The 144,179-nt window shown below is 45.5% G+C and overlaps 2 protein-coding genes and 1 long non-coding RNA gene across 11 annotated transcripts; 2 read left to right on the forward strand and 1 right to left on the reverse strand.

Annotated features, from left to right (window-relative positions):
• Positions 1–56,063: 56,063 nt before the first annotated feature.
• Positions 56,064–91,939, reverse strand: LOC135391514 (casein kinase I-like). 3 transcript variants are annotated; one of them, XM_064621785.1, is made up of 6 exons: positions 91,519–91,939; positions 88,948–89,607; positions 67,076–67,224; positions 65,186–65,318; positions 65,007–65,125; positions 56,064–56,455 (listed from the first exon to the last, which is right to left on the reverse strand). In XM_064621785.1, the coding sequence occupies exons 1-6, from the start codon at positions 91,592–91,594 to the stop codon at positions 56,426–56,428; spliced, it is 1,167 nt and encodes a 388-aa protein (XP_064477855.1). In that variant the 5' UTR covers positions 91,595–91,939; the 3' UTR covers positions 56,064–56,425. The 3 variants fall into 3 exon arrangements, with proteins under 3 accessions (XP_064477855.1, XP_064477854.1, XP_064477853.1); XM_064621784.1 differs by having other exon boundaries at positions 65,007–65,318; positions 91,519–91,622; positions 91,719–91,938; XM_064621783.1 differs by having other exon boundaries at positions 65,007–65,318; positions 91,519–91,938.
• A 273-nt stretch (positions 91,940–92,212) lies between these two features.
• On the forward strand, positions 92,213–102,217 carry LOC135391513 (uncharacterized). Of its 7 annotated transcripts, none has more exons than XM_064621779.1 (4): positions 92,213–93,079; positions 93,370–93,406; positions 93,601–93,712; positions 93,993–102,217. In XM_064621779.1, the coding sequence occupies exon 4, from the start codon at positions 98,999–99,001 to the stop codon at positions 100,784–100,786; it is 1,788 nt and encodes a 595-aa protein (XP_064477849.1). In that variant the 5' UTR covers positions 92,213–93,079; positions 93,370–93,406; positions 93,601–93,712; positions 93,993–98,998; the 3' UTR covers positions 100,787–102,217. The 7 variants fall into 7 exon arrangements, 6 of the variants coding, with proteins under 6 accessions (XP_064477849.1, XP_064477851.1, XP_064477850.1 ...); XM_064621781.1 differs by lacking the exon at positions 93,601–93,712 and having other exon boundaries at positions 92,213–92,433; positions 92,535–93,079; XM_064621780.1 differs by having other exon boundaries at positions 93,307–93,712.
• Positions 102,218–105,009: 2,792 nt separating this feature from the next.
• LOC135393145 (uncharacterized) lies at positions 105,010–106,093 on the forward strand. The gene is made up of 2 exons (XR_010422483.1): positions 105,010–105,409; positions 105,484–106,093. It is a non-coding gene; the product is annotated as an uncharacterized LOC135393145 (long non-coding RNA).
• Positions 106,094–144,179: the final 38,086 nt, after the last annotated feature.

Below are 144,179 nucleotides of genomic sequence, written 5' to 3' on the forward strand. Positions count from 1 at the left end.
AGCAACAAGATATTAGCGAAGGGTAAAAATTGCAACACTACTGAACAAGTCTAGACATGCGACATCGAATGCGAAAACACTGGTGATCGGGGAAAAGGCCTAAGCCTGCGGCGGATCATCATAGAGCATACACAACTTCATTTTTCTATTCTGCGTAAACTAAACGCGGTCTGCTTGGAAAACGACGTACAAATTTTCTTAGGGAGCAGAGAAATATATAAATTTGTACTCCGTGCTCAGATACCAGCATTTCTGCTCAAAAACCTGCAAAATTAAGCTATTCTTACTTCGTCAAGATATCGAACACCCAACAAAATCAAACAAACAAACAACCCCACTTCCACTGGTAGAACACTATTCAGTTTTTACGCAGGAGGCTTTCTTCTACATAAAAAGTAGAGAAAATAAGAAAAGAGCAGCGAAATATTGCACGCACTTTTGCTCGCATAGCTATCAGAGAAAAAAATTAATAAAAGAACGACGCACACACTAATAAACTGTGACAAAGACACCTATTTCTGCTATCAGATAATTATTGCATAATGCTAAATACTCATTTGCATTGGCCCTGCGTGAAGAAAGCACAGGACAGGGATACACAATCTATCTTAAGCGAGCACGGAAAATCACTTCTACTCGAACAGCTTAATACCATAAAGTCTGAATTTTTGCAAAGAAAATAAAGCCTGAACAGCGCTACGAAGGTGACAGACACATACTAACAAACAAACAAACACTTCTTCGAGTCTGTACTATCTTTTAAAAAATAACGAAAGCACACATTAAAAAAATCAAATCGGCTAGGTAGCCTACCAGACGTTGTGCCTTAAAGTTGGCTGCACGCAATGCGCGGAAGCATGCTGTGAAGCCAACTTGCGGTTTTGCTGCATGGACATGAAGTCCGATTCCAATTGGAAATCGCGCTAAGGACGTGCCAAACGTGAAATTTTCGCAAGATTAATCCCAATACCTGGAATTCTGTTCATTTTAGCGGGAATGCTGGCGCTTGTGCTCCATTATTCGAAATTTTCGAATATTCGAATTTCTCGATTATCAAATTTTCGAATACGAATAGGGTTGGAATATCAACAATATTCGAACAATATTCGAAATTTCGAATATTCGCACACCTCTAGTGAATACTGACACTCAACGATATATAACAAACAACAAACAAATTCCATTCTCATGAACTCTCCTCTACCGAGCGGCTTTCTCCTGCTCTACCTGGATGCTGACTTTTCCCCCCTCATTCTGAGTAAAAGCAGTGACAGAAGAAAAGAACCGCGAAAAATTACACGCATTTGTGTCACAGGACAGGGATACACAAATTTGCTTAAGTGAGCAGGGAAAAGGCTTAAGTCGTACCGCTCAGGAATAATCGGAGAATCACCGCTAATCGCTACGCGGCTAGCGCTTGAACAGCGCTACGAACGTGACAGATACATACTAACAAACAAACAAACAAACAAACACTTCTATTCATTTCTATTGATAAAGGCGTAAACCACACTACAAGAACAAAGCACGCTGCTTCAGGAAAGCGTATCAAATGCATCGCAACAGGACCGGCTCTCATAAAATAGCCTGCCCAAAACGAAGACTTCACCAGGTTCGCGAGGTAATTCCATTAAAAACGCTCTCGGTCTATCCTACAGATAGCAATGCAAGCGCTGCTACCCTTATTTTTTAAGCCACTATTCCACGCAATAGTACATAAATGTATCACTCGTGTCACATGAAAAGGCACACACAAAGAACTTACTTGTCAAGTGGAATCCCTGGTTCAGGAAAGCGCGCGCGCCCGCGCGCACACATACACAGACACACACTCACATTTTCACACTCACAAACACAAAGTCTATTCTCACAACCACATAAATCCATATTATTCCTCAGGTCAATAATTATCCTACCATCGTCAAAAGATGGCTCACTCTTGTATGCGATCGCAAAGCGATAGGTCCTCGTTCCGGATGTAATAGGATATCGCCACTCGGCCGACGCGAACCAAAAAAGAAAGAAAGGAATGCGCGTTCGCTATACCTCCACAAAGAAAATGGTGCCGTGCTTCTACGCAGCGCTCATCATACAGGAGTGAATTGTCTTCTTCGTTTTCCTTTTATTTTCTTGCACCCATATATTTTGCAAGAATACTATAGAGCAGAACGGACAAATGTGAACATCATTCGCTACACACTGTAGCTCTCATCATTTTTAAACCAAACCACTTAACATGTGTTCATAGGTCTTCACTAAATAGGTGAGCCGATAATGACTCAAAATGAAATGAAATCAAATAAAATAATCATTCCAGCATCGCTGGCTGCAAGCTTGGGTACCCTGCTTGGGTCTGCTGGCGCTGGAATAAAAGATTTATCGCGAGGGTACTACAATGGTGAGCTCTGCTGCTGTTTAAGTGATAAAACAGTGATCCCGAACCGCGTCCCACGCGAGCCGCGCGCGGACCCGTTCTCGGGACGCGACGCGCGCGATTCCCCATGCGAGCGCAACGCGGGGCTCGCGGTTTGGAAGCGCGCGATCCCTTTCCCCGAGCAGGCGCACTGTTTTATCACTTAAACAGCAGCAGAGCTCACCATTGTAGTACCCTCGCGATAAATCTTTTATTCCAGCGCCAGCAGACCCAAGCAGGGTACCCAAGCTTGCAGCCAGCGATGCTGGAATGATTATTTTATTTGATTTCATTTCATTTTGAGTCATTATCGGCTCACCTATTTAGTGAAGACCTATGAACACATGTTAAGTGGTTTGGTTTAAAAATGATGAGAGCTACAGTGTGTAGCGAATGATGTTCACATTTGTCCGTTCTGCTCTATAGTATTCTTGCAAAATATATGGGTGCAAGAAAATAAAAGGAAAACGAAGAAGACAATTCACTCCTGTATGATGAGCGCTGCGTAGAAGCACGGCACCATTTTCTTTGTGGAGGTATAGCGAACGCGCATTCCTTTCTTTCTTTTTTGGTTTGCGTCGGCCGAGTGGCGATATCCTATTACATCCGGAACGAGGACCTATCGCTTTGCGATCGCGTACAAGAGTGAGCCATCTTTTGACGATGGTAGGATAATTATTGACCTGAGGAATAATATGGATTTATGTGGTTGTGAGAATAGACTTTGTGTTTGTGAGTGTGAAAATGTGAGTGTGTGTCTGTGTATGTGTGCGCGCGGGCGTTTTCCTGAACCAGGGATCCCACTTGACAAGTAAGTTCTTTGTGTGTGCCTTTTCATGTGACACGAGTGATACATTTATGTACTATTGCGTGGAATAGTGGCTTAAAAAATAAGGGTAGCAGCGCTTGCATTGCTATCTGTAGGATAGACCGAGAGCGTTTTTAATGGAATTACTTCGCGAACCTGGTGAAGTCTTCGTTTTGGGCAGGCTATTTTATGAGAGCCGGTCCTGTTGCGATGCATTTGATACGCTTTCCTGAACCAGCGTGCTTTGTTCTTGTAGTGTGGTTTACGCCTTTATCAATAGAAATGAATAGAAGTGTATGTTTGTTTGTTTGTTTGTTTGTTTGTTTGTTTGTTTGTTTGTTTGTTTGTTTGTTTGTTAGTATGTATCTGTCACGTTCGTAGCGCTGTTCAAGCGCTAGCCGCGTAGCGATTAGCGGTGATTCTCCGATTATTCCTGAGCGGTACGACTTAAGCCTTTTCCCTGCTCACTTAAGCAAATTTGTGTATCCCTGTCCTGTGACACAAATGCGTGTAATTTTTCGCGGTTCTTTTCTTCTGTCACTGCTTTTACTCAGAATGTAGGTGAGGGGGGAAAAAGTCAGCATCCAGGTAGAGCAGGAGAAAGCCGCTCGGTAGAGGAGAGTTCATGAGAATGGAATTTGTTTGTTTTTTGTTATATATCGTTGAGTGTCAGTATTCACTAGAGGTGTGCGAATATTCGAAATTTCGAATATTGTTGATATTCCAACCCTATTCGTATTCGAAAATTTGATAGTCGAGAAATTCGAATATTCGAAAATTTCGAATAATGGAGCACAAGCGCCAGCATTCTCTCTAAAGTGAACAGAATTCCAGGTATTGGGATTAACCTTGCGAAAATTCCACGTTTGGCACGTCCTTAGCGCGATTTCCAATTGGAATCGGACTTCATGTCCATCCAGCAAAACCGCAAGTTGGCTTCACAGCATGCTTCCGCGCATTGCGTGCAGCCAACTTTAAGGCACAACGTCTGGTAGGCTACCTAGCCGATTTGATTTTTTAATGTGTGCTTTCGTTATTTTTTAAAACATAGTACAGACTCGAAGAAGTGTTTGTTTGTTTGTTAGTATGTGTCTGTCACCTTCGTAGCGCTGTTCAGGCTTTATTTTCTTTGCAAAAATTCAGACTTTATGGTATTAAGCTGTTCGAGTAGAAGTGACTTTCCGTGCTCGCTTAAGATAGATTGTGTATCCCTGTCCTGTGCTTTCTTCACGCAGGGCCAATGCAAATGAGTATTTAGCATTATGCAATAATTATCTGATAGCAGAAATGGGTGTCTTTGTCACAGTTTATTAGTGTGTGCGTCGTTCTTTTATTTATTTTTTTCTCTTATAGCTATGCGAGCAAAAGTGCGTGCAATATTTCGCTGCTCTTTTCTTATTTTCTCTACTTTTTATGTAGAAGAAAGCCTCCTGCGTAAAAGCTGAATAGTGTTCTACCAGTGGAAGTGGGGTTGTTTGTTTGTTTGATTTTGTTGGGTGTTCGATATCTTGACGAAGTAAGAATAGCTTAATTTTGCAGGTTTTTGAGCAGAAATGCTGGTATCTGAGCACGGAGTACAAATTTATATATTTCTCTGCTCCCTAAGAAAATTTGTACGTCGTTTTCCAAGCAGACCGCGTTTAGTTTACGCAGAATAGAAAAATGAAGTTGTGTATGCTCTATGATGATCCGCCGCAGGCTTAGGCCTTTTCCCCGATCACCAGTGTTTTCGCATTCGATGTCGCATGTCTAGACTTGTTCAGTAGTGTTGCAATTTTTACCCTTCGCTAATATCTTGTTGCTGCCGCCTTGTGTTAGACGTTTAGCTTCGTAGCGATGTGCGGTGACGCTACGATTATTCCTGAGCGCTCCGTGTGTTTAATGCGTTGTCCTCTGTGCGTGCGTGCGTGTGCTTTTTTTTTCTTCCTGATTTGTGACGCCATCGTGGCATGTCTGGACTTGTTTAGCAGTGTTGCAGTTCTTCCCGCTGCTAGTATCTTGTTGGTGTCATGTTGTGCTAGCCGCGTGGCGATGTGTCGTGACCTGTGGTCTTAAGCCTTTTCCCTGCTCACCTAAGGAAATTAGTGTATCCGTGTCCTGTGCTTTCTTTACGCAAGGGCAATGCGTCTGTGTATGTGGCACTATCAGATACCAGACATGAGTGCCTTTTTCTTGGTTTATTGGCATATGCTTTAGGTCGAGCACAAGCGCGCGCAATTTTTCGCTGCTCTCTTCTTCAAATCACCGATTTTACGCAGAAGAAAGTCGCATGGTGCAGCTGAGAAGAGGGTTTCTCTGATTGTTTGTTTGATTTTGTTGGGTGTTCGATATGTTGAGGAAGTCAGCTGTTAAAGGTATCCGTGAAGAAATGCTTGCATCTGAGCGCAGGATAGGAATTCCTGAAGCACGGCACCCTCAGTGTAAATTAATTATTTTGGATATGAGTCTGCTTCCCTGCATGACAAGGCTGAAATGGGAAGAGAGAAAAAATTGGAGCGCTTCATTAGTAGCGATCCAAGTAATAGGGCAATTATAGTTTCCATAGAAAGTTGGGCTCCTAAAATTATAGTTTAGTTGTAGTTTTTCTTAACTGCAATGCAATAATCATTAATATAGTATAGGAATGCTATCGTGTTCCCGTAAAGGCGTTCTGTCTTGTGCTTTGGCGTGCGCGAATGGAACTTTGCCCACCCGGCTTCCGCGCCTTTTTTGCTCGCAGGTGTAGCCTCAGACAACGAATGTATGAGCATAGAAAGGGTCATGTATTACATAAGCCTGGAGGTGATGTTGAGTGGTCTCACTTATTATTTTAAAAGAGCAGTGGCAGTTTACTGTAATTCTAATGACCATGATGAGCCTTTGGGGTGAAAATCGTTAATATGCGGGGTGCTTTTTTGTTGAATTTTAATGAGAGAATCAATGTCATTAAGAGTAGGACAAAGGAAATAATCTTGCGATTCAATAAATAATAGGAGTCTTTGCCGGTGTCTTCTTCTTCAGACAGGATGTGATGACGTCACGCAGTCTGTAGCAATGCATTGACCGTTACTGGAAAAAAGTGTGGCAATAGAAAAATAGTGTGTATTGTCCTGGGCAGATTTATGATGAGCACTGTTTTTGAATAAGAAGAAATAGTTTGATGCTGGTTTCCTTCTTTGTTTCTTTTCGCTTTTTCCCCCCTTGTCTGACAAACATGTGCTGACATGCCTGGGCTTGTTCTGACATGCTTTCCTTCTGCATGTAGTTTTTTTCCTTTTGTACAAGGCATATTCTTGACGATAGGGCTGCCTTGAATGGGAGTAGAGCTATTCTTAATAATTTTGCGATTCATTTAGTTCAGAGAGTAACCGCGAGGGGGACAGGTGTGTGACTTTATGTCTTGCTGAACCATTTTTTTTTCCCTGTACAGTAAGACTTTGGGAATGAAATGCTACAATCTCCTCTTGTCTATGGTGTTTTTCTGCAATAGTTCCCTACGCAATCATTATAGTAGAATAAAGGAAATAATCTAGGGATAGTGATTCAATAAATAACAGGTGCCCTGTCTAGAGCGTACGCGTCCTTGAGCCACGCACCTGCATGATGACCGCATACCGAGAGACTATTGTTTCAGGTTGACCTTGTCTAGAGGAGCATTAGTGGAAAAAAACTGTATAGCCCTGAGACAATAGGATGACGTCACGACCAATGAGAACGGCCTGCAGGGGGCGCAAGGTTTCACTTCTCTCTTGGACACTGACGGGTCTCGACACGCAAATTCTGGTCCTGGCGTTGGCCGTCAGTGGAAGAGCGTACCTTCGGTGGGGTTCTGTCTGCCTCTGATGGGGTGCGGATGTGTGGTTCGTCACTGGTGAATGGTGTTCGACGATGCAGGTGGATTTTGTGACGAGCGGATTTACAGTGAGGGAATGCTGTGAACAGGAAAAATGATGGTGAGTGTCTTTTTCACTCTGTTCAAGTGTTTGTTTGTTTTCCTCTGTTGCCCAGCAGTCGTACAATTTGTGCTGACGTGTTCTGACATGCCCCGATATGCATGCTTTCCTGTGTTGACGTTTTTTATTTTTTTATTTTTTTACAAGGAACATTGTTGTCTTGACGATAGTGCTGCCCTGAGTTCTGCGCTCCTGTTTACCCGTACTCTTTGTTGATTTGTTGAGTACCTAGTCCTCTTATTTGCCGTTGATGGAGTTACGTGTTAGGATATTTTGTTCTTTTGCAAGTCTCATTTAGTAAGACTTTGGAATTCCTACGATCAGCTTTCATGCATGGTGCTCTTCTGCAATAGTTTCCTATTCAATCGTTATAGAAGAATAAAGGAAATAATCATGGGATAGTGATTCAATAAATAATAGGTCCCCTGTCTAGAGCGTACGCGTCCTTGAGCCACGCAGGTGCATGATGACGTCATACTGTGGCTTCATTGTAGATTGACCAAAGGAGCATTAGTGGAAAAAAACAGGGTAGCCCTGAGACAATAGGATGACGTCACGACCAATGAGAACGGCCAGCAGGGGGCGCAGGAATGCTCTTCTCTCTTAGCCTCACGACCAATGAGAACGGCCAGCAGGGGGCGCAGGAATGCTCTTCTCTCTTAGCCTCACGACCAATGAGAACGGCCAGCAGGGGGCGCAGGAATGCTCTTCACTCTTAGCCTCTCGGAGGTGGTCGCCCCAGAGGGCGCTAGGAGCGCGTATGCGTAGCGGCCGCGGAGCGGCGCCCCAGTCAGTTTCTCTCCGGCTGTCGCGGAAAGCAGACGTGCGCTCCCTGCGCTCGCTCAGTTTCTGGCGGGCTGTCACGGAGAGCAGTCGCATCGGTCTGCGCTCCTGCTGTGGTGAGGTGATTTGTTGTGTAACTAATGCTTTCGCCAACTTTGTTCCCGCTTTGTTTGCGATTTTCGTGCCAGGGCACGTCGGGTGCTGGTTGCTGTTGTCCGGGCATCCCCGCCATTTTCTATCTTCTTCTGCCTTGGGAACGGTTGTAGCGCTGGCGTGATTCTTAATAATTTTGTTGTGAGATTAGTTGAGAAAGTAACCGCTAGGGGGTGCAGCTGCGGGGCTTTATACAGGACAAAAAAGCATTACGAGTCAGTTTCTGCCTGCCTCTCGGATGGAGCAGTCGCATGGTTCTGCGCTCCTGTTCTGGTGGGCTCATTTGTTGTGTAACTAATTCTTTTTGTTGTTAGCTATTGATGGTTTGCATACTCTTGCTTTCCCATCCTCTGTATTACGAGTGTTTTTCTCCTTGCATGCCCAGAGCTGTCCTAACCTGCCCAGACATGTCATGATGACGTCACAGCTGACGTCACAGGATGTCCGGAACTGGTGGTCATAGCTGCGATGCTTTGCAACCTGCTTCTGTGCTCCGTCGCCCAGCGACGGTCAGCGGCCTTTCCGGGCCGCTTTCTTCAAGATGGCGTCGTTGATCTTCAACTAAACTCCTTCTCTCCACTATCTCTCTATCTATTTTTTTATTTTTTATGGACTCTCGTAGTGCACAACGCTCGGGTGGTCTGGACACGAGTTAGACTTTCCCCAATTAGTGTGGTGGCTCCCTGGAGGGTGCTGATTAATGTGGGGGGTCCCAATTAGCTCTAATTGCTAATTAAGTCGTGTTCAGTCCAGTTGGGCGTTGTGCACTATGAGAGTCCAGTACCTACCACTTACATCTGCAGTCACATCATAATGATACCCACGATTTAGCACAAACGATACAAATGTCAATCTGCCACGTGGTGACTGTCCTCAGCATAGCTGCGTTTCAGACAGGTCGATGTACTTGTGCACTGCAGTACAAGGTGGAAAAACAGCATTACCAATAACAACAGGTCCCTGTGATCTACATATATTTCAAAGTACTGGTAATTTTGCTACTGGTTCTCTTTGCACCGGCTCAGACACACCCTACATGTCCTTCCATCACAGTTCCCATTTTCATGATCTCTATTTGTTCGTTATGTGTAACAGACAGCATTTCCGGTATTCAATCACTCTTCATGTCCAATGTACAGCAGTAATTTCAACTGTTCCGTGTTGGTACTTCCTGTGCCAGTAACAGTGTCAGCTAGTGCTTCTGCTTTTCATGCTAAACTGCCCAATAAAATTCCACTCTGTTGCACTATCAATGCATTGGAGTTGTGTCTCCACGCACAATGTAGTAAATATTTCTTTTTCCCATAGCATTTGGCATGGGACACACATCTGGACTCCACAACTAATAGTTGGTATCCTTAATAATAATAATCATTGTGGAAATGCGTAACAAGTTTTATTAATTTAATGCAAAGAAACAACTCAAAAGCATGAGGTACAGGCACTGCTGTGCCCATAACAGATAATTTGGAAGAAAAGAAACAAAGTGTTGGGCATACACAGTGCTGCTCACACAATGAAGGGGAACACTGTGTGAATCATGGTCATGGGCTTGTATTGGCAGTAATCGCATCCCAGAAATATGTTGCTTTGATAAAGTCTGCAGCCAGGTTTCTTGTGTTTTGTGTCTTGCGGTGGCAGTCTACAAAGCCACATCTACTGTTAGCAGATGATAAATTTGAGCATAAGAGCAAGCAGCTGTCACCTTGAATATTTTCTAATATTACGGTACATCATCATTGCAGAAATGTTTGTTGTTGGCATATTTGCCCTCCCCTTCTGGTGTGGTGTGCTGGAAGCGGTAGAGCACACATTTTAGCTACACATGTAGTTACATGTGCGTCCTTATAAAATTTTGAGACCTTCACTTCTCTGTGGATTTTCTCCTGAACCGGCAAGGTGAAACCTGCTCACAATTTTGCACGCAGCATCTGCACACACCTGACAGTGGTATCGACATCATGACTACATGGGCTGTTTGACACTCTAGTGTTGTGTTTATATGCCCCCGTGAAGGCTCTTATTTGTCCATACAAATTCGTCGACACAAAACACTGCTCACAATATTTCCTTGTATGCCTCTGCGGGATATTTCTACCTGTACTTTTATCGAATAACCAAGTCTAATATCCTAAATACACGCTTTTTTGTCAAAATTTCTCCCAGTCGACATATACAGCAGCACTCTGCATTGAAGCCGATAAGCATAGCCAGATCTCACCAGCACAAAATTGCGCCAAGAAACATGGTCATAGTGATTTCCAAAAAAACATTAGTGCTTTCATAATGACAGAACACAATAGTGCTTTCCTATGGGGCTTGCATCTTTCTTGGCAAGCAAATCAAGCTTCCAAGGGGATCTAGAGCTTCCTCCATATGGTGTCCTTTCCAGAGTCGGATCTGAAATATTTTACCTTGTTAATGCACTGGGACATCCAACATATAACTCCAGGTACCCTCTCAATGCTACTATTTTGGAATGTCACTCATAGCATTTCAAAGGCGAGCTACGTGCTTGATATTTGTGCCTTTACATGCTGGGTAACATGTACCATACTCCGCTGTATAGCTGTAAGGCACATGGAGGTATAACAGCTCCATGGAACCTCCCCTCCTTCTTGTGACATCCGTTTAGTTTAGAAGACAAACACGATGGATGCATTTTTAAGAGGAAACACTTAACAGTAATCGAGGAACACAAAGCTCGTTAACAAGTATCGGCGATCACTGTAGTGTGCAGCAAGTCGTTAAATGTATCAATCAGAACCAGTAACGGCAGCACAGCACGAACTCTTGTTAGTAATGTATAACAGAGGCACTAGGGGCTGTACCAAAAGTAATACGCACAATCAGCGTCGTTTCTGTTGCTGGAAGTAACAGCTGTTTGTGCACGACTTCCTGTCAGCTTTGGATCGGAAAGTGACTTGTGTCTAGCTGCCAATGTTGACATCACTAAAGATGACGATGTTGGTCCTAAATTAGGAGTGCGGATTTCAAAATTTCACTTCATACCGATCGTTAACTTTTAACTCACTGGTGGGTTTATTACTTCACTTACTTCGCTCACCTGTTCCTCACAACGTTCTTTTTGCTTAATTTGCGCAATTTCGACTTGAAAACTATTGAAAACTTGAAAACAGCGTCCAGCAAAAACTATTTTTGGGTTGTTTCTCGAAAGGCTCATTCACAGCTGCTCCGCGGTAGACCGGCTTTAAACTACCCCCACCCCTAGTTTAAATCAGTTCTATGCAAATACATGGGAGTTAGACCATCGCTAGGCCGCCGGGTTTACGTCGTGTGAACGGCGAACGAAATGAGACGTTGAGGGCAAATATTGATTGGAGTGCAGCAAAATTCGCCTTACAAACGCTTCTAGTAGCTTTATAAGTCAAAACTTACCAGTATTTCGCCGAAAAATTTCCGGCGAAGCGTAGATTAGGCCTATGCGTTGTGCACACATACACCATGGAGGCCGCCATAGGCCTCGCGGTAGCCGGGTTAGACCAGTGGGGTGGTTGTTCGTGATTGGCGGACGAAGTACTCACGTGATCAACTTAAACCAGACGTCACTAAACCAGTGGCTAAGTGGGACTGGTGAATACGGGCAATAGTGTATATAGAAAATATCAATCCATTCGATTAAATTCTCTGTCATCATGAAAGAGTGCTCGTCAAAGTGAGCGAGCTCAAGCTTGCGTATTGTGAAATTACACATTCTACAACACTGATCGCAACTCGCAACATCTGTTCAAATTTTAATTAAACTCTTACTGATGTGTGGTAGTCACCACTTCTCCTGAATGTGAATCGATAAATTTTAGCATTTAAGCCACAATCAAATATGTCGTATAGTATGTGTGACTATATGCAGAACTTTTTAATCTATATATGTATATATTATATATAAAAATGCAAGAAATAGCGTGCAGTTTTGGCTTTGAAAATTTAAAGAAGAAAATGATCTTTAATGTTGAGTTTGCGTTTTACAACGTTATGATGAGCTAAAAACTTATAAAATTAAAGTATGGCCTTTCCGTTTGTAGTGCCTGGATGCTATGACACTAAAATAATGTGATAGTTTTTCTGTATGGCTACGGGAAATCTCGAGTATATTTTGTGAATTGGATCTACGTTTATGTGTGACCTGCGCTGAACTGGTTATTATAAGTAATATAACATATCTTCCATTGTGTTTATGCATAACGCTCATCTTCATTGTATATTGGTTAAGCATTTCTGATGGCGGTTGTGTGATCCGCTTCTCCCAAAATCTGATTGCCACTTGGAAATTATTTCGTATACGTTTGTGTGCCGTGTGTTACGAAGATTACCTGATTAGAAATGTAGACTTGTCCTGCACGTCATGCTCGTAAAATCCTTTGTTTGCATTGTGGCATCTGATAAAAGAATCGCTTTTCGCGAAGACTTCGTATTATCTCGCAGGCACTGAACCCGAATGCAGTTGTAAAAGTTGATCCCAAGCAGCACAATGTACTGAAAGTCGAGTGCAATAGGGGTGGACGGTATGTGTGTTATCAATGTTCCTTAGCTTCAAGAGTCTGTTCAAGGTCTTCCATCTACCCGTCCACCCCTATTGCACTCGACTTTCAGTACATTGTGCTGCTTGGGATGACACTGTGTCGCCAACGCTTTGACTTATCCCGCCGCGATCAGTTATCTTTCCTTATTTCCTGTTTTGCCCTATCTTGGACAGCTCCTTTTTCCTATCCAGACACACAAATGGATAACTGTGTTGACGAAAATATTTATTCCGCACTCCAATTGGGTTGCTTGTCAAAGACGCCTTTTCTTGTTCTTTTCCTACGTTTAGCCTAGTCCAACTGTTTGAGATTTTTTTCTAATCAAAGATTGATGTATCATGCCTCAAATTTCAATGACTGATCCTTCTCCGACAATTCTATCCTTGGTGTGATGAAGTTGTACAGAGTGTAGTCGGGGGAAAAAAACTATTTGATGGCTAGCTCTGATTCCATATTATAATTTTTGCACATAGTATGGAATATTGGTTCTCTCAGCAATCATTGTGTTCAATCTAGCCATATCAAATGCAAGGTGTTTTTCATTATGATGCGTAGAATTCATTATAATGATGACAAAGATTACATTTATTGTTTCAGTTATATGCTTGTTTATTCCGATAAATTACAATGTCCTACTCCAATCTTTGAAGTTTTCGTTTGTTGTCTTGATTGATGAATTCGGAATGTATTACATAATGATGTCTTATTATCGGTCGCTTGAATCCAGCGTTGATTAATGCAATCGATACGTTGTCGCCGCATTTGTATTGCTTCAGTAACTTTCGACGAACTTGCACAATCTCTTATTGATGTTTCCTTTCTTTGTATGAATGTTCTTGAATGGCGTACAAGACGGTATTAGATGAAAATCGTACGGTGGTCCACCGCAGTTGATATGTTCGTTGAGTTTCAATAACTGATGATACATCAGACCTTGTACAATAATACTGAACTTCTGCTGATTCGACATCGTTGCAGAGACTGGTAGAAGAAAATAATTGCGTTCCCATGGTAGTGGAACATATCATGTGATAAGATTTTATGTACTTTTCATCTCAGATATGTGTAATTTCAACAAATCCGTAATGAATCGTGCGATATAGACTGCTTGTATGTGATAATTTGATCTGACTGCTTTCTTGATGAATGCCATGCCCATTGCAATGATTACAATTACATCTGGTCTAGTGTATTTCAATTCTTCGTTAGCAAACCTCAAAAACTCCGCCATCAATCCCAGTGGCCCTTCCGACGTTGATGTGCAGATATTTTTATAAGTATTGTAGATTTGGCATATAAATTCTTGCACCTTCAGTTGTGTAGTTTGTACCATTTCTCCGAATACGACCATGTCTAGGACGTATTCAAATGCAGCGATAATGGAATCGTTTCGCGGCTCTTCCTTTTCGAAGGAGTTTTTTATCACATCATCCCATGACTTATGGTAGCGAGTACAAAATCTGCCCATCTTTTCAATGTAGAGCAATTGTCTCTTCTGTTTTCAAGTGCTCGTCTACATTTAATTAAAAGCATATCTATGCTCATTTTATTGATTAAAATTTTATTATCTGGTTTAGAATGCTATAATATCCACATGTCGTGAGAATGATTGTTTTGACTTTGTTTCAAGTATTCACTCGACTGATATTCTATGAGTTGTGAAGTTACTACCTGAAATAATTATTGTCTTGCATTTGTTTCAATTGTTCATTCGATTGATATAAGTAAAAATAATCTCTAAGATGGAAATGCCTCATACCTCTGAGTTGCATTTCACATTTGATATTTCTGTGTGGTTCATTAGAACTTTCTGTTGCAAGATATTACAAAAATTGATTTAAAAATTTGTTTCTCGTTTTTGATTGAGTATTGTTGGTACCATTTAATAATTTGGACTTTCTCTACATGTTCAATAAGAATATCGCATCTGTACAAACTTAGTCGGCTTGTCAACCACTTTGACGAAAGATTTCCGTTTCAAGGAAAGGATGCGAAAAGATAGTGATCCCAACGAGTAATATCGGCATCTATTTGCACTGCACAATAAAATATATCGCCTTTGAACTATCTTATCTGATCTCTAGAGCGTTCTGTTTTCTGGACGAAGGAATATAGCCCGAAACCCTTTGAGTGATAAAGCATGGGATAAAGCATACAGTGAGGAAAAGAGTGAAAACCGAGATGAAAACAGTGCATATTTTCTATGTCTTGGATACCTCCATCAAGGTTCGTAGTGTTTGTTAGAATGAAAATTGTATATTGTTCGATTTTATGATGGTTCAAATATAGATTATTTTCTTGTTGTTTACGTGTCGCCGCTTAGAGTGTTCCTCTGTTCTTCAGCGTTAAATCTGTGCTATAGTGTTAAATTTGTAATATTTCGCTTTTTGATAGATTGATTAGCTATTATTTCTCTATGTGTTGGATGGTGCGCAGGTTTGGGTCTCTATTAATTGTAGCTGTTGATTGTGTTGCTTCTCATTACTTCCTTACGTCTATGCTGTTCACTTAATAAGAAATTGGTTAATTAAAAGTTGTGTAATGTTGGAATATAAAACTTAGATTCCCTATTGCGCGCGAAATCTTATGACAGATATTCACATTATTGCAATGATGGTTCGCACGTATAGGAATATTAGAGTTTTTATAATACAACTTGTAATTTGATTGTTCTCATATGGATTAAGAATATCTTCTTTGTAGTGGTATAGATATGTGTTCGTGTCGTTCGTGTTCCGTGGTCTTCCATACCATTTATCGGCACCCGTCTTCAATAAATCATAGCAGATATCATCAGAGCTGGTTGTTGGCTAGGAGCGTGCTATGTGGTGAAGTTGGTGGTGGTGTGGTGGTGGTTATTTCCCCATTCATTATCATTAACTTATTTGTTGTTGTTGTTAGTGAAGTTCATTTTTAACATATCTATTTTCTGTGTTGGATTCATAAAACAAAGTAATGTTTGTAGTGTCTCTTAGAATGAAAATTGTATAGTGTCCGATTAGATTATGTCACGATGATGATTTTATGATAGTTAAAGTGATAGATTATTCTCCTCTGTTGTTTTGATTAAGAATAACTTCTTTGTAGTGGTATAGATTTTATTTCCTCTTGTGTTCGTGTCGTTCGTGTGCCATGGTCTTCCAGGGTCTCTGCTGTTCACAGTTAATTACATACAACTATCGGAACTTCCCTCTATTGAAGTGATGATTCTCACGTATAGGAATATTATACTTTTTATAATAGAACTTGTATTTTTGTTTGTATTCATATTGATTAAGAATATCTTCTTTGATTAAATGTGGTGACCGTTTCTCGTTTTGATATGGCATTGTGTAGCTATTATTTCCGTACATGTTGGAGGATTGGTTCTATATTAATGCTATGTGTTGATCGTGTTGATTCGAATTATTTCCTGATGTCTGCGCTATTCACTTCATAAGAAACTGATTATTTGTGTCATGTTGGAATATTAAACTTAGCTATTGTGCTCGAAATTACTTACATCTATCAGGTTTTCACGTCTCAGAATTTTTATAATAAAACTTGTAATTTTGATTGTAATCATATTGATTAAAAATATCTTCTTTGATTAAATGTGCTATCCCTTCTGCTTAATCGAAAACGCGTGATTACCACTAATAAAAAATATTGTGTATGATGTGTGATACCCCTTCAATGCTATTGCGTCATACCTGTAATAAGTATAATCTTTGTTACATGTATTGTATTGTGTTTCTTCTGCTTCAGGTTTTTGGCTGGGTTTTTCTCCTTCACATAGAGTCATAACATAATTCCTGACACTAATGAGTTTAATAAATATATTTTCACTTGTACTTTTGTGTATGGCTATCCTTTGCATGTAAACAGTCTACTGCACACCTGTTGTAGCTGAAAAAAAAAATTGCGATTGAATTCGGCACAGATTGAAAAACGAGGAAAGAAGTCGGTCCAGGATGAAAAATGTGAGCGGGTAAGCGCACACGCAGCCCTACGGCCACGCTCCGCCCACCGGTAAGGGCCTCCACCCGAGCGCCGCCTGCCGGGCGCAGGAAAAAATATGCGAACGAAGTCGGCCAGGGCTCAAAAATGTCGAAAGAAGTCGGCCCAGCCTGAAAAATGTGAGAGGGTAAGCGCGCACGCAGCCATCCCCCCGCCGATAAGCGCGCTGACAACCCTCCGCACACGCGCCGCGCGGTGAAAAATACGCGCAGGGCTCAGGGCAGGGGTCAAAGGTCAAGGTTGTAGTTTCGCCACCCCGTAGTCTCGGCATGCCCTATTACCACCCCCTCCATGCAGAACTTCTCGTCTACAGCCAAACCCTTGGCGTTGCTGCTGCGAAAAGGTACCCCATGGAGCTGGGGTCAAACAACAAGAACTTTATTTCTGGCTTTGGAGAGTGCTGGCGATACTCTACCCCATTGCCGGTGGGAATGAGGGGAATAAAATAACGAGCCCCTTCACAATAACGATCGAAGCCCGATGGTGCCCAGAAATGTCAGAAGAGCTTTGTGCGCAGAGCGTTGCTGGGCTGGATTAGGCCAGGGACCAATCAATTTCGATAGGGAGAAGGGGCGAGAGTCCAGCTGACGAAGAGATTCGGAGAGTGTGGTTCGGGAAGGTTGGTAGTGGGGGCAATGAAGAAGAATATGCTCCAGATCCTCGAGAACACCACAGTGGCAGCAGGTGGGAGAGTCAACTTGTCTCAAGCGGTAACGCCACTGAGCTGTAAAGGTCACATCGAGGCGCATTCGGTGGATTAATGCAGCATCTTGACGAGAGGTGTTTCGAGGATTGCGGAAAGCGAGCGTTGGATCAACTATGCTCAACATATAGAGGGGGGAAGAATGTCGGTTGTCCATTGGCGGGAAGCCAGGGGTATCACTAGGCGTCGCAGAATTGAATGGCGGTCTCCTCTCAGCAGAACAATACTGGTCCGTTTCCGATACGAAAGTGCTGCTTCTGCGGCGCTGTCGGCCTGCTCCTTCCCCACGACACCACAACGGGCTGGAACCCACTGGAAAACTAGCCTGTGGCCTGCTGCGTAGATGGTGTGGTAAGCCATTAACACATCTGTGACTAGGGGTGAGGATGGGCCTCGTATGCCGGAATTTTCAATTGCTTGAAGTGCAGATTTGGAGTCTGTGAAGACTGCCCATTCCCGCGGTGTAAAATCAGCGATGCACAATGCACATAACTCGACCTGGGGAAGCCGAAGGACGGACGGTAGGGGAAGGAGGTTGTTGGAGGCAATGGAGAATAATAACATGTGCCTGCTGAACAACCGCGAGCCCACTTACATGCGATCCCCAACGTCACTCGATGTATTGGACCTCTCGTGGTGTTCAACCGACATAATTCGCCACTTGTCGTGCGCTACGGACGTCGACACTAGAGGTAGCGATCATTTTCCTCTATATATTTCGCACGACAGACTGCCCCTCACAGCAACTACTTTACTGATTTCTTTCACAAACTGGAGACTTTTTCGTGCGGGCCTCAGAACATCTGTGTACACCGGTGTGTCCCCAGAGGCTCTCTCTCAAGCAATTACCCGTGGTATTCAGGAAGCGGTGGTCATGTCTAAAAGGGTAACAGGCCATGTCGGTCATTCCCCAGCAATTAACCACCTTAGAGTATTACGTCGCCGAGCAGAAAGAGCGGCTCGTCGGACAGGGCAACTAACGGACATTGTGGAATACCGCCGGATGAGAGCTAAAGTAACACGAGAACTAAAGAAAGAGGACAGCTGGGGTCAAAAGCAAGATGCAGTTTTCCAATCCCTCAAACGGCAGCTATTGGAGGATGCCGCCCCTATTGAAAAAACGTTTGGGGTAACCCCAGAAAATCCTGAGGTTACCTTAAAAAGTCGTGGGGTGTTTGAGGTTACCCCAGGACTACTTGGGGTAATGCTGAGGTAACCCCAAGACATTCTGGGGTTACCTCAAGGGCTTCTGGGGTTACCTCAAGAGCTTCAGGGGCCACCCCAGGACCTTCTGAAGTTACCTCAAGAGCTCCTGGGATTACCCCAAGAGCGTCTGGGGTTACTACAAGAGCATCTGGGGTTGCATTTAAACCTTCGGTGTTGCCTCAGAAAAAGCCGAAGGTTTGCTGTGTTATCCCTTGAAGTTCTGATGATACCTCAGGACCCGTCTGTAAGGGCCTGCTGGGCGCTTCTTAATAATTTCGGGGATTGCCTTAAATTTGTCTTGGGATTGTTTGTGCGGGTATCCTAAAAGGCTCGCCAGGAATGCACTCTGTTTTGGAACACGGATCTGTGGCGCTTGAAATCGGAGTACAGGCGTCGCCACCCTTAACCGTAGAGCGGGAGCGCGTGGCCTGCTTGCATGCCAGCGCCGCCTTGCGTCGATGCTGGGGTGGAGGCTCTAAGACCATGGTACACGAGCGTCCCTTCTCGATCGGTTGAGCTCAGGGTAATCGGCATGGTACGAATGGATCACCTGCTGTATATATCACCTTATGTATCACCTATATATCGCCCTCGCAAAACAGGCATAATAAATGCGCGTGTGCATTGTCTACCACGCGCTATCTAAATGCCGGTTTGCGGAAGGGTGAGCTTGAGGGGCACAATATTCTGAAATAAGTTTGAGACATATGCAGGCTCACCCATGTTTGCTCTGAGCGTTCTGTTCACTATGGTATGTGTTATCACAGATTTTTTTTTTTTTTTCATGGTGCTGAGGAAAGATTTGGTAACGTGTTTGTGTGGATGCAAATATGCTAAAGAAACACTGATATTTTCGCTCGTATACTGATTTTCTTATCGCTGAAGTGTCTGCAGATAGCTAACCGAGTAGGTGATCCGTGCGTGCTTGCCGTGCCCCTGTCGAGAGGTAAACTGTACCCTGTAAACTTTGCATGGTATTTTTTTTTCTCAAAGATGTGTGTACCCTGTTTCTCTTGTGAACCAACACGAAGCACCTCACCCTTTCTTCACGAAAGTGCATGTTCAAATCGAATCCGTCGGAGACAGCCGAACACATTTCATTCTTGAAGCCAACTAGCTCGCGTGATGAACGATGAGCGAAAACCCGAAAACAGCACGGGCGGTGCGCCGTTGTTGTGCCCACCGTTGTTGTACCGGTTGTTGTGTTGTTGAGTCCGCACGTTCAGCCATCGGTTTAAGAAAATTGCAGCAGTTTTTTTTTTTTTTTTTATTGATGTACTTTTTCTCATAGCGTCGGAACACTACCCGCTTTGCGAAGCAAACAGTTTTTCTGCCTCGACGAGGTGATTTGCAAAATGTTATGTAACGCTATTTATGTTCGACAAATAGGTTGCTGCTTTATTAACACAAGCGTGATCACACCCGCTCAGTCACTCGACCTTCCTACACCTGACAAGTCATGTTGATGCGTGTGACCTTGAGTACGGAGTTTCGCCTCCAAAAAAATGCAATACTTCAACTTTATAAAACACGAGCGCTAAATCTTAGCAGGTGCCAGGGTGCCGAAGTTGCGCTGGACAAATACGCCTCTCAACCCTCCATTCCTCTCTCAAACGGGGAGGTGACCTTGGTCCTTTGTCTCTCATGCCATGAACAATAGCGCTTTATTCCTTTTGCTCCCAAGACCGGTTTTTGGCTTGTTGCGCTCGGAAAGTTTTCAGTTCATAGCCTGAGCTCGTCCGGTGTTGTCGTAGTGTTTTGCGTTAGTTAAACTTGACACTCTTACTTCGCGTGATTTCGAAGAGGCAGAGAATAATTATACAGTGCAAGAGTGGGAGTGCCTCGCAGTGGTGTGGGCACTCGATAGATTCCGTCCACATGTCGAGTTTACCCAATTCGAGGTGCACTGTGACCATGCCTCACAAGCTTGGATGTTTCGTACCGACAAGGCTTCTAGCAGGGTACGGCGATGGGTTCTGCGGCTACAAGGCTTCAGCTGCACCATCAAGGACCGCCGAGGAAAGGCAAACGCCCCAGCTGATGCCTTAAGTCGTTACCCGGGGTCGTTCCATCGCCAAGCTTCCCAGTCTGTTTCCGAACACACTTGTTCCCATTCATCCTCTCAGAACCTGCAAACTCAGTGGACTTTGAAGAGGCAATAGCGGTGCAACAGACTTATGTATACCCCTTATCTGACCCTGAGAGTCTGGCGGCAGAGCAACGAAGTGACCCATTGTTGCAGGAAATCATCAACCACATCAGTGGCACGTGCCCTCCTACAGAGACCAAAGATACCAAGAGAGTTCAGGACTTGGCTGCACAAAGTGAGCTAGATGATGCTGGGGTACTCTGGCATATGAGTGGTGAAGGCAGAGTAACATGGGTGTCCCGATGTCTTCTGAGTGATGTCTTGCGATTGGGATATGGGAGGAATATGTTCATTAAGAAAAAAAAGAAAGGAAAGGTCAGCCAGGCAAAGAGCTGGCTTGCTATTCCGAAAAAAAAGGGAAAAGGGGAAGGGGAAAACGAAAAAGGAATTAGAAAGAAAAAAACAAAAAGGGGAATCAAAAAAGAAAATGAAGGAAAAAGAAAAAGGGGGAATCGAAACAACCACGGACGAAACAACAACGAAAAAAAAAAGAAACACGGGGGAATAAAAAAAGAAGGAAAGAAAAACAAAAAGCAACAAAAAGAAAGGAAAGAGAAACAAAACGAAAGGAAAAGGAAAGAAAGAAGAGAATAAACACTAGCACACCCATATGATCACCCATTGAGCGGCCAAGTAGGCTACTTTAAGACATACAAACGCATCAGAGACCAGTACTTCTGGCTAGGCATGAGGGCAGATATCGCACGTCATGTGCGGGCATGCCAAATATCCCAAAGAACGAAGCCTCTTCGTCAGAAGGTGAAAGGACTGATGTCCAGCATCTGGGCAACACAACCTATGCATCTTCATCACATTGTGCATCACACACATCCCCGTCTTTTCTTGTCTTAACTACAGCGGAGCTGCTCCGTTTCTGGCCAACCCTGCACAGTCACGTGGGCACGTCGAACAACAAACGCGGTAATACCCTGTAATACCTCAGGAAGGCCTGAAGTTCTTTCACGTTTTGTGGTTGAGGATATTTCTGCACGGCCTGCACTTTCTCGGTATCGGGGCGTCATTCGCCTGGAGAAATGATGTGGCCCAGGAACTTAAGTGTACGTTTACATAGTTGAACCTTCTCACGATTGACCGTAAGTCCACAGGCACATATCCTCACAAGTACCTCTCGCAGATGCACAATGTGATCCGATTGAGACTGGGACAAGCTCCTTCTCGAGATAGCTTTTGCGATGCGTACGTCGGAGAGCGTTGTGACGGGATACACCCCAGCGTACCTGCGTCACCAGATGTCATGAAAAGATAACTTGTTGAAGCCACAATGATTAAAGGGTCAAAGCAATGTATCAGTACGGAATCTGTGTGTATCACAGACAGAGAATTAGAAAAGATCCCAGTAGCTTTAGGGGGTGTATCACAGGCAGAGAACTACATAAGATTAGATGTGCTTTAGGGGGCGTGTTTCAAGACATGTATAAGCAAGGTTTTCGCTTAATAAAAATTTGTTGGAAGTTAGTGCCTGTCCGTGTCCAATTCCTTCTGTCTGTGTCTTGTTGCACTTATAACTATGGCTGATTCTTACCAACGCGCCGAAACCATTTCGTTACTTTTTTTGCGATGCGTACGTCGGAGAGCGTTGTGACAGGATACACCCCAGCGTACCTGCGTTACGAGAAGGAATTGCGCACACCTTGGATGCCGTTGCAGCCATCCGACGACGACGAGCACCCACCCCACCACGATTATGATGCCGAGATACCACACAGCCTACAAGATGCCCTGGATCTTGTGCGTGACCATCAGCGACAAGTACAGGACGCTCAGGAACGGCAGTACAATAAGGGCAGGCATGCCTTTGAGTTCCCTGTAGGCGACTTAGTCCTCCGAGATGACACACGTACCCTAAGTAACCCGAGCAAGGGCATCTCGTGAAAATTGGCACCCCGGAGAAGAGGACCGTTTGTGATTGCAGCAAGGCTGGGACCCAATGCCTACAAACTCGGGGAGGTTCACTCACGGCGGTTGTGCGGCAAGGCCAATGTGAACCAACTAACACCATTCTACTCTGATTGACATTAGTGCAGAGTTTGAAGTGGGGAGGACTGTAAGGTCTTCCCAGTCTATGGGGAGTTAGTAGGGAGGACTGCCGCAAGGTGGCAGGGAGGGAGGATTGACGGGGGCAAGAGAGAAAGGAGAGGGGAACGGCGCGCGGGCGGAGGAGCGGAGGGAGAGCCGACAGAATGTGAGCTGGGAAGGCCACGAACGGCGAGCGGAGAAGTTTATGCTTGCGATGTGGGAACCATTTGTAAATATTTATCGCTATCACTAAAGCAGTTGTGGCCTTGAACTCTGACACAACATCAGATGGAAGCTTCCATTTGGGTACTTTTTACCTGATGGGGTGTCCGGGGAGCAACGAGCAAATCTTGTCCGCAAAGGGCTTTCCCACGAAGCAGGGGCAGAAGTCATCTGACTCACTTGTGATCTTACTCACCGCCAACATCACTATCCTAGGATGCAGCATAAACCCTGAAATCGGCCTCAAAACAAGCTATTCGCGTCCAGATTCTTGGCAACAAGTTGTGGCGTTTTTAGACGCCTGCCACATGTTCAAGCTTTTGAGGAACACACTCTGCGAAAAGCACAGCGTTTTCAACAGTGATGGGGGCATGGTGTGCTGGAGTTACATTCAAGAACTTCATAACCTTCAACAAAAGGAAGGCATTCATTGCTGCAAACAAGCTACGATAAGCTCACATTAATTGGAGGGAACAGCCTATGAAAGTCCGCCTGGCAGCTATGCTCTTCAGTACATTCGTTGCTGATGCACTCAAGGAATGCCGTGAGCTCTCACTACCTGACTTTGCAGAAACCGAGAAAGCTGAGCAGAAGAATGTATCGGCATAATCAACAACTGCTTCGACATACTGAATTCACGGGACATAAGACAGAGATCATGGGAAAAGCCGCTTTGTCCGGAAAACATTAATGAAACCAGAAAGTGTATCCAAGAACCATCGAATCATATCTCTATATCTCAACACTTCGAACTAATACCACCACTGCTGACCACGGACCACTGCTGGACCACTGCGGACTGCTGAACTCCAATCGCAAGACAGGCTTCCTTGGATTTCTTGTTCGCCTTAACAGCAGAGGGCAATTACATACGTGCTAAAATAATCTTTTAAAACATTCAGTGCATTCACACGTCAAGCGTCCGGGAACAGTTAGTCGCACCAGTGCGACCTACGTTTCCATTGCATTTTTTTCTTTCTATTTCTATTTTTCTATTTCTTCCCATTAGCGGTCGATCGCGACAACAACTACTTCCCGCAACCTAGTGCTTGTCAGACTTTGCACAGAGGGTTGTCACGTACATAGGCGACTATGTAGTACGGTGTTTGCGGAGAAACCTGAAGTGCGAAATCTGTGTTTCTGCTCTTACAGTGCCTACAGCTTGTGTCCCTCAACACTCTCTTATTCGTCTGAAGAGTGTAGGCTGGTTATCGTACCTATCTAAGGGCGTAATTGAAGTGTGCATCGAAAGTAAAAAGGTGTTCTGGTCCCCCGTAGTACGATCTGGGGCTTAATCGCTGCGCGAGCGAAACGAACCGGCATAAGGAATCGTTAGCTTACCGAAACGAAAAATGATAACGAAGTTGCATGCATAACGAGGAAACGAGGCTGTCACAGCGGGCCTAGCGGGCCCGTGATTTGCTCCTCGTGACGCATGACGTAACTTCCTCGTTTTCGTTAAAAGTGGCGCAATCTTTGGCTTAGGCAAACTACATACCGTGATCGGTATTATACGAGAGGGTAACCCAGGTGAAAAGACGTTAACGTTGCATGCGCTTTATTTCAGCGCTTTATATAAGAGTGGCACTTTCATGATATAGCTCGTAACAAAATAATATTGAGCGACAAGTGGTTTAATAACATCAACTACCGCGAGAAGGAAAGGGAGAAAGAAAATACCTGGAGACGCACGCACACAAACGTACCCACAAACTCATATTCACAATGTGCAGGTGTAAAACGTAGAGGGGAACTCGTGCAGATTACTCGCCACGCAGGAAGCAACGTGGGAGGATTTAATGGAGAACAGATACTGGTATAATACATGGCTTCGGAAAATGTGGGGCCGCTTTCGCGGACACGGTTTTCACGGCCCCTCCAACAGCATTCAGCCTGGCTGCTAAGGCTTCCCAGTCTCTGTCCCGATGTTGGCAAGTATATGGTGGACGAAAATGCTCCTCGGAATATATTACGGATGTAGTTCCGTATCGGGAACCACAGGCTTTTTTAAAGAAAAAAGAATAAAAACAAAAATCAATCGCTTTTACGTGAAAGAGGAGCTAATTAGTATCGAAATTAAAGAGGAATGACCCTCGTATATTGCGTGAAACGTATAACAATTTAATTTTATCGCCCGTTTCTGGAAGGCGATCCGCCACCTTTACTGAGGACCTTCTGATCTAACCCGAGGCACAGTCTCGACGCCCGCACCGCATAGTGCGTGCCGGGGGGGGGGGGGGGGGGCAGACCCTCCCAATCTGTAGAACCTAACCTAGACTAATTCACCGACCCTCTCTTGCGAGATGGCAAATTTCGACTCCGTTACGCTTAGCAGTCCCGTGTTTCCCCTGCGCTAAGAGTGAATCAGATGGGGTTGTTGAAATGCATATAAAAAAGTTGTAGTCCACAGAATTTTATAATTATTACATTTTTAGATTCAGTATAGGACCTTCTTCCACTTCTCTTATTTACCTTCCTAACTCCCTCACTAATTTTTAAAAACGAGTGGTCCCGATACGGAACTACACCCTAAAATACCGTTGGTTTGCATGCATCGGGCCATAACCTCGTATTGCTGGGCAGTTGCCGACACTTCGATTGTTCATTAACAATTCGACACACTTATGATGTCTGTTTTGTGCAAGAATCGCAGGTTATTCGCCAGAGAAGCTGCTAATGGCTGTAAATCAAGTATACGAGGAGAAGATCTCAGACTGCGCAGAATGGCTCTGATCGATTCAGTTTTTCTCGCAGTTTGTTCAACTACGTACCGATTCGTACTGGTGATTACAGCACGGGAAGGCCGCAGTATTACTTAATTCATGTTTATTTTATGCTTACTGCACATTTATTTCCTCGTAAATTGATTACAGTAACAATATTCACCATTGAAACCGAGCTGCCAATGACAGCGCACAGACAGCACTGGCACATGGCAACACTGGCCGCCACAATATGGCGCATCCCTCGTTTTGACGCAGAGCCAGCGCCACATTTGCTTCTAGCCTCTCCTTATGATTTCTATGTTGTGTTCCCCTTTCCTGAAGGATGTCCATGACGGCTAAAGGAAACGTCTTGGAAGAACTACATGCAAAATAATCAGTGGTCAGCCAGCGTACGGTTTGGTCTCACCAGGAAACGTCAATCGTATCCTTCTTCGTATTGCGTCTTCGTGTCCGACGAAGGAGATACCATGAGCTGAGTTACGAGAACATTGCAATGCGCTATCAACAGCAAGAAAGTGTTTGTCAGTGTTTGTCAAGCTTCAAGTAGCTCTAGTAGCACTATCAGAGGGCTCGGGAAACGTTTAAAATCTCTTTCTTTTAGTAATGAAGCGGAGATCTCCAAAAAGAAAAAGAAATAAACCTTTGACGCGATGAGCATGACGAAATGATCGGGTGCAAAAACGACCGAAGGTGTTGCTCATGGTTGAGGATAGCAGTTTGTACACCGCAGCCAAATAAGTGCTCTAGATCACACTTTCATCCACTACTTTATAGGACCTCCTCCCACCTGTGCACATCCTCTCCCACCAAGTAAAACATATAACAATAACTCCAGTGTTGAAGACTATTAAGAAAAACATAGACGACAGTTAAGTGAATCCGTTACTCTAAGTTCCTTTTTCTTTTGGTAACTTTTAACTTAACTTGGTACTTTTGTGTCGTGGTAACTTTCACAGGAACTCGTTTCTTTTTCAGGTAACTTTGCCAAAGTAACTTAAGCTAAGTTCCAAGTTACTTTTAATTCGCTTTTTACTCACGTCTACTTATTTTCTTGCTTTCTCTCCGGTTCTTTCATGGGATTTTATGCCATGCAGAACGTGATATTCGATCAATAACAGTATTCTATTCAGGGAGTAAGAACCGCTGCTACTGAAATCAAGCTGAACCATTGTGCGCCCGCAGGGAGCAAGATGCAAAGCGTACGGATTGTTGGACATAAACGAAAATGATCTAAGCGTGCTGCACTCCTTTGCAGGCAACGCAAGGTCGAACTCAACTACTCATGCGTGCTGCACCTGTGTAGAGCTATTTTGTGTCCGAAGTAACTTGGAAGTAACTCGTTCTTTTTTTAAGCAACTCCGTCGTTCGAGGCCGTCTTGTAGTTGAACCAGCACTGCCCCAAGACCTTCATTGCTTGCGTCGGTGTGTATTTCGGTTTCTGGTGGAGGTACGGGGCATTCCTGCTCAACGACCTGGAAGAACAGCAACGACTGAGTCGAAGACAGCGTGGTCTACCTGCGGAATTTGGCCCATTAGGACCCCCAACCCGCAAGAAGATGACCGCGGTTAGCACCTCCACCAGAAATGTCACGGATGAAAACAGACGGCGAATAATCGGCGAACGCTTTATTCTAGTTGCTTAGCTGGCTAACACAAGAGCGGTAGCTCTTAGACAGAACTAAGGCAAAAAATACTCCGGCTACTGTTTCTGTTAACTGCAAAAGTCCGACACCTGTTGCACGATACCCGAACGCAAATAACTCTCGGGTAAGTGCAAACTGTTTGAAAATCGCATCCTAAGCTGACCTAGTGAACTGACCTAGTCAACACTTTCAGTTAGTTCTAAGAAGTCACGGACCCAAGAAACCATGCGAGCTCCCACACCCGACTCTTGCAGGGTAGCAACAACTGCGCTGTGCAGAACGCTATCATACGCCTTCATGACATCCAAAAAGGCGGCAACAATAAGATGTCCTTCCGACTGTGCTTGTTGGACACTGGACACAACGTCGATCACGTTGTCGATGGACGACCTCCCTTGTCTGAACGCTGCCATGGCCTCGGGCAAGTGCCTCACAGTTTCAAGGTACCAGGTTAGCCGCGAGTGTACCATGCGCTTCATTGTCTTCGCCACGCAGCTGGTGAGTGTAATCGGCCGAAAGGAATCGATTTCGTGGGGCGATTTTCCAGGTTTTAAAATGGGGACTACCATTTCCGACTTTCATTCCGCGGGAACAACACCGGCGTGGCACGACTCATTAAGGAGCCGCAAGAGCAGCTGGCGTCCGCGGAGGGGTAGGTTGTGAAGGGTCTTGCATGTCACTTGGTCTGCCCCTGGAGAGGTGTGCACTGGTGACTGTCTTAAGGCCGACTAGCTTCATAAAAGAGAATGGGTAGTTTAAGGAAGGCTCCATTGGCGGATCAGGAACAACTGGGATATCGCAGGCTGACGTCAGGTCGACAGTGGGTGATGAGGTCAGCCTACTGCAATAGTCTTCCGCAAGCTCCATCTCCGAACGACCTGTGGCTAAGGATAGCGACCGAAACGGATCACGCTGAGTAACCGGCTCGGCTAGACCCTTCATCACCGCCCATATTCGGGAGAGAGGTGTGCGTAGGGACAGCGACGATGCAAAGCTTCTCAGTGGTTCCTGGCTAGTTTGCGAAGGTGCCTATCGACGGCTTTCTGCACCCGTTGTGCTTCGCGTTTTCCGTCAGCGCGTTACTCTGCATTCACGCAAATTATAACCGTCTTTGTGTGCCTCAGAAAAAAAAAAGGTTCAACAGCGGAACAGCTGAAATAACAAGACAACCAAAAACACGTAGGACAAGGAGGTCTGTACGCCCGGGAAGACGTTGACCCGATTGTGGAAGAGCATTGCGTGGAACTTCCCAATGACTCACTAAACCTCCAAAGCTTCAAGCCCAGCCTCAATCGCTACATCGAGCGTTCAATCGCTACATGAACACTGCCTCAGTCGCTCGCAGCAAAATGTCTGGAGGGATCTTGTTCTTCGCTTATGTAGCAAAGAACAAGATCCCTCCAGACATTTTGCTGCGAGCGACTGAGGCAGTGTTCATATAGCGATTGCCTAATTGTGCTTCCCTATTTTTATCAGTTGTGCTACTTTGACCTGGAACAGCAACTTATGGCCTACCGCTGAATCCAATCAACGGGATTTCATCCGGCTGCGGGACACGACATGTTCTTTCAATGAATTCCAGGACACTGCGGCATACCTGGGCATGATACGGCTGATGCTGCGGCACGCAGAGCACATCAGAAGCGTGCGTCACGACTCATATATTTCACGAAGTCAGACGCTATAGGGCCATGTTGACTGCTTTGTGTCGCCAACTGGCTGAGGCACAGTGGCTCTCTGGCGGGGCTCGCGCCTCGCTGCTACACCGCGTTGACCCGGAACTTACCTCTGCTTTCCCGATCGTTCCCTAGGCCGTATGCGTCACTTTACCACCGGCTCCGCCTCAACGTGCCCTAAAGCCGACGTCTTCTTCACAAACAATAGGAAAACACTGGCTTGAATTGGGACTAGGTTGAATTGGGAATTACATCCAACGACCCCCCCCCCCCCTTACAACAACAAGTGCGAAGTGGGAGCCAGGCTAGTGAGCTCAGTGCAAGCGTTTATGTGTGTTTTATTTTATTGGTACGAATGTACAGAAGGTAATGTACCTCTTTGCTTACTCCTCTGTAATCCCTCCTGTTATAAAAGAACGCAGGTACCATTTTTCGCACATATCTGTAAGAAATCTCATTATCTGTACCCCACAAAAAAGAGAGAGAGGAACAGAAGCAACAGTCGGCAATGCGCTCAATACAGCCGGTGCAGCGAATGTAATCGTTTTCCTGCCAAATCCACACGAAGTGGACAGGAGTAGAAGATGGGTGTGGGCCGTGAAACGTACGTGTCACAAAATAAGCTACTCCATGAATTCCGTCTTTTTTAGGCCAATGATCCTAATTGATTGCCGTAATCAGACGCCACATAAAGCCACAAATTATCGGTTGTTATTAACAAAGTGAGGCATTTTCCTCTACCAATAAGTAGGGAGTGACTTTTTCGGGTTAAATGCCTTTCTCAGATTGGGGGGGGGTGAAAATCGGGCGCTATTTTTAAATCTAATTTGGGGAGAAATCTGGCGATAATTGTGCCTTCTGGTGTTAAGTCATTTCCTAATCTCTCTTTTTTATTTTTGTTTTTTTGCGGGATCGTGACCTTTCAGCGGTAACCCCCGAAGGCATAGACAGTGTTGACACACACGGGTGTATTGCTGGGAACGTAATGACCCATTCTTACATGTGTTACAAGTGGCTACCTTTGTTCGTCTTCAGTGGAAACGTCACTCGAGGATTTCATAGTGACTGGAATTCGGGGAGAAATCGGGTTTAACCCGAAAAAGTCACTCCCTACCAATAAACTGTCTGCCACAACTGGAACTGCCTTAGTGAAAAACGTAGCGTTGCGAAGCGGACAGGCGTCGCTGTCCGAAGGACTCGAAGATAAATGTCAGTGGAACATTCGCGAGAACTCATTGGCGTCGCTAGGGTACGCGTAACCCGGTGCGGGAGCTCTTTGCGTCACCCCCACCCCCAGCCTTAGTTGCTGAGCATGCAGTTATTTACGTTGAGCACTGCAGTTTCATATTTGTTTCTCTGGACAAGCAAGCCCGCTTCCCCATTTTGATAAGAGTCTTTCAGCTTTGACAGGGCATTTGTGGACAAGGAAAACATTTGGACTATTGTGTATTTTGCTATGAAGTGCACCGTACAAGGCAGAGGACACCATCAACCATTTCCACCAAGGTTATTAAATTTGTGATAAAGTACATATACATTTTGTCACTGACTAATTTGGTGGCAAAGTTACTTGAGTGGCAGTTGTGGAATTTTAAGCACATGTTTAAAAAAATAGGATATGGGAAGTGCTGACTGGTTGAACATGTGGAGTGCCCAATATAATAATTGGGGGTTTACGTCGCGAGACAACTGAGTGTGGAATACACAGCACAGTGTAATGTTCCTTATTCTTGTTTGTATTCGTGGCAGTGAGCTTCTCACAACACACTTTTACGCGTCCAGAAACAGGAACTGCCTTTACCATGTCATTCAACGTGTCTCTCATCACCAGACGTTCTGCGATCTGGAGAGGTACTCCTTTGGCTGCCGACACTAGATTCAGTAGCTTCCCGTTCCCCCCCTCAAAGGGAAACATTGATGTTGCCCGTAAGGGACCCAACATTCTTACACTTTTTGCCAAGTGTAATAGCTGATGAATGTTAAAACGTGCCGCAGCTTCGCCATACAGTTGTGTGTTGCCACATGCAAATGCTTTTAACAGCCTGTCAGCTTCGACAATGTCGCTGTCTTTAACAGTATTTTCCAAAAGCAGGAAGACTCCTCCTGCTAACATTGACGCATGCACAAGAAACTCTGTTTGCAGCACCCCATGCAGCGAAGGAAGCATATAATACAAAATCCAGGCCCTCCACTCTATGGCTTTCCAGTATGCGGATTCACCTAGGGAACGGGTTAGCCGCCTACATGATCCCGGAGGAGTAATGGCGCACAACCGTTGATTCACAACATTAAGCTTCCTGCCAATGTAGTATGGTTCTCCAGGTGATGTCATCCACAGTTCAGTAATAAACTTCACAACACCAAGCAAGACGCAATGCATATAGTCAGGGGGCACCCCCCACACGACGTCAAGTCCAGTTAACTCTATAACTGGGTTGAGGCCTTTGACACCGTCGACATCTTTGAGGCGGCGGAGAGCCAACGTCATTGCATTCAGCACACTTTGGTGGCTCCTCCCTACTAGATCCTCTGTTACATGCGCCGCATACTTTAATGTCCCTGTAAAGGAAAATAGTGGATGAGAACAATGCATATGAATGCAGCATATTGTTTAAAATGAATAATGGTTCTGTTATTCCAAGCAACTGAGCTGCGCGGAAAGAATGAGCCGGTGAACCTTGATGTTTTGCAGGCGAAACATGTCACTTTGTATTGATGATCAATGGGAGAAGAGATGAAATGAACTGGGACAATGTATGATCGTACAACGAGAGGAGAATGAAACGACAAAATAAAGTAATTCGATAATTTTATTTTAAAAAAACATACACGCTACGTAGACAGCGTTCCAAACGCTGTACATCTCTGGAGCTATATAATTCAATTATACAGGAACTAAGACTTAATTTCAGCTTTATTTTCTTAAATTTTTTAACCGAGAGAGAAAAGACTGGGAGTCGGAAACAATACGGTTGGTTACCCTACAACACTTGGAACGACAAAAAGAGATGGAGAAAACAGAAAGCCCTAGGTTAACCACACACCATGGAATCATTTTCGTTCTTGTTTGGAAGCATTTCGGAAATAACTTTGGGGAACAGAGTTACGTTGACAGAATGTAGGAGCGCACAGTTTGTTTGTGTGAAACGACGTTTTGCGCTCCGTGGTTCCGAAATTCAACGTCATGACATCTTCAACATCTCCGGCCAGCGCAAACGTCAACAGCTGGGCTGCTATCACATGACGCGATTCGAACCCGGGTTCCTTCCAGTCACGACGTGACTGTCATTAAATGCACTTCAGTTTTTCTCTATCGGGGATACACGCATGTTTTCAAACAGAAACGATGAGAAGAAAGGGGACAAAAGTCTTGTAATTAAATGCACTTCTTCAGTTATTCTGCATCGGGGATACACGCATGTTTTCAAAGAGAAACGAACGTCATCGGCATACACGGAGAATGCTACCTTGCGAAGAACTATCGATTTTAGTCCTGCCATTACCACATTCAAAAGTGTAGGACTGAGAATGCTTCCTTGGAGTACGCCTTGATGAACAGGGTGCTTGAGGCTTTGGCCGTGGGATGTGCGGACAGCGACAGTTCGGCTTGAAGCTTAATGAACGCTGCGTAACAACACTACATCGACATTGTTCGAGCACTGCGAGAACCACGCAACGACGGCATGTTTGCTGCCTTCCAAAGAATAGTCGAAAAACTGAAGAAGTGAAGTGATGGAAATGACATTGACGCGCTCGCGCCCCAGGCGTAGTCAGCTAATATCACGTGCACGGCAGTAACGACACCGACAGCTTAACGACATCCGCTGACGAAGAAATGCGATTGCGCCAAGGGGATATCGTCGTTACGTTTGTTCTATTCGGTAGCCTCCTGCTTCACTTGCCGTGTTAAGGACGGAGAGGAGGATGAGAAGGGCCGCGCGCATCGCTCGGTTTCTGTACCTTCCCCCAACTCGGTATGCAGCCGAGTATGTTCGGTCGAAGTTGTGGTCAGAGATTACGCCACTGTCCCGTTGACGAAGCGAGCACGAAATATGCCCCGTGAAACCCGTCTCGCGCTAGTTTTAACGATCGCCGTTGCTCTCGTTAGCTCGTGAGGTGGACTTGCTTACCAGAGTGATTGAGCGTGTTATTCATGGCAACACATTTGACTCACTGCGAGGTAATCACATGCTTGAGCAGGCACCATTGCTAACAAGTAATGAAAAGCATGGCGCACAAGTATTTAGACATACGCCTGCGGCATGCGTCAAGGGAAGTAACAGCCAGCCTGCACAAAGAACACATCCGGCAAATGTTCACAAAACTGACACTGTTCAAAGGTAACGACTTTCTCCTGTGTTAGAGTTCATTCAGACCCTGCCTCGTGCCTGAATGAGTGAGTGAGTGAGAAAGATGTAAGAGAGAAGGGGATGAGCGTGATTGGTTGTCCGTCCGTTGTACTTGAGGCACTCCAAAGGCTGGTTTAGAGTCCAACGGAGCGGGGCGTAACGACGCGCAGCGCACGGCCGAGCATCGCGAGCCACCGCTGGTGAGTTCATAGTTCGACGACACTCGGCGAAGCGCTGCGCGGCGGCAACGCGCGATACGTCAGCCGCCGTCGGGGGAGTAGAGCAATGCTCTGCATCTGGCGGTGGCCAGCGAGCTGTGCACGGCGTGGGCTCCGGTGGACTCGCATTTCCCAACATGGCGTCGCCCATTGAGCTTTTGATCGAAGCTTTTACGGGGCATCCTTGCCTATAATAGACGACGGATAGACTATAGCGACAAGCAAAAGAAGAACTAATGGGAAGACGTGTGACTTTCTTCTTCAATTCAGTGTCCATGTTTGTGGCTACCAACCGTATCACAGTAGTGATCACGATGGAAATACGGATTGTCTTTAGTCGGATTCCAACACGCGGGTACAGTTGCCAGATATGACTGCTTTCCCACTACAAAATGTGAAAATCTTCGGTAGTGTTTTCGTTGCGCTGCGCCTAATCACGTCATACTATGATCCCGGTAGGATGAGAAAGCGTGGCTTAGCGAACGCTAGCTGTCGGCGCGGAACGCGGGCGGCGATGGGCGAAGACTACGTCGGGCTCTAAACCAGGAGAAAGTACTGCTGTCGTGGTGTAACGATAGCATATGTCACCAGAAATCAGGAGGTTCCGGTTCGAACCCTGGCGTCAGCACCTTTTTCTTGAGTTGCTTGATTTCGTTGTATCTGGGCGTCGGAGGCTTACGTGTTTGTGTCGTCCATGTTTGTAGCCTGCCTCGGCCAACTTCTCGTTGTTTAAGCTATAAGTATCAGGGCTCGGATAACGTACCGTTTCGTTTTCATCTGATGATGATGATGCACGAATAGGCATAGAAACGTCATATTAAATTGCTTCTTTCTGTTACATTAAGCCAGTGTGTGTGAATACTCATGGCGTCCCCTGGCTTTTGGTCTATCTTCGAAGCTGTAAACAAGTGGAAGTGTGTGGGGCCGCAAACTGCAATACACGACTTAGCATTGTCACGAAACCTGCGTTAATACGGTTTTATCTGTTGGGGTAAGTTTACACTTGTTCCCTGTCGGTTACTTAGAAGTAAAACACAACAATGTTACGTTCCACGTATGCCATGGAAAGGCAATATAGGAGCCAACATTTCTTCGTCTCCTACAAGCACGTGTCCAAGGCTGTCTTTCGACCCGTGGCACCAGACACGAACCAAAATCAATGTGCCGAAATGGTGGAGCAAATTTTTGGAGCGCTAAGCATGGGCTGCTGTGTGAGGATCGAGTGTCCAACTGCAAGAAGGATGCTGATGTACGGTTGAGCACACGAGTAGCGAGAAGAGTGAAGGCGACTGTCTTGTTACTTTATAGAGAAGGTAATAGTGATCCTCAGTCATCGTTTCCAATAACGCTGTCACGACGAAGCGTTTGCATGATGGGTGAGCCACACTTGTGACAAATTCAGTTATTAACTTGCGCAATTATCTAGGCATAATTTTCAGTATTTATTTCTGGACAACAACATTCACACAGATAAAGTAACATAAACGCAGGTTAGCTGAAAAACTGACTCAACAATAACAGATAAATTGATGATGATAAGGGAAATTGGCCACATGAGGAGAGACCTACTTCCCCTAAGCACGGTGGACGGAATAAGATGTAACATGATGATCAGACGATGGACGACGCTGAAATGAGTGGTCGACAGTCAGCGGAGTCGGTGGGTCACCATTAGGGGTGGTGAAAACATGAACAAAACACACAAAACTGACTCAGAAAGCAGGAGACACACAGGTCCTGTGCATCTCAAGGGGGCCGCCATGTCATTTGGGTCACGTGGGCAGACGAAATTGTAGACAGGAGTATCTCAGAGTTGTACGCGAGCTCCCCATAGAAACGCATACGAAGTGCCGCTCCCTGTGTTTCCTTACTCCATGAAGATATGTCTAGCCCACCATACTTCATGCCTAAGTGGCTCACGGCCATCCGACGAAGAAGTAAAATGTCGCATGCCGATTGGGAAGGTGGTCTCTCGAACTACAATAACATGTGACTTCCGTGTGCAGTATAAGTCGGGCCGAAAGCATCTCCTCGCTGCCCTCTATCTGATTGCTTCAGTGCTCTTGCACCCTGGAATATCAAATGTGAGCAACGTCGTCGTCCCCCGACGCGAGTCATTCGTGAATACTTGGATGGCACGCAAGTCTTTATATAAACGTAATTAGGCCACTTCTGGCAACAAGTGGCACTCCAACAAGATACTCTACAACACGGACCTCTTCTTTCGGCTCCGGAGACCTTGTGTTGTTATGGTCCGCTGTCTAGCAATCTGGACGTTCGCCCAAGTTCTCAAAATCGCTATGTTGGTCCCTACCGCGTCAACTACGAGATCGGACCAGTTTCCGAAATGCCTGACCGTGAAACTCTGACTGAAGGCATGTGCAGCATGAACTTCGGATCCCCATAACCCTAGATTACACCCACTCGGCCAAGATGGTCTCTACCTTGCCGGGCTGGGGAATGGAATGCAATGGATCGTTTCTTCCTTATCATCGCCTCTTTTGCCAGGAATAAACACATATATTCGTTCCTAGCATCCGGTCCCCTCTCAATTACTACGCTACAATATTACTGGCGAAGAATAATGGTAAGTTTGGCTTGGCCCGTATCTGTATCGACACTGTGTCGGGGTGTCGGCAAAGGAACGCCGAAAGTTTATTCGCATCGCTTTTAAGTACAAGTGGGCGTACACACAATACAAGGTTATCAGTTCAACAAGGCCGCCTATTATATCTTCGACCCGAATATCTTCATACATGCGGCACGATACAGTTATCAGTGGTGCCGCAAAAGCCTGTAAGCCCAGCACAGAGTCGTAACGCGATATCCCACTGCTAATATCAGTGGCAACAAAGTGGTACACAATGGGCGTATCGTGCAATGCTCTACTGGGATCACCCCCAACCGCAGAACTCAAGAGCAGCAAACCCATACAGGCATTTTGATACGACCCAGACACGAAAGCCCAATGAAACCCATGTATAAGGGTTGCAGCACGATTACACCGTTCCTAATATCCCGTCTCGTTTACCCCACGCCGTTTCCCCGTGTGGCGATTCCACCTGTGCCAATTCCCCTTTGACAGTTGCTGCGTTGGCTGCGTTTGAAGAAGGAAAGGAAGACCACGCTGAGCGTCAACTGTGACCCATTAGCGGTTTAAGCCGTCGGTATCTAATACAGTGATGTCATCAATGGTGAGCTAAATGCGCCCTTTTTGGCGGTACTCAGCATTCCATTGGAACCCGCCTTCCTAGGAATATCTGACAGAGCAACCAATAATATGAAGGGAGCAATGTTCCACTTGGGCCTTACAGGGCTTCAGGCAAGCCTCGACCTGAGTTCGCCGTGGAGACCCTCAACAGCCACAGAGGAAATGACTGACATAATTGGTGGGTGCATGTACAGCCTGCAACACCGCAATAGGAATGGAACAATTGCTTGGAGATTTTCAAGGTGCTACGAAAACGGCTGTGCAGCCACTACGATGACTAGAGCCCGGATGTTTAGACACAACAATACCAACAACAGATGAATTAATGATTATGATTTGGGAAATTCGCCACATGAGGTGCGGCCCACTACCACAGGGCACAATGGGCAGGATGAGATGTGTCCTGATGATGAGGTGATGAACGACGTTGAATAGGGGTCGATAGTCAGTGGAATCATTGAGACATCTGTTGTTGTTGTTACGCGCGTCTTCGGTCACCTGCGACAATTCCATGTCCCGTGATCAACAACATCAACAGAACGCTATATAGCAAAAACACAATACACAAACACACAGGCTGACACAGCACACAGGTACGTATGCACATCATAGGGTAGAGAGGAGACCGGTGTCCCGGAGAAAAATCTGAAAGCACTCAAATGTTTAGACACGAGAAATGATGGTTTAGGTAAAACCTTGATTAAGGCACTAAAACTAAGACGCTTAGTAAGCCTTTGGAAAGACTGAAGTACCTTTACCTAATCGTCAACAAACAGATTAATATAGACTCCTCGTTATACTTCCATTTTGCGGGACCTTCTCCGCTGCGAGGTGCGCCCCTTCTGAATATTGTGCCCTTCAGCGGTCGTATTGATGTATTTAAGTATTTTTTTCCCCCGCGCACAATATGTTTATGACCCTTACCACGAAATATCTTCTGTACCATGCAAGCCTGCTCCCGCCATAGCTTTACCAGGGCTGCAGTATGCACAACAAATAAATAAATAAAAACTGAGTTATAGGCATCACAAATTACAGTACATTTTTTCGTGCTTTGGACTAGAGCCAGTGGTTCTCAAACTGGGTTCAGCGGAACACAGGGGTTCCGCGAGAAGGCTGCCGCCTCGGCCCCTATCCATTCATAGAACTTGAATTCCCCCGCCGAAGCTCGCTCGGCAGGCCTGGAATAGAGCTGATTACAGCCCATTCAAAAGACTTAGTTCGTGTGAGGGCTCTCATGGTGTTTCTACTGCTGACAGGAGCATCATGATGGCCCACTTGAGTACTCTTAGGTCTCACATGACTCAGTACTTCCCAGAAATAAGGAATGTGCAGTGGCGAACATCCGGCGCCATTGCGCCCATGGAATGTAAGGCTTGCCAGGTAACTCCAAAAATGGCGGTAGGAATGGAAGGCTTCCGTAGCTCATGACATACAGCAGAAGAACGCAAGAAGGACAAGCAGGTCCAATTGCTCGTCGCCAAAATGTAGTGTAGAAGATGAACAACCTTTATTACAATGATGTCGATGCATATATATACAGGTGGTTGGATGCGAATGACGATGAGGATTAACATGACAAACATGTGGCGACACCACACTTGTGTCCCCATTTCACGTGCATATTTCGGTTTTCAACTCTGAAAGTATGGAAATTGAGTGTGCGTTCTTAGAGCTGAGGGCTAACAACAGTGTTCTGAAAGAGATGTTTAGTACACAGGACATGGTCACATTTTGGTTGGGCTCTGCCTCAACGTTCCCACAGCTATTTGACAAAGCTCTGAATATGCTTCTTCCATTTCCTACAACCCATGTTTGTGAACAGGCATTTTCAATATTGACATACTTGAAAAATAAGTACAGAAATAGACTTGACCCCACAGCTGATATGAGACTGGCCCTGAGTGTCACAAAACCGAGAATTGACTTACTTGTTCAGGAAAAGCAGTGTCATCCTTCGCATTGATGTGCAAGCAAGTTTTTTTTTCTCTCTCTCTTTTTTCTTCAATATGTAGTGCAAAAAATGAGAATAAACCACTGTACATAGTATTTTCAGTCTGCTTTACTTCTATCATATCCCACTATTCTATGTCTGATGTACTGCGATGTTTAGGAACAGGGGTTCCTTCGTGCTTCTGGCTAGGTCGAAAGGGTTCCCCGGGCCAAAAATGTTTGAGAACTAGTCTGGGCCCTCGTCTAGGCCCTAGACGAATGCGGAAAGCAGATAAGGAGTGGATCGCGATGACATATGACAGACAAAAATCAGCCCTTCAACTACGGTCGCACTTTTATTATCGAGGCTGTCGGAAGCAACATAAACGACTCCTTACATGACACCTGTACATAGAACTACAAATCCTCGAGCACAATGTTTTTATCGTCAAATGAACTGTAAAGTCATTTCAAGCAACAAATGAGTTCAAAATGGCGCGGCCAGGTATCGTAAAGCCACGCCTTCCACAGGCCTTGTCTGTTTCTGCTGAATAAAGCGTGTTGCAGGCGTTTATACCAAAACAGGCACGCCAGAATTGACGACTTCCACAACAAATTCAGCATTTTTGCGGCATATAGACCTGACACGCTTTAGAGTCACCGTCTACACATAAAAGATGGAAAAGCGTGTTTAGGAAATTCAACAGTGAGGCCTGTACTGAAGTGGGGCAAATGCGACGGTGGAGATGAGCCGGTTGTTTCATGCTGAGGGAATCGGGACGGGGGGTTAAACCGAGGGAATCGTGCACAACCCCCGAACGGCAGGTCCTAGGAGCTAGGTTGGACAATGAAGCGAGAATCAAGAGAATTTTTGAGCTCGGAAAAGCGCATGAAATCTTGCTTAATTTTTCTTTCTGTTTGTTCATTTTAATTGATATTCTACATTGAATTTACTTTGAGTAGCAGTTGGTGCTCGGAATGCCCATCGGTTATTTTCCATGCATCCCACGGGTTAGTGACTCAAGCCGAGCGTCATCCAGGTCAGGTTCTCTGCTTTCACAACTGCGCGCATTTTAAACCAAGTGCCGCCTAAGTTAATTCGCGTGCCATCTGTGCCATTCAACTTAATCCAGCTTCCATTCGAGTTAATCCATAGTGTTTTTAAAGGGACGGTCGCATCCGTCACAGTCCATTTCGAAACTATAGTAGCATTTTATTCCTCCTGGACTGCTGACCACAGCATCGAAAACCCCGCGTGAAATTGTGATGTAGCTTGACTGAACACTGGCAAATTCCATTGGAGAGCAATTTTTGCCCGCAGTGTCGCACGAGTTTGCGATTGGGCTGCACTTTCTGCGAACCTTTTTTGTGCTTAACGGATTGAGTTTTTCTGGTGAATATTTGCACTTTGCTTCTCATTATATCTCGTCAGTTAGTACTGATACCCCCGAACCACTGTACTCCGTGTCGTCTGCATCCAAAACTATGCGCGCACAACAAAGCATCGAAATTGCTTCAACACAAACATCGTTTGCTGTTTTTCAAATTGGCTAAGTGCAAACCGAACGTTGTTTCCGAGTACTCACAGTGGGAACAAATGTGATTTAACTACATTTCATTTAACGTTTGCAGATGTGTTTATCGGTGTAGACGTCACCGGGAAAACGCCTTCATGGATACCGTCTGGCAGCCTCCCAGGGATTTCAGCGATTCCACGCGAAATGATCCAGCGGACCTGGTCAGCCTTCACAAAACTATCGCGAATTTTTACGAATTCCTTTTTAGCAGTCCCTGATAGTGCAAAACGAAATACCACCAAACGTTCCTTCCCAGATCTCAATGTGGCGGGTGCTAGATACGAGCTAAGCTCGCAGCGCTGGCGAAAACCGTGCCTGGCGTGAACGGCAGCTGCGGCTCATAGAAAGCACCTAGAAGTGTGCGGTTTTCTTTTGCGTATAGAGGAAGCCATGCGCTACACAGCGTCGCAAATCCAGGTTGTCATGCTGTAATCGATGCTGGTATGCACAGGCCGGAAGTTTCGCAATTTCCCTCCTATTTCGCGATTTTTTGTGGAAAATCAAACCATTGGATTTTAATGAATATTTTTTCCTTCTAAGGTCTCATAGAATACTTCAATAGGAAGTATCGCAAGACACATAACTTTCGTAGTCACTGCAGGAAAAATGGGGGAAGTATGCACTTTTCCCAAAATTCGCTCCAATCGAGCACGCAATGAAGAGGTCGGAAGAGACGTCTGAAACCAATGCAGTATTATAGAACGAGCCTTCCTCTACAACATATTAAAAAACCTCGAGGGTGTTTTTCCATATAAAAACAAATTTCTTTTCTTTTCTTTCTTTTTTCTTTTTGTAGTAGAGGGTATTACGGCCACAGTGCCCCACGTTGCATGTATTCGGTGGCGTGCTCTGGATTTGTTTCTTGGGCTCCCGTTCAAATTCTGTTTATTTCCGATTTTTTCTGGTTGGTTTTCAATATGACAACCATCCGGACCAAAGGAACATGGCTCCAGTGGAGCGCTGTAGAGTTCCTATTCACCAGTATTAATATTAAGCGCGTAAATACATGTTCAGTTGATCAAAGTTCCCGTTAACTGTCACATTTAAATGCTGAACAATTCAGCAAAAATATTAACCACGAAAAGACGAACAAATTATAACGCTGCAGGAAAAGACGAACATACAAAAACGTTCTTTACATGGTAGAACTACTGGAAGCGACGGAATCTTGTGGTGGTTTTCCTTCGTCCATGCTGTACTATAGTCAATGACAACATAAGTCATACACTTGACCCCGCCCCCACACAAGAATCGCTCCGCGCGCGCGAATGTAGTGCGCCAAAGTAGGGACTGGGGGGGAGAGAGAGAGCCGGTACTACATCGCGAAGCGGGGGCATCCTGCAAAGGCTGGTAGCCAATCGCAGGAGCCTTCCGCGGATGAGTGGGCGGTCCCAATTTTAGGGCTTAAGTTGTCGCTGACTATAGGTGTAGATTTACACATAAGGTTCCAGTAACTACATGTTCCAGTGAGGCTCACAGCTAAAGCCCTGCACCATCCGCTGATTGAAGCGTATACCCGCGAATATCCGCAAGAAACTTGCGGGTTCGTGTGAAATATGGACGCTTGTTGTGATCTGCGGATCGGACGCGGATGGCGCAGGATCGGGTGAGGATAAACCGCGAGATTGCGCCATCAATTTTCTTCGCACTAGATACCGAACACAGAGTACTAGGTGAACGCAAGCCGCTCGCGCGTCTGGGAGAGATCGCTGGCGTCTCGAGTCGAGGTGCGCGTTCGGCGCCGATCTTGCGTTTCACTTGCAATAAACTCTACCTATTCCGCTTGTTGCAAAATGTGTCGCTGTGCTTGGTGCCGTGTATTCTTTCGTGGCAGCTAAATCTGTGCTTGCTGTCGTGTATCCTTTGGTAGCATCATGGACGCTCAGGACCTGTCCTCGCTACAAAAGCTATACCACTCTAGGGTTTTCACTGTAAGAACAAGAGAGGAAGTCGCCCGTGTGGATGAAGTTCGGTGACAGCTGTTTTTGTTAGTCTTTTTTTTTTATGCTGTTTTGTGCTGCCGGGAAATAACGTTTATTTCCTGGAAAATTGGCTAGATACATCGAGCCCAGAAACTGAACTATTCCTGCGTGCCGTGGGAGACGCGGATTTTGCGGGTAGGATGCGGATGTCAAAAAGCTCATCCGCGCAGGGCTTTAGCTCACACGACAAAAAGTATTACTTAGACCTGGCCATCACCGCTAATCCCCAATGTCCGTCGCACCGTGCACACCGGAAACAATGCCATAAAGTTAACCACCCAGGATTGCAATACGCGCGTTAAATACAGAAGAAAAGACTGTGGTAATCTTGCAGAAGTCTGCCACAGCATATTGCTTGCACATTGAAATCCAACCAGACCAGAAAAAAATTGGAAATAAAAAGAATTGAAACAGGAACCTAAGAAACAAATATAACAAATATAGCACCCCACCGGTTACATGCAACGCGGAACACAGTGGCCGTAATACACTCTACTACAATAAAATTATTTTCTCTTGTATACGCAAAAACACCCTCGAGATTTTTTAATATATTGTAGAGGAAGGCTCGTTCTATAAAACTGCATTGGTTTCAGACGTCTCTTCCGACCTCTTCATTGCGTGTTTTACGCTCGATTGTAGCGAATATTGGGAAAAGCGTATACAGTCAAACCTCGCTTTACGAACACCCTTCGTTTCTCAGAAAATCGTTCGTAAATCGAGGTATTCGTAAATCGAGGTCCGAGTTGTGCAGTGCACAAATACATCACTAAACCTTGGGAAATTGATTTGAATAGGTTTTATTTTTGAAAATACTGGGTAATTGTGCTTTGCACCGTACTTTCTGCAGGGTCTATCATGTTTCGAAGAGATGACACAAGTCTGCCACTTGACTCATCCACCGGGTCCTCAAAGTACCGTATCGCGCGCGGATGAGACTGTTTCCAACGGTAAATATCACGCTTGTCACCGGCTGTCAGGACTGAACGGCTTCTCTTGGAACGGCAAGATGTTTCCATCTCGGAGACCTAGTCCAAACTCACAACCGTTCGGCTGTAAACGCCCGAATTATTCTTTCAGGAAAGGGTGAATCATGTTTGTGGAACGTAGTGGCGTTGGGATGTTTGACCTCTGCAGCATGTACTGAGGAACTTTCATTATCCTCCGGTCCATTGGCCTGTCCTCTGTACGTTCATAACGCTCGTTCGTATATCGAGGTCACAATGGCTTGGCTACTTTGGGTACGTTCCCTAATAATCCGTTCATAGTTCGGATATCGAGGTTTCGTAAAACGAGGTCAAAATGCACGGAAAAAGTTTGGTTCCCTGTGGAGCCGTTCGTTAGTTGAGGGAATTCGTATATCGAGGGTTCATAAAACGAGGTCCGACTGTAGTTCCCCTATTTTTCTTGCAATGACTACGAAAGTTAAGTGTCTTGCGATTTTTCCTGATGAAGTATTTCATGAGACCTTGGAAGTAAAAGACAAAAATATTCATTAAAATTTAATGGTTTGATTTTCCACAAAAAATCGCGAAATAGGAGGGAAATTGCGAAACTTCCGGCCTGTGTATGCCAGCACCGATTACAGCACGACAACCGGGATTTGTGACGCTGTGTAGAGCATGGTTTCCTCTATACACAAAAGAAAACCGCACACTTCTAGAAGCTTTTTATGAGCCGCACCTGCCGTCCACGGCAGGCACGGTTTTCACCAGCGCTGCGAGCTTTGCTCGTGTCTACCACTCGCCACATTGAGATCTGGGAAGCGTTTCGTGGTATGTCGTTTTGCACCTGTAAAAAAAAAATTCGGAAAAATTCGCGATAGTTTTCTGAGGGCCGAGCAGGTCCGCTGGATCGTTTCGCGTGGAATCGCCCCGTTGCCTTAAAGGCCGTATGTGTGCCCGTCTGACAGAGGTATAAATCTACCCAGAGCAAATAGCTAAATGCAGCATTCACACTGGAATTGAAGCAACTTCCTTCAGTCTGTGTTCTCAGCATAGCTTGGCATTTTGGGCCACGTAACTCACGATTACAATCATCTGATAATGCGTGAGCTCAGCCGCAGGCTACGAACTTGCGTGAAGGTTGACATGGCATATCGCTGAGCTCGATCATGTCGCATATTAGCACTCACAGGATAACATCACACTTGCGGCCAGAGCTTATTTTGCCAATATCTGGTCACAGTTGTGATGTTATTTGGTGAGTGCGTTAATATGCGGCATGATTGAGCTCAGCGATACGCCATGTCGACCTCCACGTGAGTTCATAGCACGTGGCCGAGCTCATGCCTTATCAGATGATTGTGACTTTCGCGACCCGAAATGCCGAGCTATGGTTCTCAGGAGCACGAAGGGCACGCATAGGAGCGGTTGTCGTCTCGGTCCAACGTGAGACACTTTTCGGCTGTAGTTCGAGTCACACGGGCTCCACCTCTCGGCGAACGTCATGTGTCACGTGACAAGGTCGCTTCTGCCCGCTGGGGATTCTCGATTCTTCTAGCTGTAGAGAGATGTGGAATGTGGACATGTGCTCGTAGTTTTATAAGGTAAATGTGTTTTACGCGCGCTACTGCATAGCCTTGCTGGATGGACATGAGATTAGTTTGTGTAAAACCGACAGAGGTTCGCTAAACTGAGTGCATTCAGGTGGTTCTTCCTCTCGAGCGAAACGGGGAAGTGTCTGAAGTTTCACCACTTCCCCGGGCAAAATAGGAAAGCCGACCGGTGACAGCGCTGGGTATCTGTCACTCAAAATAATTCATACGGCAAGGAAAGCTTTTGTTCGCTTATTAAACCAATCATATCATTCCAGATTGCAAGAAGAAGAGTAACTCGTTCACTAGTCTTCGCGGGCAAGATAGGGGGGGGGGGGTATATTTATTAGACAAAAAAAAAAAGAAAGAAAAAGAGGGGAAGGAAACGCAAGATGGGGATCAGTGTTTGCCGAACGGCAACACAAGTGCCTGCTGCTGAACTTCGGAAAATTTTGCGATCAACAACTACAAATCGCAAGAGGACTGTTCTGAATTCCCTGAACTTTCGTCTTCTGTCACGTCACCTTAACACCCGGACAACTGCAGTATAATACAATTTAGACTAAGTGCGACAGGTGTGAGCAAGCAGTTGTGTCTGTGATGTGTGATTCAAATGTGTGCTCAAATCGCTGGAAACATAAAATGAAATAAAAGAGCAAAAGAATAGACTGAGAGCAATATACATGTTGTTGAGAACTATATGGCAAACCGGAGTCTGAAAGGTGCAGGATTTAATGGACCGACCGTAGAACGATACAGGACTGAAATGGTAGATGCGCGCGTGAACAATGTCCGATGATCTTCGTCCTTTTTACAACACACTCCCCGCCCGCACATGATGCGAAGCATGACAAGCGATCGAATGAATAGCCGAAAGAACACACAGGAACAAAACACAAACAAACAGACAAAGAACAAAACACGCAGGATTACGAAGGAGGCCCGGTGTCCCAGGAGAATTCCTCGAGGTAGGAAAACATGCTTGGCGACCAGTTCTCACAACGGTGGCAATTACATGGGCCCAAGGTGACGGGTGTCGCCGCATTAAACTTTCGGTGAAGATGTGTCGAAATAAAGCGCGATGTTGATAGGCTATGCCTGGCAACATGATGTGCGCTGGCACGAACAGAGGCAGACATTGTGATTTCATCCGAGACAGACGTTACGTCGACCCTCCCAGTCGAAGGTTCATCTGCAGGGAACTCGACAGTATTCAAAGTTGTGTCCCGGTGATAAAGGTGGCTTGGGATGCCACAAAGAAGCGCCGCATTGGGTTCATCGGGTATAGTTATTAGATCACGAACCGCATAGATGTGACTTGTCGAGCCTGAAACTTCTCTGGGTGTGGTCATTTCTGAAGCTTGCTGTCCTCCAGGGCTGCAGTTCTGAGCATCACGTTCCCAACCAGAGGCAGCATCGAAAACATTGCGTGTAGATGAGCATGAAACCTGAAGGTCGTCTTCACATGTCTGGTGTTCTAACTCTTCCTCGGGGCACAACTTGCCAATCGAAGGGCCGTCAGCAAAGATATCGAGACGACGTAGTTTGGGTTCCCCGTGACGACGGTGACTCGGTGTGGCTGCAGGAAGTTCGACCGTATGGTTTTCTGCGACTTCACATTGGTGGTGAACCGTGGAAACGTGAACTGATGAGAGTGCGACCGATCCTAGCAAATCCGAGGTCCCTTCTCCAGGACTAGTCTGCTCAAAAACTCCTCGGCTTCGATTCCCGAGATCCGCTTCGTTGCTCGTGGACTGAGGCGCGAGGCTCGATTGTGGAAGTTGTTCCTCTCTGTTGTCGGCAGTCGCTTGTCCAGATTTCGCAAACGGATAGCTCGGAGGATTAGGAGCGAACGAGGTGCTGAACATCGAAGTATCCGTTGGACGACCAAGGAACCTGTTAGCACGTAGTAGAGTGAGGATAACCAGATATGTGATCTCCTCGCAGGCCTCCACGTCGCTTTCGAGGTCGTTCAGGTCGATGGTTTCGTAAATCTCCCTGTCCAGTCCTTGCAAAACATTGGCGTTACGCATGAGAAGGGCTAGCTTGAATTCCAAGAGACTTGTCGAGGTAGCGTTGTTGAGCAGTCCGGATATTTCTGAACAGAGCATCCTGACCCTGTCTCGGACAGGCTTCCGAAGTTGTCGCGGTCCATTCAAAAAGCACGGTCCAGCTGCCATATTTCTTCGAAAAGTCTTCTCCCGGGTTTCGGCACCAAATGTTGAGAACTATATGGCAAACCGGAGTCTGAAAGGTGCAGGATTTAATGGACCGACCGTAGAACGATACAGGACTGAAATGGTAGATGCGCGCGTGAACAATGTCCGATGATCTTCGTCCTTTTTACAACACATGTGATTATTGTATTCCATTTAATGAAAGAGTTTCTCTGTATCTGTTCTTGTTAATATCTATATCTCGAAATTCGGAGGCACGTACAACAACAATAATAAATGATAGAGAGTTATGATGATGTGCGATGTTTACCCCTGGTAGCCTCAGGACCCTACCCTACGCCTACTTCACAGAGGCTAATATGAGAGTAAACACGTTACACGTACAAAAGTTACACATAGCCATGATAATCTATACTATTTTGTGAAGTAAGATAAATGTGAAAATCGCCGTGCATCGAATACATAATGCTGAATTCGAGAAGCCGTAATGGGGTAACACGCCTCGGACAGCAGTACACAGGCAACAGCGTAAATAATATTTCATGACGTGTTGAAAGTGCTGACTGTTTCAACGGAACATTTAACGGAATGCTTATCGTGATCTCAGTCTGACGGGCTGCGTACATATAACCGCTCTTAATACCTTTTTTGAAGATACGAAGGCAGAAAAATAGGCGATGTCAAGTTGGGGATGTCCAGTCACTTTTTGAACGTAGAACTCCCCAAAAAATCGCATAAATTGCCCTACTCGCAAACAGTTCTGCCGCCGTGCAGATACGTACCAATCTTACCTCCCCGCCTTTGTTCTTCCCGCCATTCCCACCTCATCCCTTGCTCTCTTTGTCCCTCCTCACGTGACATATGACGCACGCCATGAGGCGGAGCCTGTGTGACTCGAACTAGAGTCACTGTACCGGGGGAAGAGTACCGCAACCGCTCCGCGTCGTCTGCTCCGGCAGCCATATTGCTTCCAAGCCGCCGCGGACCGCGTGTTGGGATAGCTGTAGTCAGTGTTACATCGCGTTGATTTCGCGGCTGTGCACAAAACATTTTGTGACTTCGTGTGGTGGGACTCGGCTAATACTGAATGAAACAGTGCACAAGCGTCACTACAGTATAGTTTGTTGTATTCTGTAGCTAACAGACGAATTATGTTGGCGCGTGTTCGCCTCTAAAAGGCATCGTCGAGTCTCGTTTGCGCTCTATAGATCACTTTTTTTTTTCCCTTTTAGTTCACTTGTTTTGTGGACATCAAACTGTAGTGCTCGTGTGTGCAGCTTCAGGTTGACATAAATAACCTCCACCAGCTTTATTCTCATCTCTTCGCAATTAAATTTCTAGTTCACACGTTCAATGGCTATGTGCATGCCAACGTTTTTTCATGCGCATGTAATTTTCATAGTGCATAGCTACATATATGTCGACGTGTCATCAGCTTCAGTGTGCAAGTCTTTTGGTGACTCCTCAGAGAACTTGCGTGCGAAGAACGGGGGATAGGAGCCTTCCTCAACCTCGAAGGTGTCCGGTATGCAAAACTGCTTGGGACTGCCGTCCACTTCAACTTCTTTCAAATCTCCTTGTCCTCGAAGTCGTCGCGTGTGAAGTGGTCCTGATAGTGACGTTTTGTTAGCACCGCAGGTCAGGGAACGCAATGGGAAGATCCAACAAGCACTGCTTTGATACGCCCGGCTGTTCTTCGCACAGTTGAACTGTTATTCAATACGGTATGCAAAGGTTCTGCAATGAAAAATAAACACGCCACGAAATTTACTTCGCTCGAGCGTGTGTTATTCGTAGGCGTGAAGTTCTTCCGGCAGGTGCTGTGCCGATCTACGCGTTTCGTCACTTTTGCCCGTCGGAATGCAAAAAAATGCGTTGCCTGACTCTGTCCCGTTGCAGCACAACATCCCAGACATGGTTGTTCGTAGTTCCTCAGCTCTCTGAGATACATTGCACGTATAAAAAACCAAAAGCGGCACACAAACGTACGCGCACATGCGTCCCAGCTATTGCATTCCCCGTAGACCCGGCGGGAGGTTGGAAGCAAAGAGGAGGAAAACGCACCACGTGACGCGCCTCGGCGAATGAGCAAGGCGGCGGCACGGGGAAAGCGAATGCGATACTCTTCCCCCCCCCCCCTTGGGTACAGTGACTCTAACTCGAACTACAGCCGAAAAGAGTCTCCCCGGTCCAACAGCGCTAACCATCTTCTTATTGCTACCTACCTAGCTCAACTACCTTCATCACTCCTTTCGGCTCCAGCACAGTACAGTAGAATCTCGACTATCGCGGATGAGACGAATTTTGGGATGATAGCAACCTTTTCAAATGATACGCGTTATGTGCAAAAGTTTGTTTCGGGATGGTACGAACACTTTTCCGGGCCATTTGGTGGATGAGAAGAACAGGCGAGACGCCGTGCGCATCTCCCGTTCTTGCGCCACGAATATACGACACTCGCGACGACACGCGCAGTGCGGGCAACGCTACGCAATCAGTTGCCAAATCACAAACGACGATCTTTCGCCTTGCCCACGCAGAGCAACCGTACTCTCATATACCGACAGCCATGAAACGATGTCCGGGCAGCTCGCGCATTGCACAGCCTGGGTTCAATACAGAGACTATAGTCAGTGACAACATACACTTGACCCCGCCCCCACACAAGAATCGCTCCGCGCGCGCGAATGTAGTGCGGCGCGGCCAAGTGGGGACTGGGGGAGAGAGAGAGCCGGTACTACATCGCGAAGCGGGGGCGTCGTGCAAAGGCTGGTATAGCCAATCGCAGGAGCCTCCCACGGATGAGTGGGCGGTCGCATTTGTAGGACTTAAGTTGTCACTGACTATAGGTGTAGATTTACACATAAGGTGTGTCAGCCTATTATCCTCCTGGGATTCTTTAATACAGAGACTTTAATACTGTTCTATGAGTGCTGGCCTGATGCTGTAGGAGAAACTCCCAACTAGTCATCTTAACATCATTTCGGGATTGAAACCGCAAATGAAATCCAAGTTTTTTCACATACGCGTCGTATCCTAGGTGGGCAACGTCACGACTGACACCCAGGGGAATGTGCGTGCTGGGCCGACTTCTTTCACATATGCGTAGTATCCTAGCGGCTCTCCTGCGAACCACGCTCGGCGCGCGTCAAAACAAATCCACGTGGGTAGCAGAAAGGACCAAAACGGGTCCGGAGTGGGACCGACGAGCTCGCGCCGTACGTGCGGTCTCCCCACTTCTGTTGTCCCCGTAGTGCGCCATCTAGTGAAGACGGAGATAACCATTTCCGATGCCTCAAGGCCATGCGCGTAGGCTGTTGTGAAAAAAGTCCATTGGGTCTGCAAGATAAATTTACCCAGGTAGCGAAAGCGTGGAAAAAAACCAAATCTGACCCGGCAACAGTGTCATCTCCGTGACTAGAGGTGTGTGCCGTGAGCATTTTTTCCGGCGGCGGCGTAGAGCACGTTGAAGGACCGGCGGCGGCGGCGCCACGCCGATACTGTCTTGTCGGCGTGAGCCCCGTGGGCTGTCAATATGTGTTCTCGGACGGCGACGCACGGTGCCTCAGGGCGGGGGCATTTTCTCCATCATAGATACCGAGACGATAACAGTATTTATTGCACCTTGCGCCAAACAAGTACATCAGCACTGTATAAGCGCGTATTATGAAAGAAAACCAGAACACGCAAAGGAATATTAGGAGAACGCACTTCAGGAAGGTCGTCACCCAAACACTTCGACAGGGCCCGTTAAAGGGACGGTCTCGTACAGATCGAGCGATTCCGAAACTTGGCTGAAATTATATTCAAGAGTGCTACAGAAATACAGTCGCGAAGTTTCAACCAGAACAACGAAGTGGTTTTCGAGAAATTTGAAGGAATATGCCGTGACAGCAGACGACGGAAGTCGCAGCTGGATTCAACTCCCTCTCATGCAACGTCACATGTGACGTGGTTATGGTATTTATGGTGGCAGGTCGCCCATTGGGCGACCGAAGCGCAATGCACAATACAGTCGGAGGTGTATGTGCTTTGCGCTTGGAGAAAACAACGAACTCTGGAGAAAACAACATAACTAGACAGTCAGGACGATGAGCCACCCCTTAAATGGTAACCACACGTAATTGTTATAGCGAGTGCCGAATGTTCACAGCACGATAACGCGTAAAAGCTTCTTCCAGTGATCCAGTGGCTCTTTTTGAGAAATTATAGTAGATATATGTAAATATACAAACGTAAGCCTTACGTTTGCTTATTTACATATAACGATATGACATAAGGCGCACCGATAACGTCATAGAATTTTTTCTTCTTCTTTTTTTTTGTTTTTTGCAGAGGCTGTAGTTATCACGAAGAAATACTGTAAAACCCTTTAATTTCGCAGCCCTAAATTTTCGCGAATCAACAGGGATATATTCGCAACCACTAAATTTCGCGCGCTCCTCGAGTTCCTCCTTCTGTGTTTTGAAATTTTTTGCGTGCCCTTAAAGTTCGCGAATTTTCCCGACTCGCGAAATTCGCGAAAGTCAAGGGCTCGCGAATTAAAGGGTTTTACTGTATAAGCTTGTCCAGAGCGAGTGGGTTGAGGCTGGCACGCTTCGCGCGCATTAGAAGCCGCGCGATCTCGCGATTGAAAACACCATCAGACGGAGTGCTTGTCGCCGGCACACACAAACGCACTACTTGCTACGCACTTTTCGAGCGCAGAAAGATCGACAGGCAATCCACGTGAGAGGACCACGTGCTTTGTAGCGATCGAGCTGATTGGTGTAGGCGCTAATCTGTTGGCAAGATAGATCGCTTTCCAACCCACATAAGGCGAACGTCTCGTCATTTCTGCGCTAGGAAATTGCGTACTTCTGATTTCGGCACATTTGCATAGCGACATTCAGCGTCAGATATTTCAACACACGTGCCCGTTTAAGGATTTCTTAAACACGGAATTGCTTTCATTGAGGAATATGTTCCGTCGTGCCATCTCGCTTTTGCGCGAAATCCCCTAATTAAAGAATTAATGAATTGTAGGTAAATGATGATCTTGTAGTCATAGTTTCTTCGAGATAATCTTCACCTGACCAACTAAAAAACGGCATCCATTTTGTTCCGCTAGTTCTCTTTTCTTTTTTTTTTAACGAAAATTCTGTAACGAATAAAAAAAACACCCTGTATATGGATAATGACTAGTGCTACGGTGTTAGTGGGTGACTGGCAAACAACCTGCAGGAATTGAATGACAAGTTGGAGTTGTGCCTCCAGGGTGGACTGTGAAACGAAACTGTGAAGCATAAACAGTATATCAGTGATTAAATTCTTACTGCTAAAAACACCACAAATGAAGCCTGGAACCTACGATGCAAGAAAATCAAACGAAAAGATTAGATGTATGAGAGTTTTTTTTTTTTTTTTTTTTTTTGTGGATAACGGATCAAAATGGACGCATTCAACAACCGCGCCGATTTTTCAACATCGGCGGCAGCGGCGCGCCGACAGTTTTAGGACGGCGGAGGCGGAGAGCTCCAGATCTCCGGCGGCTGCGCTTCGGCGCGGCGGCGCACCTCTATCCCAGAGCCGTATATTAAAAGGGAAAGAGGCTCGACCTGTCAATCACAGTTTCGCTCCTCTGATTGGTTTGCTTTTTACCAAGGGGGTCGCCATGACACCATACTGCCACCCAAAATGGCGACGAAAACAAACACAGTGAAGCGGGGATTTCGTGACAAAAAATTTTCACAGACTAACCTGATTTTATGCTGCCAAATGTACATCCTAATATAAATTTCTCGGAAATCAGTTTCAACTTATGCTCATCCATCAATATCTAACTGAAAATAATACGTTTTGTCGCCGGTGTTAGGCCTAGTGAACACGGCGATCACAAGGAAATCATAACAAAAACGGCGCTGTGCTGTACGATCTTATTTTTACCAGCTGGATTTCATGGATATAAACATTATTGCCTCTTATATTCCAACTATTCATGTAGATTTGTTTAAAAATCATACCGACAACAGAATGTGTCCCAGCAGGTGGTTCTGACGGCAGCGGTACAACGACGGAAGCAGACGACAATTCCCAACGTGCCTTACGCTCCCTAGGTGGCGCTTATCAAATTTGCACCAACAATCCACTACTTTTGCAGATTGCGAGAGGTATCCATTTCAATCCCATCCAATCCACTTGCCACCCAAAATGGCGCTGCCCATGTTGGATAGGGGGGCAAATAGTGAGGATAGGCTGATTGATAGCGCCCCATATTTCAAGACTTCATTGGTCGGAAAGCTGAAAAAGTGGGTGGAGCTTCAGGTATAGGCATGACCCATTAATGGCCAGACTCCCTTTTAATATACGGCTCTGCTCTATCCGTGACTCGAGCGATCCTGGGTGTTGGTAGCACAGGTACGGTCGTAAACAAAAATATTTACGACGCGCGCATGGGTCTTGTATAAACTAATAGTTTATTCAAAATTCAAGTATAGGAAAAGCTATCTGTTGCACCACTAGTACACATATACGAAATTATCTACCACCTGAGTAAGTTTCCATATCCTGCTCCACTGCGCATGAGTAGCAGTACGCTCGTTTGTCCGTGAATTCTTTTATCCGTGCAGTGGTGCAGTGTACCCGTGCATTCTAATGCGGAGTTCGTACACTTTTTGGATTAAACAGGAAGCGACGTTCACATTTCGAAGCTGTAGGCTAAGATTAACACGTGTGAACAGATGAGTGCTATGCGTCCCGTGTTGTTGGCCCCGAGAAGAAAAAAAAAAAAGGTTTCGTCATGGCAAGGCCGGCCATGATAGGGGAGGCGCTAGATCCTGAGGGGTATCATTCGTTGTGTTCGTACGCCTCGACAGCAATGATACCCCTCAGGATCTAGCGTCTTGTCCATGATAGCGTGAGTGTTAGCGAATCAGCCGTGCACCAACGATGCCATGTTTTTCTGCAACGGACCCATTATGACCACTCGTTGAAGAAATACGAACATCTAATCACTACCTGTACGTCTAGGTTAGGAATGGACATTAAGTGAAACTTCCTGTTTATTTGTGGTTATCACGTACCCTTGGTCAAAACCTGTGATAACTCTATTTCGAACTGATATGTGTCATTAAATCTGATGATTTATCCTTCTCTGTTCTCGTCTGGTATTGCTGTCCTGGGTGACTTATATTGTTCGGTAAGGAAAAGGGTACACAACGCAAACGAAGTACGCGAATGCAAACGTGCCATGGCTAATTATGCACTACTTATTATTCATGCTGCTGACGTCATTTATTTACATGAGTAGTAGTTCGCGCAACGGATGGATGGCGTTGACAGTCTCTATCATAGCGCCATCTGAAGACGCAGGGCCCTATGGGAGCTTCGCTACCTGTTAATATATACCTTGGGGTTTGTTCGCAGCCCCGAGGCTCTTCGGGGGCCCGCCCGACCCAAGGACAGCCAGCTGCTAGCACCGCAGGAGACGTGATGTGGGGGAGGGGGGCAGGACCCATCTGGGGTCATCCCCGGGGCCCATAACCTCTCGCCAGCCCGGCCTGTACTGCATGTGTGCATGCACATGCTTCTCATACTAGGACATGCTCGGAAAGGTTTTGCTCCACTGGTAACACTTGCAGACTTCACAATACATCTTCCCCCAAACACCATTGCACCCTTCAATTCTTTGAACAAAAGCTACATTACTACTATACCCTAGGCACATGGGCGTGCTCAGGAATTTTTCCGGGGGGGGGGGAGTGCTCCAGGGTGAGGCAGGGAAAAGCGTGCATCTCCCCTATCCTCTTTTCCTGGAGAATGACACTGCAGATTGTGCGGGTGTTCAGAGGTTCATATTAGGTCATCTGAAAAAAATCATGATTGCTTATGAATAAAGTGACAATTCAAGCAAATAAGTGACCTTTAGGCTTTCGGGGAGGGTGGGAGACACGCCCCCCACCCCTCTCGGCACCCATCTAGGCACCTCCAGTGCAATGGGACTGTCCAACGAGGTGGGCTAACCTTTCCTAATAAGCACTGATGAAGAGTATCTGTTGCACTTATCTACCGCTTCCTACCAACAAGGAAGGATTACTCTGCACCCTGTAGTCTCCAGAATTCTCAAGCAGCTGACCATGCTGGGAATTTGTTTCCAAGCATGCTTTGCATCATGAATGCATAAGCACCAGAGAGTGACTGACAGAAGTCTGTTCTTGGTCACGACCGCATTTTCTTTTATTGGACTGTGGGTGGCACTGGCTGCCAACACATTCTACTGAAACTTTCCTCCAAGAGGTTGTATCAATGCTGTCCCTCAACTCAGGAAAGAATGCTGTCCACTTCGCTTACACATCTACAACTGTCTTCTGGTAACACGACAGAGCTTTTGTGGTTAGAGTCACGTAGGAGCAATCTGTTAGAAAACTTGCAGCACATAATGCGAGGCAACAAGTTTTTAGCAAGGACACTCTTGCTAAAAAACTCATGACAAATGTGCTGTCAGGACAACTTTCCACAGTCCATGTGCTTAAGTAGTGTCACCCCCCACAAAAAGTGTCCGCTGCAACAATTCCCTGTAATATTTACAGACAAAAATTAGTGCCTTCTTTCCCTCAAAACATGCTATATACCAAACGGTCAAAGAAAAATGGACTTGTTGCAGACATCGTTGAAAGGTGATCCACTATGCACTCTTGACACCCATGAACCAAATCTTGGCTGGTGTAACGTCAGAGTCCTGCCGAGCGATCACATGGAGCATCTGCTTCCTGTGGCCAGCACAGGACGTGACACAATTATATTCAGTTCAGCCAAAGACCCACGAGTGATTCCTCAGAAAGCAAAAAGTAAACTCTAAAAAGGGGTTCCTGAAAGCAAACACCAACCAGTTCCAACCCACTGCTTCTCTCGTTTTCTGATACCAAAGTTCCACAATTCTGTCTTTAGTATGTACACATCACTCTGCAGCAGAACGCAAGACATGCATTTTAAGCTGTTAAAACAAAGACCAGGCATACGACACACTCAACCAGCCATGCACACACGCACACACATCAGCACAAAAACTTTGGTAAGGAAACCAAATGGAAGAAATGTACATACACACTGGTATTGGCTGTATAGTGCTGTATAATGTTTACACTTCCTAATCATTTCAGGCTTTATCCCCACTTTTTATCAAATGGCAGGACACCACGGCACAGTTCTCACAACGTGTCCAGAGAAATAACCGGGGAGCCTCGCGCAGAGGTCCTCAAATGGAAGTATGCCACCCAGTGGGGAAAAAAAGCTTGTAGGGGATGCCTGTCACCACCATCCAGAGGTAATAGAAATGAGACCGAAAGCAACAAGACTGTCACTGCCACATTGCTGGTGGAATCCTCCCCTGTGGGCATTCTTTGCTTCTTTTGCTTGTTGCTTAATGTGTGGGAAGATTGCCTCCAGTTTGTCCATCCTTCCAGAGAGAGGCCGCTCTACCTGTCAGATGCTTTGGCCACTGCACTCTGAAAAAGTTATTAATAGTATTCAATATTCCGACCCAATGCAGCAATAATGTATTCGACGTTCGATTTGAATAGTACAGTAAAATCCAGAGTTCGAGGTAGCTCGTTACTGTAACTAAGTTCCTTTTTTCGGTAACTTGTAACTTAACTCTGTACTTTTGCGCCGTGGTAACTTTCAGAGGAACTCGTTTCTTTTTCGGGTAACTTTGCCAAAGTAACTCAAGCTAAGTTCCAAGTTACTTTTAATTCTCTTTTCACTCACGTCCACTTATTTTCTTGCTTTCTCTCCGGTTCTTTCATTGCATTTTATGCCACAGAAAGTGATATTCAATCAATGACAGTATTCTATTCAGGAAGTAAGAACCGGTGCCGTTGAAATGAAGGTGAACCATTGTGCGCCCACAGGGAGTAAGATGCAAAGCATTCGAATTGTTGGACATAAACGAAAACAATCTAAGCATGTTGCACTCCTCCACACGCAACTCAAGGTCTAACTGAACTGCTCACGCGCGCTGCACCTGTGTAGTGCTATTTTGTGTCCGAAGTAACTTGGAAGTAACTCGTTCTTTTTTTTTAAGTAACTCCTAACTGCGAGTTACATTTCACGCTAGAGAACTTTGTTATTAACTTAGTTACATTTTTCACAGGGTAACTTAACTCGTAACGAGTTCTTTTTGACGGGTAACTTCTCAATCTATGGTAAAATCTCATTGAGTCAAACGCCGGTTAAGAACAAAATCAGGCTTAAGTCAAACGCCCACGATGTCCAGTTACATTTTTCACAGGGTAACTTAACTCGTAACGAGTTCTTTTTGACGGGTAACTTCTCAATCTATGGTAAAATCTCATTGAGTCAAACGCCGGTTAAGAACAAAATCAGGCTTAAGTCAAACGCCCACGATGTCCCGTGCACGGCCTGTATTCCTGTAATGTAAATAATACCTGCTTTAGTCAAAATCGTTTAAGTCAAAATCACGGCTAAGTCGAACAAATGTTTCGTCCCAGGAGACATTTTTCATCTGTTTAAGTCGAATTTAACTTCGGGATCGGTAAACACCACCTTTCTCGACTATGGATTGCCATGATCGGCCAAGTTCTTCAAGCCAGCCAACACAATCCAATCCAAGTCCGCCTGATCGAGAGTCGACGGGATCGAGGCTTGCGCGATTCCAAATCTAGCGCGAGATGCTGTGCGGGGTCTAGGCTGTTCGCCGCCAAAGACACTAGATGAGGACGCGGTAAAGTGAAAGTCAAGAACTGTGTGTACTGTGCGTGCGCTGTTAAGTTTTGTGCGACATGTCATTGTCGACGCTGAGGCAACGCAGGTTGAAGACTCTCACACTTGCAAAATAGCGCGAGCTGATAGCAGCGGTTGAAGCCGGCACAAAATCGAAAGGAGAGATTGCTGCAGACTTCCGGATACCAAAGAGCACGTTATCCACAATTTTGGCGAAGTTGAAGATTTTGTTAAGTGCCAGCTGTTTGTGGTGACTCTGTGGTGACTCTGTGGTCACAGCTAGGGAAGCGAGGATGGATGTTGTGATGCAATTTCTGGAAGCGCTCAGCGCCGCTAACATTCCACTGGAGAAGGTCGCGCACCCGAAAATCGAACTTCTTGGAGACACAAGTTACCAACGGCGGGTCGATACTGGAGCAAGAAGCACTCCGCCATCGAATTCCAGACTACTTCGAGAAACACAAAGCTCGGCTCAAGAGTGTGCTACGCAGGTCGACAGTGTCAGTGGTCGATTTCGTCGACTAGACAGATGACAGATCTAAATCAGTCGTCAATGTTCTTTTTGTGAAGCCTCCAGAGAGTGCTAATGAGCGACTGAGACCAGTGCCGTGTATGCCAAAGGGAGTCTGGCCATTAGGAGAAGCCAAAAAAGGAGACTCGACCTGTCAATCAAACTTAGGCGCATTTCATTGGTTACCGTTTTCCATGGAAGCTGCCATGACATCAAATTTTCTCCAAGATGGTTGATGGTGCTTGGAACGGTGAAGCGGAGATTATGTGACAAAAAATTTCCGAGGATTACTTTAATTTCATACTGTGAGTATATATCCTCAGTGCGCATCTGCAAAATGAGCTTCAACTTTCGCTCCGCCATCATTTACGCGAAAATGGGATGTTTAGTCGCTAACGTTAGGCCTAGTTAAGACCGTGATACCAAGAAAATAGCAAGGACGACCCTTATACAGTGAAACCCGTGTATAACGATATTGACGGTAATCGCGAATTCCATCGTTATACGGGGTACATCGTTAAACGAGGGCTGACCTAAATAGCGCGTCCCCAAAAAGTCGGGCGCCACCCCGCGTGTAGCAAAAGAAAAAGAAACAGATGCTAAAAAAACGCGAAGCTGTGTGACATCGCACTGGCTTGGGAAAACAGCGATCAGAACTCGTGGAGGGAACCAGACGACATAGCAGGACAACTTCTGGCAACACTACACGTCACCATTCCGCAAGTCGGCTTCACCTAACGTATCCGTGCCCTAGGAGAAGCTCGCTTTAGAACAGCGTCTCGCGACTTGCGGGTGGAAAGCACGTGCTAGGCCTTTTGAATCATCTCGCGGATTTGAGCAGCATTGGCCAAATACGGAGACATAAAAGAGTTACCACTACCTCTTTCACTGACAGTATTGGAAAATGAACAGTCGCTGTCTATTTTCTTGCCTCAATTTTTATTTTGGTTTAATTCTTTCGATGTGAATTTTGGATGATACGAATTTTGTCTGCTACCCCGTGGGATTCGTAGCATCGAGACTCTACTGTATCCTATCGCGGCGAAAATCGCCGCGTGGTTACGCGCACGGGACAGCGTCCAACATCGTTATACGAATACTCGGAACCGCGGTCTCCAACGCTATACGCGGGTCGTTTCCCCATAGACCCAATGTATATTTTGACGGTAAAATCATGAACCATCGTTTTATGAGGGATATCGTTATTCACAGTATCGCTATCCGCGGGTTTTACTGTACATAGGATTTTGCATTATATAATTGCATTTTATTTATACATACATCTTTGTTCATTTTTGGTTCGATCTACTTACATTACGTGATTTAAAACTTCATAGCAGCAGTCGTCTGCTACGAAGAAGCGGTCGTATCGCTTTCCTGGCCAATCACTTCTGCCAGCAACCATTTCTGCAATTCTGAGCCTTCCCAACATGCCTCTCTCCATGCAGATGGCGTTGATAAAAGTGGGCGCAAAATCCGTTGTTTTGGTCTCTCACCGGTGGTATCCGTTTCAATCCGAATCAATCGTGTTTCTCCAAAATGGTGGCACCCAGTAAATAAGGGTGAGGTATAAGTACTGGATGGATGTAATAATAGCCAACTGTATTTTTACCTGTGATTGGCTAGATACCTTTAAAAGTGGGTGGAGCCTCAGGTATAGGCAGGTCCCATTAATGGCTAGACTCCCTTTGGCATACACGGCACTGACTGAGACCAATACTAGTCGAAGTAAGGTATGTTGAGGTTGAGAAAGTGAACGCGGCCTGTATGACAAAAGGCATTTAAGCACCACATTGGACCACTTTGTGAGAACTCCATGCACATTACTTGCGTGGTGCACAATGTAAATCTCGTCAGGGGTACGAGGCAAGATAGCTTTGAGCTCATGGACAAATTTGTCGCCTGTATGAAAAAAGCGTTCCCACTGTCAAACGGTAAGGTTTTTATTTAAAGAGCATCTGGAACAGTGTGGCGTGCGAGATGCAAAAACACCTCCAGCACCCGTTAAGACTTGGTGGAACTCTTGGATCATTACTTGTGCATTCATATTGGTGGCTGAATTCGCACTGAAGTTATTTTTTGGGTTATACAACAGGTGACGATGATGCAAATCAGAGGGGAAAAATGGGTTTTACTGGGTTCAACCCTAAAACACAAGGCCCTAGGTATACATCCTCTTGTAACTAGCTGCAAAATCAGCATCAACTTTCGCTCCGCCATCATCATTTGCACCAAAATGACAGTCGTTAGTGAAGACCGCGACTCCAAGAAAATAGCAGAAAAGATTACACTAATGCACAAGATTTTGCATGATATAATTGAAATTTATTTATAGCATCTTTCCCAATTTTTGATTCTATCAGCTTGTGTTACATGATTAAAAGTTTATACCAGCAGCAGTCTGTGTACGAAGAAGCCTGTGTGTGTAATAATCAGTTCTGCCAGCAACCATATCTGCTAGATTTCTGCAGTTCTGGGTCTTCCCGATATGCCTCTCTCCATCCAGATAGCGTTGATAAAAGTCATTCCCAGTCAGTTCACAAAATCTATTGTTTTAGTATGTCAGCAGGGATATCCGTTTCAATCAAAATCAATCCAGTTTCCCCAACTTGGTGGTGCCCAATAAATAAGGGTGAGGTATGGTGACCGTGCAACACCTAAAGGGGGCACGTTGCTCCATTGTGCCAGCGGCGGTCTTGGGAGTATCCTAAGTGACACCACACAGCCTGTTCTATGCATTCAGAAGTGGAACCACACATTTGCATGGCAACCGCCGTAATTAGAATGTCTGATTTTCGAAGTGCGAGTAATGTGGAACTTTTCAGGGGTGCGAGCCAAGAGAACACACACACAAACTGCACAGAAGCAACCACCATATTTATAAACACCATGTACCTAACAGTGCACAAGGAGATAGTCGCTCGCATCTGTCAAAACACCTGTAAGTGATGTGTTCAGGGGATGGTTATTTGATGTCTCACAAAAATATAGCTTGCTAGCAAAGACTATATAGGCACATTTCTCTGACTCCAGCCACTTGTGACATCACGTTTTTGACTGAGTCTCGTGTTCCTTTTGTCCTTTTGGCACATCACTGCTCGCACAGCTTCGTCACTGAGATCTACATCGTGTGTCCGCTTTATCCGTACAAATAAACATGTGTGGTCACAAGATATTGTCTGAACTTGTGCTGCTCTTTTTCCACTATCTTCAGAAACAATAATGCTAAACATATTCTCAAATACGAAATTTTACAGAGGGGTGCTAGACCAGAAATATGCAGCTCACTACTGACAAGTTTTTTTTTAACCTCAGCTACTGCCGTGGTCTTGTGGTATGACGGTTGTGAAAGGGTCAGTGCGTCAATACTAAACTTTTCGGACAACGTAGAACTTCCACTGTCACTGTGATGCTCAGCAACAAAATTACAGAGAGCAGTATTGCCTGTGGGCTCTGGCGATGAAACATCCCAATGATTATCTCCAAATAAAGCTGCTGTTTGGTCGGATCATTGTTTCACAGTCACAAAAGTGGCAACTGCAAATCATTGATCATTTTGCAGGTCTGTTGGAAGAATCTGTTGTGCACACCTCATGCAATGGCAGAACACGCATCATGAATGCTATGCGCCGAGTCTAGTGCCCTCGGTGGTATTAGGAGCACAGAAATCACACGAAATGAAACACCTGGTCCCTCGTGAGGAGTTCTTTAACCTGTTTGCAGAGTTAGTAACGCAACAGTTCCAGCGTAGCAAAAAAAAGACGCTCGCACTTCACACGTAAACAGAGCTGGCTACCCAACGGCAGTCACGCCAGGCACTTTCTCCGGAGTGTGTTCCAGAATTCTCCAGTTTGCTGCACAGTCACTTTGTATAGCCTATAAAAATACTGAACTCAGTGATGGAACTGACAAGAAGCTGCATGTAGTAGCTCTTGGAGTGGAGAAAATCCGGTTTTGTAGCCGCATTTACAGTCCATGGAGCAGAGTGTACTGACTCCTAATTTCCTTGCATACGGTGTAAGCAATGTCCTATGTCACGAACTTGATCACATGAGATTGCGTAAAGCACTGGTGTGCTATCATGCAACTAAACAGAAAACACACCCGATCATTTATTTAGAGAAAGTATGTACTAAACTTTAAAAGTACTAAACTTTCTACTACTCTCTTACTAAAGTACTAACTTTCAAATTAAATTTTAGAACATAAAGCTAGAAATATCATTTCTTAGTTTCTCAGGGGTTTGAAGGAGTTATTGTTTTTTTTCTTAATTCCGTGTTAGCCGCGAAGCAACAGTGCCTATGAGCAGCGTACAGACATATAAGATGGAGAGAGGACAGCTGAAGGAGTGAGGGACAGGGGGGTTAGTATCTGTCCTGGGCAGACTTCAGGGAGTACTGTGCAAACATTTGCCTGAAAAGTCTGCCAGAAAATCCAGGGGAAACCTCCGACAGCACACCAAGTGCGTGGATTGAACCCAGGTCACAGACACCCCCCAGTCTAGACATGGAAGAGATTTGGAGCATGAGGAACACATTCGAGTGCCATTGCACCTCAAGTGAGGTGGCAACGAAGAGAAGATTACATGCGTGATATCGTGAAATTACGTACGGACCCATGAGACTCATTATTAAAAATTACAGTGTGTATCGTTCTGAAAGTTCAAACGCTATTACAAAGTGTCACGAAGTGCAACACGGTGGGCTTTGTATGCACGGTGAACACGCGTATCAGATCTTTGAATCAATATGATGTATCAAATAAATGTCTATTTTAGTCAAAGGTTTCTTTAGTTGTTCTAGAATACCTAAGAACTGGGTGGTAGGCGTGAAAACCAGTAGAAGTAGATGGTTGCCAGGAACAGCCGAAAGGCAAGCCAAACAGGAAGGCTCCTGATTGGCCAACTGGTACGCGTAACGTCATATTTTTGTCTTTCCTTTGGTCATGTGCCTGGTGTTGTGCAAATCATCTCGAACTATGGGCTCTTTTAGGTAGGGTCATGCCATGGAAGGATTCTTTGGAGAAGGGTTTCTCCACAATAGAAACAGCAACAAACTTTCAGTTTCGTTTTCACTTTCATTGTATGTCTGGTAGTCCCTTATGAAGCAAACATGGCACAACAAGTCAGAAAAACACGCTTTAGCAGCATGTAGGATCCGTTTTTTGGCGCAAATGACGCAGCAGCTCCATCACTGTGAACTGTATTTTGGCCGGTGATTTGGCCACAGACACCTCAAAAAGTGGGTGAAGTTCCAGGTATACACAGGTCCCATTAATGGCCAGAATCCCTTTTTATACACAGCTCTGGGTGAGCACGAGCGGGCACCGTGTCATTCGGCGCCACCAATTTTGGGAGCCACCCGAGACGCTAGTCCGCTGTCGCTGTTCGGCAGCTTTCGACACGTTATCGCTATTGTAAAACGTCTACAACAAGCATATGACACTTGCGCAAGGGGATATTATCACATGCATGTGCCACATGCAACGGAGCACAATTACAGGCTTCTTCAGTTTAGTTGAGGTGAGTGATCATCGGTACAGCCCCTAGCTTCTGTTCGTGGAACTTATGATTTTTAATGGGACTTTTTCCAGTCACAGGCATGCCTGTAAAATCAGTTGGCTACTGTATATTTCTTGCACAGACCAGCAGAGCAATGCGCCGTTTGACTCAGCTATCGGGCTCTCAATTGCGTGTTCATCAGACTTCTGTTTACAAAGTAGCCTTTTTGGAAAAAGTACTGGATTTCACAACTCTCTATTAAGGAGAGATGTGGCAATTAAAATGTCGAATTTTGTCGAAAAAGTCGGTTTTTCAAAGTGTGAATTTTTGTGCTCCTCGCGCCTTCACTTATCATGTCACGAAGTACTTCAGTCAAATTCAGACTAGAAATTGATTAAATACTTATTTTTGTAACCCACACTCGCAAAAAAGTGAGTACAAATTACGCTCTGAAGGCTCTTTCTGTTTTGCCAATTGCGCGATAACTTTCCCACCTATCGGCACCATCTTGGTGTCATTTGAAAGAGGAGAAATCCAGCTCCCCGATGGTCGTAGTTTCGCACTTCTCCGACAGCAAATAAGGGAGCAGGGTGCGATCGATGAAAGCAAAACTCTGAAAGTGATTGGCTCCTGAAAGTCACGTGGCCAGCGCGCGGCCCTCCTATTGGCGGAGGCGGCGTGCCACGTTCAAAATGCGCGCTTTCCTCGATCTTCCGTGCCGCGTCGGCTGTTCCGGGGAGTTTGTAAAGCACGATGACATTGATTTTACGTAATATTAGGCTCTGAAAAAGCTGCATGACTAGAAAGGCTACTGTCCTGGTGGGTTTTGAAGAGCCGCTGTAGCGATATGTGAGAAATAGAGCAAAAGAAACTTCGAAGCTGGTTTTCCCAGCTTTTCATTTGCATCTGATTGTCATCACAGCGAGCTTCATCATATCTGTACGATTGAAGATAGAGGCTTCCTGTCTGTTGCATGGAGTTCCAGACACATTAAGGAGTGCAATAAAGCTATTAGTTATTATATATCTCATCCAGAAAATTTCATAAAGCCCTTTTTGTCAAGCAGTGTATCTGTAGAAAAACAGGACAAGGGGTATTTAAACTTTGGCTAGTAATAAATGAGACGGGGAGAAAAAAGAAAGCTCAAATTGTCAAGCAGAGTTTTACAGGAGACAGGCACAACAGATTATCCCACTCTTGGGGCTCCTCCTTTTATTCTACATGCGAGTAGTTAATTTTTCTGTATAGTCAAACAATGCACTTTACGATCAATATTTCTGCACGCAGCAAATGACAAACTAACCTTGGTGAGAGCATGAGCTCCTCCTGTAGCAGCGTTATGGTGGTCAGGGGCTTTACGCCATGGGGGATACGGGGGAGAAGCATGAGCTGGGAGGGTATGCTGTTCCCCATTCACTCCTCCTAAGAATGTCCCCCTATATGAAGGACGCTGAGAAGAGGAGGCAGTGGTGGGTGGCAAACCTCGTGATGCTGCCGTTGATGCATGATGTACCCCCCCTCCAGCACGATGATCCTCAGCTGCTCCTGCCTGCTGCGCTGCTGCCTGAGCTCCTTGTTGGACACCCTGCTCACATGCCTGGCTCCGATTCACACCCTAAAACAACACAATGTGCTCAGTGTAATCCAGAGAGATATTGATTGTGTATATGATAGTGATACGATGTAGAGTTGCTCTAACACTTAAAGGTCAAAGCAGAACAAGATGTTGCCCAAGCCACATTACTCAGGCCTTGAAGGCTGAAGCCTATGCACCTGTCTGCCTACAGTTGGCAATTGAGGAAAATTTTCACCTCTAACCAACCCATGATATCTTCAACATGTCTTGTTCAAACCATGGGTAAGGCCTCGATTTTTCTGCGAATCCATGAAAATGCTCAGAATTTAGAATGTATTACGAAATTTGGGGTTTGTGCGGAATTTTGCAGAACTAATCTTCTCTGAGGAACAGACCTTTGGCGCTGCACTACGTAACTGAGAGCAAAATAAATGTGTTTCACGCATCTCATATTGGCAACACTGGTTTAAGCTCACATCATCCTGTCTTTAGTACTTCTGTTTTACTTTCCTCAGCAATATCCCATCTAGCGTGTTCCTCGCTGTGAAGTGTGTGATGGCTAGATGTTCCCACTTCACTTAGGGAAGCAAGGGTGCAAAGGTCAGCATCATGCTGAGGTACTCTACGGAACTGCCAGACTGTTTTTCTGCCGTTACAGTGTTAACTATGTTGTGCTAGTGTTAAAACAGCACAAAGTACCATGTGAAGCTTAGCTATAACTATTTTGGTTTTGTAGGCACTATGTTATGCAAGTTAATAAAAACTTTGTATTAGCATATCTCCGTCAGCCTAGATGCACAAGCACGTGGCACAGAAAATAGCAAGATTTCTTATTTCTGCCGCAGAATTTGAGATTTGCCGCAGCAGAAACGCCAGGGCCTTAACAGGGTGACCAGTACAGGAGAGCACGGATAACTAAATTCGTACCCGCACCACCCCCACAGCATGTGATTATCGCCGCACTACCCACGGACGCAGCGCAGGTTCACCCACAGTGTACCTGAATTTGTACTCTAAAATAGCAAGGCTGCAAAGCGAATCAGAAAAGAAAACGATGTCATTGTTGTGACGGACAGTGTTAAATTCAAGTATGTCATGAGGTGATGTATTGTTTTTATAGGGTCTCCACGAGAAAACGACTGACATGGTAACAGCTGACACAATCTGACGACATATTGCGAGATGATCAGCTCGAGTGTTGCCGGATCGAGTTGAGTTGCAAGGAAAGAGAGGAATTTCTATGAGTGAATGCTGTTTTGTTTAACAGAGAGAGACCAGGAACCGGGAGCCGCTGCATACGGTGATCGGTCAGTCACTGCGTGGTGGAGTGGCAAGGAACCAGTCTGAGCAAGGCCCGAAAGCACTTTCGGGAACCATATAGAGAAACTGCTACGATACATGTGACGTAATCAAAAATAGGAGAGAGAGAGAAGCAGAATTCTGTGATAATCTTTAGATTGCCTCAGCAGATTTACCGTTTTCTCTCTCCTATTTTGGCGGCACAACGTGTATTGCAGCGGTTTCTTGTTCTGGTTTCCGAAAGTGCTCTCTGGCCTGGCTCTGACCGATTCCTGCCTCACCACCATGCACCGACGGAGCGATCGACCATGTGCATCATTCAGTTGAAGTCTGCAAGGAAACTACGCGCGCCACAGAAACAATTTTGCAGTTACGTAACGAAGTGCCCAGTGCCATGGGATGCAGCAGACTGCAGAAACAGGGGCGCTGTGTCTTGAAGTTTGCCAACTGGCTGTGGCAGAGAAAATCAATGGCCAAGTTATGAATAGCATACTTACAAATTTGAGCATGTTCCAGTCAAAGACGTAGTCATACGTGAAGCCCTGTCTATGGAAGAGATTCCGTAGAAGCTGCCTGAGATAAGAGTAGTCCGGCTTCTCATCGAAACGTAGAGAGCGGCAGTAATTTAGGTAGGTGGCAAACTCCGCTGCAGAAAGAAGTATGTGTCATCACTTATTTTCAGGACACAATAGCACAGCCACGAAACATTCATTTCTGGGTTTGTGTGGTTGGTGAGAACTGTCAATCTCGAGCTTTACAGGAAAAGTTGAAACAATGCTAAATTATAAAGCAGTAATTGTAAGCAATGTGAAGGCACCTGTACAGAACAAATTCCAGTATAGAGCAGATTATAGTCAATCCTGTAGATAAGATGACCACACTTTCTAAGGACAAAAAGATAAGGCAAAAATACCTACTGGTATGCTAGAAAAATTTTACAATCATATCACAAAATGTAAAAAGAACATGCATGTCTATCAGTTCTAGTACAGCGTCTTGTGTTACTTGGACACCAACAGTTAGTCACTACCCATAACAGGTCGCCCTCGCTTTCGTCTAAGGCATTGCTAATACAGCACTTTTTGAAACTTTTCATTTCTTCTGGAAGTGCCCTCCACGCAGACAAAACCCACTCGCACGAGGATGAGAGCTGCGGCCACCGTATACACATGATTAGCACCCTCGGATTATCTTGAGACACCCACTCAATACACTGTTCATGAATAAGATCTTTCGACAAATGGAGAGGGCGCAGACTAACTGGTGCATGATGATGAAGGAACGAATAACCGAGAGACATGGGACACGCAGACAAACACGAAGATCTTTGAAGGGTTTACTGAGAATGACATCAAGCAGCTGCAGAAGGAAGGTGGGTGAAGCACGAACCAAAAATGCTGTTGCACTGTTTCTGAAGACAGATAATGGTGCGCTGATCATGTGACAACATACATCTTGCTAAATGACAACCCCAATTGTTGCCCAATGACGGGCTTATAAGACGAGGGCAGTCCTTCACGGCAGTTTTTTTTTTTTTTCTTCAGTGGGGGAATCAACCTATAGTTTGGTTTATACAGCATTTGTGTATTCCTAAAACTGCATCTAAGCCATGTACACTTACAGAACATCAGGTTAGTTGCACCAAAAATGGACAAGTCTGCTTGCACAGTCAAACTCCTTATAACAAAATCCAGGAGACCGCAAAAAAAATTTGTACTAAAGCTAAATTTGTTTGAAGAGGATGTGCACCAGATTCACGTAGTACAAAATCCTATAAATGTATGTTTACCGATAGGATTCCAAGCAGCACACACAACCACGTTGATTCTGTGTTTACCACAGCTCTTCACGAATATGTTCAAGACAAACATACTGACAGCACACTGAACATGAGGACAGACAAGAGAAGAATCACCTCGCTGCATTTCTTGCCTGTCCTCATCTCTGGTGCATTTCCTAGTATGTTTAACTTAAGTTTGCACAGCTAACACCACACAGCTAAGTCGTTAAAGAGGATGTGCACCGGACTTACGTAGTACAAAATCCTATAAATCAGTGTTTATCAATCGGGGTGCCACCAACCTTGCCCTGAGGTTTCGCTAACATGATTTTGTCGTGCTTCCGTTAGTAAAACATCAGTACTCCAAAACCAGTACTAAAAAATCGAAATCTCTCCACAGTAGTGCTTCACTACTGTATGGTGGAAGGTCCCTCGGAATCATGCTCGCGCGATCGGATTTTCCCTCTCATAACGTAAGTTGCGAACCACTGCTATAAATGTATGACTAGCGATAGGATTTCAAGTAGTCCACACAATCATGCTCACTCTATTTGTTTACTACACTGCTTCACAAATACAGTTGCTGGTGTCACTGTACTTGTCATGCCAACCATTCATATCTCTACTGCGTCATACTGCATAGTTTGTTTCAATATGAATCAGTCTCATAGCATATGAAAGGGTGCAGGAGAAGACAGGAGTCTTCATTTCCTCTACATATTATGACAATTTATTTGAGGACTGTTTACTATACCTTTAAGAATTAACACATACATGTGTTCACTGTCGTTTACAAAAACACATTTTGGCATGGAAAAAAAAAAGAAAAAGATCCATTAGCCTTTCCTGAACTAGTGAACTCTTAGCATTTTGCGCGCAGTAAATAACCAGATTCTCGATGGGACATCGGTGCAGAAAGATAAGTGTAGTTTGGCACATGTCGGCACCACTTTTGTACTGTTGGGGACACGGTTAGCTAAAATCACCTGTCAGATATTCGCCGTCCCATATTACCACTGTTGCGCTTTAAAGTGCTGTGCCAATATTGTATTTGAAGGTCAACCATGTGCTGCACGTGTTTATTACTCGAAATAAATAGTCTTGCAACGCCTGGATGTTTTAGATGAGCCAAACCACGGAGAGCTGATTTTAGACAGCCGCGTCCTCTACAGCACTTCGCTAGATATCTGTGTCCATTAGCTGTGTCTGGACAGGAACATGCTCGGCCTCAGCCACAAAGTCCACTGGAACGGCAGTCTCTGGAATGTCACAGGTATCTGTTTGGATGAACCTGGCCTCCCACCAACAGTTTTGAATAACTTCACGTTTAACACTCCACATTGCAGGTGTTACCATGTCGATGGCTTGAGGGATGTCAATGTTCACAGACCTTGCAACTTTATGAAGTAAAGTTGCAAGGTAGTATTAATGTTAATGATAGTCTTCTGCAGTGTGAATCGACTAAGAGAATTATGCCTTGGTCAAGGGGCCGAAGAAGTGGCATACAGTTTGGTAGGAAGAGAAACACCTTCACTTGGCTCATCTTGGAGTGAGCAAAGCAACTGTCCAGGATGACCGTAATAAGTCTGCTCTCATCTTTCATCTTCTGTCCAAATGGATAACCAATCAGTGAAGATCATCTGTTATCCACACTTTCTGGCTCCTGTTGTAGTCCACAGGAAGACTATGTACATTCTTGAAGGCTGACCAGAGGTGGGCAAATGTCCTCACGATCTTTCCCCTCACTCCAATTTTTGTCTGCAGAGGTTACACCTCACCTCACCTAAATCGTTTTACTGAACGATTTTCTCGCCTCACTTCAACGTTCTTTCTGAAAATTTTTTTTTGCCCTACGCTTTTTTGGTTATCTTTGCAAGGGAGCCCCCTTGTCCTATGTATCAATACAGAGGGGAGAAAAAGCTTCGGCAAAAATCTGCAAATCTGCAAAAAAAAAAAATGAGCTGCATGCCACCATACTTTACAAAGCACTTAAAACAGAACTCCACCACATGACATGCTGAAGGCCAACCATACTCATCATTTAAGGAAAGTGTGGGGTGCTCACGTTTTTCTGACAACTAACAGTCGCAGAAGTGTCACAAAAAGAGGTATGCCTCTTGCTTTCAACAAATGGGGAGAGAATGATGTCACTTGGGGTTATCGTTGGCTAGAAGTGCATTATTTGGAAAAGACCTGTTCAAAGGTTGGGGGGGCAGGCACATTACAAAAGCAACTGGCAGCTCATATTACATCAACTAATTTTTTTTTATTCAAAAAAAGAGGCTACTAATCTCACTCACGGAAACATAGCACACCACCTGGTGAAACGGCGGCAGCTTATCTTTAGAAAAGTTGCCAAGTGCAAGAAAAAGTAGTGATATAGGTAGTGTTAACCATAATTCTGAATACCTCAGGTCTACTTGATGTTTTCTATTGCAGGTTCAGCCTACTTGTATTAATTAAAAAGCTAACATGTTTCATTAACAAAGAAGCATATCTATTTTTAGCACAAAAGGTTTCACCACGCCTCAATCTCTTTTGTGAAAAATTTCCTCGCCTCATCTTTTTTTTTCTTGAAATTCTCTCACCTCAGTCTTTTTTTGTGAAAATTTCTGGCACCTCACCTGAACCTTTTTCTGAAAATTTCACACATAACCTAAGTGATGGCGAGGTCGTCGTCATCCTCTGCCCTTTGAACACAACCCCTAGAGTACTCATAAGCTCTCCAGAATAACCAGCTGATTAAACGAACTGTTCAAAACTATGTCCTTGAGAAGAGCACTAAATTTTCTTTCACTTTCACTTCACTTCCTTACTAGAAGAGAACTAAATTTTCCAGAGAAGTGGCAGTGACTACTGAAGAAGTGAGAGTTCTTTACTCTTGCTGCAGGAACCCGTTCGGGAGCCCTAACAAAGCATGCACTGGGCTCAAAACAGGCTCCTGTGGACATCAGTGTGTCACTGTGCCACAACCTAAGCCACAAACCATTTTTTCTCAGTATGCATTTCAGGGACAACGAGAAAACTGCAAACACTCAAAGCCATCCTAGGTTTTCAAAAATTTGGACATTTCTTTTATGTCTTTTCCAAAATTTTCATGCGTGATATGTTACACAGAGGGGCACAGACAGCGTAGGGCTGTAAATGCTGCTATGCTGGCGCTAGTGGATACCACTGAAAAGGGTCACACCTGGATAAACATTTTGTCGTATAAACATTCTACTGGTACATCTCGAACTGCACAGTGCTGTGGCAAAAGCACAAACACTGCCATACAGAATGTGCACAGTCAACACACAGTGAGAACCAGGATCACTGTTGAATACATGCAGCCCATGGTGAGCATATGGTACTGCCAAGCAAATGGTAATTTTTTACAAACTACCAAAAGCTTGCTGGCATCTTGACTGAGTGCATAACAGACACTTGGGACTGTACGAGCAACAAGATTCTGTGTTTCTTTCTGTGTCCTTCAAGAACACAGGAAAGGGGAAGTGCGAAAATCTAAAAAAACTAAAATGCATTTTTCTAACTAACATGCATGCGATTTAGTGGAGAGACAAATGCGTGATTACCCTTATGGGCACGGCATACACGGTGTACTTTCACGACTCTTAGGGCCAAAAAGTTGCAAAGCTTGTGGTAATTTGTGACCACAACCCGAAAGGTGGACAAATAACCAGCTTCTAACATACCTAATTTCCTGCTAGTGTCAGAAGATTTTGAAAGAAATCCTCCCAACATGAAGACAGCATCATGTTATTCAACCTAACGTACGGTTTGCTTTACCGAGACCCGGGCATACAAAACTATCTGAAACTGTACAACTACCGCTACAGGAGCTACAAAGAAAGTGTGTGACATGCAGATGAAAAATCGAGGAAGATCCACAAGGAAACAATGTGCAAGATATGTGGTAAAGCATGTAGTGTGAAGCCTTGTTTCAAATGCATACAACCCACAAAGCCAGGTACAGTTATTCTAAACTCACTCCTGAAGTCCTAAAGCGACGACTCTGTGTGTGTGTCATTTAGACATCTACGCATGTGTCCTTTTTCTTGTGCTTCTATGCCGTAATGTACAAGATTGAAACCTTGTGCATCTACACTGAGATTTACAAGATTGAAACCAACTAGCTCGCATCGCAAGCTTTTGCACTGAACGTCATGCAATGTAAGCTGCATCGTTTAAACAAAGGACTTTTAAGTTTAGAGAGATTTTGCCAAAGGGTTTTGATGTAATATCTACATAAACTCTACAATACAGCTTTTTGTGCATTTTAAGTCATTTTTCACCGAAGTAATACAACATTTAAGTGGTTGAAAGCACAAACATGATTATGTCTGCTTATTTTTTACTGGCATTTGAACAACACCCAATTCCGTTGCTGAAAGCAACATGTATTCACATCATCATCCATAACAATGATGACCACAATTCCAGACTACTAAGTGACGTCCTCAGATACAGTAGAACCTCGTTAACTTGAGCTGCAATATTACTAAATGTTAAAGAGTTGAAGGTCTCATACATGACAAACACTTGCCATATGTTTGTTGCCGCCTATCTCAAAAGGTGCTTGGAGCGGAATTCAGATCTCAAATAGTCAGCAAAAATTGAAAGAAAGCCGACAGTCAGCCACGGGTCACCGATGCTTGAAGCTGCCGATCACGCGGAGCTGCCCATCAAGCAGTGCTGCGATCAATACTTGCATGGCAACACTGTGCCACATGTTAAACCTTGCCCGAGTCTGAAGCTGTGAAAGCCATGCAGTTCTACCAGTGTGCAACAAAGCTGTCCTGTGTTCCACAACTCTGCTTCACTGTGGAACTAGTAGAAGTTCTACTGTTCCAATAGCTCCATAGTGGAGCGGAGTTGTTCTACAAGCAGGGGAGGATGGCCAGTGTTGCCAAGGTCAATGATGGCCAGGCAGGCAATGCCTGTCCAACTCAGTGTCATGTGATTGTAATTTCATTCTATTGCTTTTGTTTCGCCCACGGTGCTAAGTAAGAGTGTCAACTGCTGTTACATTGAGTACCTCAGTGCCTGAATCATTATGACAGTGGCACAACCCAAGCAGTACAGAGCGTTGACACTGGAACGGAAGTGAATGTTAAATGCGAATGCCAAGTAGACACATGCCACGCTTTTCTACAACAAGCGAGTTAAACTTAGGATTTTTTTTTACTTTCAAGTGTTCATTTCATGGAATTGTGGTTCTGCTCCAAAAGTAAGATAGCTACAATGAGAATTTTTACAATACACGATCGCAACATCGATAATTTCAGAGATTCATTAGACCCCACTTATTTGAGTTTTTTCCCAGTTTTATGTCTTCTCAGTTTTATTTACAAAATTTATTTTGAATCTGTGAAAGGAAGTACTTACATTGGGGGTGTTCATTTATTGAACTTGGCAGCCCATGAGAGTAATTGTATGTCATTGACTCCAGTGACCCACATGGAAAGGAGACTTCTCGAAATTCGATTCATCGCAAGGAGAGCATTTTCGCCTACCAAGTGTGGACTCTCAAGTTGCTCGAGTCCAATAATAAAAGCAACTACAGTTGACACTGTACCTGTGTACCTAAACTTGATGTTTGTAACAGGGTCATTCAATGCCAGATGATCGAAAGTGGGTGCTCGACCATCACAGATTTTCTAAAAAAATTTGTGCAGGTAGAAGATCCATGCGGAACAGTAGTTCTAAAGGACGCAGCTCAAAATACACTACCTCTATTTTTTTAGACGCCTAAGTAAATATGGTAAAGTATACCTCACCTTTTTCATTTACTCACTCGCACGTACAAACACTGTGTACGTTATGCAAAGCAGGTTTCTCCCTCGCCCTCTAATGGTGCATTTGCCTTAAGTTTGCTTTCGGTGGCAAATCAGGAACAATGCATTCACTGCCCCTTATCGAGTGGGGTTCCAGGTATGTCCTCAAAAAGTTTCGTGTGCATGTACACAGTGCATTGTGTGTTAGGAGAGCTAGAAAATTTACAATATGCAATTTTCGGGATGTGGCAGCCCATGTCCAAACAACTGCAAGGTGCTTTTAGATAAAGATGACATTACACTACATAATAGTAAAAAATCGAAAAAGTACTTTTTGAATTGCGCGAGAAAATTTTTTGTTCTCGACCACCCTTGGCATTCCGCAGGTACGTTGAAGTCCGCTTTCTAAGCACGTTCTACAGTGACAAAGAAGCAATAGGAAGTGTTTCTTTGGTATCATCGTTTACTTGTCGTTTGTCCACATTACCGGTGTTTTGTGGCATTTTTTTCCATTCTAAGTAACAAATTATCATTTACATTTATCCTTTTACTGATACAAAACATGACAACAACACTAACACAAACACTAGCTCTAGAGCAGATTCGGTTTAAATGATCTTATGCACGCTAAACACTTGCTTCTCCAAAGAGAATGATGTTCGCTTCACTCTATTGCTGTGGTAGATATGGGCAGAAAATGGTGTAGACTTCTTGTGCCTGGCATGGCAATAGTGTGCTGGTGTCTATCAGCGAGAAGGTTCTTTTCTTGCGCCACATCCTCCTCCAATTTTTTACTATTATGTAGTGGAATGCCTTTTTTTTTTATCAAAAAGCACCTCGCAGTTGTTTCCACGTGGACCTTCACATCCCGAAAATGGCGGTCGAAAACCGGGAAAATTGCATATTTTACATTTTTGCGCTCCGCTAACGCGCAATGTACTATGCACATGCACACGAAACTTTGGGGACATACCTGGAACCCCACTCACTAAGGGGCAGTGAATACATCGTTACCAAGTTGCTACCCAAAGCAGTTAAAAACTCACAAACAGAAGAGAAATCGCATAGTTTAGGTGTGCCATTAGAGGGCGAGGAAGAAACCTGCTTTGCGTAACATACACAGCGTGTGACAGTACACCTTTCCACTATATAAAAATCACATGCGGTATCTTGTCGCATCACTCGCGGGTGAATAACTGTGAAAAAGGTGAGGTATACTTTTCTGACTTTACCATACTTACTTAGGCCTCTAAAACATTAAAGGTACTGTATTTTGAGCTGCATCCTCCAGAACTACTATTCCACGTGGGTCTTCTACCTGCACCAATTTCTTGAAAAAAATCTGTGATGGTGGAGCACCCACTTTGCATCATCTGGCATGTAATGGCCCAACATTCATTTATTTGTCCAAGCACTGCTAGAATAATACCTAAGCATAACATACTTGCGAGCCCGTGCAAATTCAATGATTTTTGTTTTAAATTTAGCAGTCATTTGTGTGCTGATTTAAATCACAATTAAAATCAACAATTTAGATTGGGATGATTTAAATCAGTCCACCCTGCTCTCAAGCGTGTATTTACCTCGGGGAGCAGGATTCCCTCCCCTTGAAGCATGTGATGAGCAACATCGAAGATTGGGAATACTGATATTCTCTTACACCTGCGTCAGACTGACGTTATGCTTACAACAATAGGCATGTGTCGACAGTACATGCCGCCGGTTCATATCATACCGGCCATCGTACTGCCGGTTACTTCAATCTCAGTTCAGAGCTCCCGCAAGTACGGCTCAACGCTTGAGCTCCCTCAAAAGTCAGTCCAGTGGAGGAAAGCCCCTAACTGAGCATACTCCACACTCACGCAATTCCTAGCTTTCCCCAGCCTGGTTTTGTGAAGTGATACACTTCAGCTAGGAATTTATTTTGATGTATTGTGAGAGTGCACTATGGGCTTTCGGATGTTACGCGACTATTCCACACTCGGCGATTGTCTCAAGCATATCGAACAAGTTTTTCTTTACGTTCAAACTCAATTTGCTTCTGCCACTTATGCAAACTGTAAAATATTCAATGGTAGAAGTGCAAGGTCATTTGTAAAATATTCATTCAAAACCTAATATGTTAAACTTGCATCAAGGTTTACACTCTATTCCGTAATGCTGTCATCTGCTCTCGTGTGTTACCAAACTTTGTTCTCTGTTAGTTCACGATGCCTTGAAGCCTCAAAATGTGATGCCCTAATTTCACGCTGAGGGAATAATAAAGGCTACTGGACTGCAGAAGAATACATCAATGTAGTTGAGAACTGAGTGTTGAACCGAAAAATTTACAGGTTTGGTTCAGTTCCGGAGCACTGAAAGGTTTGAACAGGTGTATTCGGGTTCATAATGGCTCAACGCATTGCAGAAAAAGTTCCAACATTCCCTGGTAATACGCTGGAACAGGATGATTCCTACGAAGACATGAAATCAACAAAGTTTTGACATCCAGCATTGATGTATTTAAAATATGCACGATGAGTTGATGACAATGTAAGTGCACATTGTTAAATGCAAGCAGAAGAAAGAAAATGTTATGGCGGATTCTGCTGGTCGTTTTCATGTAGTGCCGGCATGAGTTCAGCGTAGAAATGAACGAAGCGCAGACATAAGACCAATGAATTGACACATGTTGGATTGAAGCGGCCGTGTGACATCCACGCTCAAGTCAGCGTAACTTCTTCTGCACTACAGCGACCAGCGGAATTCACAGTTAGTAAATTAGGGAGTACATCTTTCTGTGGTGCCCAGATCGCCACAGGCATACAGTAGGCAAATCAACGTCGCAACGAAACAAAACAAATTTTTGTGCTTCAAAGTTTGAAACACGGCTGTGCTACATGTTCGCGCTGCAATGTCTGGTAGGAAAAGGGACGCAGTATGGAAGTTTCTCGACGAAGGAGCTGTGCCGTTATGCAAACACGGTATGTGTGCCGTATGTAGGGCATGCGGCAAAGAAATGCAGGACCTCATTGTCATTGCCGCACACACTGTGTGTTGACATCAACACTCTCGAACATACTTCATCACGTAAGCAGTATTTTGCTCGAGCTGTGGGGCAGGGCAAAGAGGGGCTAGCATATGTTTAGCCCAGCACCATTCTAGTGCAAGATGTATACACGGTGTGTTTCTCTTGCCTGGCTGGAGTTTTACAACAGTAGCAATAAATCTCAGGACGGGTGTTCTTGAATTGATTGCCACGCCTTCACCTCCATTTCCAACAGGTATTACTTTCAAGCAGAACATAAGAAGGGGGAAGTGATTTAAATCATAAAAAATACGGGTGATTTTAATTGCGATTAAATCGCCGATTTAAACCTGAGTGATTCAAATTGCTCAACCCTATGGCCACCATAACTGCCTCCCCCAACTAACCTGTCCAATAAATTTCAACAAGTTGTGAGTACGCTGTTGTCCTGTGTGGCTGTTCATCCCTGTCTGCATATTGCTGGGTTATTGTTAAGTAAGACTAACTTTCGTTGTCTTTTTCTGACACCTACTTTTAATTTTTAAATTAAATTTTAATTAAACGAGATTGCAACATGATTTAACTTGGCTTAAGTACATAACATTATGTACCAGCCAGGGACCAGCATTGTGCTGGACGTAATACAGCGAAACCTGCGTATAACGATATTGACGGTAATCGCAAATTCCACTGTTATATGGGGTACATCATTAAACAATGGTTGACCTAAATAGCGCGTCCCCGAAAAGTAAAAAAAACTTGGAAAAAGAAGTGCGTGGAAAGACCATGCTCTGTGATGAAATCTTTAAGAGTGCCACTGCACAGGTAGTCCAAGGCAAATTGGAGTCATCTTCGTACAGAAGCATCGCTGCCGTGTGTCTTGTCCACTTGAACGTCACGTACAATTGTGTCGCCCGTCACAGCCTCTGTGACCAGCACACTGTTGTCAATGCCAACGTAGTCTTGTAACATAGTGTCGTCGCCGACTAAGTTCGACACTGAGGCCTGTTGCCGAAGGGACTGTGGCTCGTCGTCAACGATTGTCCAACAAGGCCGCGTCTTCCTTTGGCGAAACGAAGCCTCCTTTCAAAAAGCAATTTCTTATTGTCAACCGGAGCACCTCATACCACGCCACCTCCTGGGGTCTCCAAGCCCCGCCCTGCTTCCCGCCTCCCGCTGTCCCCATTCTCCTTGTGCACGGCCATTCTGGGAAAAAGTGAATGTGAGACAACTGATGCAGTGCGAAAATCGCCGAGAGGTTACATGCACAGGATAGCGTCCAACATCGTTATGGGAGTACTCGGAACCCCAGTCTCCATCGCTGCACGCAGGTTCTTTCCCCATAGAAACAAAGTAGTATTGGACAAAATCATAAACCATCGCTTCACGAGGCATATTGTTATAAGAGATATCGTTATCCGCAGATTTTCCTGTAGCTGCACCATCGTGTGCCACTGGGCCAGACATGTCTCCAAGAGATGACAGTAAACACTGTTACTTTAGCTGTGGTTTCACAATCATGGACAGATAGTGCAATATTCACAAACTGCCTTTGCAAAAACTTTCCCATAGGTATCCATGTTTACGCCAACGTGTTATAATGGCAGCTTTCATAACTCACAGCCCACTGTATAAAAAATTTGTCTTAACAGTGGAATGTTTCACTAATGATGCCACAATTTATATACAGTCAAACTCCTTTATAGCGAACACCTTTCTAACGAAAATACCACTACAGCAAATTTTTTTGCGGTCCCGCTGGAGCCCTATAGGTCCAATAATGGACATCCTTTTTAACGAAAATACCTTTACTGCAAATTTTTTTTGGTGTCCCCTGAGTTTCGTTGTAAAGGAGTTTGACTGTACTGCAAAGCTATTCTTGTGGTAGACTTCCAAAGGTGCTGCTTCTCTTTCCTGTTTTTCCTTCTGTCCGTGCCACGTTGTGCTAGTACACCATGCAAGATCGATACCAACATGCCCAGTTTTTCACCCCAGTGAATTGCATCCTAACTGGACTCAGATTGGGTTCAACTGGGTTGATGTGGGTGTATTGTCAATTGTAAATTCTACCATTTCAAGCCTGACTTCTTCAGCAATGCAGAGTGAAAGCTACATGAGGCACGACCTACTTAATAAGAGAACGACCAGTTCACTTGACCCCCCTTCCAGCGCCGGCCTTTTTGTTTCACATGTTTGCCGCAGGAGCATTGGTGGCGCTGCCGACATTCCCTACTTCAATGGGGGTTGTAGTGCTTATGCGGTAGCTTTCTACGGACTTCTTCGCATCCGCGTCAGATATTTGTGCCTTCTTTTTTTTTTTTTTTTGCCAAACATATCATAATCTTTACGCACCAAACCGCCACGAAAACCTCAGTTCTCATGAGCATGGTTTATTCCGTAGTGCCTTTTTGCAAGGCAAGATGCTTCCTCGCGTGAAAAGCGAAAAAGTGTGCTGTCATCCATCTGAGATATTTCTCCAAAACCTTGCAATTCAGCTGCGGTCACTTTTACTTTGCCCCTTAACATATTACTAACATTTCTTCCTTTTCTTTTTGAGCATGTAGAAGAGATTTCCTACAACAATTCACTTTGGAGATACCGAGTGTGTACATACAGACGCACTTGTTCAGTGCGTGATGGCACCAACTTTAAATGAATCTTAAATATAAATAACGGCATACAGGAGCGTATCGCCACAGGAAGAGCAGCAGGAACTGCTCTTAACCTATGGCCCTTTTTTACCAACAGTGGTTAACTTTGGACTAAGATCCAGCGTTGCGTGATCTGATGAATATTCCAGTGACAGTAACTTCCTTTAGAGTAGCATAGTTAAGCGTTAAATTCAAGTTAAGACACCGTTGTTCTCGGTTCAAATGCTAATTGGTGATGGTGAAACCGGGACCTAGTCTATCACTGAAGGACTGGAACCGAAGCGGATATCGGTTTGATTACGGTTCAGTGTCAGAACTCTGAAAGCGGTTACAGGTAGGAGGCTCGCCGTTTTAATGCTTGTGGTTACCGGTAACCAAGCAGTTGAACCGGTACTTTTTCGGTTTTCTGTAGGATGTATCTGCTGGCTGCGTGGATGTCGCAGAAGCACGTTCAACGCCACTAATCAGAGTTGTAAAGAAATATATATCGCATCCCAAGCTGATCGCGTTCACGCGTGAGCATATTCTTATGAACCGGTAACCGAAATCACATAATTCGGTTCAGGTTGCGGCTTTGGTTAGTTGCGAACGGTGGATTGCAGATGTGGATATGGAAGAAATTTGGGTTCCAAGTCGTCTTCGGTTTCGCCCCGGTTTCAGTCCCTGCGCGCACTTCCACGTACCAGAGCATGATTGTCTCCACTGCTGGATCGCCAATGAGTTGATTGGTTTTTTACAGCGATATGGGGGTGGGGGTGGTGAAAGGGCTCACTGTTATCTGCCTCACGGATGTGGGCAACGTCACGACTAAAAGAAAACATGTCCTGGGGCAACTTCAAGGGAATTTTGCGGAGATATGTCTAAAAGTGTCTGATGAAAACCCACGAAAAAATCCACACTGCACATACAGCTCCGGGACTCGAACCCGGGTACCTCCCAAGTTCTCCCAGGTACGGGGGAACTTGCTTTTCAAGGACGGCGTGGTATCAAATGAAGTACCTTGTACTGTGTACCAATATGTCATCGCACGAGAAAACAAAATAAACGGCGTCCATGTAAAGTATACCCCGACAAAACGAGCACAGGAGTCGATGTTGTACACTACAAATCAATATGGACGTCGAAAAGATGTACACGAGTCAATACGAACACCATCTCGTCACATGTCCCAATGCGGAGTCCCCCTGTTTTAGGGAATGTGGGCAGCGCGCCAAGCGGGCGTTTCACCTGTGAGAGGAGGAAATTGCGAGGAGGTTCCGCGGACGGCCGCTCCATAGGGATTTGGGAAAGTGACCTGGTCGCTCTCTTATTAAGTAGGTCGTGACATGAGGTCCACGGCAGCACCACAGATACATTGGCAAACTACAAGAGCATCCTCTAATCAGTTTGCTCTTGATAAATATGATGGAGTGGCTGATGCCAGAAAAGTATATATGAAGAGAGAAGCTCAGGCTACTCAAAAAGCAGCATCAAACAAAAATTAGTCTTTCACCTGAAGGCTGAACTAGCAGAGACAGAGCTTACAAAAGCAAGGTTGGAACTCTAAATATTGTCACCTATAGGGACAATGACGAGGGAATCTCTCTCGCGCTCTGCTCAAAATAAACAACTATGGTAATTCTCTCCCATAATAATACAGTAGAACCTCGTTAATCCATCTCGCTTAATTTGAAATTCCGGTTAATTGAAAGTATTGCTGCAGTCACGTCTTCACGCATTGCAATCTGACCGCATAATCTGAAGAAAACTGGCCCGTATCCCACTTAAATTGTAAGTTTCCTGACAAATTTAATCATCTTCCATCGGCTTTCAACCCACGCAACGACGATCTGCCATAAAAACCACGTGTTTGCTCCCCTGTTGACTTCCCTTTCCCAGCAGCCAATCTGCAGCGCGACCTCCTCGCAACGAAGCTTAAGACAACGGCACACGCACAGCGGTATGATGGACTTTGTAGCCCGTCTTGAACGAACAGTGACATGCGATGTCATTTTCGGAAAGCGGCAGACAAAGATAAACGAGTTTTTCGGCAAATAAATATATTTTCCTTCACCATGTGCCTAGGTTCGCTTAAAGGGACAGTCCTGGAAAACCGGAAGTTGATTTTTTCCAACTGCCAGGGAGGCTTACATGCTGTGTGGAAAGTTTCAGCTCACAAACTGGCGTGGTTTTCGAGATATCGAATAAAAAATACTCCTCTGAAGTAGTGATGTGTCGTTCGCGAATGAACAGTTCGGAATGAACGAATCCCGGGCACAAACTGAATGAACTCATCCACTATTGTCGATCGTACTCGTTCCCCAGTTCACTTAGACGTCCTTCCTTCCTTATTATGGGTTTAGGTGAGTGGGGAGAGTGAGTGGGTTTAGAGTTAGTCCGTTTTGTCAGGTTCCGCTGCGCTCGCTTCACAGTTCCTCGTTTCTCCACTCTCCTCCAGTCGATGGTGCGCGTGTCGCCATCTATGTTCGCCGCTGTAAAGCAGCGTTGAACGCATGCGCAGTACTTAGCCAGGCGCAGCTGGGCGGGTGGCAGAATATCTGATGTGTTCGTTCAAATCAGTGAACATTAGGGACTCGTTCCAAAGATTCGTTCGCGAATCATTGACGCCAGTGGGTCATGTGACCCTTATCATTACTAGTTTTTTATGCGGAGCCTCTACCGTAGCAACTGAGGCGCCAAATTCGAAGTAGGCAGGCACCAGGGGACTGGTTTAAGATTTCTAAGTACTGATCATTACTAAATACGTACATGAAAAACGTGTCCGCCATCTCACATACTAGCCAGAAAGGCCCTTTTCCGGTATACCTGACAAATAACTCGGATTTATCGAGTGCAGATCACCACCAGCGATACGTATAGCGAGCCGATCATTAACAAAAAATCAGAAAACACATTTTTGATTCTGAATACTTCCACCCATACGATGTCCACCACAAAGCTCGATATCGACGCGCCGTAGTGAACCAACGCTAAGATTCCAAAGGAGACCAGCAAGAACAACGCAGCGAGTCGCGGAGAACGCAGACGCGCCGTAGTGAACCAACGCTAAGATTCCAAAGGAGACCAGCAAGAACAACGCCACAACGCAGCGAGTCGCGGAGAACGTCGAGAACGCAGTGAGTCGCGGAGAACGCCAAGAACGCAACGAGTCGCGGAGAACCGAAGAACCAGTGCGCCGTTTGAGAGCAAACGATTCCGTTGCTCTTCGATTCAGCTCGCGAGTGAACGGTTCTCTCCTCGTTCTCCTATTCCTTCGATTGTTGAGTTCTCTATCGTTCTTCGATCCCCGGCTTTGCGACTCGCCTTCAGTGCTCTCCGATTCATCCCAGATCGTGGGGCTTGGCCAATCACAAACCGGTAAGCTCTCAGTGTGGCCAATCGAGCTCGTGGCCTGTCATATTCAAGCTTCAGAGCAATGCCGACAGATGGGGCCCGCACCGGAATAGTTGAGTGTTGATTCATTCGACCGCTGGGAACGGCGGAAACACTACCTCGAGCGGGAAGTAAGCTCGATCGTGGGTGGCTTTCGATTCTTTCTAACAGGTCGCAGTGAGTCTCGCTGTTTCCCGTAGACTAAGTTCATTCTTTTCGAAAGAAAAGTGCTGCACAGGTCCATCACCAGTTCTTAAATACATGAGAGGTACATGGCGAAAAGAATGTGAGAGGGCTTAAACTAGTTCAGGGCCGGGGTGCAGGCGAAAAGAATGGACCTACTATGAAGGGGACCAAAAAGTAACTATGAAAGTGAATTTGCGTGACCAAAGAAAGCCCTGCCGAGAGGCGGAAGCAAGCGGAAAGTGGACTGAAGAAAATGTAAACTACGAGAGAATTACAGTGCCGCAGAATGAATTGTTTATTTTCTTCATTACAGCGAAAGACGGTCCCATAAACATGCATTCGCTTATCGCAACATATGACCAATATGGCCGGCAGGTGACTGTCAGATTTAACGCGGTAATGTCATGGAACATCATGGAACACACTCGTCCACAAAACAGAACTCTTACTCAGTTACTGTCTACAACCTATAACCCTGCACATAAGTAGATGCCAGTTCGCCGTTGAGATCGGTCACATGATGTTATGACGTCACGGAAAGATGAACGAAAGAACCGGAAAGAACGAATCTTTTGAACGGTTCAGTGAACCAAACTGAACTGTACGAACGAGTTCACCAAAGTGAACTGGATTGCCCATCACTACTCTGAAGACATCCGGTTTCGTTTTTCTCCCTCGCATACTCCTTGCCCCAAGGATCCTCTATGTAAGTCAGCCGTCACGTGAGCATGACGTCCCCAATGGACAGAGTGGAGCGGAGGACTGCGCCGTTGCTGGGAATGCAGAGAGGTGTTTTTGTCTATGAGTGTACTGAACAGAAGGCTGCGTCGAGATACCTGTCTTTACATTGACGCTACTCTGCATTTTAGTCTACATAACACGTGATTACTACTCAAAAACATCATAATGGACAAATGCTAGCACGCAACAATCAACTATCGCGCAAACAGGCATCCGCAAGTCACGTGCAGCATTGCTCTTATGCACGTCACGCGAGAGCTCGCTGCGGCCTTTACTCAGGACCAACTGCGGCATAGAAAAAAATCGATTATAAATCGTGCGATACGATTTCTTGTGAAATATTTTGCACAGTTGTTGTGAGTAGTATTAGAAATCGTAAGGCGGTATTTCCCAGACCTATGTTTTCGACCGGACTGTGACTTTAATCTGAACGCCAGCTTGATTCAAAATTTTTTCGCCGTCCCGACGACTTCTACTGCCTAGGTCTAGGAGGTTCTACTGTCTGTCACAACTGACTATGTGCTTTCGATATTTGCAATAATTTCTGACAAAGCTCCTTGTGGCTGAAAAAAAGAAAAAGCCGACTTGCGCAAATAAGATATTTCACCGTTTCTGTCATCGTTTTCTTTAATTATAATTCATTATAATTTTGGATTAGTTGTTGGCGTGCCCAGTTGCCATAGCTGGTATTCCTGTGGTGGAAGGGGGTTCCACTTAATCGTGAACAGGATGTGGAGGATCTTCCACATCTGGCACCGGATCTCCAGTATCAGAGGGAATGTTGTGAGGTACGGCAATGGCGACAACAGCTTCAAGAGCTGTGCAGAACATGATTCTAGGTTCATATTTGAGGGCAGGCAAATGCCACTTCCAAACATCCTCTCCACACCGTACGAATATCTGCAGCATTGTACCTTCGCTCTGATCTTGTCTGTGACGTCCGGAGAGGCGTCATGAGGTATGGTTGACATGGATGCCCACTGTCACCAATGAGCAATGACTGCCCATATGTGCCACGTTCGAACTGTGCGAAATGTGTCGAAATGTTTGAAGGTTGTATGGTCATGAATGCTTCTTTGCCATCTAGCAACTATACTTGTAATTTGAAGCCGTGCATTACACGCAACATGAATGTTTTGTGAAAAGTAGCCTTTCCTGTTTTTGTGCATTTCTCCCATCAGACCTCTAGGAGATTGAATAGCAATTGGTGTGCAATCCACACTGCCGATTACATCTCGAAAGTTACATATGTTGCAAATTTCTTCGATGGTGGACGCCCTCTCTGTTGGATCTGAGGGGTCGCCAGTGGCGTAGAAATGTAATGACTACGACAAGGCTGCCCCCTGTCTCCTATGTTGTTTAACGTTTACATCAACGACCTGCTTATGCGCCTGCTAGAAGAGACGGAAGGTATTACGCTGAAAACATTCTCAGTGAAAGGAAAACTGACAGAAACAAAAATATCCGTGTTGTCGTTCGCAGATGACATCGTGATTTTAGCGCCAACAGAAGAAGCCCTACAACACATGCTAAACATCTGCTCTGAAGAGGCTGACAAAGATGGATTTAAATTCAATTACTCAAAAACACTATGGATGTCTTTCGGAAAAGAGGAACAGCATGAACAATCATTAAAACTTCAATACCATCAAATAGCACGCACAAAAGAATACCGGTACCTAGGAATAAGCATCACGTGCGAAGAAAATTATCTTAACGCGAACTAAATGTCATAAAAAAATCAAATCGCCTCAAAGATCATATCTGGAACCTAGCAAGACACTCATATAATCAATACACCGTTGGGACGTTACTCTGGAAGTCAACTGCAGTCCCAGCACTCACTTTCGCAAATGACGCCATAGTATTGTCGGCACCTACAATTAAATCCCTAGATCAAAACCAACGTGTGCTCGGAAGATGGATTCTTGGAGGAAAATTTGCTCAGCAATACAAGGGGAAATGGCATGGTCTACTTTCGCGGCACGAGATGCAAAATCCAAGACTCACTACCTGGGCCGATGCTTCCAGAAACATCAATAGCAAAGAGAGTATTCCACCATATGAGGTACTGCGGACTGAAAATCAATATGACAGAAAATTTAGTAGAAATACGAGGCAACAGACAGCACGCAACGAGGCACAGTGGATAAGAATCACCACTGAAGAGATAAATGCGATTGAAATGGACGACTGGCGGAAGAAAGTAACTAAAAAACAGAGCCTCAAGTATTACAGCAAACACAAGCAGAAGCCAGAGACCTGCAAGGAGACACACAATACAAAGGAGACAGGGCAAGCACGCACCGGATGCCTTCTAACGAACAAGAGAAGGAGTGAATTATTTGAGAACGTTGATCCTACGTGCCAGTTATGCGGAAAAGCAGCGGAAACCATACGACACATTTTAACAGAGTGCGAGAAAATCCAAGAGTATGCTCCCAAGATCCAAAAAATGGATGAGAGCATGCAGTGCTTGTTCAAACAAGCTGAAACAGAAACTGAAAGCGAAGTGGAAGACCCACCATCAAACGAGCCTTTCAAGCAGATACAGAGCCGCCTAGTGCACTGGGAGAAAATCAAACACAGTCTCACAAGGCAACCATAGAAATGACCTAAGTAACAAACAGAAACAAATTTAACTCATCGAGAACTATTTTCTTTTCTTTTTATTTTTACACCTGTGACTCCATCCTGGAAGTCTGCCCTGTACCAAAAGGGATTAGGTGCCACTATCACTATCACTAATGATATAAGCAACTGATATAGGGGCAACAGTGATGGCTCAAACAGTGAAAGCACATGAAGAGCTGTACTCTTGGTCAGCTGGAACCTTTGTCGGAATTCCTCATCACTCAACCTGGAGAATGGCTTATCGTGTGTAGAGATGTGCCTGGGAATTTCCTCCTGCCGAAAAAGCACATCCTGTACATCTTCAAGGTCGTTATTGTGCGTGAATAGCCGCACCCAAAGATCCGACATTTCCTTACACAGACCATATTTCTGCAGACGACACCTTTATAATGTCTTGCGCCCTGGGACATAGTTTCCCATTACGCTGGCAGTAGCAGTCGTCTTAGTTCGAGCACACACGTACCGCTTTGCAACATCAGAAGTTGGGAACACGGAGGTACACCGGGCAGGATTGTGGTTGAGGCTAGAAGCTGTGCTCCAATAGAAATCTGTTGAACAGACACTCCGTGCAGGTAACATCATAGTCGTCGTCTTGTTTGTGGATGAACTGACCTAGATACTGGTGTTTGTCTTGGCATTCAAGGTGGCTCTTATGCTTCCTCAACGTAACATGCACAAAACGTCCCATTGCACGCATACGGCATAAACGGCATAAAACGTCTGTCCTCCCTCCAGTCAAAAAGGTGACGTTACAGCCACAAACGGTGCAGATGCTTGTCTTTGTTGATGCTTGCCTTTCCTAGACTCGGCTACACGTCCAAATTCAGCTGTGTACTGCTTAAGAGACTTATTTCACTTACAGAGCCATCGCCGGCGATACCCAAAGCAAAAACACAGCAGCCGCAACGGTGATGGCAATTCAACCGAGATTGGATTGACATTTACGTCTGTGTGGCCAGACTAAAAGCAGGTGCTTGGACAGATAGAGGGAGAAACTGCATTTTCAGAGTGTTTCTCGATCGTACAAAACGGTCTAAATCTGAGTCTCCTGGATAAACTGGGAGACTTGGCAAGTATGGGAATGTGTATATGTGGTCAACTTCACAGCAATAAAAAAGGAGTGAGATTCATCTGTCTAGCCCGTTGAGTTTATATAATTTATGCTTTTACCATACTGTCCTGCGTGCGAGTTGACTATGCGGGTGGGGTGCCAGATTGTGTGCGAAGATCAATGGGAGAGAGAGAGTTTTTTTTATGGCACAAGAGTAACTATTGGCCAAAGAGTGTCATTGTTGTCCGAACCAAAACCATGCACCAACGTGGTCTCGCAGGGTGTGTGCTCCCAGTGGTCCACAATTGGCTGGAGGACTGGACGTTGATGATGTAAGCCCACTTCGAAGGGATGTATCCGGCGGTCACATCCCGCTATTTTTGTGTGGTAACGGTGCACTGAATATGGTTCAAAGTTAATCTGTGTATGACAGTGAGGGATCATGTGAACCTTTTCCGGCAGAGTACTCTGAATTCGTGAAAACCATTTCATGGTCCCTTTAAACTTGGTTCAGACTACTTCGTTTCATAGCGTGAAGATGCCAGCATATATATGCGCAAGACATAAGCAATCCACTAGAGTGTTCACATACATGCTGGCAGCACAAGTGGCAACGCGTCTTTTGTGGCCTCTTTGTCTACAAAGCCTTAGAGCAGAAAGCTTTGTGTCTACGTTCGAGGGTGACATGACAGAAGCTGTTGCCAGTTCATAGCAAATGTAACGAATGCTGCATCTTTTTTCTGCTCTCTGTGTGCTTCGTGCTTACAATGCCCACGTTGAAATTCGTTTCGCACAGACAAGAAGTGCCTCCTAAGCTTGCGCAGAACATGGCGATTGGTTCTCTTCTTGCAGGTCCATGCATGCGTTGGAAGAAGTTAAGCTCGGGCGAATGGTTCAGCTGCTGCAGAAGCCCTTTGCCACGATAACAGACGTCCGCCCACGTCCGCACGCGATGGAACGCAGTATAGGTAGAATCATGCTTTATGCAAGAACAAGTACAGGGAGCAAAACCCAACAAAAGAGTACTGCTTCAACAACTTCCCCGAGTAGCCTGATATTGTACCTGAAGCAAGCTTATGAGATCATATCAGCACTCTGTAGCACTACATTCCCCCCTCAACTGTCTTGTATGCACACAGAGCAATGTAGTACAAGGAACTCTGTACTCACGTGGAAATGCCCTGCAAAGTTCTTCAATTGGAGTGGACATCTTTTTCTCACTGATCCTTTCATATTTTTGCCGTTTTGTGGCAGCACGCAGACCTTGCCAAGGAAGGCTCCCTCGGTTGAAATACATGAGCACATAGCCCAGGCTCTCCAAGTCATCTCGGCGGCTCTGTTCTATACCCAGGTGCGTGTTGATAGATGCGTACCGCGCTGTGCCAGTCAAGTTCTTATTCTCCCGATAGGGGATGTGGTTGTGGGTGCGGGAGTCCCGATACTTCTTGGCTAGGCCAAAATCAATAATGTACACCAAATTGCCCTTCTTTCCAAGTCCCATAAGGAAGTTATCTGGCTTGATGTCACGGTGGATGAAGTTCTTGGAGTGGATGTACTCAACTCGAGACACCAGCTGGTCTGACAGCAGCAACACTGTCTTGAGGGAGAACTTACGATTGCAGAAGTTGAACAGGTCCTCTAGTGAAGGCCCCAGCAGCTCCATGACCATTACATTGTAGTCTCCCTCTGAGCCACACCACTTGATCAGAGGGATGCCAACGCCGCCCTGCATCATCTTGTAGAACTTGGACTCAATGTGCAGCTGCGGATGCTTGGTTTTGATACATTCCAACTTGATAGCAACCTCTTCCCCTGTTGTTATGTTTGTGCCTAGATAGAGAACAAATGTGATGAAGATTATTTGTGGAGAAAACTGGCTGACCAATGTCAAAGTGCATGATGCTCTGTGTGTTTACAAATTTTCTTGTGTTGAAATATATATTATATATGAGAAGGCAGGCATGCACAAATTATCCAGGTGATAGTCAGCACAGTAGTTCTGGTCATCAGCTTTCATAAGAAGTACATGTGCTGCTTAAGAAAAAGAGAACTGCAAAAAGGTGATTTCATTGTCTACATTCTCGGTATCCCATATCACAGGCGTTAACTACTTTTACGGAAACATGCACCTTTTATATATTTTCATATTTCTTCGATTGTCTATCTTTCTTTGCTCCCACACTTACGAGGCAAAACTGTGACGATCAGGCAGTGGTGATCACATTCATTGCGTGCTTCAGGAAATCAACCTGAGCTACCGTGAAGAAATGGTGCCTTGCATACAAGGCGGCCTAAATTTCAGAGGGGCTCAGACCCTCTCAGCCCCCCCCCCCCCCCCAGTTCAGTTACATACACACAAAAAAAAAAACAGTATCCCTCAATATTGGATATTGAAACAAACATGCACAGAAACACAAATAATGATTGTTCAAAGTCACTGAAATTCCTGCAAAGTTTTGTATGCAGTGGAGACAATTATAAACAATGATTTTAATTTTTTTTATAAAGACAAGATGCTGCCATCCTACATTTATTACAGTAATACCTCAGTGCCATGTTGAGCCCCAAGCCTTCCAAACATGCATGAAAGCACAGTGTAAGCCGCAACTAGTGAACCTACTGGTGGAGTAAAACCCTTGTGCAAACCTTCTAGTTCCTTACCAGTGTAACATTCAATAGCAACAGAGGTGACACCAAACTGTAGGGGCTGTATGATCATTCGTTTTAAAAAGTTTCCCCAAACATGCCACCTCGCGTTTATTATGGTGTTTTTTGTTTTTGTGACAGCAGTTCCTACCATGCTAGGTGCTCAATATTAGTCTGTTTACGATACCGTGATTCTACGGATGCAATGGACGAGCTAGATATGTCTGCGCTACAAAGCGAACGCCCTAGATATACAGGCGCGATTAAAGGGCTGCGTTACGGAATACGGAACCAGCAGAGTACAGGTTACAACTTGACAAGAAGGAACAAAGGTAGCCTGCATCGGTTCGCATACGTAAGGGCAAGCAACCTCAATACACTGTTAGGCTTAGGTGGACATACTCCCTGTGTCGGAGCTACGTCCTCTGTGCGGAAGCAATAATTTCCACTACTGTGTATCGAAACCAAACAAGGGAGAATATGAAATTAGATGTCCACAAACTATCACTCGACGAGAACTTTATGATGCTACGCCCAGCTTCACCAACGAGTAACCCCCACCCCAGACATCTTCGGAAGAAATTGCACTTACACAACAAATAAGCTTTTTAATGTTGCGCAAAACTTCGGATGTCTACAAATCACCTGAACGACCGCGTATGTGGTCTGAAGAACCAGTCGAGAGAACAAGCAAAAGGTCGTGTTATTGTTAGGTCATTGTCTCACACAGTGATGATCAACAGAGAGCAATGGAGTTTTCGTTGTGCAACAGAACACAACAAAACTTGAGTTATACTGTGATATATTATGACGTCGTGTAGGCGTTCAATGCTTCATTTTAAAGACGGTGCAGCTAATCTGAATGCATCACCCAAGTACAAAGAGTTCACTGTCTAAGGAAGCTGGAAACCATAAGCTAGATGGTTCTAAATGCTGACACAATGCAATGTTTCACCGAGCGCATTTTCAACGCCCTGTCAGTCGTGTAGCAGGACGCAAATAATGATGCTGCAAATTGCTAGAAACCAGAGGAGGATAGAAATACGTCTCCGTCACCAATCAGCAGGTTTGTGATGCCACACCAGTAGCACTTACCTAAATAAATATCACCGAAGGATCCGCTTCCAATTTTTCTTCCAAGCCGATATTTGTTCCCGACTCGAAGCTCCATGCTGGGATAATACGGCGGCGAAGTGTTGCTTCGGGACGAAATAAATACCGTATACTGTCAAATTTTCAGCCAAAATACGACGCCATCTTAGAGAATACTCGAGAATAGGACAACAGTATCGTACTTTTGCTGCTGTTCTCTTCCGAGACTGGGACGTTCTATGACACAATGCCAATTATTCTGGCGTTACGCAAATATCAAAGCACCACCACATAGAATTTTCATACTCCTGGGACAGAATATCGATAAGGATTACACGGATTTTTCAGTAACATATCATCTGACTTTTAGCAACAAATCTCGTAACGACCTCTCTACGCATGCGCGAGAATCTCCGCACAGGGTCCCGGATGAAGGTTGCCAGATTACACTTAGAAAACCGAAAACAAATGAACGCGTACATCAGTGGCGTACATGAACTCATGACGGAAAAACCCGGCTAAGCCTGGTAACGAGTGCTAAAATTTAGTTTCGTATATTTCCCGAAACCTTCATATGCCTAACGCCTTACTTCTAAACACGAATTTTTCTTAGTTCTTTATTTAACGGTAAAACAATCTGTTACAGATACGACGTCGAGAAAGCAGGCAAGCTGGTGGTAGCGAACTGGCGAACTTCCACACACAACCCTGAGAAAGAAGGAAGTCACTGAAAAGGTTGGCCAGCTGTAGATCTGTTGCCCCTTCTTCTGTGTTCCAGCCTCAGAACATCAATTTCCATCGTGCACAACCCTAAGATTCTCGTCTCTTTTCGTCATTCTCAAGTGTTCAGTAGGCACCCTGAGCGCGAGTGTTTCAGACTTCACTCAGTTAAAGGGTCTATCGCATCCGGAGACATGGGTAGGAAATGGTTACGAGAATGCTTGGCACCATTCGACAATCGATCTCACCGATTTTCTCCGCTGGTTCGGGTATTAAATAAATGAGTTGTTTTCAATCAGGCGAAACCTCCGATGACATCATTGTGACGCAAGAGCCAACAGGGCCAATCATGGAGGGGCCAATGCGAGGGCGGCGGCGCCGTTCCCCCGGCCGGCCGGCGCCGTTCCCCCATTTTCTCTCGGAGACAGACATCGTCTGGTTTGGAGATGGCGTCGTACATGGCTACGTGTATGAAACAACCTATTTCTTCGAAAGTGCTTTGAGTTTCGTTCAGTGGTGAAATTGCAACATGTCGTCAGGTTCGTGAACGTGTCGTGGTGCTCCTGACTGCAAAGAATCGTCTGAGGCTAACCCAGAACTGACATTTCACGAGCCCAAGGTCTGGGACGCCAAACGAAAGCCGCAAGCGCCGGCAGGCTTCTTAGCGTGGCAGAAGAATTGCACGTTCGGCACGTTTGTTGCTCGCATTTTGCCGACGAAACGTACGTGGAGGCCGACTTGTTGCACTCCAGTAGTGTCAGGGAAACGAAAGAGGCTAAAGCCCTATGCTGTGTCCACATTGTTCCATGAGAAAATGGACACCACCGACGGGCAGGATGAGCAGGTAAGCATTTGTTTTCAGTTCATCTCGAATCAAGCCCCACAAAAGAGTGTTGAATTGACATAACAGGCCACGAAGTGGCTCCAGTCTGGGTGTGGCTCGAGTAAGGTCAGACTGCGCGGCGTCGAGATGCGTGAGATCTCAATGACTCAATGTAAAGATACACTCGGGGTGAAAGTACGTACAATAAAGCGGAGAGTATCTCACGAGATGTCGGTTCTGCTGTTCAGGGATAAACTCTCAACAACATAACAAGAAGTATGTACGACAGTAACAAGAAGTATGTATCGCAGGTGGAGGCAAGCAGCTTTGTGGAATCTGCTTCAGGTGGTGAGTATGAGAAGCTCGATTTATTAGGAAAGTTAGGTGTTGCACAGTGAATGAAATGTGAATCATGGGTCACAGTGAATGTTCATGTAGTGAAACCGGCAGCCTATGCAAGAGTATCAGCCTCTGCGAGTGATATATATTGCTCATATACTGTGAAGGCTTGATGTTGTTATATTGTGAATTTTTATTTTTAGCTTCTGGAAGCGAGGCTTCCACCTGCGTCACACACTGAACGAGCCACTGAAACTGAAGTAAAACAAGGCCCTTTCCAGGGCCACCACTTTTTATGCAGAGACAAATACTGCGGTATGAACCCACCAATGTGCACAATATTGTTTTTGGTCTAGCTGCAAACACTTTTCTGAATTGTGTTGCTGATTATTCTAATGAACTTTTTAAAGTTCAATTTTAGCAACTGGCTATAAATGGCATCTAATGTACTATATGCACACCTGTGACTTTTAGTACAATTCCAGTCACAGTTCCGGTGCACAGAGGACACTTCAAGGGTTCAGGATTATGGTGGTATCGGGCATAATATGCACAGTGTTTTTTCTCTTCGTCTTGATTTTTTTTTTTTTTTCAGCACTTCAAGCTTCACATCTGCACTGCTTGTGTGTTGTATGGAAGGAAAGAGGCTGTTACCACCCTGTCTACATGAACCTCAGTGGCAGCCCTCCACACAACTGAAAAGATATCAAGAACGGGGGAAATAAAATCTATTGTCATAATGTAGTCTGCTTTTATTTCACACGTTTAATATTTGTATCAGGTTCACAAAGCTTTCTTGTACACAGGGGGATATAAAAATGTGGTAGTATACGCATTGGCACTGACATCTATCCTCCATTTAGAAATGAAGCATAAATCCAGCATGCTCAGGGCAAAAGGCATCAGTTCCTTTTTCCATTCAAACATAGGTGAAAAATGTGGTACAAAAGAAACTACTCTATGGTAAAGCTGAATAGGCTACTCAAAATATGTATTACACAAGTACCAGTGCTTGTCCTCATTGTGTGATAACCTTGGTTTGCAATGAAATTTATTTACACGCTCCACTGTACTTGCAATATCTGACAACAAGTCTGCACTGCTTGTGAGGCATGCTTCTTGAACTGATACAAAGGGTTAAAATTTCAAAAGTGTCAGTGCAAATACATATGACTAATGGTATTACCAGTATAAGTGCTCTGTAATTTGTGACTTCACACTGCAATATTTCGTCACCACATATGGTTATGAAAAACAGGAACCATCGATATTGTTTTGATTGTGTACACAGCTTCGTCTTCTCAATAGCCAACCAGCTTTCATGAACATGCATGACTTCTACAATGCAAGGTATACCCGGTTTGCATTGTACAGTGGCCCACTTGACACTTATGTTACTCGTATTATCCACTATATGAAGTTGATGCATGGGTACAGCATCCTGATCCAGTGCACAGCACATCCTGGTATCTACCTTCGGTTTCTTATGCCAAAGTAACTATAAATCCAGCTTGTGTACGAGCAATACTGAGGCGCCTCTGTGGAGCAATAATAAAGAAGTAAAGTGTTATCCATGTGCTCGAAAACAAATTGGAATGAAATTACACCATTTACGACGTGTGAGAAGTTTTTTGACACTGTACCTGTTGTCAAGTGGCTCGAGATAACGCATGCGGCGGTCATCGCGACAAAAGATGGGTGCGTAAACCAACCAGCTCCCTCCGCAGACAAACGTCATTGAAGAGCAGGTGATCGGCGGTGCAACTGTCCCTGCACTATCAGAGACAACCGACACCCGGTGTTCGTCAGGCTCCACTGGAATACAACGAGTGCTGGGGCGTCTGTCATTTCCAAGTGGACAAATGTCAAAATATCCGACAGTGCACAATCACCATGAGTGATCGGATATGACAGGCTTACCTGAAAGTGTCGTCGCCATCGGACGGTTCCTTTTCACTGCCTGCACCTTCACCTGCGGCAGGATCAAGTGGCAGATGGTCTGCGGAGTAAGGGTCGTCATCTAGCACAATGTCTTCAACGCTGTAATCCCCAGAATCGCTTGGAAGCGACGCGACGTCACTTTCGTATTACGACGATTCCGTCATGACGCTGGCTGTCTGCTCGCTGCCTCGCATTTCAGATGCTCGGCGACTCCACCGATCAGCTGTGCGGGAAGGCGCGCTCTTATTGGCCCCGTTGGGCGTGACGTTTTCAAGTCTTTGTGGAGAGCTGGTGGAGAGGGACTCCCTTGTCCGTCGTCTGCTCTTTCGATGTATTTCATTAGATTGCTCAGCATATACGCAACCTATTCACTTGCGGTTTTCGCTACTCTTATCAGAGGCCACCGAGAAATATTGTGGTACTGAAGTTCCGGAATTGACCGAGATGGATGGGATAGTCTCTTTAACGCGACAACTGCAGCGCTTCTCGCGCACCCGAGAGTGTGAGACTCCGTTCCGCATTCCGAGCTCCCGTTTCATTTCGGTGCGTGGAAGCAGATGACAAGCGCCAGGTTGTTGTTGAATTCCAATAGCAGATTCGGAGCGCTTCCGGAGCAAGTTCTGTTGCTCCGCCGGGAGCAAGTCAGTTCTATTGGCAGATTGGGAACATTGCCGGTGTCTTTCAATGGGAGCTTTGGAGGGGCATTCAAGCCAAGAGCCAAGGTCGCTCCAGGGGCAACCCAAACTGCTCCGCCAAAATAGGCAAATTCAACCGGAACTCTCCGTGACGTATCACTTGTCGCTCGCGCTTCCTATTCCTGTCTCTGCTTCTCTAACCAACACCACCCAGATAACAGGTGGTGGTTTATCTAGGTGGTGTTGCGCTAACATGGCCGCTTCGCAATGAGTCTTCGCCGTGGCTGGTATTTCACGCCGCACATTGGCGATTTTGTTCCTTGAAGAAAGCGGTGAGTCAGACATTACCGTTGCAAACGTTAGGAGATTAGGAGGACCTACGTGTTGCAAAACATTGTGTTGTAGTGGAACATGAGTACCTTCTTCTTCCGTCTCTGGCTGTCATCCACCATGGGAGATTGGCAAGGGCTAAACTCCCAGTTGGGCGCAAGCTTTTCCAGTCACAGATTCGGATCACTTTCTCTAGACCAGATTAAGCCGCTCCATTGCGGAGTCTGCCCACTTGCTCCGGCTCTGCCATTGGAATTCAACATGAGATTTTCCGTGACGTACTTCCTGTTGAGCGCCGGCGGGACGACTCGGAAGCAAAATACGGACTTTGTATGTTACCCAGTGCTCCGATTTCAGAAAACTAATATTTTCATAAGCGTTATGCTTTTGTATTAGTGAACAACTCGCACACGGATATCGGCGGTTATTCGCGGGAAATGCGGTTCTTTAATGGAGACATCTTCACGCTATGCAGCCTGTCACAGGGCGACAAGCTTGTTTTGTGGATTTTTGTTGTTTAACAGTTTTTGGGTAAGTTAATTTAGAAGAACACACTCTGGTTCGGAGGGACATGACATCTTCGGGATGCTCAGATTTATGGCGTCCAGATGCGTGGTCGGACACGTAGAGGAACAGACCCCGTTGAGAAACCCGACACTTCGACGCGACTGTTTTTGCGCCCTCCGAGTTGTTCTTGGTACCCCGCGGTGCGATCAGTGCTGCTGCTTTCGCGTTGTTCGGACCGTGTACATTAACCACACGCCACGTGTTGTAGTCTCTAATTTTGTTTGGTTGTTTTGTTTCGCTGAAGCCAGGGACTTGGGAGTCGTCTTCACACTGATGCATTGACAGAAGAAAATTATTGTTTTTGCGTAAAATGCCAGCTGTGTTTCGTGACAGAGGCGTGGTGACCTTTTCTCAGAAAAAAGGGGGGATGCTCCGTGCAGTGACATTTGGGAACCCCGTTTCCCGAGGTAATATAAGGGGTAACTGAGGGAAAGTGGGGCAGTCGTCGCAAGGTGGTCAGTTAAGAGTCTCAGCGAGAGGGTGGTGGGGAACAGTCTTGGGTAAGTTACTTCTAAAAAGTAACTGAGTTACAGTTACAGTTTATCTGCCAAAAATAGTAATTAAGTTACAGTTATAGTTACTTTCTTGGTCGAGTAACTAGTTACAGTTACTGAGAGAAAGTAACTTAGTTACATTACAGTTACTTTTTAGAAAAATGACCATGAGAGGGTGATACAATTGTTAAAAACATTCATTTATTTACATTTACTGAAGTGCGATAAAAGTTGTCTTGCACTTAACCAGAAGCAGTATAAGTTAATACGTGGTTATCCCATACGGAAAAATACGACATGTGCATGCTGTGCATGCGACCTGGCGCATCGCGGTTAAAAAGAAGAGCACGGTGACGCGCACGTGTTTCCTAGCGTGTAGAGAGTACGGTTGCCACCAGGCCGGTATTATACCGGCACGGCCGGTTATTTGCGCGCTCTGCCGGTAGGAAGGTGATACCGGCAGCCTTTTGTCGGTATTTGTGGCTCAACACCTTTCATAGGGGCTTTTACGGAGTTTTCCTTTCAACATTCCACTACAGCTTGAATAAATCTGGAGCACAGGCCCAACTCCGTAGTCACCAGTCGTTTTCTTAGTTATTCATTACCATTACCATTGTTGTCTTGAGCCTGTACACTCGTTCTTTCTCTCCCTGTGTACTCTCCACCCTTCACTTACTTCCCTTTCCCGCGAAGATTTCCTCCTTTCCCTCTATTCCACCTCCTCTCCCTCAGCCGGTATTTTTCAGTACTAAAGGTGGCAACCCTATATCCACTGGAGGCAGGATCCCGTGCTAGGGCGGTGACACTATTACTCACATATGACTCACTCCGACCGTTGAGGGTCACTAATTTAAACTTATTTCTGTTCGCAAAGCTGGAAATTCCAGTCTGGAATTCCCTGCTTGGTTAAGAGCCCAAGGCACGGGGCACGTACCGATTACGGATAAAAGGAAGGAAGACACTGTTAAGGGGAAGTAGGGGAAGGTAGGGTAAAGAAAAAAAAGTACGACATTTATTCGAGTAACTAGTCACATTTTGCAGTTACATTCACAGAAATAGTAACTAGTTACAGTTAAAAGCTACTTTTCTGGAAATGTAACTAGTTACTGTAACTAGTTACCACCAAAAGTAACTAGTTACAGTTACAAGTTAAAAGTAACTTAGTTACTACCCAAGACTGGTGGGGAAGTTAGAGGAGTGGCGGCAATGTACTGCAGGTGGACGATGATACAAGTTAGAAATGTGTGTGAAAGCTGACTGAGTTCGGCAAGTGTTGTGAGTGAAGCGACGACTCAAGGGACCCACCGAGAACCACCGTTGGAAGTAGGCAGCGATTGACCCCCTCCAAGACATCGCAGAACTGAGCTAAGTGTGACTGTTTGGTTTGAAGTGGTACTGGCTCTGTGTAATCTCAGTTTTTGCAACATTATTGTAGCATGAGTAAATATGTTGTTGATTGTAGTTCTGTGTACGTGTGCAATCGTTCAGCCACTGACTGCAGCCGCTTGACCCGCTGAGTCCGAATCATAATTAGTCACGGAGTTCCAGACATTACTCGGTATCGTCACCCGAACCCGTGACAATTAACTGGCGTCCGCGACAGGACTCAGGGACAGTCGTATTTAGAAGCGGTTATGTGGGTGAGCGAGCGTACAGGTCGGAAACGTAAGGTGTACGGCATGGATTTGCACGAGCTGATAGCCGTCGGAAAAGAGCTAGGTCTTCAGGGAGCCGCGCTGAAGGAATGGGTAGAAAAAGAACAGAGGGAAAGAAGGGCTCAAGAAAGGGAGCTGTTGAAAGAGCAGGCACTTGCACGAGAGCAGGAACAGGTACGCGAAAACGAAGCGGCGAAAGCTAGAGCCGAAGAAGCAAAGGCTAGGGCTGAGGAGGCAAAACAGTTAGCGGAAGAAGAACGGCGAACTATAGAGATGAAGATCAGGCTACAGGAACTGCAGAATCAGAGTTCAGGCGCGACAACGACGAACGCTGCACGCGAGGTCGGTAACACACTACCGGTTACACCGCACCGTTGGCTTGCGCCGTTCGACGAAAGGCGTGATGATCTCGACGCGTATCTGCTACGTTTCGAACGCCTGGCGACGGGACAACGGTGGCCAAAAGAGCAGTGGGCGACGGCGCTCAGCGTCTGTCTTAGTGGCGATGCGTTGGGAGTTTTTGCCAGACTGACACCTGAGGACTCCGCTGAATACGACAAGGTGAAGGCGGCTCTCCTTCAGAGATTTAGGTTAACGGCGGAAGGTTTCAGGGAGAAGTTTCGAAGTGGGAAGCCAGTGGATGGAGAGACCGGAACGCAGTTTGCAGCGCTGTTGAGTAACCTTTTCGACAGGTGGATCGATTTGTCTGAGACGAAGAAGGACTATGCCAGCCTACGGGACCCCTTATTGACGGAGCAGTTTGTCAAGGGGTGCCAGCCAAAGTTGGCCATGTTTTTGAGGGAGCGAAAGACCGAATCCTTGGCAGATTTGGCGACGCTGGCTGACAGGTTTTTGGAAGCGCAGTGCCAGAGTCATCTCGGGCAGAGAAAATGCGAAAGTGACGGTTCAGATGAAGAGCCAGCGCAAGCAGCAGCGACAAGGCACGCCCATGAGAGGGAAGAAACGCGAACAAGAGGACTCTGTTTTTTGTGCAACAGATTGGGACATAAGGCAGCATACTGTAGGAGTCGCCAAAGTAACGGGAAATGTTATTCTTGCGGGAAGGAAGGGCATCAGGCAAGAAACTGCCCAGAGGAGATGCCAGCAGTTTCCCAGTCATCGTGTGTCATCGTCCGAAGAGTTGAGGACAAGAGCTGTACAGAAATTGACGTGAAGGATGGACATGTGGGACTCAAGAACGGCGCAATGGTGCCCGTTGTAAACGCTTGTGTGACGCCCAAAACAGCGTTCCAGATCGAAGGCATGCCGGCCGCAACAGGAAAAATGGGGAAGCGGGAAATAACGGTCCTGCGAGACACAGGAAGCGACACGGTGATTGTCAAGAGGGGACTGGTAAGACAAGAAGACATGACCGGAAGGTACAGCCCCGTGCGCCTAGTAGATGGGACTGTAAGGAAGTTACCGGAGGCGAGAATTTTTGTGAAGGCTCCGTTCTATAGGGGGCCTGTGACGGCAAAGTGTATGGAAGCCCCACTGTATGACGTGATCATCGGGAACGTTCCAAATGCACGAGGACCTACTAATCCTGATCCGAATTGGGAAGAAGCCGATAGTGGAGAGGGTACCGTCGCAGAGACCAGGAAACAGATGTGCGGCAGATGTCCGACTCAGGCTGCGAATGGTGGGAGCGAAAGGGGTGGGCGACCGAGAAGATGGTATGAACGAGCGCCACCGCGGATCAGGATGGAGCGTAGACGTTTGCAGTGTCAGTGCTCAGTCTCGAGCGGAAGGTTTAGAAGGGCGTAACTACGTGTGAGCCTCTGAAAGGATGGGAACAAGGAATCAACTATAACATGACATGGGGAATTCAGAAGTGAGTGTGTCGGCAGACTGCAGTGAAAGAAAGCGAATCGTTGCAAAGTGGATCGAGGGCGGTGTAATATTAGAGTTGATTTTCGGTTCCGGAGTGTTGTAAAGCGTGTGTTAATAATGTTTCAGTAAGGTAGTGATTGTTGTGATACAGTGGTTAATTTGTGGTTATGGATAAATGAGAATATTGTGTTTGTACTTGATGGCCTATTAGTGCAGTGGCGTCGCAAATGATGAGTCAACCAGAGTGCACGAGTGTAAAGATTTTGTCTGTACATGTGGGTGTTTCGAATATTGTGATGTAATATTCTTAAGACAGGGATCGTCGTGTCACTTACGTCAAATATTGTGCATTATAGGTTATGCATTTTCTTGACGTACTTGTGCTGGTTGTATCGCGAGTGTGGATTTTTATGGAGCGGACTTTGTTTCGCATATTATGCCGGAATCTTATGTCTCGCCCTGTTTGTGGGTTTAGAAATATTATTTTATAATATTCTTAGCGATGGGGTCGTGTCACAGGGCGACAAGCTTGTTTTGTGGATTTTTGTTGTTTAACAGTTTTTGGGTAAGTTAATTTAGAAGAACACACTCTGGTTCGGAGGGACATGACATCTTCGGGATGCTCAGATTTATGGCGTCCAGATGCGTGGTCGGACACGTAGAGGAACAGACCCCGTTGAGAAACCCGACACTTCGACGCGACTGTTTTTGCGCCCTCCGAGTTGTTCTTGGTACCCCGCGGTGCGATCAGTGCTGCTGCTTTCGCGTTGTTCGGACCGTGTACATTAACCACACGCCACGTGTTGTAGTCTCTAATTTTGTTTGGTTGTTTTGTTTCGCTGAAGCCAGGGACTTGGGAGTCGTCTTCACACTGATGCATTGACAGAAGAAAATTATTGTTTTTGCGTAAAATGCCAGCTGTGTTTCGTGACAGAGGCGTGGTGACCTTTTCTCAGAAAAAAGGGGGGATGCTCCGTGCAGTGACATTTGGGGACCCCGTTTCCCGAGGTAATATAAGGGGTAACTGAGGGAAAGTGGGGCAGTCGTCGCAAGGTGGTCAGTTAAGAGTCCCAGCGAGAGGGTGGTGGGGAAGTTAGAGGAGTGGCGGCAATGTACTGCAGGTGGACGATGATACAAGTTAGAAATGTGTGTGAAAGCTGACTGAGTTCGGCAAGTGTTGTGAGTGAAGCGACGACTCAAGGGACCCACCGAGAACCACCGTTGGAAGTAGGCAGCGATTGACCCCCTCCAAGACATCGCAGAACTGAGCTAAGTGTGACTGTTTGGTTTGAAGTGGTACTGGCTCTGTGTAATCTCAGTTTTTGCAACATTATTGTAGCATGAGTAAATATGTTGTTGATTGTAGTTCTGTGTACGTGTGCAATCGTTCAGCCACTGACTGCAGCCGCTTGACCCGCTGAGTCCGAATCATAATTAGTCACGGAGTTCCAGACATTACTCGGTATCGTCACCCGAACCCGTGACACGGCCGTCTCGACAGTAAACAGCTCCTATGACGTCTGTTACAAATTTCCATATTTTCAGTTTCATTCGCTTTTAGAAGGAGGAGTCTTCACAACCGTAGTCGTCTCCTCCAAACTAAGCCAACGTGTCCTCCGTCTGTACGAGCAGACACCACTAGGAAGTGGCATCAGCGAGCGAGCAGTGTAGCGAAGTAGCGAAGTAGAAGTTGCTTTTCGCTGTTATGTGTGTAATGTGGCAGCTCCGGGTGTACCATACACCCGATTTAAGTGCGCCAAAAGAGGAGCTTTTACTAAACACACCCAATGTTTTACGTGTGGAAGAATCTGTTACAAATGCCCCGTGCCTTTGTACCTGAGAACAAAACAGCAGCGAACAGCGGAGTGAACTAATGTTGAAATGTGGTAGTCCTGTCCTTGGCTGCTTGTGTTTCACTGTTTCTAGCGGAGTGAACGTCTGCTGCACAACATCATCAACCTCACGAACACAGACGGTCCCCAGGACGTCCTCACAGTGTCATCGTCCTTCGATGTGTATTCCCATAATGTCCTGAGGACGGCACTCGCGGATTGTCTGTGAAGAGTCATTCAGGTACATCCTGTGCCAGTCCCGGTAGGTAGTTATCGGGATGAGAAATACTACCTTGTTCAATTTAACTGCTAAGAGTCTCCAAACATTGAGTGACACATTTGTTTTGCTTTCTGGGCTGATCAAAGGGGCTGAATCCCATTCGCCAGAAGAGAGGGCGGTCCTACGTAAAATTTCTTTCCCTCCAAAAGGTGTCTGTCCATGATGCCTGGATGATTTACCGCGGAAGAGACAGAAAAGCGCGATTCTGAAGCACTGTTTTTGACTTTTGAAGGTCCTACCCGAATGTCTCAAACCAAAAGCAGTATAAGAAACATAGACTTCGCATTGCTTGAGAGTTTACACTTCAAGCAATTCGTCGCTTGAGTATTGTGTGTTTGCTAAATTTAGTGAAACTTCGATAGCTCACCCTTCGTTTTGTGTCGTAGGCGAGCAGGACTCTCGAACCTACGGAGGATCCCTGGTAAAGCTCTGCAGCTGTTCCTGCCTTTCCTAGAATTTCTACGCGTCTTTCCAGGGTGAAATTCGTGAAGACGACGCGGCCTGCACTAATGTTATTTTCGTCGCATCAGTCCCAGTCGATTCCGAAACTATAGATAGGGACTGTGCGACAAACTGGTGGCCCCGCGATGCGGCCTCCGGAGAAAGTATCTTGCGTGATAGCCGTCGGGTAGCCAGCTTTGTTTGCATGTGAAATGCGAGCGTCTTTTTTTTTTTTTTTCTTGCCGCACTGGAACTGTAGCATCGCTAACTGTGCAAGCACATAACGAAACTCTTCATTAGGGACCAGCTGACGTTTCATTTCTCGTGATTTCTATGCTTCCAATACCACCAAGGGCACTAGACTCGCAGCGAATGGCCCTTGCATGAGGTGTGCACAACATGAGCGAGTGCATTCTATTTCTCTCTGTTCTAGTTTCGGTGAAACTGAATGAGGACCTGCAACATGATCAATGATTTACCGTTGCAGCTTTCGTGCGGTGTATATCGAAACTACCCATTCGCGTTTGTATAGGCGACAGGTACAAACGCGAATGGAGAATCTCCAAACGCCCCTCGCCTTGCGCTCGGCGCAAAACAACCCCTACCGGTTTTGCTCAAAACAGCCCGTTCGCGTTTGTACCCGTCGCGACACTGCCCACTGTCGAAACTGATCTCGCCTTGCACTCGGCGCAAAACTACCCAAAACAATCATTTGGCGTTTTTTTTTTTTCTTTTTTGCCGCGATGCTGTCGACAGCGTGCTAGCGTGTTTGTTTACAAAGCAGATTCAATATCAATTGAATACAAATTATCAACTCCCAAGGTTCCCTTGAAGGCGTATACAACGCTCAGTGACAGGGGGGGGGGGAATCTAGCCTCTTTGTAGTGGACATCCTCCAGTTTCCGTGTGCGTGACGAAAGCACGAGGTCCATGTTTCATTTGGCGCCCGGACCGGAAGTTCTGTTGTTAGTGAATTTGTGAGAGCGGCGGCATCCGTCCGGAAAGCGATCTTCAATATGGACGTCGAAGCAAGAAATGCGGAGACTTCGAGCCCGGAACTTTTTTCTGACCTTTCTGCGATCGAGAAGGAAATTCTGCGTGCTGAACAGCTCGGTAGCCTTGCTTTCGAAACGTCGCCGATGCCGCGAATGCGAGACGAAGTTAGAGCTCTACGAACATCGGTCACAGATGAAGCAAAGAGCATCAGTCGCCTGTCTTCGACAGACAGGTAAGCGATCAGGTTTTTAACGCACACTGTGATCGAACATGTAAACGTTCTCTGAAATTTCGTGTCCTGATATTTAATGCGCACTTGCTGTTTATGGTGCCGGTGCGGCTGGTGTGTCATAATGCCGAAGGAGATCGAATGCTTGTGCTGCAAGGAGCTGGAAAACACTGCAGAATGACTGCAGTATGAGTGCATTACAACCCACGAAGAGTTCCAACTTCTTCAATATGACTGTCCTGAGGGTGGCATATTTTGAACTCCATGGGCAGCGCGAACCTATGAGCGACTATATATATTCACAAGTAAGTCACATGTGTCCTTGTCGAACGATGTTAAAATTTGGGCGCTCAAAACTGGTTTGGTCCTGCATTAAAGGAGCATGGAAATGATCGGAATAAAATATGACGGGAGAAGTAGAAATTATGATTCTGAGCCCTGTGATACATATTCGCACAAAAAGTTTGAGCGTAGCGCGCAATCCTGGAGCGCGAGGGAGCTTTGAATCTCGCGGCAGAAATGCCCCCTCACTCGGCTGTCAGCCGCTGACGTCATGTGACCGCGCCGTCTTTTTCTTTATTTTTTGCGATTTCTCCGGCGCGCGCTGGCAAGCCGACCGGGAAGGAAGCGTTGTTGCTCATCGGACGCCGTGCGAAGGACAGGTGATGAATTGAACACTCTTTAGGCGACACGTCTGCTCTTCTCGACGAAACGTTTTATGGAGTTGGAGGCTAAGTTCCTCGAGCTTCGATTTCGCCACACGAATGTACCGGAGGCTGGTAAGTGATGCTGCTAAGTGTGAACGAACATTCGGATTGAAATATAGTGCTTCTTCTTGTTTACAAATGCATAGTCATGAAGACGCGGCGCAGTGACCAGTGTTTTCACTTGAAGACGTTGCCGACCATCATGACTTCTCCGTGTTGTAGTCAACACTATGGGCTCTGAAACGCATGGACACTGGCATCTCTGAGGCGAAAGAGCGGACCGATGAACGCATAGCTATGTAACATTGCGCTTGTGATACCAGGAGCGTAACGTCTCCACAAACACTACAACATGAATACCAAAATAAAGTTAGTAAAGTTCATCTGCTAGCGATCTGTGGGAAACCCCAAAATACATGGTCAAATAATCATTTTCTTTTTTGAATGGTCATACGCAGAATACAACACTGGCACATGGAATAAATCTCCAACTGACAGGAACGTATTTAGTCGTATCACATATATATATGCTGCACACACAGGCACAATACTGTTCACTAATGAACGACACCTCAGCACAATCGGAACAGAAATCGCAACCGCGTACGATCCACCTCAACCCGGGCCGTCACTGCAACACAGAGGCCTGGCTACACCTTTTACACTGCCCGCAGTCTTGTTTTATGCAAAACTTACGAGACAAATCATGTAAGAACGCAAGTGAATGTCAAACGCAAATAAATAGCAACAGCGTCTCAGTCGGTAAGTTGCCACGATTCCTGAGCTAGCAGACGATTCTGGCGGGGAGCGGACGCTTCCGGCAGCCAATGAAGTGCTCGGACGCCTGACGTCACCACACGCCAGACTCGGCTTGGGGGAGACTGTCGCCGCGGAGCGCATTCTTCCAAACTAATTTCCTCAGGAAATTCGCGCTTTTCGAAGGAAATATTTTCCGTAACAGTTTATGAAGGTAGTATGTTCATATCAAGCGGTGAAAAAATATATGTTCCAAATGATTTCCATGCTCAGTCGCTAAAAGCTCCAGTACAGGGCGCAGCATATAAAAAGACTATACAATACACAACTCTGAACTGGAAAAAAGCAATATAGGCAATTTTGTAATTGTCAGTGTGCTGTGTCCTGAGTCACCTTTTTATGTATTGCCCTGTGCATAGGGTTTTAGCGTAGGTTTTTAGCGATATTGAGTGTTCTTGATTGTCGATTCAGTGAAAAGTAAAACAATGTTGGTTTCTAAAAGAACACAGCATGTGTATTAATATACAGGGTGTGGGCAGGTAAACTGCAGTTGCTCTCAGGTACATGTGGAAATGACACTGCACACACACACTGTACTGTAACCGGTTACCTATTTGCCTGAACTATATTTTATGTACATCTGTGTAGACGATACAGATACACTGCGTATTGCCAGTTTGCAAGGTGAGTATGGCACAAGCTTGGGAAAAACAAGAGCATGGGTCTGGCAAGCCTTCATCACAGAAACTGCCACAGGGGGGGGATATATTTATTAGACGAAAAGGAAAGAAAAAAAGGGAGGAAAGGTCAGCCAAACGTCGGCTTGGTATTCCAGAAGTAAATAAATAAATAAATAAAGAAAATTAAGAAATAAGGAATAAATAAAAAGAAAAGGAATTAGGAAATAAAGGCTAAACTAACAAATGATGGGAGAAGGACGAGGTAGATTAAAGTAAAGATGACAAAAAAAAGATGAGTAACAAACGGTAAAAGAATGATGAGGGATCACAGAAGATGACTTTAAAAGGAAAGCATGAGGTTAATGCGTTGAGGGTGAGAGTGGGGCACAGAAGAATGAGATTGCACGACTGAGTTCACAGGCTGTTCATAAGGCCTGAATCTCTCAAGAAAGTCAGGACTGCTTTGGTCACAGACCGCAGTGATCTCGTACTGGGCCGAGCAGAGTGGCCAGAGAAAAGTCCGTGCACCGCAGCTCGAGTAGGCGTCGTCTCAGCGTGGCTCGAGGGGTGTCGAATCTGTGACAGTCGAGGAGAAGGTGTGGAACATCAGCATCAAGAGCGCAAGTGGGGCATTTGGGCGACTGGAGAAGACCCATTTTACAGAGAAGTAGAGGTGTTCTGGTGGCATTAAGGCGTATTCGGTGTAGAATGGACGTTTCTTGACGCGAGCAGTGGTGTGTGGCGACGAAATCCATCGACGGGCCGATAGACAGGAGATGGTCGTTCAGTCGGACAGCGTCCTCTTGAAACTGCCGAGTGCCGTTACGACGGAGTCGCTGTGTCTGTAACCGACACGATGAGGCTGAAAGTGCATGGTAGGAGACAGTTGTTGGAGGTACCGTCCCCATGTGCCCGACGTGCTAAGGCGTCTGCGCAGGTGTTTCCGTGCAGGCCGGTGTGACTGGGTACCCATTGGAAACACAGGCTATGACCAAAGGATAGAAGTCTGTTGTATATTGCGACTATCATGGTGTCTAGGCCGCCGATTGTTCTGGAACAATAATTTGCTACACCTTCTAGCGCCACCTTACTGTCCGTGAACACAACCCAAGCGCCTGGAGGTGATACCGCTATGTGGTTCAACGCGGTCAGTATGCCCATGCAAAAATCTGGAGTGGGATCACTTCAAAGTGGTTTATTGGGCAGGTCCCACTTTCAGTGTGGGTCCACTTAGTGACTGAGACCAGTTGAAAGTTGAACCAGCTTCACGATGGTCCCACTTGAAGTGGAACCAGTGGAATTGATCCAGTGGCCCCCCTGCTAAGTGGTCCGGGATTCGGCCACTTAGCAGCTGGGACCACTGAATGCATGACCGAAAATAATGCGTAGAAATGCACATATTGCTCAAGTAATTACCGTTTATTCTGCTAGAAGCATACACTGAGCAGAAAGAACTATTCAATACATCTCTACATGTACATACCACGTAGTATAAGTATGATCACTCACTGTGTCTAGACAAAGCATATGCTTGACTGTGCGATGCACTCACGGACCACAGGGAGCTTTCGTTCGTTCGCCACCTCACATCTTGTATTTTCTTAGAGAAGATGACACGACACTCCTGTTTTCCATGCAGGCCGCGACATACACCCCATTCCTCTTCACCGTACGTTCGGAATCTTCTTATCCTGTTTCTCTTCAAGTTCCTCCGAAGTTTCTAAAATGAAACATCTAATTAATAGTAATCAAAACATAACGGTCATCACTCATACCTGCAAACATTCGCGACGTGCAGTCAAATTGGCGTTTCGCAGTTCGTTCTTGCCCCTACGCCGTTTACGTCTTCTTGACGTCAAAATTCTTCCGAGAAATCGACAATGTGTTGCACAGGAACCATTGTCGTCGCATTGTCTTACAAAGCGGACTGAAACACACGTAAATACTGCACGGGAGATACACCATCCTTGCGACGGCGACTGAAGACAAAACCAACTTGCTGCGACGCGTCCAAGTTCCAACTGCCACCTGCCACTCTCGCCCTCTCCTCTCCTCTTCCTCTCGGCTCTCGCCGTTTGAAGTTTGAATTGCCGTGGCGTCTTCACATTCCATCAGCCTCTGCAATTACCTTTTCTTTTTTTGTTGTTGTCTTTCTTCTAGTATTTAGCTTAATTTTTGTTGTTGTTGGCATGTATTTTTTTACATTTCTCTGGTACTTAATATGAATTATGATATTCATCTCAGATGAGAATGTGCACAAATTGGAGTTACAGGGATACAGCATTCGCAGACGCGCGCACCTAGCAATAAAAAGAGACCATGCCTGTGCTAAAATAGATCAGAGTAATAGATCAAACAAAACATGGCAAGTGTGGACAAGATGAAATCTCAAAGGGGGAAGCTGCCCAACTTGGAGTCTCAGCGACCATTCTGGGAACAAAATGGTACATGTGAGGCTCCAGCTGGAACTTCTCGAACCATCTGAGACCAGAGTGGTACCACCGATGTCACCAAAGTGGAACCAGCCACCCCACTTGGGAATCCATCTGGGACCATCCACATTCAACTGGAACCATTCCGGGACCATCAAACATCCAACTGGGACCAGCCCAGATTTTTGCCTGGGTGGCGAAGAGCTCGGACTCAGTAGATGACGTTTCGTAGGGGAGCTTGTGCGCCACTTCAAGGTTTTCATGTGGCATATAACAGGCTACAGTGGATCCGCCTTGAGACACTGATCCATCAGTATACACAGGGAGTCGTTGAGAGTACGACGAGTTAAGGTGCTCCAGTGTAAGTTCGTGAGCAACAACGGGAGGTACAGAGTTTTTTTTCCCATAAGACCAGAAATGTGGTCACATACAGGAGGCCTGCGAAGAGCCCACATTGGTGGGGCATAGGAAAGCACTGATGGTGTGGTGGGGAGGTGCACTTTCAGGCGGTCAACAGCAATACCAATGCTAGAGTCCGGACAGTCAATATCAATGAGCCGAAGATGATGGTAAGGATGCCGTGTGAGGTACCGCGCATATATCCGGAGTGTTTCCACGTCTCGTAGGACGCCTGCTGGTGTTTCGCGTGCCTCTGCCAGGACAGAATAGGTCTCTGTCGTTCTAGGAACTCCCAAACAGACGCGGAGGCTTCGGGCCTGAATATTGAGAAGCTCACGCTCTCCGGATATGCTGAGGCCGCGTAGAATAGGCAGGCTGTACCGCAATGTGCCCAGAATCAACGCTGTGTGCACGTGACTGAGGTCAGCGCATGAAGGGCCCCACGACTATCCAGCAATGCAACGGTGAGCATTTCAAAACCGCTGGTCTTGGTGGCTATTGTTTTCACGTGCCGGGACCACGTCATGCCTCTGTCTAATGTCACGCCAAGGTACTTGCAATTAGGCACAAAGTCCAGCGGTGTCTCACTGACGAACAATGGATACCTTTGGAATGAGTGTCGGGTGAAAGCCATGGCAACGGTCTTAGCAGGAGAGACCGATAAGCCCCGGTCGGCAAGGTATTCTACAATAGAATTCAAGGCGCATTGTAACGGGCGTTGGACGGTGTCTCGACGGGTGGCAGAGGTCCACATGCAGATGTCGTCTGCGTACAAAGTGATGCGGGTATGATCACGAAGCTGGGCGGGAAGCGAAGCCATTATAACATTAAAGAGGATAGGGCTCAATACACTTCCCTGTGGGACACCACGACGGACGGGATGGAAAGCGGTGTCACCTTCCGTTGTGCGCACGAAGATACGTCGGTCTGCTAGAAAGTCCTGGATCCATGAGACGGCGCAACCTTCTATTTCCGCCTCTTGTAGCGTCGCGACGACGGCGCTGTGCGACACGTTGTCATAAGCTTTCTCTACGTCGAGAAAAACTGCACCGGTGAGGTTGCCTTCAGCCTTTGCTTGTTGAACTTCAGCGACGAGATCGAGTACGTTGTCAAATGCTGAACGTCCCTGGCGAAAGCCTGCCATCACCTCAGGAAAAAAGCGCGTGCTTTCCAGGTACCAGTTCAAGCGGCGGAAAACCATGCGCTCCATTGTCCTCGCAACGCAGCTTGTGAGGGCAATCGGGGGGAAAGGAATCAACATTATGTGGCGACCTGCCTGGTTTCAGAAGAGGAACAACCATTGCAGTTTTCCATCCGCGTGGAACTTCACCTGTCAGCCAGGTTCTGTTAAAGAACCCCAAGAGGAGGCGACGCCCACATAAGGGGAGATTCCGGAGGGCTTTGTACGTCACCTGGTCAGCTCCAGGCGAGGCGTGCCACAGGCTTCAAGTACCCAAGATCCTAACTGGAGGCACCTCTTCGCACAGCTCGTCTATCGCATTTAAAATAATTCGGCATCTGTATTTAGGATGATTGCTACAGTGAATAATTTCTTGAGCAAGACTGATGAACAAGCGAAAAACAGTCTGTCTTCCAAATATGTATGTTCCTTGTAACTTCCGTATTTGTTAAGTGACCCATGTTGAAGGCCCCACTCATGTAATGCCTGCAAGGACCTTTGAGGTATATTCATAAATAAATAAATATCAAAACCGGAAAAAGATGTAACGTCTGTTGTAACCCTATCCTCTCTTTGTGTGAATGATACATAAACATTCTCAGAAGATATGTAATCACACTTTGCCTCATTGTGCCTAAAGCATAGTTCCACCTCTTACATCATCTCCACATCTTCAATCTCCAAAGCAGTACAAGGCTAAAGTAATCAGCTACTACATAAAGAAAAGGAGGGGGAGGAAAATAAAAGCTGGCACATCTAAAATTCGAAGAAACCCTGGTGCTTTCACGGGGCTACTCACGGCTCAGTCCTGGATCAGATACCGATGGAAAACAGCTTTTCTGAGCCTCAGTGATAGATTCCCTTGATTGCCTTGACTGTGAGGCACATTGCATTGGCTTGGTGGCAAGTGGGCTTGTGTCTGATAGTGCGGTTTGGAATAAAGGGAGCAAGGAACATCTCCCTATGGTATTAAGAAGGATATCAACATTACCTGTCAAGGCACAGCATTTCATATCGCTTTCAGTAAGTACAACACTCCTCATAGCAGTTACCATTCGTGTTGGGAAAGCATGCTGAAGTTAGCTCAGGCAGTGCATCCAGAACTGTGCGTCAGGTTCATAGAGAGCACCTGGTGAGAGGGACAGCAACAGTGTCCAGTGAAGACTCTCCAGGAATTTTGCGCACGTTTGGGGGTCACACCTTTTAATAGTTTTGATGGAAAGCAGGGTGTGTGAAACACTGACCTCTGGTGGATGAATTCTTGTTATTTATAACCAAGTACCCATGTTCTAGTAATCTAGAAAAGCCTTAGCTCTCTTGCAGGAAATTGCTAATGAATCTGAGTGTCTTTTGTGGAAACATGTTGTAACTGCCTTTCTATCCACGCTTCTTATACCCTAGTCAGACAGCATTTCAAATGTCAATTGCGAGAAAAGGCCTTCGGCCTCTCAAATGACCTTTGTTCGGGGGTGCCTGCCAGACAGGCGGGAAAGTGGCATGTAATTTACAGTGGGACAAACATGTCAGTGAAATATGTTTGAAGGCTAGGAACCGTCTTTGGTTACTCAAAAGAAAACTGAAGTACAGTTCGAGAGATGTGAAACTGACTGCATACAAAACACTGATCCGTCCTCTGTTGGAATATGGTAGTATAGTATGGGACCCATACAAAAAGAATCTTACGGCCCAAATAGAAAAAGTTCAAAGGTTGGCAGCCCGTTTTATAATGCCCAACTTTAGGCGAACTGACTCTGTATCTAATATGTTACAAGCCTTGCAATTAGAAAGCCTAAAAAGCAGACGTAGGTTAGCTAAATTAAAGTTTTTCTTTCTGCTATATCATAATAAACTAAAGCTCAATAGCCAGATATACTTAGAATCTTTGTCATCGCGGTCCTTACGTGCACGACATAGTAAGGCTGTGAAACCATACGAAGCAAGGGTAGACTTGTTCAAATATTCATATTTCCCACACACAATCACAATCTGGAATGCATTACCTGAACATATAATATCTGTGCAAAATGAATCTGCCTTCATTGAAGCCCTGAGCAATACCGATTTAATATAATGTTATGCTAATGTTAGCGCTACTATGTATTGTGGTTCCCCGATGAGATTATTTGGTTTGTTAGTTCTTTTGTTTATGATTAGTGTTATGATTGGTGATTGTGGTAATGTTGAACCCCCCTGTAACGGTCCCACTTGGGACTAACAGTATTCGAAAATAAATAAAATAAAGGAGTGCTCCTCAACTGACTTCCCTCACCGGCTCCCTTTTTCGGTTTCGTTTTCCATGTCTACTATGGAAATTTTAAGTTGGTCTGTGCGCCACAAATCAAGATGCAGAAGTCTAAATAGGATCTAAATACGCTTACACAGTTTCACTCCATTATCCGCATTTTATAGGTTTTCCTACATTCAGCTGCGAAGGTAGCGAGGGTACAATGGCATAACACTGTTGTCGAGATTGCTCCTTTCTGCTCCTCAAATGTCGTTGGGGGCCTCCTTTCGCGTTGATGGTCATTTCTTAGAAAGGTCCTTTGAGCTGCCGTCTGACACGGCTGTTAGAGGTAATTTTTTTGCAAATGAAAATTCCCCGAAGTCCTTCGAGCATGCCGTCTGACTGGGGTATAATTCGGTCCTGGTTAGTTAAGCTAAGCATTCGTAGCCCTGGCATTGTCTCTTGTGTGCTCTTTTAGTCTTGTACCACGTCTTTTGTATATCTCGCCAATGTAGGTTGAATCACATTCTATGCATTCAACTTGATATGCACAGTCAAACTGCCTGATGGGCACAGTGCCCTCCAAATGGCGTATGAAACACGTTGGATGAAAGGAATGCGCACCACCAATTTGACTCCTTTGATGGTGTTTTTGATTGTTCTCTGTTGTAGGGATGATGCCAACTGGATAGGCAATGAAACGTTTACTCTCTTTGATCTTAATTGTTGTGTTAAGCCGGTGTTCTCAGTAAAAGATTTTACATTATGAACTTTGTTTGAATGATGATTAGTGGCGAGCTTCATACCCTCGGCCACTACTCTAACAATTGCTTGTGGTAGTGTGGCGAAATAAAATAACGAGCCTTGTAAACAATTTACTTGGCAGTATATTTATTTATCTCTCATAGGTTGAAGAATCCAGTGTGGTGTTACATAACGGAGGGGCATGTAATCATACAAGACCGATCACCAAAAGGCCTTGCTTTTGACTAGATTAAAATGCAGCGATTGTAACATAACAAATGCTGCATGGTGGCGATATGATAGGTTCTCCTCACGAGTTGTTGCCACGGTTGCGGTTAGTTGAGAAACTGCATATCCAGTTAATGGCAGCAGGATCAAATTTTAATTAAGCTAGTTTGGCCAACACGCGAGCATAAAACACAGTGTCAAAATCCCTTACAAAATAAAAAGTACTGCATCTACGTGGACCCAGAAATCAAGAGTGTATAAAATGCTGTGAGCGAATTCCACTACGTTAGTTTTGCATGAATACCTTTTTCTAAAACCATGCTAGAAGAAATTGATAGACTCAACATGGTTGACAACATGCTAGTATATGATGTGCTCCATCAGTTTACAGGGAACCCTAAAAGGTGGAGCTGGTTCGTAGATAGAGGGAGCATAGTTGTCACCTTTTCTGAAGACAGGAATTAGCCTGAGACCTATGTCCTCGACTCAGACACATACAAAGCACCTTTCACACAGATTAACGCATCTTCGTTCCTGCTCGTTCACCTTCAAATTGTTGTCGCTGTTGAGTGGTCTGTCATTCTTGTAATGCAGATTGGAATTGAAATACAGGTGCATAAGGGATGCTCTGAAAGAAAAGTGTTTGGTTTTAGTCCTGTTAATGTTTCCGAAAACGGAAACAAACTTCACAGTGACTATTCTTCTGAAATTGGCAATTCCAAAATGAAAGCAAAAAATATATCTCGCCATATCATTGTATCCAACTGAGACCTGGCACTAGAATTGAATAATTGCAGTTGAAGATGATGATGATAATTCAATTTAATGGCGCATAAGCAACTCGGGCTATAGTGCGCCAAAACCATGGTAAAACTGACTAGTTAAAAATCAGACTATTATACTAAAATATTAACTTGGTTGGTTGGTAAATTGAGATATATACAAAAACATGATATGATAAAAATAAGCAGTTGAAGAAAAGGCAGAAACAATTGTTGGCATTGTGTGACTGATGTCAAGTTTGCCACACCAGGTGTTGTATAATAACGTACGCTAATATGCTGTAACATATAAAGTACAATGATACACACACTCAATATGTGGTGGATATGTGAAACCAATATACATATACTTACATTTCAAACCTTCTTGAAAAAGTAGATGGGTAGAAATCCAGCGAACCGGTAGAGATGTAGGAAGGGAGTTGCCTCAGGACAGAAGCCGCCGATAGTGCACTATCGGCGGCTTCTGTCCTGAGGCAACTCCCTTCCTTCTTGAAAAAGGCAGTCCAAGTCTGTCGGATTTGTCAGACTCGATACAAAGCCAGTAAGCACTGCAGTCTGGAATGACTGTTTCATCTTTCGAAAGCAGAGGTGCAGCCAAGAGCAGCATTCAGGGACACCCCCTCTGAAACCCGGCTTGACCTGAGAGCAGAGGACTACGCAAGGAAGCTAAGTTTACAGGGTGGTGCATGAGTACGTGAGGAGGAACAGATCTGGGCAGGGAGAGGAGGACATATCTTAAGAGTGCAGCAAGGACAGCAGCTACGGACCGCAGACGATACACAGACTACGTAATTTTATGATGATACCGTCAGTATCAAATTCGTATGAAGGGTTATTACGAGCTAAAATAGAGGAAACTGACAAATTGGCGCCAGTGAGTGCCACTTGGGCGACTATTTGGCAAAATGTCTGAAGTATATAGATTGGGCTGGTTGGTGTAAATCGACAAGCGACCAAAGAACAAACACGAAACAACAACAGAGCGACTTGTATGTGATCTTGTCTCCTGTTTGTTCTTTGGTCGCTTGAAAATGAACGATTTGACCAAACGCTACGTCGCAGGCTCTAGCAAAGGAAACAGGTATGGGCCACGGACTCATAGCTATTAAGCATGGATATACAGACTACGTATTTAAGTGACGACATCTTCGATATCACGCTTATATCCAGAGTTATTACTAAATGAAATGGAAGATATGGACAATTTGGCGTCTGCGAGTGCTGTGGCGATGCGAGTGGTGGCGTCTGCGAGTGGCAATGATTTTATGTACGAGGGTCATTGTGTGAAAAATTTTAATTCTCTTTCCCCGATGTTTTATTCTTTTTCACGTTGAAAATGCAAGCAAAATCAACAACACAGTGTGTAAACCGGCAATTTCAGTGCTCCTGAACGTTGGGATAATCGTTCGTGAAGAACTATGTACGAAGAACTTGCAACGCCTTTCAAATTTTCAATGTCTCATTTGGAAAAGAAGCTCATTTGTTTCTGTTGGTGTGTCAAGTGAACTTTTTCAGTGACGAATTGTATATTCGAATGCCTAATAACTATACCGCTCAGCTGTTTACGCTAAGGTACTTTGCTATAATTGCGGTCCTTTCCAGGGTATTTCCCCCACCCCCCAGGGAGTTGTACACTCCCCCTGAATTTTTCCAACCACTCCCCTGTAATTCATGAGATTTCCCGATACAGCTTGGCCACCAATGCATATACCCATAGATATGTATCCATATAGATATACCACCCTATGGCTCGCTCCACTCGAAATCACGCAGACATCTTATCACGCCGGGTACCGCATCTTGGCTTCTATGCAGATTGATGATAGTGCCAGCCGCAATAACAATGACAAAGACGAAATTGTCGTTCCTCTTCGCTGCTGATACGAGTTGCGCAACGGACTAAAAGCTGATACCTTCCGTTTGAATTCAGCATGAGAGAGCCGCGACGATATGGCAAAGGAAAAAACTTGCCAGGATACGGGGCACAAAAGTGAACTTGCACGGCAAATCGCCGGCAGTCCGAACATTTACACGGCAACAGACACCTACGAGCACTGGTGCTAAAGTATGAAGAAAAGACATCATAGATGAAAATACATATCCGTTACGAAGCCGTTTGAATTTCACTGTTCATGATAATCAACCAATTTTTCTCGAAGTGCAGCACGCATAAAGAAGTCCATGATTCGCTTACACGTCGACCTGCAAGAAATGACCCACAGTATCCTTTTGAAACATTGCATCACTTGCTAACTTCTTTGAGAAAAGTAAAAAGTAACCTTTCTGCAACACCAATGATGGCAGGGGCAACCAAGGAATACACCACAAAGAGTCACTGGTGTATTCTGCATAGCGCAGCCATTATCAGCGATTTATTTTAGGCCCTTGTACTGGGATTTTAACAGTGGTGACCGCAAAATTTGGAAAAGGCGCCGGCAGAGCCCTCTAAAACGGGCAAAACCCTTTGTATCATGGTACCAAAGGCATATTCGAGACGGCTTATGCTATTGCCCTTCCATCTGGGATTGTAACGGAGGCGACCGCAAAATCCGTAGACGACAGCAGCAGAGCCCTTTAGAACGGGCGAAACCTCTTTATTCATGGTACCAAAAAGATATTATCAACGGTTGATGGTGCTCTTCTACAGGGATTGCAACAGAAGCGACCACAAAATTCGGAAAAGGCAGCAGCAGAGTCCTTTAAAACGTACGAAACCCCTTGTATCATGGTACCAAAGGCATATTCATGACGCCTTATGGTATGCCTTTCTACCGGAATTGCGCAAGAGGGGACCGCAAAATTTGGATACGGCGGCAGCAAGGCCTTTTAAAACGGGCAATACTCCCTGTATCATGGAGCGAAAGAAAGAAAGTTATCAGTGGCTTGTGCAATGCTATTCTGCTGGAGTTATAACACAGGCGATCGCCAAATTCGGAAAACGTGGCAGCAGAGCCCTCTTAAACGAGCAAAACCCCTTGTGTTATGTTGCCAAAGACATATTATCAACAACTTATACTATGTCATTCTACCGAGATCATAACACAGACGACCGCAAATATCGGAAAAGGATGCAGCATAGCCCTTCAGAACGGGCGAGACCCCTTCTATCATGCTGCCAATGACATATCATCAATGGCTTGTGCTATGCCCTTGTACTGGGATTGTAACAGAGACTACCGCAAAATACGGAAAATGCGGCAGCAGAGCCCTTTAAAACGCTCGATACCCCTTGTATCATAGTTCCAAAGTCATATAAGTATACGCAACGGCTTATGCTATTGCCATTCTACTGGAATTATAACGGATGCGGCCGCAAACTCCATAAACGGCTACAGCAGAGCCCTTTGAAACGGACAAAAACCCCTTTAATCATGGTGGCAGACATTTTACGCACATATAAAGACGCGACGGCTTATGTTATGCCCCTCTTCTGTGATTGCATCGGAAACGAACGCAAAATTTGGAAAAGGCGGCAGCAGGGCCCTTTACAACGACTCAAATGACTTGTATCATGGTGCCAAAAAGATACTATGAACGGCTTGTACTGGGATTGTAACAGAGGTTACAGCAACGTTCGGCAGCAGATCGAGCCCTTTAAAACGTGCGAAGCACCTTTAACCCTGGTGCCAGGGCGTACATGGAGAGGTCGCGTTTGAAGAAGCTGCTTTCAAAACGACACTAGCTAAGCAAAAAGCGTCCTAAGCTGATTTTGTAGTATGTATATGTGAAAGTAAGATCACGGGGTTTGAACCCTGTACCTTGTTCCGCTGTTGCACCCTGAGAGGGCGCGTTTTACAAAATCGCTTCCAAAATGGCACTCGAAATGGCCAAATGGCCTATTTCATCAACTTCGGGGCTTAATATATTTTGGTATAACAACAATATCAAAGATGTCCAAAGCTGATTTTTTAATGTATATATCTGAAACTAAGATCATGGGGCTTGAACCCCGTACCTTGTTCCCCTGTTGCACCATGACAGGTCGAGTTTGACAAAATCGCTTCCAAAACGGCACTCGAAATGGCCACATGGCCAATTTCATCAACTTTGGGACTTAATATCATTTGATATAACAATAATATTAAAGATGTCAGTAAAGGTGGTTCTTTCCTTCCTCTCTATGTGATCCCCGTGCCTGGCTAGTTGTCGGTGATGATGACGGTTGAGTTGCAGGTACTCGACAGCAGACGATATTCAATAGTTGGTAACAGGTTTATTTACAGCAATAGATTTTACGTGGACAAAATTTACATGATATGGCAAAGTCACTCCGAGCCTCCGAGCAGGTCCGTTTGCTACGGACTCCGCAGGCCAAGTCCTCTAATTTCCCAAACTCCCCCGCTCTCTGGGTTGTTTTTCGTCCCCCAGATGTCCTCCTTTCGCGGTATTCAAACGAAACACTCAGCAAAAATATAACAAGACAACATCCCTCGCACAACCGTTAGCTCGACTGACACAACGTGTTCGAACTCAAAATTTATTACCTCTTCTCGTCGGCTACGGACATGTGCGAGGCGCGGCCCACAGAAACCCGATCCTGCGTGTCTTAGAGTCAGAATCTGGTGACTGCTTCCAGACCACGTGTGTGGGTGGAACAACGGTAAAACCTCACGGTGGCCGGTCGTTTTCCGCGAAGTGCGGGGAGCAGTAAACACAAAAATAATGAGCCATTCGGTCGCAGAGGAAGTTTCCACTTGACTTTACAATGTCCTAAGCTGATTTTGTAGTATGTATATGCGAAAGTAAGATCACGGAGTTTGAACCCCGTACCTTGTTCTCCTGTTGCACCCTGAGAGGTCGCGTTTGGCAAAATCGCTTCCAAAACGGCACTCGAAATGGCCGCACGGCCAATTTCATCAACTTTGGGACTTAATATCATTTGATATAACAATAATATTAAAGATTTCCTAAGCTGATTTTGTAGTATGTATACGTGAAAGTAAGATCACGGGGCTTGAACCCCGTACCTTGTTCCCCTGTTGCACCCTGAGAGGTCGCGTTTGGCAAAATCGCTTCCAAAACGGCACTCGAAATGGCCGCACGGCCAATTTCATCAACTTTGGGACTTAATATCATTTGATATAACAATAATATTAAAGATTTCCTTAGCTGATTTTGTAGTATGTATACGTGAAAGTAAGATCACGGGGCTTGAACCCCGTATCTTGTTCCCCTGTTGCACCCTGAGAGGTCGCGTTTGACAAAATCGCTCCCAAACCGGCACTCGAAATGGCCGCACGGCCAATTTCATCAACTTTGGGACTTAATATCATTTTATATAACTATAATATTAAAGATTTCCTAAGCTGATTTTGTAGTATGTATACGTGAAAGTAAGATCACGGGGCTTGAACCCCGTACCTTGTTCCCCTGTTGCACCCTGAGAGGTCGCGTTTGACAAAATCGCTCCCAAACCGGCACTCGAAATGGCCGCACGGCCAATTTCATCAACTTTGGGACTTAATATCATTTTATATAACAATAATATTAAAGATTTCCTAAGCTGATTTTGTAGTATGTATACGTGAAAGTAAGATCACGGGGCTTGAACCCCGTACCTTGTTCCCCTGTTGCACCCTGAGAGGTCGCGTTTGGCAAAATCGCTTCCAAAACGGCACTCGAAATGGCCGCACGGCCAATTTCATCAACTTTGGGACTTAATATCATTTGATATAACAATAATATTAAAGATTTCCTTAGCTGATTTTGTAGTATGTATACGTGAAAGTAAGATCACGGGGCTTGAACCCCGTATCTTGTTCCCCTGTTGCACCCTGAGAGGTCGCGTTTGACAAAATCGCTCCCAAACCGGCACTCGAAATGGCCGCACGGCCAATTTCATCAACTTTGGGACTTAATATCATTTTATGTAACTATAATATTAAAGATTTCCTAAGCTGATTTTGTAGTATGTATACGTGAAAGTAAGATCACGGGGCTTGAACCCCGTACCTTGTTCCCCTGTTGCACCCTGAGAGGTCGCGTTTGACAAAATCGCTCCCAAACCGGCACTCGAAATGGCCGCACGGCCAATTTCATCAACTTTGGGACTTAATATCATTTGATATAACAATAATATTAAAGATTTCCTAAGCTGATTTTGTAGTATGTATACGTGAAAGTAAGATCACGGGGCTTGAACCCCGTACCTTGTTCCCCTGTTGCACCCTGAGAGGTCGCGTTTGGCAAAATCGCTTCCAAAACGGCACTCGAAATGGCCGCACGGCCAATTTCATCAACTTTGGGACTTAATATCATTTGATATAACAATAATATTAAAGATTTCCTTAGCTGATTTTGTAGTATGTATACGTGAAAGTAAGATCACGGGGCTTGAACCCCGTATCTTGTTCCCCTGTTGCACCCTGAGAGGTCGCGTTTGACAAAATCGCTCCCAAACCGGCACTCGAAATGGCCGCACGGCCAATTTCATCAACTTTGGGACTTAATATCATTTTATATAACTATAATATTAAAGATTTCCTAAGCTGATTTTGTAGTATGTATACGTGAAAGTAAGATCACGGGGCTTGAACCCCGTACCTTGTTCCCCTGTTGCACCCTGAGAGGTCGCGTTTGACAAAATCGCTCCCAAACCGGCACTCGAAATGGCCGCACGGCCAATTTCATCAACTTTGGGACTTAATATCATTTTATATAACAATAATATTAAAGATTTCCTAAGCTGATTTTGTAGTATGTATACGTGAAAGTAAGATCACGGGGCTTGAACCCCGTACCTTGTTCCCCTGTTGCACCCTGAGAGGTCGCGTTTGGCAAAATCACTTCCAAAACGGCACTCGAAATGGCCGCACGGCCAATTTCATCAACTTTGGGACTTAATATCATTTGATATAACAATAATATTAAAGATTTCCTAAGCTGATTTTGTAGTATGTATACGTGAAAGTAAGATCACGGGGCTTGAACCCCGTATCTTGTTCCCCTGTTGCACCCTGAGAGGTCGCGTTTGACAAAATCGCTCCCAAACCGGCACTCGAAATGGCCAAATGGCCAATTTAGTGAACTTCGGGGCTTAATATCATGTGATATAAAAATAATATTAAAGATGTCCTAAGTTAATTTTGTAATATGTATATGTGAAAATTAGATCACGGGGTTTGAACCCCGTACATTGTTCCCCTGTTGCACCCTGAGAGGTCGCGTTTGACAAAATCGCTTCCAAAACGGCATCGAAATGGCCAAGTGGCCAATTTCATCACCTTCGGGGCTTAATATCATTGGATATAACAATAATATTAAAGATGTCCTAAGCTGATTTTGTAATATGTATATGTGAAAGTAAGATCACGGGGTTAGAACCCCGTATCTTCCCCTGTTGCACCCTGAGAGGTCGCGTTTGACAAAATCGCTTCCAAAACGGCATCGAAATGGCCAAGTGGCCAATTTCATCACCTTCGGGGCTTAATATCATTGGATATAACAATAATATTAAAGATGTCCTAAGCTGATTTTGTAATATCTATATGGGAATGTAAGATCACGGGGTGTGAACCCCGTATCTTGTTCTCTTGTTGCACCCTGAAAGGTCGCGTTTAACAAAATCACTTCCAAAACGGCACTCGAAATGGACAGTTTTATCAAGTTGAATGGTTTAATATAAAAGCGATATAAAATACAAAACGGTATCATTTGTAGATTACTCACTCAAAATAAAGTTGTTGAAGTTGTCTGTTCTGTCACAAACTTCGAGTTCTGGAAAAAATGACCGTTCTCGTTTCGAACTCCTTCAGACCGGCCGTACAGTCTCAGCGCATGCGTATTACGATAATACTGGGACTTAGTCCGTCGAGCGCCTAGGAGGGGAACCCTGTCTGAGTCGCAAATTTGAAGGCCCTGGGTGCATCAGGATTAACACTCACACATGATGCCGTGGTTGGTATGTGGCCTGGAGGACGTACTGAACGAAAATAGGCGATGACATTTCCAGAATTTGACTGCCTTTGTCGAAAAATCGTAGTCTAAACATGGGCGATGTGCAAAAATCGACGGAATCCCCATAGACGCAATGCATTAAAATTCATTTGGCAAGGGTGCACTAGGCTTATATTCTGCTGGCGCCTTTCATGTTTCCAGGGGTTCTTTACATGGTGTTCTTCTCTATTAGACGATGACATCTTAAAAATGTTATTCTGTTTTGCTGTTATTTGGCATAAAGGCTGTCTCCCACTGAATTCACATCCTGTAAGGCCGCTTCCCGCATAGCGGCTGAGTATAGTGACTGAGTGCGCCGGAGGAGAGGTGACCGCGAATTTTGGGATTGCACCACGACGCTTCGTCATCTCAATGCTTCAGAGGGGCATAGCCTAGTAAGAAGCTATCAAAAGGATCACATAAGGATAACTGGGTTGAAAAAGCGGAGGGTTCTGGGGTCAGATTCACAAACGCGATCGTAAAGGGCGAAACGCATTGGACGTTTTCTCAGCGTCAAAACGTCGCGCGTACGCCATGGCCTTGCACACGCGGCGAAGAAACGCCAGCGAGGCGACCACCCGAAACGCATGGGACGCGTACGGAGCGAGTGATGCACGCCGCTGTTGCTATATTCGTCGACCACAAATGTCGGTTAGAACGTGCAGATGCTCTTCTTTCCTGTGATTCCTGCGTTCCTTCATTCCAGATACCATTAAAATGTTCACGTAAATTTAGTGTAATGGATAATGTCCGAAAAATTTATGCGAGCTGCTCATACGCCACCTTGTCTGCCGCACGACGGCCATGGTTCTGTCTACTTCTCGGAAAACGCGCCCAGACGCGCGCGAATATCTGTAGTCGACAGATTCCGGCGTACGCCCTCCGCGCGCGTTGAAAAACTGGTTTTTATGAGGTCACACGCACGCCGAGCGCGCGCGCGTCCTGAAAACGTCGGCAAAACGCTCCATGCGTTTAGCCCTTAAGTAACGCTAAGGTACGCTAAGAAGTCGCAACGTACGATGCGCGTATACGACGGCGTCGTAAGCGCGATTCACAAAGCTATCGTAGTGGAGAGAGTACGCCTTCTCTCGAGGAAGAGGGAGTTGCTCATTTCCTGTCACACGCAACCAGGAGAAAACACGCAACAGGTGCGAGACGATGTTTTCACTATGGTAACGATGACGAAAATCTGCAGTCGTACCAATAATAGTCGTCCCGTTGGAAGAGGTCGTCCGTCCCGAATTGCGTTGTTACCACACGTGCTCTTGGTCTTTCGGTAGCCATAATGGATGCCATGCAATAATAGGCGAAACGCCGTTCGACGACACAGCAGGGATATTCCCAGTATTTCCGCCTTGGGGGACGGTGGGGGGTTGTAAGGGGTGCAGCCATATTTGCAACTTTTATGGCATCTTTTGCCTTTCTTGCAGACAATTTGGAGGGGTGTTGGGGGTGTCTTAGCGGGGTGTAGGGGATGCTTGAAAAATCCCTGCGACCCGATTTTACGGAGCACAAAGTTGAAGCATTTGTTGAAGGTTACCAAGCAAAAAAGTGCCTCAATGTCACTTCGAGGATGGTCTCCTCGAAGGTTCTGTGGCAAAGTGCAATGCGTTGGCGCGTATTACGGAGTCTTTGTTTGCCGGCTCCAAATCCACCGCTGCCAAATAACGCCGCCATCTTTCTTCTTAAGACTGCTCGGGAGCTCTCGCAGGATTCCGCCGTAAGCTGCGAAGATTTTGCGACGTGCGCCCTTCGTGAATCTACACTTCGTCGTAACTTTCCCGTACAGGCGTCGCCACCCTTAACCGTAGCCACGTGACCGTAGCGTGGGAGCGCGTGGCCTGCTTGCATGCCAGCGCCGCCTTGCACTGATGCTGGGGTGGAGGCTCTAAGACCATGGTACACGAGCGCCTCCTCTCGATCGGTTGAGCTCAGGGTAATCGGCATGGTACAGGCGTCGCCACCCTTAACCGTAGCCACGTGACCGTAGCGTGGGAGCGCGTGGCCTGCTTGCATGCCAGCGCCGCCTTGCACTGATGCTGGGGTGGAGGCTCTAAGACCATGGTACACGAGCGCCTCCTCTCGATCGGTTGAGCTCAGGGTAATCGGCATGGTACAGGCGTCGCCACCCTTAACCGTAGCGCGGGAGCGCGTGGCCTGCTTGCATGCCAGCGCCGCCTTGTGTCGATGATAGGGCGTGCTTGGGTGGAGACTCTGGGGCCCTGGTGCACAAGCGCTCCCTCTCGACAGGGGCACGGCAAGCACGCACGGATCACCTACTCGGTTAGCTATCAGCAGACACTTCAGCGATAAGAAAATCAGTATACGAAAAAAAAAAAATATCAGTGTTTCTTTGGCGTATTTGCATCCACACAAACACGTTACCAAATCTTTCCTCAGCACCATGAAACAAAAACAAAAAAAATCTGTGATAACATACATCATAGTGAACAGAACGCTCAGAGCAAACATGGGTGAGCCTACAGTGTTTGCACATGTCTCAAACTTATTTCAAAATATTGTGCCCCTCAAGCTCGCCCTTCCGCAAACCGGCATTTAGAAAAAGCGTGGTCGATAACGCACACGCCCGGTTATTGTGCCTGTTTTGCGAGGGCGTAAGGTGATACTATATAGCAGGTGATCCATTCGTACCATGCCGATTACCCTGAGCTCAACCGATCGAGAGGAGGCGTTCGTGTACCATGGTCTTAGAGCCTCCACTGCAAGCAGGCCACGCGCTCCCACGCTACGGTTAAGGGTGGCGACTCCTGTACGACGGAGTTACGACAGATTCCATCGCACAAGCTCTTTGTGAATCCGACCCCTGTTGGATGCGTAAGAAAGCATACGCGTTCCACAACAGCTAGAGAATGATCGGCTGCACTTGCATGGTTTTCAGTGCGTAGACTTGGAACTGAAAAATAAATGTGCTAACCTTGTTGAAACTACTTTTCCGTCAGGACCACACGAGACTTGGTTTCTTTAGATGAAGGTTTAGGTGACGGTATCCTGAGGTCTCGATGCTCCTTTGAGATGCAGCAGACAGAATTTCGCTGAGGCGAGTGACTGCCGTTGCGGCTCGTTGCTTCGCAGCAGATCAAGAACAGTACACCACAATGATAGGTGAAATGTTCAGATTATGGCGAACAACTCCAACACCAACCCAATGACCCGAAAAAAGCAGGATGTGCCGGGAGTCACACAAGTTCGCAAGCCCGTTGTCATACGGCATCCATTACAGCTGACCTGATAAGGAAGCATATGGAACGCCGTGCACAGATTGAAAAGAAAATCGTAGAACCTATTGTAGGTGATAAATGTAGGGTATATTTTTATTTTTGAGGCTCTGTATCAAAAACATTAACATATAAATGCTATTTCATGAAGGAAACTGACAGGTATTGCGTGACCACGTGACACGTTTGAGCCAATTATGGGTGTTGGCAGCGGCCCTCGTGTTGACGTCATCTTGATGGTGGGCCGGGGTGGATATTCTATATAAACGTATGTTTTCTCGACGTCTTTGACGTTCAGGACCCCTTTGCTATTGATAACTCGCTTCCGGTTATCGAGTTCGTGCAGAATGAGGGCAATGTTGACATGAACATGTTTTCTATAGACGTTGAAGACCTCTTTTGTTCCATTCCACAAAATGCCCTGATTTCATCTGTGCAAGATGCCATTGAGCGGTCTGACCCTGCTCGGTTTCAAAATAATGCGGGCATCCCTATGACAGCGTTCATTGATTTACTACGGACTTACCTGTCTTCCACTATCATCAAGGAGGATGACAAACTGTTGTTGCAAATAGGTGGCACCCCAAATGGGCCCAGAGTTTCTCCCATTGTTTGCCAAATTTTCTTGGCTGATTTTGACAGATTGGTGAGTGGTGCACTTCAGGGCAGGTGCAGATACCGTATTTTTAGGTATGTCGATGATTTTTTTATTTTATACTGGCAGAATGATTGTTGTTCACCGCAAAACTGTGAGAATGATTTCTAAGATGTCTTTAGGTTGCATTCAAGGGGCATGAGGTTTACATTTGAAATGCCTAGAGCAGCCTGCCTACAGTTCCTTGACCTACGCTTAACGATATCTCGCTATCATGTATGCTGGACATACTGTCCCAGGTCTAAAGAGGCAGTTCTGCCCTTCGACTCGTGCCACTCAAAAGTTGTAAAAAGGGCCATCGCCTCAGTGTCCCTTGGGGCTGCTTTGGCCAGGTCATGCGAACACCATGTAGATGGCAGTTTTGCAGCACAAGTGATGAAGCTATGCGAATGCTGTATGATATTTCTGAAACACTCTTGGCTAAGGTAAAAGGAGTGGCCAAGAAGAAGCACGATAGGTTACCTGGTCGACCGGTGTCCATACCGTATGTACACACTATGTCACACAACTTGAAAAAAAGTGGGAGAGAGACATAGCGTACCTGTGGACCTCTCAGCGCCAGTAATAACTCTTTGTGGTAAGGTGAATGGTTCTCCTACAAAAAGGGGCTGCCAGATTTCGCACAAGAATGCCTCGGTTGAATGCCGGCAGAATGTGGTATATCGCATTCCGTTAACATGCGGGAGGGTTTACATAGGCCAGACTGGGCGCTGCATTAACACTAGACTGAACGAACATAGGGCGTTGGTCAGGACACCTGGCTCTTCACTGCAAGACCTGTGGGTGCTCCCCGCTATTCAATAATACCACAATAGAGGGTGGGTTCAAAACGCGTTGCTCGGGAAGTTCTGGAGACCTTAATCACAATGTCAGAGGAAGATCACTGTGTTAGTACATCGTCATTGTCACTCTTATCAGCCGAAATGGAATATCTTGGAACGTGCCCATATCGCGACCATCATATGTTGAGCAGCTAGTTTTCTGTTTTGCTATTGTGATAAGGTGTTGTCACATTCCTTGTGTCTTGTTTTCGTATTTAAATGTGTGTTGCAAGTAAACTTCTGTTAGTTGAGAGTCAGCAGTTCGTTTGTGCACTTCCTCGTCCGTGTCCCTGGCTGCGTTCCGTTTATCAGTATATTTTCTCGGTTTGACGCTAGGTGTGCTCCACTAGGATGAAGTCTAGTTTAGAGAAACCGTGGGGTTTTAATGCATGAATTTTCGTATGGAGAGTACTTGTTGGGCGCTTTATCGACTGCAAGTACGAAAGACCTCCCACAGTTTCTGGTCAGAGTCCCTTTAAGGAATGTATAAGTCAAAGCAGCACAATATATATTTTGTTTATTTATTTATTTATTCTTGTACCTCAAGGGCCCTGGGGCATTACATGAGGGGCGGACAAAAAAGTGGCGAGTTCAGTAAGTGGTACAAAATCAATCTACAACACTCGCGAGCTACAATTATAGCACAAACTTAAAACTTATACAATGTTACGGTTACACATACTGTTATATAACATGTTGGAAAGCAAGGGGGGGGGGGGAGACTGAAAAGAGAAACTTTCCAAAAAGATATTCACTGAAAATATGTACATAGTTCGTCCCGGAAAGCACTCGGATTAACGATGTCTACAATGCGCTGTGGAAGACCATTCCAATCTGATATTGCAGATGGAACAAAAGAATGAAGAAAATTATTTGTGCGGCAAGGAACTTGTTTTATTTTTTTGGAGTGGTCGATGCGGTTAGAAACGTAGTCTGGGTTAAGAAACAACCCGTGAGAAAGTGTGGGATGATGGTACATCTTGTGTATTAAGCACAGCCTAGCAATTCTACGTCTATTGCTGAGAAGTGGCATGTTGAAACTAGCTTTCAATGAGGACACACTGGTGGACCGTGAATATGAGGAAGAGATGAAGCGCACTGCCCTGTTCTGGATGGCTTCAATGGAGGATATTAGGTTAAGCTGATGTTGGCTCCAAATGGCGGAAGCATATTCAACCTTGGGTCTTACGAAAGTTTCGTAAGCCCGGAGGCAAACGTGAGGAAGACAGAGGCGGCAGATTCCGTTTGATGTAGCCTAAGGCCCGGTTGGCATCCGCTGTTATTGAATTCACGTGGGTGGTCCAGTGCAGATCTTTTGTAATTGTGACACCAAGATATTTGTATGAATCACTGTGGCTGAGAGTTTCGCCACCGATACGGTAATTGTAGGCCAGGACTTCACTCTTCCTGGAGAACCGAACTATTTCACTCTTGGAGCTATTGAGTTGCATCTGCCATAGGGAGCACCACCTTCCTATGTTACAAAGGTCCCGTAGGTCCAGTCTTGGGTAGTAACTAAGTTACTTTTAACTTGTAACTGTAACTAGTTACTTTTGGTGGTAACTAGTTACAGTAACTAGTTACATTTCCAGAAAAGTAGCTTTTGACTGTAACTAGTTACTATTTCTGTGAATGTAACTGCAAAATGTAACTAGTTACTCGAATAAATGTCGTACTTTTTTTTTCTTTACCCTACCTTCCCCTACTTCCCCTTAACAGTGTCTTCCTTCCTTTTATCCGTAATCGGTACGTGCCCCGTGCCTTGGGCTCTTAACCAAGCAGGGAATTCCAGACTGGAATTTCCAGCTTTGCGAACAGAAATAAGTTTAAGTTAGTGACCCTCAACGGTCGGAGTGAGTCATATGTGAGTAATAGTGTCACCGCCCTAGCACGGGATCCTGCCTCCAGTGGATATAGGGTTGCCACCTTTAGTACTGAAAAATACCGGCTGAGGGAGAGGAGGTGGAATAGAGGGAAAGGAGGAAATCTTCGCGGGAAAGGGAAGTAAGTGAGGGGTGGAGAGTACACAGGGAGAGAAAGAACGAGTGTACTGGCTCAAGACAACAATGGTAATGGTAATGAATAACTAAGAAAACGACCGGTGACTACGGAGTTGGGTCTGTGCTCCAGATTTATTCAAGCTGTAGTGGAATGTTGAAAGGAAAACCCCGTAAAAGCCCCTATGAAAGGTGTTGAGCCACAAATACCGGCAAAAGGCTGCCGGTATCACCTTCCTACCGGCAGAGCGCGCAAATAACCGGCCGTGCCGGTATAATACCGGCCTGGTGGCAACCGTACTCTCTACACGCTAGGAAACACGTGCGCGTCACCGTGCTCTTCTTTTTAACCGCGATGCGCCAGGTCGCATGCACATGTCGTATTTTTCCGTATGGGATAACCGCGTATTAACTTATACTGCTTCTGGTTAAGTGCAAGACAACTTTTATCGCACTTCAGTAAATGTATGTTTTTAACAATTGTATCACCCTCTCATGGTCATCATTTTTCTAAAAAGTAACTGTAATGTAACTAAGTTACTTTCTCTCAGTAACTGTAACTGTAACTAGTTACTCGACCAAGAAAGTAACTATAACTGTAACTTAGTTACTATTTTTGGCAGATAAACTGTAACTGTAACTCAGTTACTTTTTAGAAGTAACTTACCCAAGACTGCGTAGGTCCCAATAAAGGTTGTTCTGAGGCTGTGCCGAAAGTGAGAGTGCGTAGGAGTGGACGGGTGCATCACGGTCGTCGTCTTCCTGCAATGTCAAGCACTGCAATGGACCTTTTTCACAATGGCCTATGCGCATGCGTATACGCCTTGAGGCGCCGGAGAGGGTTATCTCCGTCTTCACTAGATGGCGCACTATGGGGAGTCAGTCACACGAGACTCGGACATCATATTACATTATATTGCAAGTTCCTGGAGTCAGAGAAATACACGTATATAGTCTTCGCTAGCAAGCCATGATTTTGTGAGACATCAAATAACCATTCTCTCAACGTATCATTTACAGGTGTTTTGACACAGATAGACGCGAGTGGTTGTTCTCCTTCCAAACTGTTAGATACATCATAAATACGGTGGTTGCTTCTGTGCAGTTTGTACGGGGAGTAATTGCAGGTTCTACTCTCCTAGTCTGCAATTACTCCCCATTTTAGTACCGTAACCCGACGTTTAGTCCCGACATTTACTCCCCTGGACTGCGAATCGTCACTAATCTTCGCGCATGGTCTCCTGAATGCAACAGTCTACGTAAATATGTACCCTTGGTCAATTTGAGCGGCATAAGGCTGTATAACTCAGACAACGTAGCAATATTCAACCACACAGAGTTACAGTTACCACAGCTACCACACAGTTACAAGAAACAGTTAGCGCATCTTTCTCCGCAAATTGTGCCCTATGTATGGCGCAAGATTTTATTACGGTTGACGGTTTGCTTCAAAGTATTTTCATGCATGTACACGAATTATGCACTTAGGACTCTTACAACTGCGCGGGAAATGCAGTTTACACTCTGTGGCATTCATTTACTCCCGTGCATTTACTCCCGAATGGGACTATTTTTTGTGGCAAGGCATTTAGTCCCCAAAAGGAGTAGAACTACTCTTTTATTTCTTAGACTGTACTTCTAAGAGTGCCACTGGCGGCTCTGTCGCGACGGAGTAGCGCCCCCCCCCCCCCTTTAGGTGTCGCACGGTCCCTATAGTGCCGTTTTACCCCTGGTTCACCACCGACAATCACGTCGAGCATTCTAAACGAAAAAGTGGAGTAGTTTCTGTGAAATTTGATGTAATGCATGGTAAGAGCAGAAGACTGATGTTGAGTGTATGCCGGAATTTCCTCTCTGGAAATAGGAGAAAACGTTACTCAGTCAAGGCAAATCAGAGAGCGGCCGGTGGGCCTTTGGTAATTCAAGTAGATTTACACGTAACGTGTGTCAGCCTAGTGTGGCGACATACTGCACGTGCCGGAGGGTCTAGGACTGCGTACAATTTCAACCGCGTGGGATTCTTTCGACGTACGCCGGAAATCTTCGACTTGCTGAAGCAATGTTTACCTCCCCCCCCCCTCCCTTGTGAACATAAAGCCAACGTCTTTTGCTCCTGTGATGTTGATTTCGCAGAAGCTCAAATGTAAACAACGGGAACGTTCACTAAAGTCAATAACTCGACTTCGGTGATCCTTCGTCATCTTGTCAGACGCGGTCTCAGAAGCAGTCGCGTTGGACGAGGTCTCGCTGTGAAGCTTCGCCGGCGGAGGCTGGGGCGGCATGCATGCGCGCGGCAGGCGGTTCCTCACATCTTTACTGCATGTGGGTATGGGCTTTTACGGGGCGTCTGGACGGTCTTTCCTCCCCTGGGCGCCGCGCTGTCATGCCCAGTTCCCACTTGCATGGTGACGCCAGACGTGGTGTCACGGCGCGAATGGTGACGTCGAGGGACGTCGGGAGAGTGCTGTTCTCACTACAATGAGCTTGCCGCTATGTCTCGCGATTGACGACACTCTTCGGAATATTTCCTCGGTCAGCTCTCTTTTTAGTGTATTCGTTGGAGGCTTCATGTAGTGAGCGCGCATTTCCCCGCATTTGGATGCTTCTGCAGATCATTACGTTTAACTTTTAATATCTGAGCGCCAACCGCATGAGGCGTTTCTCCAGCGTTTATCGAACTTCCTGCCGCGGCGTTTGGCGATCGTCAAGCCAAGGCGTCGTGGACAATAGGCGCGCGACGCCCCCCTCGAAGTCCGAGGCGGACGACGGGGGCAAGTGGCCAATCAGGGATTAACCGCGGGATTGGTTCATCCGGAATCGCTCAGACTGCTGTTCGGCCACGGTGTTCGGTAGAAGAACAGAAGTTTGTTGCCGATGTTAAAGGTACTGTAAAGCAGCACCGATCAAATGTCATTTAGTGTGGCTATTCGATAGCCCAAGCCACCAGGGCAAAAACTGCGCAAGTTTCATTCCAATCGTCGATGCAATTAATTAGAAAATTACAATTAAAGATTACGGGCAACACTGTACTAGGTATTCGAAATGAATCCGTACTCCTGACACATACGGCGGCAATCACATTGCATGCGTATAACACTGGGACCGACATAACAATCCACCACAATCCACAGTAAAATCCGCCCCTGCAAGCCACACAACGATCCGCATCTGAGGATAAACGGATAAGCGAACTGAAATGAAATGCTGAGCCGTTGAAAAAAATGTGTCAGACGTTCAAGAAGCAGGGCAGCGTCGGGACTTGTTTGTTCACAGAGGTTCACACAGAGAGTTTGTTCGTTCGAAAGAGGCCGCGAACAGAAGGAGCGCGCTGGCGCAGCACAGCCTCATGCAGCACATGCAGAGAAGTAGGGAGAGCCTGCATTGAACAGCGGCCAGCGCTGGGTTACTTCGCAAAAAACAAGGGTTGTTTAAAAAAAACTGTTAACAGGGGTTTCAGAATGCATACGTAAACAGGAAAACTAATGATATGGTTACTAAAATAACGAAGTTCCGATGTAATAGTGTGTAATACCAATTTTCAGTGTTGCCCGCTGTACAGGGGCTTGTCTGACACCAGGCGTCGCACCGCTCCACTACTCCGTATATTTCATGGCAAATTAAAAATATTTATAGCGCGTTGTCGGTCGTATGGTTCCGCATATGGTATTTAGAAGCAACAAAGTCTCTAGCCATATCACCGGCATATCATGCTCGTCTGCTACTTTACAGTACCTTTAAGAGCGCAATTCTTGTGTGAGTGTCCAACATACAAAACACAGGGAGAAGTGTGCAATAGCTTGATGAAGATGTCAACCGGAATGCTGAGTTGCTCCGTCTAAATACACGATGCGGGTACCTTGTGAATCCCAGTTCCGCGGGACCGGGATTCACAACAAATACGGCTTCGTGAGCGTGCATTGCTGCAGTAGCTTGTTCGTTACAGCGTGTTACCACTCAAAAGCACCTGTATTTGAGATTCTTCACTTGTAATAAAGTGTTTTTCAAATTACGTAGAGTTGCTTTCACTGAGAGATTACAGAAACGTTCGCATGAGACGCCGTCCATCCAGCGTTGTAGAAATGTTGCATGCGGTGAGCTCCGAGCGTTTTTTGCCAGCGTCGTTTGTCGCTGAGAAAAGCGCGACGCCCTGCCGCTCGCGAAACGTCTCATGCGGTTGGCGCTCAGCTCCGCTGCTGTTCCGAAAGTAGGAAGACGTTGTGATATTTAGAACCGTGGTCCCAACTTCATTCATAAACGCACATTGCTTTCCAAATTTCCACACTCCTTTGTGAGAAATTTGATAAAAACTACCGGGCGGCGGTTCCACTTGTGAAGTCATACTTGGAACTGCGCGGATTGGATAGCCACACCTAGCCAGCTCTGCCTGGCAACCAGTTTGTGTTTACACTCCGTCATGGCCGCTGTATCGTGCTGAAATAGCTGTCACGAGCTATCGGGGACCACCGCACCGTTTTATCACGTTTCTTATAAGAAATACTTCGTCTTCGAGCACGTACTCGTTCTCGTTCTGAATAGCTTTGGTGGTGCTTTCTGCACGCGCAGCAAGTCCGCGCATAGTGCGCTGCCAAAGCTATTGAGAATGCGTACGAGTACGTCACACGTTAGGTGTTAGGTCTTGTTGGTAGCATGAAGCACAGTGCGGGCACAGAATGTCCGCTCACGACGGCCGTCGTTGCACAACGAGGCCATCCTGTAAGGCTTGTTAAAGAAGACCGGCAAAACTATCTTTGAGGCTATTAACGACAGCAATTATCAGGGAACACACCCAAAACATTCACCTTCGCCCATAGATCTCCGCCATCCCATCGACGATTTGGCGTTAGCCAAGCCACGAGCGCGGCTAAGCCAGGACGAAGCCGGGATTGGTCAAGGTTTGCCGACCACAGGACCGCCGTGCCAGGGAAATTTAAAAAATTGTTTTCTTAAAAACTACAAACAAATGGGTGAAAATTTTTCACATGTATGCTCCCTGTGCGGAAACGAACGCACAGCCCAAGCATGGCTCCATTCTGTCGCAGTCGAAAATCGGCGGAGCTGAGCTTTAGGGGCCAGCTCTCACTTGGCGACGCCCGACGTGTCGTCGTGAGCGGGCGGCGGAAATAGACGCGCATTTCCGACGTTGGGAGAGGAGAGACGTCGAGCCAAAACAATTGCTATGCCAGACTTCTTTCACGACGTCGGCGAGACCTGCCGAGAACGATATACTGGCCACCAATAAGGTGACACAGAAAGGCCACGCCTCCTGATTTTTCGTCTGCTTTGAACGACGGAACGCCGCTGTGGTGGGAACATAAAATCGTGCGCTCTGACGAGGCGGCGGAAATGTGCATCTACTTCCGCCGCCCGCTCACGACGTCGCGTCGGGCGTACGCCAAGTGAGAGCTGGCCTTAATGCGAAAACAAACTGCCGCGACAACTGCGAAAACCAGCAGACGAAAGACGAGGAGGCGTGGTTTGGACATATTACCTCGTTGGCGAAGGGAACCGGTCCGCGGGCTCTCGCGAACGCCGCAAAACGCCTTGGAGAAAGTTCGGCATGTCCAACTTTTTCCCTCGGCGTCTCTCCGCTCAGAACACCGGAAATGCGCGTCTATTTCCGCCGCCTGCAAGCGACTTTGCGTCGGGCGTCATCAGAGGGAACTGGGCATCACCAGCAGTCGGAGCTTTCCATGCATAGCCGCAACGATCCACGGAATATGGCGGGCATTCAAACCACGTGATCTCCAAGATCCATTCACAGCTGTACTCGGCTCGCAGGTCTGGAGTGAAGTGCCCATGCTCAGACCGATCTCCTTTCCCAACCTCCTCCCCCTTCTCTCCTCGGGGTTCTCGTTTGCTTTTGCTCCGCCGACTTCGCGAATTTTCTTTCCGCCCTTGCTAGTAACGTCGGAACGTGTGGCTTAAAATTTGAGCAACGAAAAGCGATGGAGGTTCATGAAGCACAAATTTAGTTGCCTTAATAAATTGTCTAAAAAAAGTAAATCACATAATAATATCACAAAAATAAGTACACATATCTTGCAGCAGGCTTCACTGGAGCATTATGTGTTTCAACACTGAAGAGCAGTTCAAAGAAAGCCCAGTCCACTTATCCAATAAGTACAGATGAAGTTTTCAGTGATGGCCACGGGAACACTGATCTGTTTCTTTTCAACCGACACGGTAAGCTGTTCTTTTCAACCCAGCGAAAGGCAATCCAGTGTGAAGTGGTCGCCGCACAACAGCCTACCCGTATTATTGAGAGCTGAGTCTGCCAAGTCATTCAGCGCAGGGCGTTGTGCTCAGTCAATCCAATGCTGATTTCCTATCTGAACATCAAAGCACCACGTATCACAAACCTTCGTAGATCACACCAAATGAATGACTGCGATGTGAGAGACAACTAGTACAGCTTGGAACAGAAGTTTACGGAACACGGCACTGGCCTATTTCTTCATCCGAGTGCTCCCCGGCTAGATATCAAGGAGAGATCGGATAAGAAACAGGTGACCGACTATTCTATCCATCTCTTAGTATGTAAGTCCACTCCTGTTTATTACTAGTGTGTAGCTGCCATAGAGAAATGCGACACCCTGGTGTTCCGTAAACTTTTGCCCCAAGCTTTTCAACCAGCACACACAATCTGATTAGCGGCATCGAAACATCGGCACTATAAAACGCCTCAAACGTTAGTAACTTCACACGATAGACCTCCATTTGTTTTTATGAGTGAAAAGTACCAAACTTGTCTTACGGTTTGTCGACGGGAATCGGAAGAAGCAATGGAGAAAGGAAAGCACGAAAGTTTCCCACGTCCTTTGGCGGTGCAACGATTTCCTGCGATGTCCTTCATCTTTGCGTTGTTCTGGTGATCAGCTACATTAGACATTCCGTGTTCACATCGGCTGTTCACGGTAGTTCGCCACAATCTAAATCATAAGCTTTGAAGCCACCGAAACTACCCGCAAGCGTCCGCGAGTACGGTAATTATATAACGTTCGGAGCAGACATACAAGCAAAATCAAGGAGACTGGACACGTCTCCCACCTCCAACGTCCCTCCTCAATCAAATGGTTCTCATCTAATCGGCGCGAAGAACACTGACATCAATGTCCTGACGGCAAATCAGCAACAAGGCAGTTGACGCAGCCAATAATAGCTGTTTGTGGCTATTGCGTCAGTGGTGACGTTGTTTTCGAAGCGGCGGTTTCGGCTGAACTTCCCAAGGCTGGCATCACTCTGGCGTATTCCATTAGGATAGCAGATTTTGCCCAGCGCTGGGTGGGGTTTGAGTGCATGCTCCCGGCGGGGTCACACGGGTTTACTTCGTCAATGGAATGCTAACACTCGTTCGTGCCCGCGCTGCGCATAGCGCGTGACCCCGTGCTTTCCCTATTTTCTTAGGCCACGTGGGTAAAAAAACTATTGCTCTTTCGAGCAAACGTTTTGCCCCTGCTCTGCCAATGAAACATTCAACGTCTGATTCGGTACTGCCAATGGAACACTTTTTGTCCCTTCCCGGGGAAAAACTTTGACCCAGCTCCGCCAATGGAATGCGCCATAAACGTCATGCCGTCGGAGCTTCTGCGGCCGCGGAAGCCAGCGCAATCTTTAAATTATTTAAATTCGTTTATTTAATGTCTTTACGACAAAATCTTTCCGCGAACTGCACCGCTAAGTGTACTAAGCACTTTTCGGACAAAAAGAAAAAGAATAGCCGGGTAGGTTGTCGGCCAATGCTGAACATAGTGGTATCGGTTTCATAGATGGGTTTGAAGATGTGACCGTCCCTTGAAGTAACGTTTAATCAGTTCCATTCGTTTATTTTTTGGGAGGCAGGTAGGTCGAAAAAACGTTGAGCTTTCTGTGTTTTCTTTGGGTGCTATGCCACTTATATGACCTCCGATATTCCGGAGGACCCCTGTCCGTCCACCGAAAGGCGTGCTTTGCAGTAGCAGACGTCGCCTCAGGCCCGAACAACATAACTTACAAGGTGAAGTATTACAAAAAGAAAGACGGATAAAAAATAAAATAAAAGAAACGGAATGGTGGTATAGTGAAAACGGTACAGGTACAAACATTACACACTACTGTAGTACAAAGAATAATTATATCGCAGGAATATCATTCACAGTATCCGCCGCGTTAAAGATCACGTTGCAAAAGAAAGGCTTTGAGGTGTCGTTTCAAGGAAGACATGTTATTAAATTTCCTGACGTCTATCGGAAAGGAATTCCAGGTCGCAGGTCCAACGAAACCAAGCTCTTGCTTACCAAAGTTACTGTGTGGTTGAGATAATCTTGAGATGTCCCTTCTAAGCGAATATGTAGAAGTGAAACGGGTTGAACGAACGGGGTGAGGAGAGGTCATCTCATATATTAGATAGTGCGTGAGAATTCCTACCTTCTACTTAAGCAATGTATAGACGTGCATGACCGAAAGCAGTGGAAAAGCGAATGTGATAAAGGCTCCTATAGAGGCGGAGTGTCTAAAATTAGACGCAAGGCTCTTTTTTTTTTTGCATAATTACGAGTGGCCTGAGAACACATTCATAAGTAAGCCCATAAATTTGTAATCCGGAACTTATATGCGAATCAATCAACGCATAGTAAAGCTTAATGAGAACATTTACCGGAAGAAGTCGTCTAGAGTTTGAGAGGGCCTGCAAACCTGGAAGCATTTGCGTCTTATGTTAGTGACATGTTCATGCCAAGGAAGATGTTAGTGCAATGTCACTCCTAGAAATTTTACTGACTTGGCTCGTGTAAGCATGTATGACGAGAAGTATACATTCGATCCTCAAGATCTAGAAATTTCTGGGCGGAGTGAAACACCACGTAGTTTGATTTTGCGAGGCTCGGGGCCAGCTTATTCAATGACAACCACAATGACAGTTCGCAGAGGACAGTGCATATAACCATGCAAGGGTGCTACCCTCAACAAACACAAACACACACACACGCATACATACACGCATACATACACACATACATACATTCATTCATTCATTCATACATACATACATACATACATACATACATACATACATACATACATACATACATACATACATACATACATACATACATACATACATACATACATACATACATACATACATACATACATACATACATACATACATACATACATACATACATACATACATACATACATACATACATACATACATACATACATACATACATACATACATACATACATACATACATACATACATACATACATACATACATACATACATACATACATACATACATACATACATACATACATACATACATACATACATACATACATACATACATACATAAATGGGGTGATGATGTGGTGGGCCATTCTCCGCCGTTATGGCGGTGCACTGCCCCATTGCGCTTGTGGAAGGGGTTGAGAAAGTGACTATGATGGCAAGGTGTTCTGTTAGAGTTCGTCCATTAGTCCAGTGCTGGAGAGGAACTCAGCAACAGCTCGTAGGCCTTGCATCCCTCAACGAAGATGTTAGTATCATCCGAGTATAAGGTATAGTACTGGGATAAAAATTGCGGCAAGTCATTTATAAACACTAGGAACAGAAAAGGTCCCAAAATGGATCCCTGGGGAACACCCAGACTGCATTCAACCAGATGTGATCGAGAATTTCCAACTGAAACCTACTGCTTCCTTCCATGCGAATAATTTTGAAGTAACCGAACTGATCCCTCTTATACCATATTTCTGTAGTTTCAAAGTAAGTATTTGATGATCAATGAGATGAAAGGCTTTCATTAAATGTACAAAAATTCCCATGGTAAATATCTTTCAGTCTACATATACACTTTTTAATTTTCTCGGCCACATTGCTTAGAGCGAGTTCTGTGCTCCTACACTTTCGAAAGCCAAATTGTGACTCTGAAAACAATTTGTATTTGTCAATAACTCGTCCGCCTACGTAGAAGAAGAGTTGCAATTAGTTTACGCAGCGGCGAAGTTATGGTTATGGGCCTATAATTTCACACAGATACCTTGTCACCCTTTTTGTGTACGGGTACACTTTTCGCGACCTTCAACTCCTGCGGAAAGGTGCACTCTGAGAAGATTTCATTGATGACATCAGGCAGCATAGGTGACAGATGAAGCCTAAATCATTTTAGAAAACTGTCTGGAATATTGTTGTATTCTCTTGGCTACCAAGTTTCTACCAGTTTACGAGTGCCAAGGCTACCAAGTTAACGAGTTCCTCAGGATACGTTGCAACTAAGAAAAACGTGGTGGGCTAAGAATCCGGCAGTGGGCAGGGGTGTACGTCTTCTGGAGAAGGAAGATATTCTACCTTGCCAGTTATACTCCTGAAGTACTCATTGAACGTGTTGCAAATGCGTCCTTGGTCATTTATAAGTGTATCAGTCACATGGGAAACAATACCAGTGTGACTCAAGTTATTCAATGCTATTTTTATCCCTTCCCATCACATTCAGCAATAGACCGAGAGAAGTACTGCTCCTTCGCAGCGGTCAATAGTTTCCGGAGCGCATTAGTGTATATTTTATACCGTGCAAAGAGTGTTTATTCCGCGGGATCAGAACGACACTTCTTGTAAAGGCTATTTATTCTTGGGTTTGATTGAGTTTAAGAGGCCGGCACTAACCCACGCTTTGCTAGCGGTATACGCCTGGTGAATGGTATTAGACGAGTAGATTTAGTGACAATAGAATACTAAACACCCGAGAAACGGGTAAACTTTTGTTATGCGTTACCACGGTCAGAGAACGACCACTCATGCAATGAATGCAGCCGTTCGGCCAGCGCAAAATCTATGAAGGATCGACTCCCATTTGCTACAGGTGTTTCCTCCTGTGTTTTGCTGGTAATGCAAATGAGCTCGTGATCGCTGATGTCACAAGCAGCTATGCAGCTTGCTAAGTGGGCCTCCTTCAGATTTGTCACAATGTGGTCTATTAGTGTGGTTCTCTCGGGAGTGGAGTACCTTGTTGGAATGCGCATCATCTGCTCGAACCCATAATTACAATACACCTCTTCACGAAGTAATGAGAACGAACTATTGCTTAGCAAATTGATATTTAAATCACCTATAGTATAACGGCGTTATACTTCTCTGACGAGCAGTAGAATAGTAACTTGTTAAGTGTAGGAAATGAACAGCCGAAGTGGTGATCTGTACACAACACAAACCAGCATGGGGTGCCCATGGAACGGTAATAACTGCGATCCAAGATGTGATAGGAGGGATGCGGGTTCAGGTATCTCTAGAAAGATGTTCTCACAAAATGGGGAGTGCAGTGAGATTGAATTCTGTACAGTATTTCATTTCTTACGATTCGTTCGCCAGGTGCATATCGAACAGAAGGCTTCACAAGATGTGCGTCAAGTGACCTTCAGTGTGGCGAAGCCGGTCGAATTTCAACAACAAAGCCACAACATCAACAGCGATAGTTGCGTATCTTAGACATCATAAAGTAAAATTCGGCGAACAATTTTATTAGTGATTTTAGCAAAAATCCGTGAATTCACCATTCTTACTTAGGGAATACGTTCGCAGGTGCTCATTGAACGCAAGTCTTCGCAAGAGGTGTGGACTCCGTGATTCAGTTCTTGAACGGCTCTGGTTTAGTGCAATGAGTTCGCTCGAGTCTCAACGATTCAGCCACAAGAAAGGCATTTGCGCATTTACATTCAACAAATCTTGGCATTAAAACAGTGAATTTATTACTCTTCTTTCTTGAAGGGATTCGTACCCCAGGTGCACATCGAACAGAAGGCTTCACAACATGTGCGTCAAATGAGCTTCAGTGTGGCAAGCCCGCTCGAATTTCAGCAGCACAGCCACGACATGAACAGCGTTAGTTGCGTACCTTGGACATCATAAAATGAAATTCGGCGAATTTATTAGTGATTTTAGCTACAAAATCGTGAATTCACCATTCTCACTTGAGGGAATACGTTCGCAGGTACACATCGAACGCAAGACTTCGCAAGAGGTGTGGACTCCGTCATTCAGTTCTTGAACGGCTCAGGTTTAATGTAATGTGCCACTCGAGTCAAATTCAACAAATCTTGGCATTAAAACTGCTAATTTAATACCCTCCTTTCTTGAAGGGATTCGTTCGCCAGGTGCACATCGAACAGAAGGCTTCACAACATGTGCGTCAAATAAGCTTCAGTGTGGCAAGCCCGCTCGAATTTCAGCAGCACAGCCACGACATGAACAGCGTTAGTTGCGTACCTTGGACATCATAAAATGATATTCGGCGAATTTATTAGTGATTTTAGCAACAAAATCGTGAATTCACCATTCTCACTTGAGGGAATACGTTCGCAGGTACACATCGAACGCAAGTCTTCGCAAGAGGTGTGGACTCCGTGATTCAGTTCTTGAATGGCTCTGGTTTAGTGTAATGTGCCACTCGAGTCAAATTCAACAAATCTTGGCATTAAAACAGTGAATTTAATACTCTTCTTTCTTGAAGGGATTCGTTCGCCAGGTGCACATCGAACAGAAGGCTTCACAACATGTGCGTCAAATAAGCTTCAGTGTGGCAAGCCCGCTCGAATTTCAGCAGCACAGCCACGACATGAACAGCGTTAGTTGCGTACCTTGGACATCATAAAATGATATTCAGCGAATTTATTAGTGATTTTAGCAACAAAATCGTGAATTCACCATTCTCACTTGAGGGAATACGTTCGCAGGTACACATCGAACGCAAGTCTTCGCAAGAGGTGTGGACTCCGTGATTCAGTTCTTGAATGGCTCTGGTGTAGTGTAATGTGCCACTCGAGTCAAATTCAACAAATCTTGGCATTAAAACAGTAAATTTAATACTCTTCCTTCTTGAAGGGATTCGTTCGCCAGGTGCACATCGAACAGAAGGCTTCACAACATGTGCGTCAAATGAGCTTCAGTGTGGCAAGGCCGCTCGAATTTCAGCAGCACAGCCACGACATGAACAGCGTTAGTTGCGTATCCTGGACATCATAATAGAAAATCCGGCCCTCTTTATTAGTGATTTTAGCAACAAAATCGTGAATTCACCATTCTCACTTGAGGGAATACGTTCGCAGGTACACATCGAACGCAAGTCTTCGCAAGAGGTGTGGACTCCGTGATTCAGTTCTTGAATGGCTCTGGTTTAGTGTAATGTGCCACTCGAGTCAAATTCAACAAATCTTGGCATTAAAACAGTGAATTTAATACTCTTCTTTCTTGAAGGGATTCATTCGCCAGGTGCACATCGAATAGAAGGCTTCACAACATGTGCGTCAAATGAGCTTCAGTGTGGCAAGCCCGCTCGAATTTCAGCAGCACAGCCAGGACATGAACAGCGTTAGTTGCGTACCTTGCACATCATAAAATGAAATTCGGCGAATTTATTAGTGATTTTAGCAACAAAATCGTGAATTCACCATTCTCACTTGAGGGAATACGTTCGCAGGTACACATCGAACGCAAGTCTTCGCAAGAGGTGTGGACTCCGTGATTCAGTTCTTGAATGGCTCTGGTTTAGTGTAATGTGCCACTCGAGTCAAATTCAACAAATCTTGGCATTAAAACAGTGAATTTAATACTCTTCTTTCTTGAAGGGATTCGTTCGCCAGGTGCACATCGAACACAAGGCTTCACAACATGTGCGTCAAATGAGCTTCAGTGTGGCAAGCCCGCTCGAATTTCAGCAGCACAGCCACGACATGAACAGCGTTAGTTGCGTATCCTGGACATCATAATAGAAAATCCGGCTATCTTTATTAGTGATTTTAGCAACAAAATCGTGAATTCACCATTCTCACTTGAGGGAATACGTTCGCAGGTACACATCGAACGCAAGTCTTCGCAAGAGGTGTGGACTCCGTGATTCAGTTCTTGAATGGCTCTGGTTTAGTGTAATGTGCCACTCGAGTCAAATTCAACAAATCTTGGCATTAAAACAGTGAATTTAATACTCTTCTTTCTTGAAGGGATTCGTTCGCCAGGTGCACATCGAATAGAAGGCTTCACAACATGTGCGTCAAATGAGCTTCAGTGTGGAAAGCCCGCTCGAATTTCAGCAGCACAGCCACGACATGAACAGCGTTAGTTGCGTTCCTTGCACATCATCAAATGAAATTCGGCGAATTTATTAAGGATTTTAGCAACAAAATCGTGAATTCACCAGTCTCACTTGAGGGAATACGTTCGCAGGTACACATCGAACGCAAGTCTTCGCAAGAGGTGTGGACTCCGTGATTCAGTTCTTGAATGGCTCTGGTTTAGTGTAATGTGCCGCTCGACTCAAATTCAACAAATCTTGGCATTAAAACAGTGAATTTATTACTCTTCTTTCTTGAAGGGATTCGTTCACCAGGTGCACATCGAACAGAAGGCTTCACAAGATGTGCGTCAAGTGAGCTTCAGTGTTAGCGAGCCCGCTCGAATTTCAACAACACAGCCGCAACATGAACAGCGTTTGTTGCGTATCCTGGACATCATAATAGAAACTTCGGCCCTCTTTATTAGTGATTTTAGCAACAAAATCGTGAATTCACCATTCTCACTTGAGGGAATACGTTCGCAGGCACACATCGAACGCAAGTCCTCGCAAGAGGTGTGGACTCCGTGATTCAGTTCTTGAACGGCTCTGGTTTAGTGTAATGTGCCGCTCGACTCAAATTCAACAAATCTTGGCATTAAAACAGTGAATTTATTACTCTTCTTTCTTGAAGGGATTCGTTCACCAGGTGCACATCGAACAGAAGGCTTCACAAGATGTGCGTCAAG

This window comes from Ornithodoros turicata, chromosome 4 (assembly GCF_037126465.1).
Source record: "Ornithodoros turicata isolate Travis chromosome 4, ASM3712646v1, whole genome shotgun sequence".
Classification (NCBI taxonomy): domain Eukaryota; kingdom Metazoa; phylum Arthropoda; class Arachnida; order Ixodida; family Argasidae; genus Ornithodoros; species Ornithodoros turicata.

Excerpts from the sequence above, each read along its gene's own strand:
- LOC135391514 (XM_064621784.1), bottom strand. The coding sequence starts at position 91,594 with ATGGAGCTTCGAGTCGGGAACAAATATCGGCTTGGAAGAAAAATTGGA. Across the intron at positions 67,225-88,947 it reads ACTTTGCAGGGCATTTCCAC|CGGAGTTTGCCACCTACCTA; the intron begins GTGAGTACAGAG and ends TTCTTTCTGCAG. Across the intron at positions 65,319-67,075 it reads ACTGGAACATGCTCAAATTT|GGTGTGAATCGGAGCCAGGC; the intron begins GTAAGTATGCTA and ends GTGTTGTTTTAG.
- LOC135391513 (XM_064621780.1), top strand. The coding sequence starts at position 98,999 with ATGTGGGTGAGCGAGCGTACAGGTCGGAAACGTAAGGTGTACGGCATG.